At 43.1% G+C, this 133,652-nt stretch overlaps 10 protein-coding genes, 1 long non-coding RNA gene and 1 pseudogene across 20 annotated transcripts; 5 read left to right on the forward strand and 7 right to left on the reverse strand.

Moving 5' to 3' along the window:
• The first annotated feature begins 1,369 nt into the window (after nucleotides 1-1,369).
• LOC115793846 (RNA-binding protein MEX3A-like) lies at nucleotides 1,370-6,361 on the forward strand (annotated as a pseudogene).
• A 7,445-nt stretch (nucleotides 6,362-13,806) lies between these two features.
• Nucleotides 13,807-26,247, reverse strand: LOC115793848 (ras-related protein Rab-11A-like). Of its 2 annotated transcripts, XM_030748991.1 has the most exons (5): nucleotides 25,939-26,246; nucleotides 21,812-22,007; nucleotides 20,004-20,197; nucleotides 17,850-17,930; nucleotides 13,807-15,524 (listed from the first exon to the last, which is right to left on the reverse strand). In XM_030748991.1, exons 1-5 carry the CDS (start codon nucleotides 25,976-25,978, stop codon nucleotides 15,385-15,387), a joined length of 651 nt encoding a protein of 216 aa, XP_030604851.1. In that variant the 5' UTR covers nucleotides 25,979-26,246; the 3' UTR covers nucleotides 13,807-15,384. The 2 variants fall into 2 exon arrangements, with proteins under 2 accessions (XP_030604851.1, XP_030604852.1); XM_030748992.1 differs by lacking the exon at nucleotides 17,850-17,930 and having other exon boundaries at nucleotides 25,939-26,247.
• A 3,583-nt stretch (nucleotides 26,248-29,830) lies between these two features.
• LOC115794356 (ras-related protein Rab-25-like) lies at nucleotides 29,831-38,862 on the reverse strand. The gene is made up of 5 exons (XM_030749824.1): nucleotides 38,557-38,862; nucleotides 34,112-34,307; nucleotides 32,425-32,618; nucleotides 31,958-32,038; nucleotides 29,831-30,380 (listed from the first exon to the last, which is right to left on the reverse strand). Exons 1-5 carry the CDS (start codon nucleotides 38,591-38,593, stop codon nucleotides 30,265-30,267), a joined length of 624 nt encoding a protein of 207 aa, XP_030605684.1. The 5' UTR covers nucleotides 38,594-38,862; the 3' UTR covers nucleotides 29,831-30,264.
• lamtor2 (late endosomal/lysosomal adaptor, MAPK and MTOR activator 2) lies at nucleotides 35,782-42,385 on the reverse strand. Of its 2 annotated transcripts, XR_004021168.1 has the most exons (5): nucleotides 42,168-42,385; nucleotides 41,211-41,373; nucleotides 40,972-41,061; nucleotides 40,258-40,441; nucleotides 35,782-35,798 (listed from the first exon to the last, which is right to left on the reverse strand). XR_004021168.1 is itself a non-coding variant. In XM_030749825.1 (4 exons), the coding sequence occupies exons 1-4, from the start codon at nucleotides 42,233-42,235 to the stop codon at nucleotides 40,385-40,387; spliced, it is 378 nt and encodes a 125-aa protein (XP_030605685.1). In that variant the 5' UTR covers nucleotides 42,236-42,385; the 3' UTR covers nucleotides 40,016-40,384. The 2 variants fall into 2 exon arrangements, 1 of the variants encoding a protein (XP_030605685.1); XM_030749825.1 differs by lacking the exon at nucleotides 35,782-35,798 and having other exon boundaries at nucleotides 40,016-40,441.
• On the forward strand, nucleotides 41,261-44,550 carry LOC115794358 (uncharacterized). The gene is made up of 3 exons (XR_004021169.1): nucleotides 41,261-41,383; nucleotides 44,282-44,362; nucleotides 44,448-44,550. It is a non-coding gene; the product is annotated as an uncharacterized LOC115794358 (long non-coding RNA).
• Nucleotides 44,551-59,168: 14,618 nt separating this feature from the next.
• Nucleotides 59,169-63,115, forward strand: LOC115794800 (uncharacterized). 2 transcript variants are annotated; one of them, XM_030750450.1, is made up of 7 exons: nucleotides 59,169-59,498; nucleotides 60,150-60,347; nucleotides 60,548-60,667; nucleotides 61,390-61,446; nucleotides 62,020-62,241; nucleotides 62,375-62,485; nucleotides 62,885-63,115. In XM_030750450.1, the coding sequence occupies exons 2-7, from the start codon at nucleotides 60,171-60,173 to the stop codon at nucleotides 62,948-62,950; spliced, it is 753 nt and encodes a 250-aa protein (XP_030606310.1). In that variant the 5' UTR covers nucleotides 59,169-59,498; nucleotides 60,150-60,170; the 3' UTR covers nucleotides 62,951-63,115. The 2 variants fall into 2 exon arrangements, with proteins under 2 accessions (XP_030606310.1, XP_030606311.1); XM_030750451.1 differs by lacking the exon at nucleotides 59,169-59,498 and having other exon boundaries at nucleotides 60,022-60,347.
• Nucleotides 63,116-68,596: 5,481 nt separating this feature from the next.
• On the reverse strand, nucleotides 68,597-75,294 carry LOC115794401 (high affinity immunoglobulin epsilon receptor subunit beta-like). The gene is made up of 7 exons (XM_030749901.1): nucleotides 75,165-75,294; nucleotides 73,372-73,569; nucleotides 71,120-71,236; nucleotides 70,086-70,142; nucleotides 69,744-69,950; nucleotides 69,117-69,239; nucleotides 68,597-69,039 (listed from the first exon to the last, which is right to left on the reverse strand). Exons 2-7 carry the CDS (start codon nucleotides 73,546-73,548, stop codon nucleotides 68,974-68,976), a joined length of 747 nt encoding a protein of 248 aa, XP_030605761.1. The 5' UTR covers nucleotides 73,549-73,569; nucleotides 75,165-75,294; the 3' UTR covers nucleotides 68,597-68,973.
• Nucleotides 75,295-78,901: 3,607 nt separating this feature from the next.
• LOC115793886 (uncharacterized) lies at nucleotides 78,902-85,020 on the forward strand. The gene is made up of 8 exons (XM_030749052.1): nucleotides 78,902-78,924; nucleotides 83,636-83,778; nucleotides 83,850-83,960; nucleotides 84,076-84,132; nucleotides 84,205-84,372; nucleotides 84,489-84,605; nucleotides 84,702-84,855; nucleotides 85,004-85,020. The coding sequence occupies exons 2-8, from the start codon at nucleotides 83,728-83,730 to the stop codon at nucleotides 85,018-85,020; spliced, it is 675 nt and encodes a 224-aa protein (XP_030604912.1). The 5' UTR covers nucleotides 78,902-78,924; nucleotides 83,636-83,727.
• Nucleotides 85,021-86,240: 1,220 nt separating this feature from the next.
• Nucleotides 86,241-94,576, forward strand: LOC115794870 (uncharacterized). Of its 4 annotated transcripts, none has more exons than XM_030750547.1 (9): nucleotides 86,241-86,283; nucleotides 87,872-87,991; nucleotides 88,064-88,174; nucleotides 88,269-88,325; nucleotides 88,395-88,562; nucleotides 88,664-88,780; nucleotides 90,226-90,287; nucleotides 90,446-90,512; nucleotides 91,838-92,288. In XM_030750547.1, the coding sequence occupies exons 2-8, from the start codon at nucleotides 87,881-87,883 to the stop codon at nucleotides 90,495-90,497; spliced, it is 678 nt and encodes a 225-aa protein (XP_030606407.1). In that variant the 5' UTR covers nucleotides 86,241-86,283; nucleotides 87,872-87,880; the 3' UTR covers nucleotides 90,498-90,512; nucleotides 91,838-92,288. The 4 variants fall into 4 exon arrangements, with proteins under 4 accessions (XP_030606407.1, XP_030606409.1, XP_030606410.1 ...); XM_030750549.1 differs by having other exon boundaries at nucleotides 90,462-90,512; XM_030750548.1 differs by lacking the exon at nucleotides 86,241-86,283 and adding an exon at nucleotides 87,183-87,249.
• An 11,761-nt stretch (nucleotides 94,577-106,337) lies between these two features.
• On the reverse strand, nucleotides 106,338-112,827 carry rpz4 (rapunzel 4). 2 transcript variants are annotated; one of them, XM_030749429.1, is made up of 3 exons: nucleotides 109,631-110,438; nucleotides 108,983-109,045; nucleotides 106,338-108,870 (listed from the first exon to the last, which is right to left on the reverse strand). In XM_030749429.1, the coding sequence occupies exon 3, from the start codon at nucleotides 108,848-108,850 to the stop codon at nucleotides 107,675-107,677; it is 1,176 nt and encodes a 391-aa protein (XP_030605289.1). In that variant the 5' UTR covers nucleotides 108,851-108,870; nucleotides 108,983-109,045; nucleotides 109,631-110,438; the 3' UTR covers nucleotides 106,338-107,674. The 2 variants fall into 2 exon arrangements, with proteins under 2 accessions (XP_030605289.1, XP_030605288.1); XM_030749428.1 differs by lacking the exon at nucleotides 109,631-110,438 and adding an exon at nucleotides 112,594-112,827 and having other exon boundaries at nucleotides 106,339-108,870.
• Nucleotides 112,828-112,885: 58 nt separating this feature from the next.
• On the reverse strand, nucleotides 112,886-117,239 carry rpz5 (rapunzel 5). 3 transcript variants are annotated; one of them, XM_030749425.1, is made up of 2 exons: nucleotides 117,052-117,239; nucleotides 112,886-115,646 (listed from the first exon to the last, which is right to left on the reverse strand). In XM_030749425.1, exon 2 carries the CDS (start codon nucleotides 115,581-115,583, stop codon nucleotides 114,402-114,404), a length of 1,182 nt encoding a protein of 393 aa, XP_030605285.1. In that variant the 5' UTR covers nucleotides 115,584-115,646; nucleotides 117,052-117,239; the 3' UTR covers nucleotides 112,886-114,401. The 3 variants fall into 3 exon arrangements, with proteins under 3 accessions (XP_030605285.1, XP_030605284.1, XP_030605286.1); XM_030749424.1 differs by having other exon boundaries at nucleotides 112,886-115,644; nucleotides 117,049-117,238; XM_030749426.1 differs by lacking the exon at nucleotides 117,052-117,239 and adding an exon at nucleotides 116,640-116,783 and having other exon boundaries at nucleotides 112,886-115,644.
• A 10,277-nt stretch (nucleotides 117,240-127,516) lies between these two features.
• Nucleotides 127,517-132,492, reverse strand: rpz6 (rapunzel 6). Its single transcript, XM_030750229.1, has 3 exons — nucleotides 132,363-132,492; nucleotides 130,225-130,721; nucleotides 127,517-130,123 (listed from the first exon to the last, which is right to left on the reverse strand). Exons 2-3 carry the CDS (start codon nucleotides 130,716-130,718, stop codon nucleotides 129,433-129,435), a joined length of 1,185 nt encoding a protein of 394 aa, XP_030606089.1. The 5' UTR covers nucleotides 130,719-130,721; nucleotides 132,363-132,492; the 3' UTR covers nucleotides 127,517-129,432.
• Between the last annotated feature and the right edge of the window lie 1,160 nt (nucleotides 132,493-133,652).

Below are 133,652 nucleotides of genomic sequence, written 5' to 3' on the forward strand. Positions count from 1 at the left end.
TTAAATGCAGAATAATATTCAGAGTGAATCCAATGCTTCCTGTGGGAACAATTTTATACACAGCAATAGATTTCACTGAAATTTGACTCACTGGCTTTTTCCTGTATTTCCAGGTGCTGAACCTGAACTCATAACGAGCCCACAGGTCAACGACCAGGACGAAAAAATCTTTATTTTCTGGAGTGGAAATAAAGCAGTGGAGCAGTTTGCTTTATCATTCGGGTCTCCTCATGCAATCCATACTCACTGTACATCCATATAAGCACAGATGGAGAGGACAGGCTGAGTTAGGCTGACACTCTGAGGAGGCTGAAAACATGGACCAGAGGCTCCAAGATTTCCCTGAAGCTTTATTGACCCAAGTTGATTACGATGTAATAAACTTTGTAATAAATTAATTAGAGCTCACAATAAATGTCACCTTATTTTTTTCTCATGGATTTATTCATTAGAAATAAATGTAAAAATCAGGTTTCAGTATCATTTAATTGAATTAAGTGAAGTTGCAGGTACTTTGCTGAACCTTGTCTGAAACATAAAACCCTATGGGGGGGGGGGGGGGGGGGGGGGGGGGCGATCACGTGGGCTGGTTGTATCAATTTAATGCTAATCATTTGATTTCTTCTGGCTGCAGTTGGGATCTTTGTGTTGTGACCAGCTCCATCCGAGCCGTCGGCGCGGCTTCAGCCGAGGACATGTTGGGGGGTGTGAAAACGAGCGGCGCGGTTCTTTGTTCACCGGGCTGCGTGCTGCAAGAGCCTTCAAAAAAAGAGAAGAGGGGAAATGTGCGAGGGCTTTTCTGATGTTCCCCCCACTGCATAGGGTCTGCAACGCCTGTCTGACAACTCCCTCTACCCCCCACCCCCTCCCTCCTATATAGCCTACATAACATCCTCATGCGCAACGGCGCCGGAGACAACAGCGCGGTGACCTGCCGCAAAGCACGGCTACACAGAGGTGGGCGGACCCCCACCCCCCCCAAAAAAATAAAAAAAACTAACTCCTTTCCTCCTTAAATTCATCTCAGATGGTCCGCGGTGCCCCTCAGCATGAGTGCAGCTGCTGCTTTTTTTTTTTTAATCTCCTAATCATAAAGTTGACATCATCCTTTGAGCGGCATCACCACCATGTGCGCACTGTGCCTGCACCTTTTAATACGCAACTGTTTACATCCTGGATGCCTATTCTTACATAAGTGGGCAAAAATGCGGCTTCCAGGCTACACTGCGGCTCCGGAGCTGCGAGTCTGCGCTCATGTGATTGCAGTGCAGGATGTAAACGATGGGCTATTTTTCTTTCTTTCTCTTCTATTCGTAACGGGGAGGAAAGCTCGACGCGAGACGCCACATGCTCGTGAACCTGAGACGGAATGGTACAACGGGAGGGCGGCTCGTTTTGTCTCGGCGAGGAGGGGAGCTGTGTAAACCAGACTGGGTGGAGCAACGCATCGCCCAGCCCCATCCCTGTGCAGACGGCCTTGTGTCCCGTTCGCCCGGAGCTCGGAGAGAGACTACTGTACTGCGAGTCTGGCGGAAAGAGAGAGAGGGGGGCCGGTCTATGGGAGGGGCTAGCGCAAAGGGGGGGAATTGGAAGGAGGAGGGGGCGAGGAGGAGGAGGCGGCACGGGTGCTGTTTCTCCAGTCTCTTTCCCCTGTCTTTGTCTCACACACTCTTTTGTTAGCCATGCCTAGCCTGCTGGTTCTAGCAGGGATCATGGAGAAAAATGGGGGCTACGGCAGGGATCTGGCCGGCTCCGGCTTCGGAAGTGAGGGTCTCCTTGTGCCGCCCGACGAGGAGGAAGACGACTCCCGTGCCCTCAGGGTCGCGCTGGGCCAGCTGTCTCTGCTGGGGCTCGGGGAAGGCGAGGACGGCGGCGGAGCCCCCACAACAGGAGTACAGGACCGGAGCAACAATAACAACAACCACCACAACCACACGAACAGCGTCGGGGGCGGCGGGGACGCGGCGATCCTGCAAGGGAAGAGCAAGTTGTGCGCCCTGTACGAGAGCTCCTCAAGTGAGACGAAAGGACGAGGCTGCAACATCACAGAATGCGTCCCAGTGCCCAGCTCTGAACATGTGGCCGAAATAGTGGGGAGACAAGGTAAACCGCTGGCTTGCACATGATTTCCCTCCAAACTTGCGCTGCTGCATGCGCCCCGCCGCGCGTCCCCGTGTGCTTTGTTGTTTGTTCTCCAACTGTTACCTGGTGTTATTTGACAAAGAAAAGGGAGTGGTGTGTCTGTGTGTGTTTTTGTACTCCCCCGAGACATCAGCCAGCCTCCCACTTTTCCTGCTCGCAATGTTACAAGTTCTCGTGTACTCATGATTACAGTCGGAAACGAGGCGTTTGGCGGCTTTGTGCTCGTTTTGGACTCAATTTGCTCAGAGGCACGAGAGAGAGAGAGAGGGACCCGTTCCCTCCCGGGCGAATTATTCTACATCCACGCCATCAATGTCAGCGCACAGACACACACTGGAGCAGGGAGAGCACTTGCTTCCTTTGTCGTCTGAGACGCGCCAGACTGTTCAAAAAGGCAACGTGCAGCTGCTGTACACGAGAATGTCTCTGACTGCGAGCCCGTAGCCAAGAAAATCACCCAAATTAGGCATCCGGGCTGCAAACGAGCGGCTGTTTCCCCCCTGCTCGGTGTATTCTGCTCCTTGTTTATGTTGCGCATTGCCCCACTGACACAATTGGACAATAGAGCGCAGCGTAGTCACCCTTGCTGTTTTTTTCCCAAATGAGGGAGTTGGAAAGTTCAATTCCAGACACGTTGCAGGCTGTGCCCGCATTTTTTCGTACACTTGGAGGTTTTTCTTGAACAAAGAGCTGAAGTTGAATGACAGCAGCTGTCAAACAAAGGTGTGAGTCGGGGGACGAGGGGAGGGGCGCATTAACACGGTGTTGCTGCTCGGCACACGGGATGGTCTTAAAGGGGTGACTCAGCGAGAAGTTGCACCAGAAGGTGGGAATCCTCTAAAAATATAAATATATATATATGGATATTGTTTGTGGTTATTTGCGGCTGAGCTGCTGTTTGGTTGGATTTTTTTATAATCGAGTTGCAAACAAGCTTGAAGTTAAAAAACAAAAAAAAAAAAGGAGGGACTGTGGTGTTGATATGTCTGCACTCACTGTTAACTGCTGTGATGAACCCACGGGTGAGAGGGGCAGGGAGAAACAAGGATGGGGGGGGGGCAGTGTAGCATCTGAAAGCTGAATGGGAGTCACGCCTTGGAGCTCAGCACAAGGGGCTCCTCATGAGCCCCACTTCACTGCACACTCTCAATGCCACATGGTTGTCTGTCAGGAGAGGGGAGAAATGAGGGGGCTGGACGGAGAGAGGAGCACAATGGCTGCAGGGAGGGTGAGGTTCCATCACCGAATCCCGATTTATCTGCCAACAAAAACAAACAGGTCTGGAATCATGTCACCGGGATCCAGAGGAGTGGAGATGGCTTCTTTTACTGACACTCCTCCTTGTTGCTTCGCTGCTGTAGTAACGTGGGTTTGGTTTGTGTGTGCCCCCCCCCATCTGCAGCTCCTGTTCTTTACTCTCAAGTGTAAGTTTTGAATTTTAATGGGCTAAGCGAAGACAGACAGAGGGTGGATCCAGTGTGCACAAGTGTAGCAAGAGGGCCCTTTAGCCTAGACTGAGAAGAAGTGCTGATTTAGGGTGGGTGGGGGGATTTGAGATGAGCTGCTTTTGATCTGGGCCCTTCGTTAGCTGGCACTGCGTACACACCCCCTTCCGCTCAGAGCCCGTCTGCTGAATGTGGCAAATGGAGCATCCTGCCATGAAGAAAGGGCTGGGTATGATTGTTTTCTCCTGCCACAGTCGCCGGCAGGCTCCTCCGCTCTCCCTCCTCAGATCAGGGTGGCTTTGCTTTGAATCACATTTCACCGCTAACACAGTGACCTTAGTTTCTGGGTGTGACTAACTGACCTTTGCCCTTTTCTTTACATATCATAAGACATTAATTTAGACTAATTAAGATTTAAAATCTAGCTTGAGGGTAAGCATTGTTCTTTGAGTCCTCTGTGCCGCGAACAGGTCTGTTAGGCTGATTCTAGGCAATGACCACAGAGGGCATTCTCAAATTTGGGGCATGAGGTGTATCATCGCCATCCCTCTGCGTGCACCGCTGATTCCTGGGAAGCCAGAACAAAGTGGGCCAGTGTGGTAGTATTCAGGGAGACCCTCCACTTCACCTTCAGGTGTCTTTTGATACCTGCTGCTGTGATATGCTGACACGCTGCTACGATGAGATCAGGGGCCTCTTCCTCGTGATGATGTCACAGTAACACGAGGAAAGCACATTTAATGTGTCACTAAATGAGGAAATCTTAATGAGGAAGCTGAGTTTGAAGACACACCTGTGTGACGTTAATGAGGTGTAATCCAAACACAACTGCTGGGTCCTTCTTCTTGACCTCAGGTATACCTGGCCATCCTCCTAAATAATTAATGATTTATTATATGCCTGCATCCTCGTCTGTGCCATTACACTGTCAGGTGATTTGTCCTGAAATGACATTACGCTGCACTTTTTCACATTGAGAGCGTGCCTTAAAAGCATTCAACAGAGGGAAGCCTTCCACGCTGATCAGAAACAGGGCCGATGCAGAGCAATAAATGGCCCAAAAATGAAGCATATGTGGGCTGTCTGTATTGTCTGGCAAGTTCAAGGAGAGGTCAGAAAGTAATTACTCACCAGCATAGTGAAAACACACTGCATCTGCCATAGCCACGTCCACGCTGGCCAGTGGCTCTGCACCACGCGTGAGACTGAGGAAGTTGTGATTTACTGCAAATAAGATGGCCATCTCAATAAAGACACTAATGAGCCTAATGCCGAGGCCCTTGAACTCTCATAAATTACTCATTTTTTTCCTTTGGGCTGCGAACCATTAGGTTAAACTGGCCATAAGCAGTGCAAACATCAGAGCCGAGCATTTCTTTCTGCTCAGGTTGATAAAGCGCGCTCCTGCTTGTTACCCTTTTAACTTGATTTGTGTCCCTGAATTGAGCCGGTGTGTCATATTTACTTATTTTAAAATGTATGTTGGTGTCTCTGCAGGTTGCAAGATCAAAGCCTTGCGGGCCAAGACCAACACCTACATCAAAACCCCCGTCAGAGGAGAGGAACCTGTGTTCCTGATCACTGGCCGGAAGGAGGATGTTGCACTGGCCCGCCGTGAAATCATCTCTGCTGCGGAGCACTTCTCCATGCTGCGGGCATCCCGCAACAAGCTGGGAGTGTCCTTCAGCGGTTCCCCGCCCACACCTTTGCCAGGCCAGACCACCATTCAGGTGAGAGTGCCATACCGTGTCGTGGGGCTGGTGGTGGGGCCTAAAGGCTCCACCATCAAACGCATCCAGCAGCAGACCTGCACTTACATTGTCACTCCGAGTCGGGACCGTGACCCGGTCTTTGAGATCACAGGCTCCCCGAGTAACGCCGAGCGGGCCCGTGAGGAGATCGAAGCACACATCGCCTTTCGAACGGGAGGCCTGCACGACCACAACAATGAGAACGACTGTCTAGGGCCGAACGGTGGAAGCAGCCCGGCGGGCAGCAGCGGCGGTCTGGAGAGCCGGCTACAGCAGGTGTGGGGGCTGCAGGGGGGCCAGCGCAAGCCTCTCACCAGCAGCTACCGCCAAAACTTCTCAGATGCCATGGTTGGAGGAGGAGGGGGAGGAGGTAGCGAGGGAGGGGGAATCTACAACAAAGGCAACTTCTCCAGCTCTGGAGAGAAGCCCTGCTCGTATTTTGGATCCGACGGTACCCAGAGCTGGGGTGACCCCGACTACCCCAAACAGGTGGCCTTCTACGCCCAGCAGCGCTCCAAAAGCTTCGGAGGCCTCCCGCTGCCCCTAACCAGACTGTCCCCCGGCTTACCTGAGCCCTGCGGAGGCGGAACCACCAACAACTCTTCAGTCACCAGCATTGTGCCCGTAGCCGGCTCACCTCACGCCCAGGCCCGCCGTGCCCACAGCGAGCCCACCTCAGCCGGCGAGGGCTTCCCCGGCCGTCTGCCGGTGCCGGACTCGCCGCCGGCCACCGTGCGGGACTGCATGACCTGCTTTGAGAGCAAAGTGACGGCTGCCTTGGTGCCCTGTGGCCATAACCTCTTCTGCATGGAGTGTGCCATCCGAATCTGTGAGCTCAACCACCCGGAGTGCCCAGTGTGCCACACCCAGGTCACACAGGCCATCCGGATATTCTCTTAAAGAACCACGCCAGTTTTTACCATTAGTTTTGTCAGTGTTTGTTCAATAATGATTTACTGTTATTATGATTATTATTATTATTATAATACACATTTTTGTTTTTCAGAAAATTTAAAAACAATCAAGCAGATATTTTAGAAGGCACTGCTTGCTTTACTAAAAAGTATAAGAAATATTTTTAAGTTTTTCTTTTATATATATATATGCATATATATTTTATAAAAGTTTTGTTTATAAGAGAAGTATAGTACCTTGCATTTTCAGTTTTTTGACTGCTGCTGTTTTTCATTCATGAATCACAGTGAAGGCAGAAGTAGACAGTAATGTGAACATTTTATTATTCAAATTTTTTATTTTACCATGAAGTGGGTTTATATTGAAGGAAGATGATTGTTGAGGTACCCAGTCTGCACCTGACTGACCCAGAAAGTCACTGTTGTTATTAGAAGGAAAAAAAAAGCAGTTTTCATTGCACCTTACAATCATCTCGGTCTAAAATAGGATTGTCAATCATAGCTCGAAATTTCAGGAGCAGATGTGAAGGTGGATTCAGCCTTTATCTGTGATTGTGATTCAATATAATTGGTCTGAAATATTTAGGGAAAATGAAAATGTGAAGAGACTGATTGGAGTCAAAGGAAACAAAAAGCAGGTTTTTATTTTAAAGTCTTAGAAACCAGATAATCCTAAAAAAAAAAAAAAGGGGGACAGCTCATTACATGATTTATTTATACTAATTGGTTGAATTTTATTGGTGTCATTAATCACAGAGATGGATGAAGGCTGTAAAAAGTATCAGTAAAACTCTTTCCAGTGGCCATCGATTAAACTTTGGCCACTGCAGTTTGTTGAAAAGCCTCAGTGATGCTCGCTCCTCGTGGCTCCTCGCTTGGCTTAAAGCACTGATTTAATTTGTGAGGCCGAAAGCGCTGGAATCCATCCAGCTGGCTGCTTCTCGGTGTCCGTCTCCCCGATGGAGTCGTCTCAAAGCCACCTTAACCGCGCTTTATTGTTCTGTGGTGGTCATTTGGCCGCAGCCACCGAACAATGTGGGCCAAAGCAGGAGCTGCAGGCAGCGAGCATTTCTCTGAGGTGTGCGCTGTAAATAAGGAGGAGAATCGGTGTGTGGACGGAAGCCGAGCAAAAATTGTAAAACGTTCCCTGAATCAGCTGCAGATTAAAACAGTAGAGACTGTAAAATCAGTAATCCACACTCTGCGTCCGCACTGCTAACAGCATTAAGCGGGAGCTCCGGGGCCTGCTGTCTCCCCTGTAATTAGCAAAGCTGTACAGGAGCAGGTGTTTCATGGCGCACTGTGGCTGTGACCCTGAGCTGGAGGTCTCGGCTAGCCCCCTTTTCTTTCTCCCTTTTCTTTGGGAGTGGCTTTCATGCCCCCCCCCCGGCTTACAGTTTGAAGGCGTCTCTGAGAAGCTGTATTGTCTGGGCCCGGTAGCAGCGTGGGCTGCAGGGAGCTCGGACACGGCCCGGATCCACTCATTCATAATTAGGCAAATGGGCTGGTCCAGGTGCGGACCGTGCGGCAGGGTCTCGCAGCAAGCCCCTTACCACCCCGCCCCACCGTTAGACGGCACAGAGGGGGCTGGATGCAGCTGGGTGAAGAGGGCCCCCCTCCTTTCACTCCCTCTTGCCCCTTCCTCCCCCCCTTTTCCTCTCCTTTTCTGCCGCTCTGAGCTATCCCTGGTGGGGAGAAGGGGGGACTCTTTTGTCCCAAAACACACACAAAATCTGAAAGCTGGATTTGAAATAAGGGGAGGTTAGGAAATATCTGCAGTTATCAGGAGATCCAACGGTAACACCTTTTTATCACGGATGTTACACAGTTTGCTTCCCACATGAATAAAAATTCACCTCCAAAAGGCAGACCCCCCCCCATTATCCAGCTGCACCTCCTGAATTTTGAATGGGGGCCCGTTTGTGCGACAGAGCCAGTCCAGATCGAAATTTCCACAAAGTCCCCCCCTCACCCCCTCTTTACCTCTGGGCTCCCTCCCCATGTCAGCTCGCTACTGTATGGGACATCCTGCAACTGCCCCTTCACCATGGACACCGAGGTTTCAGCCAATGGCAGCGCCCCCCCCTTGTGTTAAGCCTCCAGAATGAAATCAGACAATTGTAATTGACAGGAAAGCAGAGGAAACGCCCCATTTAACCAGCACTCATGCTGAATCAAATTACACACCCTCTGCGTCTGCCTCAGCCCCAGCCTGGGGATTTCGGAGGGCTAGAGGAGAGCGGATGGGGGGTAGGGATTAAAGCTGTTGAATGATGGGGGTGGAGGGGTTTCATTTTGGTTGGAGAAGGAGAGAAGTATGCTCCAAAAACAGCAGACCCCGCAGATCGTGCTGTTTTTATTGATCATGCGACTCTTTCAGTGAGCCGCTGTCACATGTGCGCCATGTGTGGTGATTCAGCAGGCCTCAGACCGCCGCAGAACAAGTCAAACTCGGCTTCTGTGTCCAAACCAGGAAAAAAGATGAACAATAGCTGACGGTGTGTTCGGGCCACAGAAGGCCCTTCCTTTAGGAAATAAGAACATAACGCGCACAGAGGCGGCGCGCCCACGGGAGGCGCGGGCTGCAGCGCTGTAATCATGACGTAGGAACAAAGAGTAGTTTTAACGGAGGGCCGAGTTGCACAGAGGTTTGGCCCGAGCTTTCAACGTCACATTCAGAGCAGGATGACGCTCTTCTTTGAACTTCGTGATCTTTTTTTATATTTTATTTTCTGCCTTAATGTTTTGTATGAAATATTGCCATTACTTTGGCCTACGAGGTAGCAGCTTTGGCCTTTGATCAGGGGTGTAAGGATTCTGAAATCGCGATACGGAGTACCGTGATACCCACGTGGGGCCGTTCACGCCTCGTTAGGTTTGGGAGGGTTTTGGGGATCCGATCAGCAGTGGTATTGAAACAAAAAAAAACGCGGTTTGGAGAATTGTTACACCCCTACATCTGATAATACCGCTCCCTGAAACAACCTTTAAAGTTCTTATTTTTGGAGAAAAAAAGAAGAATGTGAATCAAACTGCTTGGGTGGGGATCAGAGGGATTCAGGAAATTAGGCTCTTAAACACATCAAATACAGAGTAAAGCACCTTATTACAAAACACGCGCATCTGATTAATACCAAACCGACCGCTGATGGTTAAATATATTTCACAGACTCTGAAAGACATAAGGATTCCCTATCATCTTTGTTCATTGTGTTATGGTGGTTCTTGTGTATTCTTAATACTACAGTAGCACTTAGTGTGGGAGACCTCTCATCCATTCAGTCAATGCTGTTGACTTTAGTTTGGAGTTGCACTGGTTTAATGAAGAGAGGGCTTATTGGACATTCTCCCAGTTTAGACGCTGTGCAAGTTAATGAGTACTTTTATGGGAAAGCGCTCTGAGCATCTATGTAAATACGGTATGTGTATCAGTTACAAACATCCAGACGAAAGCCTGCTTCGAGTGAGCTTTGGATTATTTTTACAATGTTTTAGCATAAGGAATTCAAAATGTTTGAGTTTAGGGAGAGGAAATCTTTTATATATGCGTCCCATCATCCCTTTTACTATAATACTATATTAGATAGATTCATACATGTAAGAATATTATTTAAACTTAGTATTTCATCCAAATATATAGATAAAAATTAACCAGACACTACGTAATTATGAAAATCCTTTTACGAAGTCGCTGATGTATAAATCCAGTCTCAAAGAAAAACTCAAATGAATAGTATGTGTATTAACCTAACCCCTAATAAATAAATCTGTATGTATATTAGGATGCAAAGCAATAATAGGACTATACTGGGACACTAAACCAGGGGAGCCCGCTCACTTCTTTAAAAATATTCTATTAAGAAATTGACCTTGAATATTAGGATAAACACTGCGATCTGTCTGATATCTGCTTCAGATCCTTATGGATTCATGCCAGTGCAGAAACGCAGGTACAATGGATCAGTGGCAGCTTCGGGATCAGTAATTGCTCTTGTTTTGTTCATCATCAGGGTCTTAGTCGTTTATTTATGTGGATAATCAATCAATCGATCCTCAGAAGCACTGAAAACTGGAGCGTCTGTGAGATGGAGGAGATGTGATTGAGAGCAGGCGGAGCGGCACCGAGGCCCGTCCTGCTCGTTAAAGAGCTGCAGGCCGAGCCTGCGACGGGCTCACGTCTCCGTGGCTTTGGTCCAAAAAGGGAAGGAGCGAGCGGACGGCAGAGAGGCGCTCTGAAACCCGCCCGGGGGCCGGCCTGTTTCAGCATATCCTCCCATTACTCGTGTTTACATAGGAAGAAGTTCTGGCTCTGTTTGTTTTGCACCACCTACTCTTCATCTGTATTATTTCCTACTAAAAGGTCAGACATAGCCAAAGAACAAACATACACGGAGAGCTAACTTATCACTTAGTTTAGATACATCCGCCCGCTTTAGAGTTTACTCGAGTTCATTTACCCGATTAATCGATATCTGTGAGAACGAAGGCATATCGAGTTTCAGTGTCGCTGGATTAATACTGCAGAGACACCGCTGAGACTCACGTCTCCCCAAAGAGAGCAGCTCAAAGCACATCCTGGCACTTCCTCGGTCTTTTGTGTAGTTTTCTATCAGTTTGGTTGTTGGGAAAGAAAGAAACGAGTCCAGGGATTTTCTTAATCTTTCTGGAAAACTTGGCCAATCTTGTGACAAAAAGGCAAAAAAGGAAATTTAAGCAGATGGAAAGAATCGTGTTGACACTGAAACCAGGAGAAATTCCCAGCTCAGAGTAAACGTACGGGATTACCTTCAATCGAAACGAGGCGACAAGCGTTGGGTTAAATATATGGTTCAGAGAGGCGCTCGCCGTGTCCTGAAGTTTAACTGCATGCTAGTAAAATATAGTAATAGGTAAGATTTATGAGAAATTTAAATTTAAGATAAAGGATTCATCAGCCTGGAGTGTATAAAAAGCTTTAAGACCTTAAAGTGAACATTGGTTTAAAGTTGTATATTTACCTGTAGTTTAACGAAGTGATGCATAGTTTAATTATGATTCTTAAGATTATGCTAAAGTGTAAGTTTCATTTGTCCAGCTCACCCAGTATGAACGCCGTTTGGACCCAGTGGAGGGACGGAGGGGTGGGGGCGACTCCCCGTGAGATTTGATTCATTAAGTTCTTGTTAGTATTATTATTTCCAACATTGTATTAAGCTTACAGTTATAGTAACGGTAGAAACTGTTGGTGTTTTTCTTCTCTTGATATAAAAGCTCTTTATGCATTTATGTAGGATCCCTTTTAAGGAGTGATAGGAAATCCTTATTTTCAATGGATGCACTTCCAACTGTCGTACCAACCTGTCTAAATCACACGAGCGAGAAACGAATGTAAAACAACAACAAAAAAGACGACCACTGGACTGAATGCACTCGGCATCGTTGAGTCAGTTTTACAGCTGAGCTTTAAGTTTGTTTGTTTGGGGAAGAATCTGCGACAGGCTTTTTTCCAGCGGAGACTATATTTGAGTTCTTCCACATACATTTATAGAAAGTAACTTAAAATGAATAAAAAAAAACATATTACAGTTTCTCAAATCTATTTTGCTAACATGGGTTATTATTTCATAGAAAGCAGAGGAAAAAAAAAAGTCAGTATCCGGATGTTATTTATGAAAAGTAAAAAAAAAAAAATGAAGCAACATATTTATGAGTAACCTCAAGACATTTTGTTTTTTAATTAAAATTACAAGAAGTTAATATATTTCTAAACACAGGGAAGTCAGTTTCTACTAATAATGAGAAAAGATGTTTAGAAGTTTTATTTATGAAAGTTATGGGATCTGCTCCGTTCACCTGGAGGTGGATGAAGTTCTCCATGGCTGAAATTTTAACTTCACACGTGCACTACTTCAACATCAGTGCATTCACAATGGAATAATTACAGAAAATAATATAATATTTTTTAGAATTTGGAGATATTTTAGTCACAGAGCATCAATTTTGTGCCTCAATTATATATTTTTCCTGCATCAGCATTCTTTGTGTGGTGCTGCTTGCTGTAACCCTTTCTCCCCCCTCGACTAACCCCATGTTACTGACTGAACACATTACTCATTTCCTCTGTAATCTAAACTCGCTTTTACTTATCAAACGTTAAAAAAAGGAGAAAAAAAAGGAAAAAAAAAAAAAACTGCGACGCTTAGGATGAATGAGCAGCTGTGACCCTTCCACCAGCAGGGCCACACTTAACTTGTACACTTTCATTCATACATTTTCTACTTCTGCTACTCAGTTTGAGATCGACGGCGTTATCAGCTGCAAAGCCTTCCCCAACGGGCTCACCAGGTGAAGCTCAGGTGGAGGCATGTGGGAGGGGACAACAGCGCACTGTGTAGTAGATCTATGTAACTAGATGCACACATATACACACAACAGCTTCATTACCGTACTAGTTTGCATGTATGTTGTATGGTCACTTAGACAGGAGGAATGGTGCAGGCCTGATTTCCACCTGGGCCATTCCTCCTCTGTAGATTTTCATAGTTGGAGCCTCTTTGGAAAGCAGAAAGCTGACTGGAGTTTGGAGCCAGACGGAGGCCGTTTCAGTCCCCACATCAAAGTCCTGAGTTCCCCGTTTGGTGATGACAGAGCGTCTGCGACACGCAGGAATTAACTCAAAGTTCTCGGTTCGTACAAGATGTAGTTTTCAAAAATGAAAAACTTGGCAAAAAGGCTCCAAATGCACGTTTTCTGCTGCATGGAAAGGTCGGGGACTGAGGCGGCGCTCGCTGGTGAAACTCCCTAACGTTTCCAGAGAGGCCGATGCAGTCTGACAGTTTGTCTTTGGTAGCGTTTCCAATTTTTCCAGCACAGTAGAAGTGTTTCATGCCGGTCTAATAGTGGTTGTAGTGCATTAGTTTTTGGGCCAGCAGCAGCTGGCATTAGTTTCTGGTTTCTCTGTGAGCAGCGGAGGAGGGCTGCCGCCGCGGCCCTCCGCGGCTGACCGTCAACTTTGATGGATGGGAAAAAATAATAATAATAAAGAAGTCTTTGAACTCTGTTACAGTGTGCCATGCCCCTACGAGGCATGTGATATTGCAGGTTTATTTCTTATAGCACATGTTTTTTTGTGAATTACATTTTTTGGAGACATTTTTATTATTATAATTATTATTATTATTATTATTGTATCTGCGCCATGTTAGTTCTGGTTCTTTGTTATTTTTCCAAGATTCAAGATGTATTGTAAATGTTTCTAATAAAACAAAAATGAAATGATCTCCAATCAACAACAGCTGTGGGGTTTTATTCTTTCCTAAATAGTCACATTTTAAATTCAGCAATCAGAGGAACATGTTATTGCAGAGCACCGTGCAAATATCGTATTAAATTAGAGTGTACGTTCAGGATTAGGCTGCTAAAATATAGCCGTGTCAATATATTCTGCACAAAGCAATCATGGCGGCTAAATCATGACTCATTCAATGAATTCTGCCTTTCAACCAATGACGAAGCGGCTTTCTCCCACCTGTTCTTACTCTGCAAAATCCCGAGAAGACACAAGGACAGAGAGACTATAAGAAATGAGATTTATTTATACATATGCAGTCCAAATATACATATTAGAATCAATGTTTAAAAAGCCCTAACCTAACACCACCCAGTTTAAGACCTGTGAAGTCAACAGGATCTGTGTTGATGTGGAAACATCAGCAGGATAAACACCATCTGTGTCCATCACCTTTGGATTTAATCAAGCCCCTCCAAACCTTACCATCCTTTCTCCCTTTTCTCATCTATTAAACTATTAGATGCTAACAAACCCAATCCTGGCTCCTGACACAGCCCCCACCTGCCCCTCCACAGGAAATAAAGACAAGTGAAAGCGAGGGCAGACCTCGGGGATATCCCAGAAGGCAGAATCCTGTTCCAGTTACATACTGTGTAGAGGGAGAGACGGAAAGGAGTAGGTGAGCAGGCAGTGGAGGATTTCATTTACAGTAAAACAAGCCATCTCGGGTACATCAGAGACCACAGGAGCAGGGCAGGGCTGAGTGCCCTCACTACCTCATCCCCTGAAATATTATCCAGCCATGTATCCCAGCTAGCAGGCGGCAGCAGCACAGGGCCGTCCGTGCATCCGTCTCTCTGCTGCTACGGGTTCAGGACGGGGGTGGAACGGTCCTGGGCAGAGCCAGTGCCATGTTAGGAAGTTAACCCATCCACTAGCAATGCAGCTATCCCATCTCATTTAGAGTGAATGCTTAGCAAAGCTTGCAGGAGCATGACTCATCGGTGGAGTACAAAGTGTGCACAGAGCAGGAAAGCCTTCCAAACAAAGATCAAAAGCAATCAAAAAAGAAATTGCATGTCAGTGCTGGGAAGGGATGTTATTGCTCCGAGAGGCCCCGTGGAACACAACTCGAACCAATCAAATTCCAGCATGTGCATTTAGGAAAAATGGCCTGAGCCCCTCGCCCCTACATCAGCGAGGGAACATTACCCTTAAACACACACAGATATGATTGTAGGCAGAAGCATAAAAAAAACACACGACAACACAAAAAAACCAAAAAACAAAGAAGAGAAGGAGCGCGCTCAGAAATCAGAGTGGAAACTACAAACCGGCTAAACCCTTTGGCCAAACAACACATCAATCTAGTGTTCAATAAATATTGGAAGGGGACGTTGTTCTCTAAAGAATCTACATTTGGGGAAAATGGGAAGGACAGTGCTGATGGGGGGGGGGTTGCAATTCAGTCTCTTGGAAGTGGATTTTTACAGCTCAATATCCCGCCAGAGGGAAACTGAAAGGAACCATTTACTAGCTTGTAAAATAGAGCGTTCAAAGGGAGGACACCTTAATAAAACATTTCTTAGATTGGGAATCAATTCTGATCATGTGCCTCTGACCAACAGTGCAAGTCACCTGTCCTCTCTCCACTGACACAACCCTCCTGCTGCTGCTTCTTTAAACCTCCTTCACCGGTCCCTCCTCTTCACACTGTATCAAGTTTTCTAAACAGACAAATCAGACCCACGTGTCCTCGTGAGACTCTCTCTACCTGCCTCCATTTTCCCTGTCCATCTGTCTATCTGGCTATTTCCCCCGTTTGCCTGGAGGTGAAGGAGGAGGAGGTCAGCGGGAACGTCTCAGTTAGACTGGCAGCAAGCGCCCTTGTTGGATGAGTTTTGGGTGGGCTCGACGGTGATGGGCACTACATTGGAGGCTGGTGAGAAGTCTGAGTCGCTCCGTCCTGACATCTGCCTCTGTGACACGATGTTGTAGATGGCTGTGATGGAGAGAGCGAGACAGAGGGGTGAAAGGGAGTAAGTTATGTGTAGATGCCTCTAAATCCAGCCAACAGTGGGACATATTGTGATAAGGACAAGCAGCATGGCAAAACTGAACAACAACTGTTCTATCCAGACTCCTGGCAGCCGCCACGGATTCTTTCCATCCTAAACTGGCATCGTTATGTCATGTGGCACAATCAAGTCTCCATTTAGGCTGCAAGATGCAATACATTTATATTAGAACTGTGAGAACTGTGCTCTGCTTCAATGATCCTGCACGCTCACGCTGGGAAGCAGCACATACACCCAAGTTTCATAGTTCCAACACACACCGAGCATCAGTGTTCTTCATCCATCTGCTGCTACCACACTTCAACGCAACAGCTTCTGCTAATAGAGTTTATTTTCACTACTATTACCTGTTTTTGTTTTTGGGAAAGTGTCAAATCTTTATGGCATAATTCGTTCCTCCTTTAAAGGCTCGGGTGGCTCAGCGGTTAGCCCCGTCGCCTCACCTTCCTGGTCCCAAGTCTGAATCCCAGCTGGAGCCTCTCTGTGCTGTCTGCATGTCCTCCTTGTGCCTGTGCGGGTGTCTCCAGCTAAGTGGCCGTAGGTGTGAGTGTGAACGCTTTCCTGTCTCAGTGTGTCAGCCCCGTTAAGGACGGGTGAACCTCGTCTTTGTATGGTCTCACCTGGGCTCGAGCACTTCCTTTACAGCAGTGTGCGTTTGCCCCTCCCTCAGAGCTTGAAAAGGTAAACGTGCTCTTTCAGTTTGGTTTCTGTAGGTGAAGCTATGACGGCTCATTAATGGCTGCAGCTTTCTTTGTGTCCTGACTGCAGAGGTCCGTGTGCATCTGAGGTGTTGTTTGGCCGTCGGCTCTCCGTCACTCTCTGCTCGGCACACGGGGGCAGAGGGCTGTTAGGGATGAGCCCGTGCAAGTCTGGACCTGACTCCATACCGGATGCAGCTCCTTTTTTGTTGTTTTTATAAAAAATATCTATACTTATGGACTCTCTATTGTTCGCTACTGCACGGGCCTTTTGCTGCAGACGTCTCAGTATGGGGGCTGTAAGGGAGCGGGGGAGAGTGTCCTCGTAAGGTGGGCTTTACGGTCAGAGCTCACTCCCTCCCAGATAACCCCCACATCAGGTTTTCATTACCTGCTTTGTTTTTCCATTTGAATGAATTTTAACCTGCACACAAAGTCACTGCTTTTAAAAGTTCAGTGACATTTGTTAACTTTATGATGATGGTTGTTAAACACAATCAAGCTGAGCTATTTTAAACGGTCTGAGACGACTTTGAGCTAAACTTTGGCTTCGCTGTCACTGCAGCGGTCAGGACGTGTGCACACACCTCTGGCTTCCTGCTGCAGAGAGCCTCTTTAACTCTAAACTGCAGCCACATGTGCACCGAAATAAAAACTGCCTATGAAGCAAGAACATTTAAAGAAAACAAGACTCCGTGTCAAGTGGTGAAACCATGACTCATTACTACAAACCCTACACAGATAATGACCCACCAGGATGACCCCTGATGACCCCTGAACCGTCTTCTGCTACTTGAGAGACGTCTTCTCTGCTCCAGTGGGTCTGAAGTTCAGTTCTTACTGGCCTGCTGATGCACTGCTCACTCTTCTCTCTTAATGAACTAATTAGCAATGCTAACTCAATGGGGCTGGTTGGTTTGAAGTTAGTGTGAATTAAAGCAGTGGTGTGGGCAGAAAGGCTTTGAGCAGAGGCGTCTTCAAATTCAGCACGAAGCAGAGTCACAATAAGAGGCACATCCTTGCAGGCTGATGGCCCTCGGGGCAATTCAAGTGGAAGCGCCACTCACTGTTGGATTGTCCCTTTAGGCACTCCAGGGGTTGACTGAGTCACAACAATTGCTGTTTGTCTCCATGTTATCCAATCTTGCACTTGTTAGTGTGGCCATATGCCTCCTAGGGAAAGCGCTCATAGACATTTACTTAGGGAAACATTTGTGAACCCACATCACATTTTCATTCTTGAATAAGTGATTTCATCCTGTGACGCGGGGAAAAGCGGATTTGTGCCGTCTCTCAGGACCGACTAGTGTGGCAATTACTCCTGTTTTTGACCTTAAAACAGATCAAGGTGCTGTTTCTGCAGACTGCACGAGGCCACGGATGCAGAGGATTAGATGGACTTTGCTGCCATCTAGTGGCAAAGGTAAGGCACTGTTACATAAACCCAAAGATGAGAAAATGAACATACAGGCATAAAAAGTATTAAACAGAGCTTGTCTTAAGTACCAAAACACTTTTTCACATGGGAAGGGGGGGGGGGTTGCCGCTCACCTGTGAGAATCGTCTGGAACGCCAGCTCCACGTTAGAGGAGTCCAGAGCCGATGTTTCCAGGAAGGACAAACCGTGCTTCTCTGGACAACACACACACACACACACACACACACACACACACACACACACACACACACACACACACACACACACACACACACACACACACACACACACACAGGGAACATTAGTGTTAAAGGCCAGTACCATTTTAACTGCAGCTACACTGAGCTCAGACTGACTGCAGTTTGAGCTCTTTCAGCCGTTTCCTGTCTGACTGATCACATCGCAGGTTGGACAGATTCATCAGTTCACTGATGTTTGTTTGCCATGTTGATAACTGATTACTGCAGTTATTCAGTGAGGCGTGGTGTTTGCCTGTATGGTGTGATCCAGCTCACCTATGAAGCTGCTCATTGTGCAGAAAAGGCTGCACCTGCAGTCCTTTCCAAACTTTCTTTGTTTGGAACAGAGGCTAACAGATTATAATAACAGATTATAAAATCTGAGTTTACATTATGAAAAGTGAAACCAATAAATCACCTCAAAGTGGGTTATTGGTGAAATCAACTGCACTCCTGCAAATGATAATAAAAAATCCTAATTTAGAGTGACTGGGACAAATGAGGAGAGCTAGTCTGTGTGCGGTCTTCGTTATTACCACACTCTGCACACGCGTGTGAACCACATGGTCTTCATGTAAACGAGGTGTAGAAATCAAATGAACCGATGAACATGTTTCATCTGACAGCAGCAGCAGCAGCGCCTTTACGCTAACACAGACAGGAACTGTGTGTCTGACTGACTTCAGTCTTTCTGAGTCGTTCAGCTGCACTGAGATCAGTCGATGAGATCAGCGAGTCGATGCCTTCAGGTCAGGACTGAACGGAAAGCTCAGGCACTGAGAAACAATAAAAAAGGTTCAAGTCCACTGAAAAGCTCTGAGACAAACCCTTTAAATTCATCAGTGATGAAATCATTCAAACTCAAACTTTTGCTGCTCTTAAGTACTTAAACACATCTACGTACAGTAATTTACAGTATCGCAGTGCACACGTGGGTGGGAACGTATGTGTGCACTGGAAGGCAGAGGGGTTTAAAAACAGTGCAAACACAACTGAAACCTGCAACAGATGAAAAGCATTAATTACCTGTCAGCAACACATATGACACGTGGAAGAGTGCTTAAGGACCTAATTAAAGCAGCTGGGGATCACTTCATTATCACAGCTTTAACCTGATAATAATCTAATGAGGCTGAGTCCTGGAACCTCACAGATCAATACAATACCTGCTGTATGTGCACAGGTGAACACGAGGTGTAACATGTCCCACACAAACACTTCACCTGTGCAGCCTGATGTTTATTAATGCCCATCCAAGATGTACTGAACACTTATTTTAGCATTTGTTAACATACATCATCATCATCATCATCATCATCACTAGTGGCCAAACCGCTCACACAGGCGACCGTCCTGATCTCCTTCAGCCTGTGTGGCTGAAACATGAAGCCAGTGAAGGGCCAACAGTGCAGAGCCTCGAATCCACCCACAGATTGTTAAAAGTTTACAGCACGAAGAAACATGATTACAACAAAACCCTTCAGAAAAATCTGGATCCTGGAGTTTGACTCATGCAGCCGGAGCTGATCCATACCTGCCAGCCCTCACCTGTGCTAACTGCAGTCTCTGCACACTGAGCACCTCTGCTGCGTTTGGACCCTTTGGGCCTCTCTTATCTGACAAATCACTGTCCTGCTGTGTGGTCCAGACTCAGAAGTTTGGGCTTCAGTTCTGGCAATAATTTTAAAAATGACTCCAGCTTATTTTCCAAAATGGTCACTTCTGGTTCTAAAAACTCACAGAGCAGCAGCCAAACTGTCAAACTGGGGCCACTTCATCTAAACTCTAGGATCCGTTCCCACGGTTAAATAGATTCCTTCACTGTTGCTGACTGCAGCTGGGGGGCTGTAGTCTATGTTCTGCAAACAGGAGGGGCCACTGAGAACCGGTTCACGTGCTGCTATGCAGAACCAAAGACCACCGTCAGCATGGATGGGATACTCACTGCAGAGGCAGCTGGTTCTATTAATCCATGTTTGATTTGTCACAAAGTATCAAATGTTACAAACAACAGTCACAATTCTTTACCTGCAAAAGCCTTGGCCTCGTCTGTGGGCACGGCTCTTAGGTGGCGAAGATCGCTCTTGTTACCCACTAGCATGATGACTATGTTGCTGTCTGCGTGGTCCTGCAGCTCCTTCAGCCAGCGCTCCGCATTTTCGTACGTCAGGTGTTTGGCAATGTCATAAACCAGCAGCGCTCCAACAGCTCCGCGGTAGTACCTGGACATCACGAGATCAGACAAACACGTCAGAAACCGAGGACACGACTTGTTCTCGTAACAGCCTGCAGTTTTTAGGCTTCACTGTGTGTGTCACATCCACTCAGCCGGCTCTGACTCGAGCTGCAGCGACTGCACACAAACCAACACTGACGGGCTGTGCTCGCTTCCTCACAGCCTGAGAGGTCTCCACACAGTTCACGCTGGTATACAGAGAGCAGTATGAGCAAAGGCTTCCTGTCCCACAGCAGAAAAGGGACATTCTGGAGTTTAATCACTTCTAATAATGTGCTGACTGACCAGAATTCCTGGACGGAGGCAGGTCCTGATCACCTAATGCAGCCCAGTATGATGAGGCTGTAAGTGACGGTTCTGACAAAGCTGAAATTATATTATAGAACCAGGAAGCACCCCTTATGTCTGTGGGGATGTTATTTATACGCATGTATCTTCAAATATGGAGCGCTGAAATTCACAAACCTTATGACGCTTCCCCGCGACTGCACACTGCTGCTCTGCTTTGTCCCTGCACAGGCTCAAACACAGCTCCTTATTTACAGGCTATTCTCAGTCTGTTCCCAGCTCACTTCCTGACCTACATCCATCAAAAACAGGATGGGAAGTTGTTGTGGTTCCTTCTATCTGTCCCTAAAGCTGCACAATCTTATGGAACTAAGATGCAGGTCATTTTAAATGATCTGGAGCCGTGCTGAGCCTGTTTGAGGCGACTGTGTCCATCACTAACTGATCTTTCAAGTTTATAATTTCAGTTTCTGTGTATTTCACACTTATTGTGTGTATTGTGCTGTGTGCACTCATGTGTGTATTTTTAGTTTAAACTCTGTGTGTCCAAGTCACACCCAGGATTAAGTCGAAAACATTAAAAGGCACACCTGTATTCATACCTGCCCAGAATAGCCTCCATGTCCCTGAACATGCAGTCAGAGCACTGAGACAGGACGGTGTGCAGCACGTGGAGCAAACATGAACCTGAGATGCTCCTGGAGGAGTGCAGTGGATATTCAGTGAGGTTTCTTCTGCTCCACGCTCCACCAGCGTGTCCCTCTGTCACCTCATCAGACACTTAACAAAATCTGCTGAAGTCTCTGGCTCAGATTCAGCTCCATTTTAAATTGGACGAGTTTCTCTCAGAGGAGCTGCTTTGTTTATGGTGCCTATTTAGTTTTCCTGGCACATCATCTTAAGATGGAGACACTCATGATTTCATAATTCCCAGCAGAAATAATAAGATTGTTGCCTCTGTATGGGAAATGAGTGTGAACCAATATGATAAATCAACCTGCAGTTAGAACATTTTGTGCAGCCGTTTATTGGAATAATAAATTAATGATCCTAAATAAATCCTATAGTAACCACTGCTGCCCAGGGCGGGACACCTGCACATCTGCCTGCTTAAATAAAGGTTAAATACAAGGAAAAAAAGAAATAAAGAAGGCCCTTTTTCTTTCCTGTCCACATATATGCTTCTTATAACAGCTGCACGTGGAGCTGTGTGGCCCATTACTGTCTGGATCCGAGGATGCACATCTCTGCTCCTGTGTGTAGAAACACAGCAGTGTAACGGTGCTTCCAGAGGCTTCACTCATCAACTCACGCTGAAGTGATAGCTCGGTATCGCTCCTGTCCAGCTGTGTCCCAAATCTGCGCCTTGATGGTCTTGCCCTCTACCTGGATGCTCCGTGTGGCGAACTCCACACCGATGGTGCTCTTGCTCTCCAGGTTGAACTCATTCCGGGTGAAGCGGGACAGCAGGTTGCTCTTCCCTACGCCCGAATCTCCAATAAGCACCACTGCAGGGAAATGAAGAACAAAGCAGGGTCACACAATGTAACGTTCAGTCTGATTGATTGAGCTTATCTTCGTGCTACAGAGAAAAATTCATAAAGAGAATGAACTCCTGTGTCACTGGATATCAGGCGGGTGTGTTTCAGCACCACAGCCCACTTTATGGCTGCAGCTGGGAGAGCAAATCCTCTGCAGACCACGGGTTCAACAGTCCATTATGCCACAAAGACAAAGATGGGTAGATTTTTTTATTCCTTAATTACATCTGATCCTCATTTCTGTTAGACGGCCTGCCTCAACAATGATGCACGTGTGGCTCCCAGCCAAAGCAGAGCAGAAACTCAGGGGACTCCCACCGAGGATACGAAATACCAGAACCACCTGCTCGCCTCAGAAAAACACAGGCACAGCGATCCAGGTGAAACCGCCGACGTGTACTCGTCAAATATGAGGCCGGCACAGCCGTCTGTGACTGAGGGGCAGAGGAACAGACCTGTGTAATAACCACTGTATTACTACGCTGTCCTGCAAACCTTTACTACTGCAAAGTAAAGGTGGGGAGGACGTTCTGGTGCCCGATACATCAATAACAGATGAAATTAGTAAATAATAACAGAATTTAAGACGACAATTACGACTCACAATGAGTTCAGTTTTATTTATACAGCACCAAATCACAACAGCCACCTCCGCGCACCGATGCAAAGAAAGGAGCCACTTACGACGGGCCGGCAGGTTACAGATGTCAGATCTGACGTGGTGCACTGCATGTGTGAAAACTGCTCTTTCTACCTCTTAATTTTAGCTTCTCACAGCAGAAAATTAGGAACCGAAAACATGCAAAACCATCCGAGTGCCAGCCACCTCACACAGCACTTCTCAATGACGTGTTTACACCAAACATTTTATGTGATGCCAACAGAGACGAGCAAAAATTAAAAATATTTCAACAATGAAAACCACTGAGCTGAGACTGAGGACTCCATCAGAAATACAGGACAAGCCTACGGTCGCCAGTCGTGCAGGATTCAGAGTCTCCTCACATAAAAACGATATTAAAACGAGGGGAGCTGGGAAACTGTGACTTCACTCCAGCTCCTCCTCCTGTGGGCTGTTATGGGGGAATATTTGTGCATCTCCAAATCTCCAGTGACTGTACTTGTGTGAATAACACAAGGCTTCGTGTTTGGTGTGAACACACATTAGGGACACCCTCTCTATGACATCATGCAGAGCCAAGAGTGTAAAAAAACGGAGTGTTTAGGGCAGCCTGAAGCCTGAGCCCGTCTCTCACAGGGATCCGCTGACCTCAACAGCAGGTATGTGACACAGAGTAAAGCAAAGCATTTTAGGTAAGCCTGCCGTTAAACAGGCTTTGAATCAGATTAAAAATAGAGGCTGGACGTTCTCCTAAAAATGTGGAACAGACATTATCAGGAAGCATGTTTGTCACTTCCACATTTGTCAGGTGAGTCAGTCTGTGGACAGGAACCTGCCGCCCCGCTCTTAGGTAACAGGAACTTGTTTGGAAAGTTGAAACTGCATGAACTAATCAACCAAAGCATCTGCTCTTATATTTCAGCAATGCTGCTCGTTTGAAAATGAAACCCTGTGTTCGAGTGTTACTAACACGAGACAGACCGAAGCAGAACCCGGTCCACGGTTTCCCAGCTTAGTCAGACATTCGGGAATAATGAAAATGTGGGATGTACACGGGGAGAACAGGGTGGTTCTCCAGGGCATCAAAAAAGGTGACAATGTTACTCCGAGTTCTCCATTTTGTCTTGCACAAAAGATCTTGGGCGGAGTACTAGAAATCATTATGCAACCTTTCTGGGCCTCGCTCTGCCATCAGACAGGTAATGCCGTTGCTGCATTACACACCCATTCACTCACCTATTGTTGAGCTTGAATGCTTCAGAAAAAAAGATATGACAGCCCTCTATTATAGTGTACAATCCTGCAGCCAGTGATGCCGGCTGGCCTGACTGTGGGAGTGAAGAATGGAGCTAAATGATACTGAGAACAGAGTCTGTCTGTTCAGGGACATTAATTGATGTAATGATATAGAATAAAAAGTAACTACCAGGATTTTTCTTGTTCCGTCTTCCCCCAAAGAACCGTAATAAAATATTTAACACGTTTTTAAAGGAGGGCTCATTTATTGCTTTTAAATGCCCACAAATAAAGGAAATCAAAGAGTTTCATGTTCAGTGACTGACTGACCTAAATATATGCAGACCAGTCCTGCTTACAGACATCATCACACCCCAAAAAGACACATTAAATGGTCAATTCCTTCATTTCTACTCAGGTGCCAGTGTTTACCGCAGAAAGCTGGAAGAGGTGCCCTCTATGTGAGCAGAATAAATGCTCTTTTAATCTGACGGCCGAGATTAGAAAAGTGTCAAGATAAATATGAAATGTGCTGTTACTGAGAAACAGAGGTGAAGTGGCACAAAGACAGACTCACACGTGTCAAGGAAAGAGGTGCCGCGGGAGAGCAGGATGACTTCCTGTGTGAGCTCTGTCAGTATGAAAATGCTCGTGTGACTCACTGAGAGCTCGCCCAGCTCGACTCACGCTGTCCCACAGCAAGGTGCAGAAGGAGCAGCCGCCTTTCCTGCTTTCACAAACTTATCGGTGTCCTCGCACTGCTGCTCGTTACTCTGATTAAAACCACGGCCACTGCACCTGAGGAGGGTGAGTCAGTGAGTCAGCCAGCAAATCTTGCCTGTCCACTGATGAAGAGCGACTCTGAGGCCCATTCCTGCAGGTATTTCCAGTTTGACAACACGTGTCTGCTTAGTCTTCTATATTTAAAAAATCCTGCGTGCTTCATTCACCATTAGTGATGATAAGGCATAACTCTGAACAGCCGCTTTGACCGGGGAGCCACACCAACACGATCACGCCCTCTTCCTCAGATCCAGTGCATTTGGTACTGAACGCTGTGGGAAAGTCCTTCCCTTCCCTAAAACATGACATTTTTCTTTTTATGATGCACTAACCATATAAATATGTCTCCTTCACACAAAGGAAAAGGCTCACGGCGAAGGAGCATTAGTGCTGATTTCTTTGTCATGAATAGTAAACATATGTAAACATGCAGGAAGTGACAGACATGTCAACAAAAATGTTTCCTCCTCTTCCTCGAGGCTCGTAAACATTTAATGCCATATATGTTATATATTATATATGATAGTGTATGTTTGTCCAGCCCTCTGTTCTTAAGCCCTTCAGACATCTACAGAGCAGCACATATTTATATTTCAGGGGACGTACATTTTAAATATTATCTGCACACACTGCAGGAAGTGAAGTAGAAATACTCCAGGGATCTTCCTTTGGTGGGGGGGCCTTTTTGTGCCCATATCGAACACTAAACTGTATTATTTGAAGTAGAAACTGTTGTTTGTGTCCTCTGTGCTTAGGCTTTCAGACGTCTGACAGAGCAAAAATTACAACAAATTAAGCCATCCAAAGCAAAGACGTGTAATTTCAGGGTATCCTGAGAGATCCCGGAGCGTATCAGGAACTTGTAATGATCAGTTAGCGGTGTAACTGTTAGCGAAAGCGCCTTTCTTTAAACTTCCTGTACAGTCAGACTCCTAAAGCCTGAAGTCCTTAAACTTGAGCCTCATCTTATGTTGGCCAGCGCCGCATCCCCAGATGATTGCATCATGGGCCTGCGAGATGCTGCCTAGCGCCGTCCCCGGGTCCTGTGAGCTGCCTCCGGCTGCGGCAGTCTACACGTCCCCTTCAGAACTTCAGCTCCGACTCAAAGCGCTCAAAGTTACAGGTCGACGCAGGTGTCGTCGTGTCTACGTGGGACAAACGTCTCCGTGGTTCGGTGCGCAGCTCGGCATCAAATGACACTCGCTCGCAGGTGAAGCGCAAACGTAGCCGACTGGCTTCAGGTTAACGGCCGCTTACCTTTGAAAAGATAGTCATACTCGTCTTCTCTGTTGCTCATAGTTTCTCCGCTCCTGTTTACCCGGAACAAACTTCTGGCGTATTCAGTTTGTCTTCGACAGCGACCTCGGAGACGGTGCTCGCTCAGACACGACGAGGCTGACTGTGTGCCAGGCTAACGCGGCGCTGCCACATTAACTATATACAACAACTCCGAGCCGGAAAGTTTCGCCTCCTCTTCCTCACTCTCTGTCACTTGCCATAACCGAGGCTGCGACGTAACGTCGATTCCTAAGGCCCGCCCCCTTGCTCGCTCCCAGTGGTCAATAGTCGAACGACACCTGTCACGGGCGTTGATCTGATTGGTCTGCCGTGCTGTCGCTCACGATTTAGTCGCCGGTCGTTAACTGGGATGACGTCTGCAGCCCGGAGCCGCAACAGGTAAAACCGAGCCTCAGACGTTAGCACGAAGATATCTGCCCTGTTTCAGATGGAAAAATGCGACTTTCCCCTCATGGGTATTTCAAATGGTAATAACATATAAGCACATCCTGTTCAGGTTTATTTACATCATCTCTAAGTCCTTGTATACTGTAAGGTAACTATGATATCAGAGGGAGAGCCCAACATTATCCAGCCTCAGGTTTTGCCCAGCTGGCAGACAGCACTGTGTGATATAAGAGCCAAGAGCTCTCCAGGAAGACAAATGAGATCACATCTAGCAGGTACCTGGGCGGCATTTTTTAAATAGGGCTGACACAGAACCAGTCAGCTGGGCACATGGGAAATTAGAAGATTCTGGCAGTGATAAATGCCTACCAAACCACAATTAATCAAAATTCAGTGGATTATTAGGATTTCACTGACGAAAGACCACAGTTATTACACAGTTATTACACAGTTATTAAAGCGTTATTAAAACTTTCAGTTACAGTACAGCTATGTCACAGTTTGCAGAGTGAGTTTGCATGTTTCAGTTTAGTTTTTATTCTGCTTGGTTTTAGTTTAATTTTTATTAGTTTCAGTTTATTTATTTAATCTGTACTCCTGAGATTAACCAGTTGATGAGAGCATGGACAGGCCCAGCACCATTTACCTATTATTAAAATATAAATCTACTCTTATCTTAGCTATAGATAAAGTGATTAAAACCATCTCCAGCTGCAACATGTGATGTGATGTACACATCAATAAATCAGTGGTTTTGAACCAGTGATATATATGATTCTGCATGAGTACTTTTACTTTAGGTACTTGAGTTTTGATGCTAAAATATCTGCACTATGAAGCTTTTAAGTAGAATTATGATTAGTAGAATTAGATTTTTTTTTTTCATGTAATACCATAGGTATTAAGTCATGGGGCTTCCCATGAGCCTGAAATCATGTTCAGTGTTATTTCTGATCAAATGTTCAGATTTCCTGTGGGCCTTTTTATTGATCCCACCCTTTAAATAAGCCTGGAAATGGCCCTGACATGTAACTGTCACATATAAAGCTCAGTGATGCAGACACTCTGGAAACATAAAGAAATGTACAACATTTATTTTCTACATGCACATCAGAGCCAAATGGTTAATAATACACAGTGTAAGTACATGAACCAGCAGTTAGGGAGGTTCTCCTGAAATTCCAGAGTATTAATCAACAATATGTTCAGATAAGATTTCACTGCCTTATTTTATTTTTAATTTACATTGTGGTCAGAGCCATGAAACCAGATATGAACTGATCAGCTGATACCCAGAGTGTTTGATAAGAGTTGTTATGGTTTGTCAGGCCCTACCTTCACATATAACAGCTGATTTGGGAACACATCAGCCTTTGGTAGAGGTCTGCACACTTGTTCTCTGCATGCATCATCGTTCTGGCCACCGCTGATTGGCTCAGTTAATTACCTGAGCCCAGCCAGAGGAAAGAAGATATGCTTGAAAAGGTTGCCCTGACCCACTCTGTTAGACGGATGTGCCGCCATACGGCTGAAATTCATTTGTGGTTTTCCCCCAGAACTTTTTCCACGTGTTAGTGTCTTCATATCTATTAATGCTGAAGTTTCTGAAATTTTCAGACCTGATTTCCTGTGAGGTGACGACCCTCGGTGCAGCGAAGCGTTCCATGTGGATGAACGAGAAGCCTGAATCAGAAACAGACTTCAGTTCTTCCGTTTTAATACTTTGGCTCAGAGAGTTTCCATAGAGCTGAGCTCACTATGAGGACTGATGTCACTTTAATAGTATGTGCTACTGTGATTAAAAACTACTGTTTCATTGGCAAATGATAAGCCTTAATAATGTTTTTGAGGCCAGTGTGCCAGAAGCTGCGGTTCCTCTGGCTTCATAAGCAGGTCAGTCCTCACAGACCCCTGAGTTAGAATGAGGCTTAAAAGCAATGAAGACAGACGAGTGCAGAAGGGAAGTCTGTGGATAGTTTCCACATTCACAACAACTCTATGCATTTTTATAACTGTCTCTGCTGTTTGGATGACAAAGAGCACCGATGAAGGAGGCTGCAGCCACGAGCCGTCTGCTCGGCCTCATCTCGCTGAGCTGGACCTCTTTACTAGGTTTGTGCTGTTTGTGCATGTTGGAGCATTTTAAGGGAATCATGTATCTGTGTATGTGCGCTGGACCCTTATGGATGCAGCTTAACCAGCTTCTCAGCATTATTTTATAACATAGTTCTCCATCTCCTCTTCAAAACGTGGCTCCAAGAAAGCAGCACGGTAACAGCCAAAATGCTAACGTCAGATCTGAAGAGGTCCACAGCTAATGAGTGACATCACAGTGGCTACATCCATCATTCTTTTTTTACTGTGATGAATAAAAGGTAAGGGTCGCTGGTTCAAATCCAGGCTGGCTGGGGCCTTTCTGTGTGGAGGTTCTCCCCATGACTGTACTGGTTCTCTCCAGGTGGTCTGGCTTTCTCCCTCAGTCCAAAGACATGCTTGTTAGTTACAGCGATGATGCTAAATTGGCCGTAAGTGTGAATGTGAGTGTGAATGGTGTCTCTCTCTGTCTGTTAACCCTGTGATGGACTCTTCCAGGATGTACCCCGCCTACTGCCCTGTGACAGCTGGGATAGGCTCCATCTCCCTGGGAACGCTGAGTTGGAAAACATGGACGGATTGACTGTGGTAGTCACAATAAAGTCCTTGATTGCTGCAGACACTTAGTAAAACCACAGATGTTACAAAAGGACGCAGCCTCAGCGTCTAAACAGTGAAGTCATGTCAGAGGTACCTTAAGCCTGCATTCTACCTAATGGCCACCAGGAGGCAACTCCTCTGAGCTCTCCTTCAATAGCAGCTTATGAGAAAATGATCCTGCGGCTCACCTGAGTTCCTACTTCAACTTTAAACATTTTCCTCATAGGTTTATGGTCTCAGGCTCTAGCTTGAAGTCTTATTATTTGTGGATTACAATAAAGGTTTCAGGTGTGACCTCTTGCTGTGTCCAGTTTCACAACACCGAGATGGCGACGGCCAAAATACTCAGCTCAGAACCTCAGAACAGAACTTCACTGATCAGTGGGCGGTGTGGTGGTGGCCACGCCCATCTTATGCTCTTATACACTCACTGGACACATTATTAGGTACACCTTGCTTGTATCAGTTTGGACCTCCTTTTCTTTTGTGGCAGCGTAGATTCATCACGGCGCTGGAAGCATTCCTCAGAGAAGTTCGCCCACAGTGACATGATAGCATCACACAGCTGCTGCAGGTTTATCAGCTGCACATCCATGATACAACTCTCCTGTTCCCCCACATCCTTAACTGTGGAGGCTGTTGGAGTACAGTGGGGGTCACTGTCATGTTCAAGAAAGCAGTGTGAGGTGATGTGAGCTTTGAGATATGGTGTGTTGTGTGGTCATGAAGTGATAGAGTTTGTTATAAGACACAAAAAGCACACAGTAGGTAATTTGTCTCCATTTATTTCTCAACAGAAGTGCAATCAGCCTCCTCACAGATAATCAGCTGGAGCACACGCTGCTGCTGCTTTAGGGAAAAACACTGAAACCTGCCATGATATGTCTCCAATTTCCTGGATGGATTATAAATAATCTGACATGTAGCACAGTTTACTTTCACCTTTGACCTTTGTTCAGTAGTGAAGAAGATTCTCAAAAGACTGCTGGTGGTTTCCAGCTACAGCCGTTCACATTTTCAAATGCATCTTACCACCATGCAGACAATACAGCTCTTAAATCAGTCAACTTAAAGTTGCAACACTAAAGCCAGAACCACTTATATCGCTGCCTGAAGTTGCCTCCATCAAACTCCAGCTCAGGGCCGCAGCTGAAGGAGGGGTTTCCCACCCTGAGGCCCCCGGGCTCCTGAAGGATGGTGGGATCAAATGTTCCTGCAGCAGGGCCTCTCCTCTGTGCTCTCTGGTTTAGGGCTGTTCAGGGACACCGCGCTCACGGTGCCTCGCACCACTCCCTTACTGCTTGCCTTCTTGTGAATTTCTAATGGCATGAAGTCGACATACATAATTACATCATGATGCCACAGAAAGAAAAGCAAATTACACAAGCAGTAATACCGTGCTTCAAAAGCCACCACAGCAGTAACTTTTTCCCACTGATGGGGTGTCACTGCCCAAGCTAGGACTAGATCCATGCATTTCCACCATAATAAAATCAGCTCGCACTCTTAGGTCTGAGTTCCTGTCTGTGCCATGCATCTGTCTGAGGACTGGGGGGCGACTGATGGTGGCTGAAGGCTCACAGCTCTGGTTTCTGCAGATTCTTATAAAAGGCAGCTCCATACATACAGTCATGTGAAAAAGACACACATGACTCCACACGCACGTTCCACATGTGCAGCCATGTGAAACACTAAATGTTTCAATAGTTTTCTTTAACCAGTCACTTTCTGTATGATGTTGTGAATCTTTCACATTGTTGTGGAGACATTTTCAGCCTTCTTCGTTGTGTTGCTTCAGTTCAGTGAGGTTTGTGGGTGTTTATGCACGACTCTTAAAGTCCCGCCACAGTGTTTCAGTCTGGTTTGTTCTTTTTTTTCCCAAACCGCCCATATTTGTTCAGCCTTTTTCTAATTATGAACTTTAACATTTAACATGCTGACTGCAGAGTCTCAGCTCTTTGGGAGTTTCACTCCTGGGATGATTGGCATTTGCCTTAAATATTTTCCATGGATAACCTTTCTAACTGTGGAATAATGGAGCTTAAATATTCTGGAAATGTGCTAACACACACCTGAATGCTCCAGACCAGCAAGCCCATCAGCAGCACCTGCCCCCCCCCCCAATGCTATGCAGGTAGAAAGCATGTGAAATCTTTCTTTATTACACGACTGTATCTGATTACTCAGCAGAACTCAGTTCTACTTTTATTTCATTCTTGGTTCCAACTGTCTTTCATTTACTGTCTTTCCATCTATCCATTGTCCTCCACTTAGTATTTTCAGGGTTTTGTGTGTGTGTGTGTGTGGGGTGGGGGGGGGGGGGGGGGGGGGGCTGGAGCCTATTCCAGCTGACTAGGGCCAGAGGCGGGGTCACCAGCCTGTTGGCCAACACACAGAGACAAACAACCATTCACGCCTATGGTGACCAATGAACCTAACCCCAGGAGGAAACCATGCAGACACGGGGAGAACATGAGAGACCTCGGCCAAGGTGGAATCGAACCAGGACCTTGTAGCTGTGAGGCAGCAGTACTAACCACCACTCCACTGTGCCGCCCTGTTTACTGTCTTTTTAGTTGTATTTAAATCATTTTAAGCTTTTTTACTGCATAATTTTTGTGTTCTTTTAACTTTAGATTCTTTATTTTTGGCCTTCTTGTTTCTCTTTCACATTTGTTTGAGTTTGTCTTCTGTGAAGCACTTCTCTGTGAAAAGCAACATATAAATAAAAAGCATTTGACTTCCTGCTGTTTTTGGAACAAAAGTCAGACAGAGGAACTGACCATGGGGTGGAAAAAGAGGTAAGAGTAAAGCTAATGTACACATAATAAATGTACAGAAACACTAAACATATCAACAAAATAGAAACATATGAAGCACGTAAAGGAAGAATTACCTGTTAAGACACTGTTGAATGCTGCTTCCACATTTGTGGAGTCCAAGGCCGAAGTTTCCAGGAATAAAAGGCCGTTCTTCTCTGTGATGATAATAATACAGATGTTGTTCATTAAATTCACATCTGTGATTTTTCTACTTTGTCAGATTTTGCCTCTACTTTTAAAACTGGGAACAAATGTTGTAATAACATGGCGTACTGCATCTTTAATCAAACACAATTAGAGGCGCGAAGATTTAACGAGAATTGGACTTGATTTCATAGAGACGCAGAAACTTTCTCCACTTTTATCAACAGCAGAAGTGAAAACACAAAGATTTTCACAAAAGCTGAAAGTCAAAGGTGTTTCACTTTAAATGCGTTCTCCTCCTTTTCTCTAAAGTGAAATGTTGAGCTTTCACGTTTGCTTTTGTGCTTACATGAACACGTGCGCTAATTTCCAGGTTTCACACCTGCTGACTTCGTACCTGAGAAGTCTTTGGCCTCCTCAGTGGGCACAGATCTCTCTGACTCCAGGTCAGTCTTGTTGCCCACCAGCATTACCACGATCTGGGGGTCAGCGTGTTCGTAAAGCTCCTTTAGCCAGCGTTCCACGCTCTCATAGGTGAGGTGTTTGGTGATGTCATAAACCAGCAGGGCTCCAACAGCGCCTCTGTAATACCTGTTAGGATGAGGCAGTTATACAGTTATACACAGATATCTTTATACTTGCAGTGATTCTATTTGTAAATGAAACTAAAACCAACGCTCTTCACTCTCACATTCCTGCTCATAAGAAGGGTGTAGGCGGACATATGGACCCAAACCCTGATGCCTTTAGCACCAGCAGTGGCCAACAATGGAGGGATAATAGGCAGTTCCTGCTGCTGTCCATTGAAATAAATTAATTAATGACTGCTGATTGCTCTGAAGTTATAACCAGTCAGTACTTCCCTGACAATTACATTTCTGCTCCCCTCTTCCAGCAGCATAATTAATTCCACTTTAATAGGTTTTAGCTGCTTGTTACAGCACAAATGGGAAATTCCATGGGACTGAGAATTTGCATACTAGAATAAGTTGGCAAGTAATTACTCAAAAAGCCAAGCTGTCAGAAAAGAGCTAATCCAGCGGTGTAGCATATCCTCAGATTTCCCCATGTCTTAAAAATAAAACTGACATGGTTCTATTGTTTTAAAAGCCGTTTCCACACTCTTAATCCTTCTAGTTTAATTAAGGGAGGAAAAAATACTGAATCAGTTAGACGAGAGAACCACTCAAGGCTGCGTGTTCAAAGGAACGTCGGCATTCCCACCAAGTGGGTTTTAAATGTGGAAAAGAGAGAGGAGCCGAGAATGTGCAGGTGGTTTTTCAGGTAATGTGGGAGTAACAGAGGATCAGTGCCTGTCCTTGCAGGTGTTTTGGCTGACAACAGCACCACTTTAAATGCCAACATGCAGGTTTGCACAACAACTATGCTGCATGAAAACAAGCGTGTGTCTGATGTGGGCCAATGTGGACTTTGTAGGTCTGTGAAATGGGACCGATATGTTTCAGCAGCCGGTGCATCACAGCACTGATGCTAAGAGACACCTTTGTGTAATGTTGACACTGTGGTGACACCCGCGAAGAGAAGGCACTGATTTTTCCTCGTTACAGCTCAGCTGAGGGAGACACCGTCGTGCCATGTTGTTGTCACGAGCACGAGCCTTTGGTCACGCCTCCTCCTGCACTATGATGTGATTATGTTCTGCTCTTACATGAAGGTTTGTGGACTTTACTTTTTGTTCCTCTGACTTGGTCATGATTACAGAGACGTCACTGCTGAGTTAGTCAGATGTGATGTGCTGCATTTTGGTTCCATTATATTTAACAGCTGATATCTTCAAAGGTATTCATATGTTAGCAGTTCACGAAACGCTCTCAGTGGACGTTACACTGCAAAGACCCTACAATGTTAGAGAGAGAGTCCAGGAATCAGATCAGATCCCCTGTGAGCCACACTTGGCGACAGTGAGGAGGAAGAACTGCCTTTCTACAGGAAGACACCTCCAACAGCACTACAAGCAAGATAAAAATATGTACATTACATTTCAGGGTGAACGGTTTCTTTTTGGGGTGGATCTGAGGTGTTGCTAGGAGGATTAGAAAGCTGTGCTGGGTTTTGATGCTTACGCAGAAGTGATGGCGCGGTATCGCTCCAGCCCGGCCGTATCCCAGATCTGAGCTTTGATGGTGAAGCTGTTGAGCTGCACCGTCCGTGTGCTGAACTCCACCCCGATGGTTGTGCGACTGTCGTGGTTAAATTCATTCTTGGTGAAGCGGGACAACAGATTGCTCTTTCCTACACCAGACTCTCCTATGAGAACCACTGCAGGGAACAAACAGCAGTTTGAATGTGACTTTTTAAACATTTTTCTCACACTCAGTCATTGCTAAACCAACAAAGCCGATCCTCCGAGGCCCGCTTCATCCTGTACAGCCAGTCCTGACTGATGCCGAGGTGTGTCTTCTCTAGTTGCTTCATAATTGGGCTAATTACACAATCAGGAAATAACTTTGTTGTGAAAGAGTTAATGATTTGAAGTGAAGCATGCAGCTGAATTTTCTATGATGATGCTCAGAACAGCGTTCAGCAGTGAAGCTGTGCAGCACGCATCTTAAATCTTTGGTCGCTCGTTGTTCTTGGTGTGACTGGTTAAAACGATTCCAAATCCAGTGGAACGAGTTCAGCTGCTACTTCCTTTAATTTTTGCCAGAGCGACCGACCCACTGAGTAAACAGGAGAAGTAACACAGACGCCACCTGTGCACATTTTGGTGACTAATGTTTGGGTTTCAGTTGTTAAGTAGTTGACTCAGAGAGATAAAGAGGTGTGGCTTAATTGGCACAAATAGAAATGTCTGACCACACAGAAGAAATGGGACCTGTGAATACCTGGATAAGCTGCAGTCACACCTTACAGTGATCCAAAATCTTGTGACAACTAAGCCCTTAATGATGGTGTTTGGATGTTTGGGAGAGGGACGAGCTCAGAGAACTGATAAACACCAAAAGCAGCATCAGCTCTGGTTTCAACCAACTCCTGACAACAACTGAAGTGAACTTGCTCGAGGTTTGCGGCATCTTTGTGAACCCCATCTTGTTACCCCATCATCGTTCAACAAGGAGATACAAAGTCAGCAACTCAGCATTTGTCAGCTGCTGAATTCAGCACGTCTTTGGAGACAGTGGTTAGATCCATTTGAACCGCAGAGACACTCAGCAGGGGGAAAGTTATTATTTCATCAAGTGTTCATTTCTATAAGTTGGAAAAAGATCCCCACCTTGAGCACATATTGGACCTGTAACATATTCACCTGCACGGTGAACCCTGGGAAAACGTTCTCACCATGAGATCTCGTTTTAGTACCTGCTCTTCATGCAACGTGTTCGTTTCCACCTGCTGGAAAAGCTGCTGTGAGTTCAAATGCTGGAGCAGTTACTAATTTAACTTTGGAGTGAGACTGTTTTCTTAACTTTTCCTGTTTTCCAGGCTTGTGGATGAACTTTGACCCTTATCTAACATTGCTAACAGCTTCTTAAAATGCTAAAAAAAGTAAAACAACAATAACAACGGAGCAAACTCCATCTGCTGTTTAGGATTCACTGAAAGCAGAAAAGCTAATGAATGCTGGGAGACTGTTTTCTGCTGTTTCCCTGAATCCACATCAGTCGGACTCTGAGAATGAATTTTATTTTTACAGGTCCAGGAAATAAAAACTGATATTTCTCCTAAAACCTGCCGAGTCCCAAAAAAAGCTAAAAACACAAATAAGTACAAACGTGCACGTTTAACCTGGAGTCTGCACACACACACACACTCACACACACACGCACACACACACGCACACACACACACACACACACACACACACACACACGCACACACACACACGCACACACACACACGCACACACGCACACACACACACGCACACACACACGCACACACACACACACACACACGCACACACACACACACACACACACACACGCACACACACACACGCACACACACACACGCACACACGCACACACACACACGCACACACACACACACACACACGCACACACACACCGTCTCCTTGACAACTGAGTAACTTCTAATGCAAACAATACCCCAGGTTTCCATGGTAATACTGCTGTGCTGGGACGAGGGGGCCAAAAGCTTAAATTTTCACAGCGTTCATGACCTTCAGGACTGGATACGGTCGCTGCACTGAACTCAACGCTTTTCTTTTTTTTTTGCATGTTGATGATGGAAAAGTTTTTTCAAAAGAAAAACCAAAATCTGGCACCGCGCTCTCTGCCATTAATTACTCTCAGCTTTCCTTATTTAATATGTTAGCACACATGAGGCATGCTGAAAACTGTGATATCAGTTCACCTTTTGTTTGAGCCAATAACCTGCTTAAATATGCATGTTCAATCACTACAGTCATTTTGGATCAGTTTCAGTCACTTTGAGTTACCTGAACTTTAATGGTTCTCAGGTGTTTTTGTCCCTGCACAGTTTTATTCTGACTGCAAACAGGAGGGCGGGCAACACTAACATTAAGTAGCCACAGCACGTCCAAACCAAAGGAAGAAATATATCATAACTTACTCGGATAATTATGATATCCACAGAAGTTTCAGGAATGCTTTATACCATAATTTATTATCAGATTTTGAGTAAAAATACTATAAAAAAGATGCGCCCATGTTGATGAGTACAGGCAGAACTTCCTTTGCTTTTTCATGCTTTTAAATTTTACATATATGTTTGTGTCCCCTGAACCCACCTTCAAATTTACAGCCATGCTTAATAATACCATAAACACAGTAAATTTTCATAATGGCACCATTTTAAAGGGTTAATATTAAAACGAGTCAGATATAAAGTTTGTATATAAGCTTGTTGATTTCATACAACAGTGTCAGGAACATTAAATGTTTGTGCATACAGGCTAAAGTAAGTCAAGCCTTCAGATTTGTGATGTGAAGATTAATACTACAACGAGTGTCCACAGAAGCACAAGATTTTTAAAGCCTAATTGTTTTGGGGGGGCAGTGATGAGCTGCTCCAGTTCCTTTCTGCCTGAATGATGGCTCACAGTGAGACTTTCAGTGCACTATATAGGGTGTGGTGATAGTGTGCATCTGGAGAGCACTACATAGCGGCGAGTGGTGAGCCACACCTATCTTTGCTCACACCTAAGGCCAATTAACCAATTAACCTACAAGTCTTTGGCAGGAAGCTGGGGCAGCTGGGACAACCTCAGTGCAGAGCAGCAGGTTCAGACCCAGAACACTGATGCGGTCAGGCGGCAGTGCAAACCGCTACGCTGCCCTGTGGTTTTCTATGAAGGAAATTTGCATCTCATTGGCTGGAGGACTTTTTCACAACAGGTTATTTGTGCTGGCACAGCAGGTTTTACTGCACTAACGATGACCCAGCTTCATTAAGTCATTGTGCACTGTGCATGCTGCTCCAGTGCCGAGACCCTTCTCAGGTAGAAGCAGCAGTCATTAATGTGATGAATACACCTGTGACTGTGCCCTGATTACTGTCTGCTGTGGAAACACTGGAAGGAGCAGCAAACACACACGTGCAGGTTTTGGTCAAAATTGGGACTAAAATCCAAATAAATGTTTATCGATTTGATTGTGAAAAGCTGTTTTTGTCCTTTGAACTGTTTAAAGGTTTTGTTTTCATCATTGCAGAGGCTGTCATGTTCCTGAAGCTGATTTTTGGGCACTTCTGACTTTGATAGCAAAATGGAAATGTGGAGGCAGAATAATAAGATCTACATCATACACTCCCATCTGGTATCAAGACAGAGACATTGTGTGTGTTAATCATTAGGTTACTGAGCTGGCCCTGGTGGCCTTGAAGGCAAATTAAGCAGGAAGGGGGTCAGTGTGTGGAGCCCAGGATGAATAGTTGCTGCTGGAGTATCTTAATAAAGAAAAAGGATAAATGAGTTATTAGGGCCCATCGTTCTGATTACGCTGTTTTTTGGAGCCTGATGTAAAGTTGAGCAGGAGAGCGTCACTGCCATTTGGGTCTTCTGATTTTTCTCCCTTTATTGCAGCCTAGTCGGGTCCAGCAGGAACCGGCTCCACGCAGACGATGGAAGGCTGGTATGGATAAAATACCGAGTTCTGAACAGGATTATTATTAATACATGCTATTAATGCTGCTGTTTTTAATAAGAGAACATGATTTGTTTTTACAGTGAAGGTTCACAACAACACACTTGCAGACGAGTTATTCTTGTTGCCATCCTGATTTGAACAATAACCCCTATTATCATGTGTGTTTGCAGAAACAATGTGATATCACTGCAGTACGACTCAGCTTTGCAGTATTTCACCTGAAACTTACTGTACGTGCAGACTGTTAGTCATGCACTACTGTGTACTGTTTATTACTAATCTACTGCACACACACACCTCATGTTTGTTCCTGGAAACTGCAGTTAATCATAAACAAGGAAGCATCATTAGAGAGTCAAATGGGACATCAGTATATGGTACCTTTCTAACTTTAGGAATGTACCTGCGGACTGAGCAGGCAGGAAAACATGTACTCACCCTTAAAGACAAAGTTGTAGGCCTCATCTGACCCCATGTTTTGTCCATTCAGTGTCGCCCCCTCCCAGTTTACAGCAGTCTGATCACAGGATGCAAGATGACACTGAGCAGAGGCCAAAAACCAGCCTGACTTCAGGGACGGAAACCGCTGCAAAAACAAGGTTTTAACACCAGCGCCAGTCGCCAGCTGTCTGCTCTTCACCGCCCGTCCCCTCCTGTGAGCGCTCAGGGAAAGCTGGCTTGTTTAAACAGGACATGTGGAGCGTATCCAGGTCGCTCTCCTGCAGCAGGCGGGGTCTGAGGCAGGGAGTGTCCAAGTAATGTTGCTGGTGCGGGGCAGGTTGGACAGGTGGGGCCAGCGGCAGGTACAGCTGAGGTGGACTCTCAGGCGCCCCCTGGTGGAGCAGATTACCGGAGGACGCTGGGACGGAGCTCACGTGCTCTTTCAATAAAGCTTTCCTTTACATCACCACGCCTATCACATCATTTCCTGTCTATCTAGCAAAGCCCCCCCCCCCATTAAGTTCAAACAGACCTTATAATTTTTGTCTATTGTATTTGGTTAAATAGTTCTTATTTTAATGCCTTTTCATTGTGGATTCCTGTTATAGCTTTTTAACTGCTAAAGATCTCTTTCAGCAGGGGTGGGGTCCAGAGGTGCTTCATCATGAACATGTTTGTGAGTGGATGGATTAGCAGACAGTTGATAACACCAGCACCACTCCAATGTTAAAATAACTGTAGGTCTCTATTAAACACACACACGGTACAGGAAACAAATGAAGTCCAGACGTGCAAAAACATCTGATTAAAATGTCAATTTAAAAGTAAACAGAAAACCAAAATAAAAAGTATATGAAACACATTCAAATAAAACCATTAAATAAGAAATTAAAGTTGAATGAACAGCTGTTATTAAATCTCATGAATACAGATGACCCTGACCCTCGAGACCCTGAACGAGGACCAACTAAAAGGACAGAAACCGAGCAGCAGCCTGAGTAACGGACACGTTAGTGCTGACATGAAAATAAAAACCAGACAAAAGTAAGGACTGAACTTTATTTAGAAGGAAAACAATTTGTTAAAAATAGAAAGTGATCTGATGCTGAGGATGCTCCGTCTGACTCAGCAGGACTGTTTTCACTTTAAAAACAGGTTCCTAACCTAAAACCTGTCACCTTTGTCTTCCTGTCTATTTATTCCTCGCAGGTTTTTGGACTCTTTAGTTTGAAGCATGTCGAGGCCCCTGACGGTCAAACCGACCTCCAAAAATATCATCAAAATTAATTCCAGTGACTGCATCAAAATTTTCAAACACATTTTCAGTTCTCATTTCCTTGCTGGGATGTTGTTCCCAGACCATGACCACAGATTCAGGGGGGGGATTTTTAAGCTGTGACCTTCAGTATTTATTTCTCTGTCAGCCTGCTCAGATTGGCATAAAGACACAACTGTGTGAATTTAATACCATTTTTTTATTATTTAACACCTCTGAAGTAAAACAAATGTTCTTAACTTCATCTCACTGTACAGAAAGTTTCCATCCACCTTTTTTTTTTCCTGACGGGATTCAAAATGTTCCCATTTCTGTGGATCTGCGATCAGCGCGTCAGAGGACGGACCGAGAGAGCGTCTGATAATGGAATCACTCAGCTGACAGGAGAAGGGGACATATTCACAAGGAGGGAGAGGAGTTACCACACACACACACACACACACACACACACACACACACACTTAGTGAAGAAGCAGAATGGTACAGTAGTCCATGTGTGACTTTGATCACATGACAAAAGCATCCAGAAGAGCGTGAGTCACGTTTCCACTATGATGCAGCCACTTGAGTTAAAGGTTCCTCCAGATACTGCACCAGCGCTTCTGCCTACAATCACAACACATACAGCATGAATATGAGCACATATCTCAATGTGATAAGCACAATCTGTACAGAAGAGACAGGAGCTGCTGTACTGCACGCTTTCTGATTTGCACTTGGAGTTAGGTCATAGTCGTATCGACCAATCACGTCTGAGCGGGCTTTGGCTGCATGCAGGCTAATGTGGAGAACCAAACGGGGGACTATTTTCATTGGCTAATATCTGACAGTGATTCTGCTTTTTCTTTAGTCAGCTTCTTTGAATTTATCTGCATTTGTGAGAAAGATGGAACGATCAGTCAGATGTGTGTTATCTGCCATGTGGACATCCTGAACACAAAATGAGCCAGCTTCTGGAGACTGTCAGCAGATTAGCTGGAGCATATATCTGAGATATCACCCATACGTACTCTGACTCAAGCTGTGACTATGAGACCTCGTTTAAAGCTGGCTGAGTCACAAAGACAGGACTGGCTGACTGACTTCTGAGTAAGTCTTTCTTCATCCCGCAGAAAAGCAGGTATCTACACTCTCACCTTGGCTTTAAGCATGCCGAAGCCCACGGTTTCTTTGGCGTACATACACAGCAGCAGGTTGGCTACACGGGTGATGGCCACTCTTCCCTCCTGAGAGAGAAAAAAAATGTTAGACAAGGCGACGATAGTGTCACTGTTATCTCAATTTCCTACATATTCATCACCATCCTTTAGCCCATCTCATGCAAACCCTTCACATATAAAGATGTTATTCATAGGTGGGGCAGGGCGCTCCTTACCATACAGTCCATGAGAATGAATTTGAGCTTGTCCTCATTAAAGGCTTGGTGGCCGTTCTTGTCGTAAGCTGCCCAGATGTTGCTGGCGATAGCAGCTGTGACTCGAGCGTCGGTGTCCCCGTAGCCAGAGTAGGCCAGGAGGGAGCCTTCATTATTCAGCAAGCTGGTGAAAGGTGGGAGATCAAATGGTTTGACCTTAAACTTTCACAAAGGTTCAAAGTTACCAATCTAAACGTAATATACAGTTTAAAGAGAGGGAACGACACTGAAATATGTTTTACTTATGCAGGAATTCCTGTTATATAATCCTGTTACAGGGTTACCCTGAGATTTCCTACTGCGCAGTAAGCTAACGTTAGACGTACAAACAAGCAAACTCGGAGCTTCCAAAGTCAGTTAAAACTCCACTATCAGTTTAAAGGCTAATGTGAAAACCAGTTTATACAAAACCTACAATGGTGTCACTTAGTAATCAATCAATTTTAACTAAAGTACTTCCTGTTCAAAATAGGATTTTGGTGATTCATGCAAGCACAGCTGGTTCACACACACCTGAAAAACATAATAGTAATGCAGGAAAACCCCTGATAATGACATTTACTATAATTACGTTAATTTCTAAAACATTTAAAACCACAACCTAGCCTCTGGGACACGACAATGAACATTTTTAAGTAATTTAATATAATTTATATGCGGAACGACTGAGCTGTTGAGCAGCTTCATTAACTGTAAAATAAATGGAGTTAGCAGGGAGAGCCAGGCCTGAATTTACAGTCTGTGCTGCTGTGAAAAGTGGTTTATTTGGCCCGCAGTAATTACACTCAGTTCGTCGGGGTATCGAGGAGAGTCTTAACATTCAGATACCTCCGTCTGTTAGTGACAGAGCCCCCGCTGTGACCGTAAAATGGGCCCAAACAGCCAGCAGCGGTTAGCCTGCTGCTAGCTCGTACTCACAGAGTGCTCTGGACTCCGTTGGTGTTCGCCTGGCTGAGGACCTGCGTCAGCGCCTTCGGCCGCAACATGCTAACAGCTACCGTAACACACCTGCACGGACACACTCACTAAATGTTACGGGACTAAATAAATACAGCTTTGAAGCGCCAAACTGCTCAGAAACACACAACCGAGTCAGCTGATTCGGCTTCCATTTCCGGGTGCGGTCGCAATGCATCATGGGAAATGGAGTCATTTAAATCCCAACAACACGCGCATGAGGGCCAGTGAAGGTTAAGCGTGGGAGTGAGGGGATGGAGGCTAGGAGGGGGTACAATAAACAAGAAAATAATTTATGAGAACAAAAATAGGAAAATTTCATTTTAAAACTTAAATCAAAGCATTGCAAATTTTTGAGAAAAAAAATTAATAAAAAAAAACTGGCTCAAAAGAACAAAAATTGTGAAAAAACGTGAAAAAATAGTTTTTAAGCCTCATTTTCCTGTTTCCTTCCTGTCCTGTTACACTCTGTTTTTATTTTTAAAGGCCTCTCTTTCTCCCTTACATTTACCAGTATTACAGTTTCACAGAGAAGCTTACTTTGCCTTTTAATTACTCACTCTGACAGGTAGAACCCAGATTATTATAATGTTATATGTAACATTTGAATATTTTTAAAAACTTGCTCCTTATAATACTTAAAACATGACAAACATGTTGGAGCCAAGTTGCTTAAAGAGCAGGTGTGGGTGTGGGTTTCTTTCCCTGATTTAAATAATAATGCAGGTCCAGCTGGTTCCTGCTCATAGAATCTGTATGATGGCCTGCTTTGCTCATGGGTTTACAGCAATTTTCATTTCTGCATATAGCTCCAGAGAGCTTTACGAATACTGGGATCTCCCTGAAAGTTGTTAGTTACACATCATTTCTCGCACCGTTGTTCCCCGACAGCTCTTTGGTTTCTGTTCTTACGCAGTTTATTTAACCAATCAACTTGTGCTTGATCATCTATGATCACGAGCTTTGGGTAGTGACCGAAAGAACGAGATCGTGGATACAAGCGGCAGAAACGAGCTTCCTCTGAAGGGTGGCTGACCTCTCCCTTAGAGAGAGGGTGAGGAGTGCAGTCATTCAGGAGGGGCTCAGATTAGAGCCGCTGCTCCTCCACATTGAAAGGAGCCATTGAAAGGAAGACTAAACTGAAAAGAATAAACTTGAGGTGACAAATACACAAAGTGACTGAAAATGAGCTCCAGCCATATTTGAACTTCCTCCAACGTGTATTTTTCCTGTCTTCCAAATAACCACGGCATCATCTTTGTACCTGTTAACACTGTGTTTTTGTTATGGACAGTTTACTCTCACAGAAGATGCTGATTTTAATATTTCGAGCTTACTGGACATTAAACATGTCTTTAAAACAACAACATCATTCAAGCATTTTGAGACCACACGGTGGGCTTTTTGCACCAAAGCAGAAGCTGAAGTTATGGCCTCAGTTACAGTGCAAAGGGTCAATAAGCAGCTCCATATTTTCAAAGCGTGGGTGATCGTTATCTACTAATCTGCTGGCCAACAGCACTACACCCAGTCAGATAAGTTCAGCCATCAGCAGCATGCCTCTCTGAACAAAGGACCTGCTATCGCTTTTGATTAAACTTAGCAAACAGTACTCTCACTGCAGTCACTCACATCCTCCATCTGTGGTAAAATTCCCTGTTTTAGAGTCAGAAGTTGGACTGGAGTGAGTCTTACCTGCTTCACCCTTTTTTTCTCTTTGCTGCATTTCTTACATTGGAGGGAATCAGATCCAATGTGACCTGCTTCTTGTTCCAGTCACAGGACCCAGCTTCTCAAACACCACAATCTGTGCAAACATTTAAAGACCTTGAAAGATTATTCAGTTTGTGGCCCACACCCAGGATTTTTGAGATAACTGAGAAATATAAGTTACAGATCGTTGCTGCTCTGCCTGTTGGCTGTGAAATATTCCTGACTACAAGGTAGAGCAGACACCTCCAACAAAATAACCAGAATCTTCCACCTGTATTGCACAATTGATTTGTATGTTTTCTTTCTTTCAAATTAAGAGATTTTGCTGTGATAAAATGCATAACTTATCCTTTTATTTTTAGTGAAGCAGATCGCTCACACTTCTGCAAGATGAACGCTGGTGACAAGCGTCTGCTTTTTCACTTCATTCTTCTGTCTGCCATGTAAGTGTCTTATGAGATTAAAACTCAAGAATAAATAGTTTTTAACTGATTTTGGCATTATTGAAACAAATCTTCTAATCTCCAGGGTTTTGTGCCGTGCCAAAGACTCTTTCTTCAACAACAATGGAAACCTCATAATCCCGGGCTCCTACAATATTCCATGGATGGCTGGCATTCAGGATTTCCGCTCCCTCTCTCTCATCACCATCCCCGGCACTCACGATAGCATGGCCCTGTACGGAGGCCCGGAGGCTGAATGCCAGGCCCTGTCTCTGCGGGATCAGCTGAAAGCCGGGATTCGTTTCCTGGATCTCAAAGTGTTTGGACTGGGTGACACCCTCTACGTCATGCACGGGGTGATGTACCAGCGCAGCACACTCAGAGATGTTCTGGACACTGTTAGAGGCTTCCTGTCTGAGTTCAGGAGCGAGGCTGTGCTCATTAGAGTGGTGCCCGAGTCCTTTGAGAAGAAGCAGGTCGATGAAATGGTGCAGAGCCTGATTGGTAATGACAAACATGTGTGGGTGAACTCTGGCATGCCGAATATGGGCCAGGTGAGGGGCAAAATTGTGTTTTTGCAGAAAAACACATTTACACTTGGAATTCCCCTCATAGATACAGACGGGAAAAGCAGCAATAAGGTTAGCAACGTTAAAGATAAAGACAACATTATAATCAAACAGCTGAACCAAGCCAGCGCGGCCTGTGGGGGCTATAACGCTGTGCTGACTTACACAAGTGGTACTGGGTTTGGCACTCTGTGGGGAATGTTTCTGACTCCGAAAAGAGTGGCAGAAAAGGTGAACCCATGGCTCAATCAGTACCTCAGGCAGTTTTATCCGGATCATCCCAGACCATGCTTTGGAATTATTGCCATGGACTTCCCCGGCTTTGACCTTATTCAAACTGTTATCAATTTAAACTGGTGGTGAAGAAGCTTTAAACAGCACGCACCCCCTGATCCAGAGTCAGAGCTAAAATCTGATGCGCTACTATGAACTTGTTCCTGCATCATTTCTGTCATCCTTCTGCAGAAACTTTGATGAAACTGTTTCCTGAACAGTGGAACAGCAAAGCTTCTGCTGATGTTCATTTTGACTGAAGTATAATCAGTAAATCAATCAGTCTGATTTTATGGGCTCTTCTTCATTATGAAACCCGTGTTTGAGGCTGTGTTTCATCTCAGTAACAGTGGGTGGGGTGTAATGCTAATTTAATGAACTCTTTGAATGCAGATTCAGACTTTTAGATTAAGTAAATGTAATTAAAAAAAATGCAGTTTTTTCTTTAATGTACATCATGTGTTTAATGGTAAACTCAGGCAAACTGCAAAGTGCTATAACACATACTTAATATGCTATTAAATGTGCAAAGTATGATTTCAAAAACTAAATAAATGCATGAATGACTGAATCAATAAAATGTGACAAATTTGTATTTCTGATTTGCTTTTCTTCTTTATTTGTCCCATTACTCCATATATTTCACATGCTCTTTAATTTTGGCATCTTTGGTCCTCCGTACTACACTGTTTGCTGCATTAACATGTTACATGTCAGAGTTGTATTTTATTACATATGGCGTATACATAAAAACGTTTATAATTTCCTCCTTCAGGATTGTTCAGCTCAAAAAGGACTTGAAGCCAACAACTGTCCATCTGAACTGCGATCGAACTCATTTCCACCGGCCATCTAATAAATAAGGCACTGCGGCTCTGTGGTCTAGTGGTTAGCATTCATTTTACATGTGAAAGAGCCCCAGTTTGAGACCGGGAGGAGACACAACCTCAGCCTCAGGGGGTCACGAGCTCGTGCACTCCTGGCGCTGGTCCGGATAAATGGGAGGGTCGTGCCATGAAGGACATTCAGTGTAAAGTGTGGGCTGAATCAGATATACAGGCCCATCCTCTGTGGTGATCACTTGGGAAAAAAGGGATCGGCCCAAAGTCTTATAACAAAAATCAACCTCTTGCTTTGACACCATCAAGTTTAAGTTTGAGTGCTGCATCCAGAATAACAGGTACGTCTTTGTGCTGTGCAATAAACTCCTTTACAGTTTAATAATCTAAATTATATTCATGCCCCTGTTCTTCACATCTGCAGACCTCTTGAAGTCCATTGCAGGGACCCTACAATTATCAGACTAGTAAAAGTGCTGCATTGCATGAAAGCATGAGTCCTGTTCTCTGTGTAAGGAAACACGTTCTGAAACAAGCACGATGAAGACGTTCACGTTTTACAGAGCGCAGTGGAAACTTCACACGCAGAACTTTTGTGCTAATTAAAAGCACTCGCTCGTTTGTGTGTGTTTGTGCGAGGGTCACAACACATTTTGTGAGTAATCGATGCAGAAATGTATTAACCCTTTATTGTAAATGTTGAACTGCAATGGATTTCACCTGTTAGTTTCCTTATCAGCTGTCCCATCACACTGTGAGCCTCTGAGCTGTCGTCTAATAATACACCAAACGCATACATTTATTTTTGTGTGTTTTACAGCTGACAAATATCAATAAACACTCTTAAACACTAAAATGAAGAAACACTTTCATGATCCCAGTCTCAAACTTTTTGAATGATAAATTTTAAATATATTTTACAAATATTATTTATATGACGATGATGATGGTGATTCAACAAACCACTGCTGGGGGAAGTCACCACACAACCTACATAAAGAAGTAAAACCATCAGAACTTCTTGGTTGGAGAAATTTGGACTCATCATCTCTAAAGTTGCAGTCGTTGTGACGCCACCTTTTCTCGAGCTGTTAGGGGCCATTCTGCCAGGACTTTTGATTCAGTCTTTTGTTTTTATGCTCACTTTTCTTTGTGTTTAGCTGAATGTTCAGCTGAGCAGGATTAAGGTTTCTCTATGACTTCCACAGAGGAGGAGACTTCTGGTAACAGGTTTGGCCCGTTCATCTGCTTCCTGATTGCACAGTAATAATCACCTTTATTTTTTCTGGCAGATTGCTGAAATTTTCTTTCTACTTTAACAGGTAAGTTTTCATATTTGCTTCAGGTGTGTTAGGGAAAATCTCTGTGTACTTTGTCTATTAATTTGTAATCTTGATTCTATTTAAATAGCCTTCCTTGTAATGTGACTCTTGCTTGTTTCCTCTTTGGCCCTTTTGGGACGTGAGGCTGCTCCCCTCGTGTGCTGATACCTTGTCGTGGTAGGGCAGCTTGTGTGTCTCAGTGACCTTTGAGAGCTTGAGCTCCTGGCAGGTTTAACCAAGCTGAGCAGGTTTCAGGGTAGAGGCCAGACAAAACTCAGCACCTGGTCCTCCAGGTTGAAGGTTGGATGTAGGCCTAACAACCCTACTCTGTAAAAACAATACCTTGTTACAGGAACCGTAAGAGCACCTTGGGTCTCTGTGGGTCTCTTTGTGTTGTTGTGTTGATCATGTGACATTGTTAACTGTATGTATTGACAGGGGAATTAAATATTAATGAAAAATGGTGCATCAGCAAAACAGCTGGTTGAAACTTTGTACATTTGGTCAACCAAGTGATTTCTCAGATATGCTAATCTGAAAGTGTTGGTTGAACCCGCACCTGCTCAACTTGCTTGTTTCATTAAACCAGACATGGCAGGAGTTCCCTTCTAATCATTGAAAATTTCATTACTAATGTGCTAAACAAGTTTCTTGCATCACACTTTGCCCAAGGTGGTCACTGAGAGAAAACTCACCTGTTACAAGGATAAATTAGAACCAATTAAATTACATGAAATGAGAGAGATTGCTTTACTTTGGTGTGTTTTAATTGATGTCTATTTTTAGATCTCACTAGAAAAGTGCTGATTGCCTTGCTTGCCCTGACTGCATGCTACACAGGTAGTATACTGTATGAGTCTAAGTGATGAATATCAAACCACACACAGCCTGCACTGCACTGCATCAAAAACATGCCTCCAAACTTTTCCTTTCTCTGAGTGCAACAGTACAATCTGAAAATGTCCACCAAGATTTTAACAAAACCTGTGAATTAGCTGACCCAAACACAAGACTCGCTTTACCCCACTCCAATAAAATTTCAGGACCATAGAAGTTATTATTTATTTCAAAATTATTTCTCATAATAATGAGCATAAGAATGATAAGAATAAGCTCATCCATCCAGTTTCTGCCACTTATCCAGGGGCAGCAGTCTCAGAAGAGATGCCCAGACTTCCCTGTCCCGAGCCACGCTCCAGCTCATCCATGGGGACACCCAGCCATCTCTCCGGCATATCCTGGGTGTGCCCCAGGGTCTCCTCCTGGTAATACATGCCCAATGCACCTCACCTTGGAGGAGTCCAGAAGGAATCCTAGTCAGATTCCTGAACAACCTTAACTGGCTCCTTTCAGTGTGGAGGAGTAGGATCTCATGACCATAAAGTGAGGGTAGGACCGTAGATTGACTGGAAAATCATCAGCTTTGCTTTTACAGTCAGATCTATCTTTATTTGTAACAGACTAGTACAGCATCAGCATCACTGCAGACACTGCACCAGTCTGTCAGTTGATCTCCTGCTCCACTCTCCCCTCACCTGTGAACAAGACCCCGAGATACTTGAACTCCTCCACTTGGGGCAGTAACTCATCCCTAACCCAGAGTGAGTGCTCCACCCTTTTCCAGCAGAGGACCGTGAAGACTTATAGGTGCCAATTCTTATCCCAGCCTCTTCACCAAAGCAGAAACCCGCCGCTGCTGCTTTCCTTGGCCGAGAAATTCAATCCCAGGTCTTGCTATAGTCGTATACTATGGTATATTATGGTCGTGTAGGGATTAAATGGCCTGCAGGTTGCTCCGTGTGTTGCTCCAGGGCTTCACTGAACAGCCAAGTGTTTGCTTCTATGTTTCCTAGGGCCGTCTAAATACATCTGACACCCCTGTCTTCTCTTATAGCTTTGGTTTGTGTTCTGCCATTTCTGCATAGCTGTGGCCTTAATCTGACTGAACTAACTGAAATGATTATCTGCTGTCTTTCAGGCTCCCGGGTGTCCAAGCAGGATGTCTGTGACTGTGTCCAAAGCTGATGGGATCACTGTGTTTACTTTAACCTATGACTCCCACAGTGCTTGGCCTCCTTTGTGCCAGATACTGAAGAACCTTTGCTGCAGTCCAGTGTGCAGCACTGTGTCTAAGTACACTGTGTCTAAGCGCCTGAGTGGGGTCCAGAGAGACCGTCAGGCAGTGCTGGGGGTGAGCAGCCTTCAACCCTTCATTGTGTAAAATTTGTGCTGTTCTTCCTTACTGAATTCCTACTGAAGCTATTTATTCTCTTGGCCCTAAATGATGTCACTTAGAGAGGAAATCCTTATATGGCCATTTCATGCACACAGCTTCACACACACCTTCAGCCCCCCTGCTGTACACCAACAAATGTTCAAAAGATAATGAAAAATTTGACTTTGAACCACAAATCATGCAAAGCTACTCTAGCAGAGCCCCAAAAAGGAGGAAATGAGCTGAGTGGGTCCACTTTAATGAACACCATGGAAACAGTAGATACGCAGCGTGCTCTGCAGCCACGTTTGTTGTTCATTCTGTGCTTCCTGTCTCACAGGCTCTGCAGATTATGGTCGGCCTGCTCAGTGTTGGACTGGGAGTTATCCTCTCCTGTGCTCACTATAACTTTTTGGGTTCAGTAGGTTGTGCCAACTTCCCGTATTGGTCAGGAACACTGGTAAGGTCTCTCCAGCTTTCTGGCACACCTGACTCCTCCTAGACTACATGCAGTTAAGGCAGGAGGTGTTTGGACAGTTTCATTTTGCCTCTGTACACCACTGAAGTGGATCTTAAATTAAAAAAAAAAATCAAGATGTGATTGAAGCATTTTCAGCTTTAATTTGAGGGATTTAAAAAAGTATTGAAATAACTGACATAAAATTCATTAAAATCATTAAGCTGTCCCAGAATCAGCTGAAGGTTAACCTAATGTGTTTCATCTGCACACTAATCAGAGTCAGGAGAACGAGCTTTTTAACTGAACCTCTTAGTTCCCACGACTAGCGTCTGATGAGGAAATCAAATGCAAATGTATTTACAGTCTTATGAGCTACTCAAAGCTCATAGCACCTTTATTATATACCTATGCAGCTTAGGAACTACAGGTATAAAGTCTTTATGAGAAATTATAAAACTCGATTAAAATGATTTGTGTGTGTTTGTCTAGTTCACCGTGTTTGGCATCAAAGGCCTTTTGTCTGAGAAGTACCCGGGCCCGTGTCTGGTGAGTAGTTCAGCTTCATAATATAGATATATAATATTTTCTACATACCCTTAAACAACATATGACTGAGTTAAACTTATATATGATTATGATCCAAAAAAGGGAACACTGAAAACTGTAGACGCTGCTGGCAGAAGGAACGCCGGGCTGAGAAGAACACACAGCTGAATGAAACCACAGGAGATGAGACAACGGAAGCAAAACTAAATGCAAAGCAAAATAAACAAAATAACACTAACAAAATAAAACAGGAAGTGAGAAAACACAGACACATGAATGAACTAAACACAGGAAACTGAAGGGAAGACGTAGACTCCAACAATTAGGGAACAAGACGAGATCCACCGAGAGGAAAAAATACACGAAACAATATAAACACGAAGCAAACCAAAAATCACAAAATATTTAAATAAAAGGCCAAAAAAGTTAAAACCACTGGGTAAACTGACCCAGGCCCACGACGGATGCTGTGTGCATTTATAGATTCATGTTGCGCATAAACTGACACAAGTCTTGTATTTTAGGTCAACATGATTTTGCATCTCACTGCCGTCGGTATCGCCATTGCAGCTGTTGTTCTCTACACCATAAACATAACGAGTCTAGGCTTCTCCACTGCCATCAATTGTGAAACAACTGCTGCTGACTATCTGGAGAACATCTTCCTGGAGAAATGCTGGGATGGCCAAATGCTGACAATGGTACGTTTGGGAAAGGTCGTAATGAGAGGTTTTACAGCTAAACGTATCCTCCGGTATCACTGTTTTATCTGCAGTAGCACCCCAGGGACCGGATAAACCTCTACAGTACAAGAAAGGTGTGGCTCATAACTGTATTAAATGTTACAAGACCAGCAGGAAGTATCCAAAAATGTTTCATCACTGCTAAAATGCAGCCAAAATGTGTGACTACAGAAGTCTGTTTGTGTCCCACCAGCTGCTCATGAAAGCCATCAACCTGCTGCTGATCGCTTTGTCCGGCCTGGAGGTCGGAGTCTGTGTGGCCGATCCCTTCCTGGAGATCAAAGCTCTTCTCGAGGGACCAAACGAGGTAGAATAAGGACAAAGATGTATTTACCCAGGAAATGTTACATGAACACAAAATATTTTACACGTTCACGAGAAAACGTTGCAGCTGCAATGAGGTAATTGTTTTCTGTGTGACTTTATCCATGTGGGGAGGATTTTGTCCCACTCTTCTTTATAATGCTGCTTTGATAGTATCTGCATGTGTGGTTCCCACAGTAAAGTCCAGAATGAAGTGATAACAGGTGATAAAGACAAAGACAGGCGGGCACTAAGCTGGTAAACAGATGAGGGGACGACAGGACTGTAAGCTACACTCAGAGGGCTGAAATGAGACATCGGAGGGAACAGGGACACGAGGAGACACTCACCCACAGGGGGGCAGTGACAGCAGGGCACATAATCACAAAGGAGAGAAACACAATCAGGAAGTGACATAAAGACAAGATACAGGAGAAAACTAATCTTCAGAGTAAAACAGGGAAGAACCAAATGATAAACAACACAGAAACATGCAAAACAACACAAAGAATGACTAAGAAACCATATGACTGCCACACACTGCAGACTCACAACATCCCACCTGCTTAGGCTCAGTGGGACCATCTTTACTTTAAGATTTTAGGTAGCTGAGTCTGCTCTAGGCTGCAGACGGACCGCTTCAGGAAGAAGCAGACTGATGGAGGACTGCATCAGATCACCTGACCTCCACACTCACTGAACTAAATGCAGAGGAGACGGTTTGAGACGAGTTGAAGAGCAGAGTGGAAAAAAGCTGTGATATATACTCATTCCTGTGTCCCTGCATGAAACAGCACAGTTTGTTAGAGTTTGTGTGGTCACTGTTTTTCTCTCTCAGAGCACTGATGACCCAGAGCTCAGCAAAGCCCTGCTGGAGGAACCACTGCACAGCCTGCAGCCTACACATCTGGACTCTGTGTAACGTCACATCAGAGATTCACACAGATTCAAACTGTTGTACAACTCATTCAAAGAACTTTGTGTAAACCTTTAAAAGGTGACTGGAAAATTCAGTGAGTTTAGCTCTTTGTGTGCTAACAGGAACATGATTATTGTTACTCTAATTTTTATGATTTTAATAATGACACTGTGTTACTGTTACTGACATTAGTCTTATACTTACTTATTTTACATCACTAGTTATTTGTGTGTGTGTGTGTGTGTGTGTGTGTGTGTGTGTGTGTGTGTGTGTGTGTGTGTGTGTGTGCATATCTTGAACTCATGCTCCTTAAACTCACGGCTCCCTTCACCAGCCTTCTCCAGTATGAACGGTTATTCTGCTGGGATGTTTTTCATCTTTCTTCCTGATGAGAGGAGGCGGAGCTTCTGTTTACAGGTTCCTGCTTTCCAAAAAGTGTTTGTTTCTCTGACAGGTAAGTCTTTCAGTTCTGTTTGATTGCTTTTGTGATGCAACTGTGATACTGATGATAATTATTATTATATAAATATATAAACTAAAGTTCTCATCAGTTTGTTTTCTGATGAATGTTCATATTCTTTAGAAGAGAGCACAGGACGGCGGTCACCTTAGATAATGAGAGGTTTATGTATATAAACCCTGTAATATTAAATTCATCCTTTATTTTTTAATCCATCTGGGAATAAAAAATGGAAAACTGTGGCCAGTGACGAGCTCTTTAATCGGTCCCATTTGTGTTACCAGGAAGTTAACACCTGTAAATACGGCGCTGCCTGGTTGAACGTATGAACATGATTTTAAACATCAGTAAAGGTCCAAGCTGCCATCAGGAGAATCAAACATGATGGAAATACTTCAGTTTCTGCAGTTTAAAAATAAATCTATTAATAACAGATATGATGGCTCTTCTGTACAGTTACTGATACAGACTCCACCTACACATCCTCACTTTTATTTTAAGTGTAATTCATTTTCCTAAAAAGAGGCAAAACATCCAGCTGATGGCACTGTTCATTTATTTATAATGTAGGCATGATTGTAAGTGTTTTTACTGATGTTAACCGTGTGATTCATGTCTAATACTATTTAGTAATAGTTTACGGTCAGTCCCATCGGTGTGTGTGTGTGTGTGTGTGTGTGTGTGTGTGTGTGTGTTACTGATTATTAAAATCAGGCACCTGTTCACCCTGAAGAGGAGGAGAGGGCGCTGCTATATTTTTTGGTGACTGTCACCTTTTTTGTGATCACTGAGTTTTTGATTATTATTTTTGGGTCTATTTTTATTTCATTAATAAATCTTATAAAGTATTTTTAGATCCCAGTGTATTATTACTTTTGGAGAATGGACAGCTGGTAGTTTAGCCTAAGTCTCCTGGGATGGAGTCAGATTCCTGGCTTCAGTCCTGTTTCCATCCACCAACAAAGAACCACATTTTGGGAAATGTCCCTTTTTTATAGCAGATAAAGCTCGTAAAGAACAGATCATATCTGGACAGGGAGGAAACACAAATATCTGTCAATTAGTGTTAATAGATCATTTTAGAGTTTCTGTGGGATAATTTTATCATGTTGGCATCTGTATTTACTTTCAATATTTTTATATCATGTTTTGTTACATATATTAAACACACACTCTAAGTAATGGTCACATTATATATTATTTGTCACCTATATTGTCACTCACACACTGGAGCACTGCATGCAATAGGTGGGTGGAAAAGGACTGAGGCCTGCTCTGCCCAGCCTGGTTTTTTTTCCACTAGGAGTACTGCACCCCCACTTTTTTTTAGAAATTCACCTTTGTACACAGTGCACTTTTGACACGGCCTGGGCTGAGGGGAGGTCAAGTAGCGGGGAGTGGGTGCCTTGGAAAGGGGGGCTGAGTTCGCACCTGGGCCTCTTAATGAGGCTCAGGGAGTAAGTGTGTGAATCGAGACAAGACCGCCCAAAAATGCTTCAAGTAATGAGAAAATATAGATAGAAGGGCGGGCTAGTGCCCAGGTGGGAGGTATTTTCCCATGGGAGAGCTATTTGTCATGTTAGCCCCCGAGACCAAGTCATGAAACTGGTGTGCGAGGAGCATCATAATATGCCCACTTTTCCTAATAACAGCAGGAGGAGGTGTGAGATGGGGCTATAAAAGGTCGTGGTAAAGTTGGGAGAAAAGCTCTTTTTCTGGTCCTCCTTATCTCCTGTGTAACGGCTTCAAGGCACTCGACTCCCGGGAGAAGCTTTTTGCTTTCTTGTACTTTGTTTAACTTTGTGCTTCAATAAATCCTGGAAATGAAACCTGCTCATCTCCAGTGAGTTTTTTTTGTGTGAAGTTTTTTATCAAGGTGTATTTGCTTCCATTGGTCTCCCCTCCGCCTGGTAAATAAAACAGCGGGAGAGAGCCGAAACCAAACAACTAAACAAACTGCGAGCCGTGAAACATATTCCAAAAAGCACAAACGTGGTTCAGCGGTCCAGCTCAGAGACACTAAGCAGCGAAGGTGAGGCAGACAGAGCCTGGCTCCGCCCACCTGTCTGCCAAAGTAGCCACACCCATAAATTTAATGGGGGACGAAACTGCTACAGAGCTCAAACATTTCTTTGCACGAGGCTGCAAACATGTTTATTACTGCTGTAAATCTGTGCTTAACACTGGAGTCTTTATGGACCCACCCCCTTTTGGCCAACAGAGGAACTGCAGGTGGAGGTTGTTGCGTGATTAAAACATGATTATTGGTGAGCTAATAATTATAACAATTATAACAGCAGAAACCTTATTCAGCTAACTTTTATATACTCTCTCCTCTCTGTCAGTCTCCAGGAGCTCCACCCAGGATGTCAGTGACTGTGTCCAAGGCTGATGGGGTCACTGTGACCCCCAAAGTCCCTGGCCTCCTCTGTGCCAGATCCTCAAAAACCTTTGCTACAGTCCAGCATGCTGCTCTGTGTCTCAGCACCTGAGGAGCCTCAACAGCAGCTCTCAGACGGTGCTGGGGGTGAGTTGCAGTCCTCACTGCTACAAATAAATCATTCTTTAAGACTCGTACGGTTCCTTTCTCCCCTCTCTGATCAAAACTTTTGTTTTGGTGAAATAATTTGCTCATGTGTTTATAATACAGTCACTTTTCATGGTGCGATCCTCAGCACGCCCTGCAGCACAGACGCTTCGTGTCCGTAATGTCTTCCTGTTTCACAGACTGCAGATTTTCATCGGGCTGCTCAGTATCAGACTTGGAGCCATCTTCCTAAACACTTACAGTCCCAACTGGATGTTGATGTATTACACTGGCTTTCCTTTTTGGTTGGGCACTTTGGTAAGCAAACTAATGGTTTATGTCAGTGGTTCCCAAAGTCAAGAGTGCTGTGCCCCCCCCTCTAAAAACCAGAAAACTGTGCTAATGCCAATATGTCCCTGACAGAATCTTCCTAAAGGGAATAATAAAGGTTTATCTAATCTAATTTTTATACAGTTATTGTTGATTTTACATTTGATTAAATTTCCTGGGTTTGTGGCTGTTGGCTGGCAGGAAGACACGTCACAGCGAAGAAAACATATTTGGACCTATCACGTAATCCCAATCAGACCTTTAAAAACTGAAATGTTAGGACGCCAGTGTTTCATATAGCTCACTTGTTAGTGTGGCTGAAACATTTATAACGTGCAGAACCTTCAGAGGTAACGATGTTGTGTGTGTCCCTCCAGATGCTCTTGAGAAGCATGAGTGTTACGATGGTTGTCGTGTCGGCCCTGGAGCTCTGTGTCGTCATCAGCTCTGTGGTCCTCGAGATCAGGGCTCTGAGGAGCAAAGAAAAGGAACAGAACAAGGTAACGCATGGACTAACATCCTGCTGTGGCTGCCACACAGAGTGCTTCCCATTCCTTAAAGATGGAGTTGTTAGACAAAATATCAGTGAGCTAAAGGCTGTTAGATCGATGGTAACATTGTAAACACTCCAAAATATATTTTAGGTTCTTCAAAGTCAACTCTGTGTTCTCTGATGATACCTGGAGATTTTGTTGTGAGGTGAACTTTGTAAAAAGTTGATTGTGGCTCTTAGTGAAATCAGTTGTGTTGTGCACACATGCTGAGCACATCATCTGTTCCACGATGTTACTGATCCGTATCATGGCAGGAGCACCCCTCCATTAAGTAAAGTGAAACAACTTGAAACACTCTGATGAACCTGCGTCTCAGGCCGGGAAGAACGAGACCAAAGTTCAGGCGGTCGGCACAGCTCAGCATCAGCTGTCAATCACACAATCACAATGAAAACTACAGCAAACAAACTGCTTCTGAGGAAAACCACGAAGAAGAAGCAGCCAGCTGTGGGGTCTCAGCAGATGACCCCCCCTCTCTGAGCCTGGTTCTGCTGGAGGTTTCTTCCTGTTAAAGGAGTTTTTCCTTCCCACTGTCACCAAGTGCTGCTCATAGGGGGTCATTTAGACTGTTGGAGTTTGTCCTCCAACATTAATAATATTGTAGGGTCTTTACCTTAAATATGAAGTGACTGCTGTGAATTGGTGCCTCATAAATAAAATTAAATTGAAGTGATTCATTAGACCAGAGGAAATCTGACTGTGGTGTAATAAGTCAGATTGGTCCAGATGTGAGCTTTTTGTCTCCAGCTTTGTGTGTTTGTGAGACTGAGAGAAGGTATCTACTGTACATGTGTGGTCTCCACTGTGAAGCATGTGATGGTGTGGGGGCCCAGCATCATCCTGCAGAGATGCACAGTCCCATCTGGTTTAAGCCGGGACCAGTTTTAGTTTTTCAGCAGGACAGGGATCCAAACCCCCCCCCCCCCCCCCCCAGGCTCTTTGAGAGCTGTTTGAGCAAGACGTGCACGACAGAGTACAACAACACACTTCATTAAAGTGTGTCAATTCCTTTTCATGCACTTTACTAATATTATTTTTGTTTTTCAGAGCACTGACGACCCCGAGCTCTACAGACCACTGCTGGAGGAAGTCCCTGCACAGCCTGTGGCCTGAATATCATCACTCTGCACTGAACAGCCTCCAACAGCTGAATGCTTTAATGCAAACAAACACTTAAATGAAGCTGCGCCTGTTATGGAATTCATTTTTGCTCGTTATTTTTTGTATGTATGAATTATGACACTGCGTTTAATGACCTACGCCTGATATTTAATCACGTTCCACCTCGAGGTGTCTAATAAATGGGTGATAAAGTAGAAAATTCTTGTGTCATAACCTGAAGAGCATCAATCAAGACAGAAAAACTGATGAGCAGAATAAATGAAATGGTCCAAAATTCCTCAGAGGAAACATCAGCAGGTTGTTGCTGCGCGAGCTTTTAGGACTTAAAGAAAAGAGTTCATTAACTCTGACCAGCCTGGGATGAACAAGGTAAATGAACATGGTTCAAGAAAGACATTAAAATACAGCTGTGTCGTATTAATTTAGTCAGATCGTGTTGATGAATGTGAATCATATGGAGATCAAACCATTTTTATGTGATATCAGTGCTGTTTTATCCACCAGAGCCTGCAGAGAGTTTATGGAGCTCCTCTTGGAAAAGCAAACACGACGGAGTTAAAGTGCACGACTTCGGACTGCGGAGAACGCCTGAGGGGGAAACCCACGATGGCTGATTTCACTTCTTCTCTCTTTGTACACCAGGGGGCAGATACCTCACGAGTTACAGGTGCGCTGCTGGGGAAGCGCACCTGTGTTTGACCGTGTCGTCTGTCAGGTATGTCAGCACTGGCGATGTTAAGTTAGGCTGCTGAACTAATGGTTAACTAGACTCTAGTTAACCATTGCAGTTCTTGTACCTCTAGTTACTAGAGGTACAAGAACTGCATGCTGTCTGTGTGAGCGCGCAGCTGTGGAGCGCGCGTCAGGAACAGCTTAAGTACCAGCTTATTGGAGAGCTGATACAGCACTGCAGTATACTTCATGTATTTCATGAGTATCTCATGCTCAGAGACAGCCATCAGTCCCCCTGAGCCCTGATGTGTGCTGATGTCTTTCTGTGTCGAGGCTTCGAGGTGCTCAGGAAGACTTTTGTGGAGCGCGCATCGAGGCCTGTGTTGGTGATATGTGAAGCCTCGCAGCCGTGACTCATTCAGGAAATGGTTCGCGAGTTTGGTGTGCGAGTGGAAATGTAAGAAGCAGTGAAACCCAGTGGATCCTCCCACACAGTTTGTAGATTTGGGTCTTTATTGCAAGTTTGTTTGCAGTTTATTCGCGCTTCATTTTTTTTTTTTTTTGCGATGGAACCAACCAAAAAAGAGGAGCGATCTCTCATAATAAGATATGCACATAGGAATAAATTAAGTAATAATTAAGTAACGATCACATTCACATCACAACCCTCTCCTCAGTTTGTTTCCCTTTTGTGCCCCAGCGTTGTATCATAAAGACAGACACCATATTAATAAGCTCAGAATTTATGCATTGGCATCACAAACATCATTGATTCCTTTATTCTGGTCAAAGCTTCACGCACCAAAGCCCCGGTGTGGTTATAATCACTGCCTGGTTTACATTTTCTGTCCACTTGATGGCGCAGTGGAGCAAATGACGCGCCACGAAGCTCCAATGCTTCGTGAAGCCTCATCTCACCGTCACTGCTTACGTCCTCTGCAGTGGACACACTGTTCTCGGTCCTCAGGGGGACAGGTTACAGTTCGCTGTTTTAAGTCACACTATATCAATGAGCTGTTTTCCAGCTGAAGTGCCTTTGGGCAGTGATATTTTATTTTTGAATAGTGTGGCTAAACTTCCGGCTCCAGCTGCTACCTTATCTGCAGGTGATACAGGATATTATGCATAACGCACAATACTAACCTTTCTTCCAGGTGGGAGGCGGTGCTTCTGGTAACAGGTGTGCCCACTTCCTGGTTTCCTGTCTCCAAAGAGCAGCTCACGCGATCGGCCTGATTTGTTTATTAAAGGGATTCTAGTTGATTGTGTTCTTCTCTCGCAGGTAGGTCTTACAGTTATGGTGGCTTCAGTTTTTCATTTTAGAATAGAAAAGAATGCCTTTATTGTACAATGAGATTGGAGGAGATCTTTATTATAAATTACACTTTGAGCTAATCACTGCTCACTCAGCTGCTTGTTGGAAACATTAGGAAACACCTCAGTTTCTAACTGCTTCAAAAATACAATTTATAAAGGTGAGAGGTTTATATTAGCCTACTTAGATATAAACTATAGAAAATGTATTCATCCATTGGGGACAGTGGAAGTCTATGTTTTCGTTAAATAAAAATGTAGATTTAAAACCATGAATTGGACACGCTGGATGCACCTTCAAGTCTGAGGCCAAGGTTCTCAGCCAGAAAAGGGTGCAGTGCCCACTCCGGCTCAGGGACGAGTTGCTGCCCCAGGAGGAGGAGTTTAAGTATTTCAGGATCGATGCAGCTTCTGCAGTGATGTGTACACTGTAGCGGCCCATTGTGGTAAAGAGAGAGCTGAGTGTGAACTCAATCTCCGTGCTCACCCTCGTCTATGGTCATGAGCTTTGGGAAGTGACCAAAATAATGAGATTGAGATACAAGCAGTGGAAGTGAGCTTTCTCTGAAGGGTGGCTGGGCTCCAGGATGGGGAAGACTTACTGTCTCCTCTCTGTCAGTCTCCAGGAGCTCCACACAGGATGTCAGTGACTGTGTCCAAGGCTGATGGGGTCACTGTGCTCACTCTGACCTCTGACCCCCAAAGTCCCTGGCCTCCTCTGTGCCAGGTCCTCAAGAACCTTTGCTACAGTCCAGTGTGCTGCTCTGTGTCTCAGCACCTGAGGAGCCTCAACAGCAGCTCTCAGACGGTGCTGGGGGTGAGTTACGTCCTTTCTCCACTCTGATCGAAACTTCAGGTCAGTCGTTGGTTTTATTGAATTCATTTGTTGATGTGTTTATATTGCACTCACCTTTCATTGTGCATTGATGCTTTGCAGCTTCAGGTTTTGTGTGTGTAGAAATAACTGGGACACAGTGGGTGATGTTTGGTGTTCATACCGTGCTTCCTTTTTCACAGAGTCTGCACATCATGGTCGGGCTGCTCAACATTGGATTCGGAGTTATACTCTCTTGCTCTCACAGTGACCCTTGGTGGTATATAGATGCCCTTGGCTTTCCATATTGGTTGGCAGCACTGGTAAGCAAATAATGATGGATTTGTAATGACACTTATCTAATGCACAGCCCAGTGCTGCAGTGGTTAGTATTCTGGATTGGCTTTCATGTGTGGGTTCTTTCTGGGTTCTCTGGTTTCCTCCCACACCCCTCCCTTTTTAGATTAATGGCTAATTCTAAATAGTCCACAGGTGTGGGGTGAGAGGGTGTGGTTACCTGTCTCCGTGTGACAGCTGGTTAAGAAAATGCACTCATCACAGTGATGCGATGGGAGCAATCCAAACTACTGACGCTGATCAAAAATCAGCCTGACGACAAAGTGTCAGCACTCTGTGTGCAGTCAGAGGTCATTGGTTGGGTTTGAGCACTAAATCTACTTGGACAGGTTAAGATCATTTTGGGTTCTACGGGGTAAATATGTGGCAGCATGTGACGACACCAGGGCTCATTTACCGTGCACTGATGCATGTCTGCTAGATGAACTTTAAAGAGTAGCCATAGGTCACTCTATCAGCTTCATTTCCATGACACACAGCAGCAGGTTTAGGTCACAGGGTGGCCTCGGACTGAGTCTGACCCACAGCCCTCTGTCCTCGACCACACCATCTATAAAGGCCCCAAACTGCAGGAAGAGGGGCTAAAGCATCCATAAATACCCCTCCTATATTTACTATGGGCTGTTTTCTCTGCACTCAGTAAGGAGATAAAATTTAACTTTAATATTTTTGTTTTGTGTGTGTGTAGTTCATCACGTTTGGCATCGTGTGTATTTTGTCTGACAAGTATCCAAGTCCATGTCTGGTGAGTAGTTCAGCTTTAGAACATTTTCATATGAGCTTTAAAGGCTTTTTTATTCTCATTTTATTTTGCATTAAAGATAATTATGTGACATTTAATTTTGTACTTAATACATATTTTAGCGTATGTCCTCCAGCACATGCACACCTACCTGTACATACTGGTCTACATGTACCTGCTGCTTTATTATTTTTATAAAAGACAATAATTTCATTAAAATGTGAAGTTATGTGAGATGTGGTTAAAAAAGGGCGATGCACTGCAGATGATGCTAGAATGAGACACAGGTGCAGATGATTAATAACAGGTGAAAACATGTCGGTCAGACAAACCGGAAGTGAAGCAGGAAGCAGCTCCAGACACGATGCAGAGGAAACGCCGACAGAAATGAAAAAGTAATAAAAACTGAAATGAATCAGGACAAAAATAAACTTCACGTAGTAAAGCAGTGATTAATAAAACTAGACAGAAACCAACAATTAGATTAATAAACAGGAACTACCCTCACAGGGACAGGAAGCGTTTCTAACCTGTGTACGCAGATTGTCGTGCAGTAACCGAGGTTTTGTGTTTCAGGTCGTTCTCACCGTGATTCTGAATCTGGCTGGAGTTGCTTTTGCCATCACGGCCATTGCACTCTACAGCGTTTATTTAGGAGGAATATATCTTCAGTGGGGGTGCGATTACGACTACAGTGTCTACAATGGATACTGGTACGATCGGCGAACACCGAAGCCCCCATCTTTGGAGGAGAAACTCATACGGGAGAAATGCTGGGAGGCCCAAGCAGTGGTCGGGGTGAGTTTGGGAAAGGACTAAAGAGTAGATCTCTAACATATGTGGCAGTGAAACTGAGACAAGCCAAGTGTGAGGGGAATGGATTAAGAAGAGTTCAGAGACTGTTGCTGAAACACTGTTTGTGTCCCATCAGATGCTCCTGAGGAGCATCTGTGCTCTGATGATCACCTTGTCAGTTCTGGAGCTCTGCGTTGTGATCAGCTCTGCCGTCCTGGGGATCAAGGCTCTGAGGAGCAAAGAGAAGGTAGAGTATGGACCAACACATCCTGATGAACATGTTCAGCACCAGAAGATGTTGGCTGAAACATGGAGCATGAGTTCAGAACATCAGTGGCTTTTGTGTGAGCAGGCAACAAAGAGTGAGCCTGTGCAGTGTGTTCATTTTAGCTCGTCCCTCCCAGTTTGAGTGTGTCCGTGTTGGGACCAGCAGACCCCACCCCTCCAAAAAATAAATAACAACAAAAATAGACCAGAGGAAATGTGATCAGTGAGAGTTTTGGGGTCTGATTCATCCAGCTGTGAGATCTTCTGCCTGTGTGGGGGCAGAGAAGGTGACCTGATGGTGTCTACATGTGTGGTTCCCACAGTGAAACGCTGACTGGAGTGTCAGCACCTTTTCATTAATATTCTGTTTCTCTTTTAGAGCGCTGACGACCCCGAGCTGTACAAACCACTGCTGGAGGAAGTCACCGCGCAGCCTGTGGCCTGAACGCTGTGACACTGAAATGTTCTGATGGCGCCGCCTCCAACAGCTGCATGTTTTCTCTAAAATGAAGCCATCTGAATTCATCTTTGCGTGGATTCAAAGTTTAGATGAAACTTTAAAGGTGACGAGGAAATTGAATGACCGGTACTCTTTGTGTTACTGTGTTGCCATGTTTTAAAGTCGTCTCAATACATGAATGAGTTACTGTAGTGACCTTTGCCTTATATTTAGTTACATACCATCACTGATCATGTAATAATTAATGTTTGAATGGCCAAGTCTGAGTGCTGAGCTCAGATGCTGCGTCATAACCTAAAAAGGTTTATTCAATCAAAATGGAATTACAGATTATTTTTAAAGGAATGGTTTAAACAGGAAGTGGCAGAAACAAGATTTAAGGGCTGTAAACGATTACTTCACATGTTCAATAAAGACATGAAAAATGCAGCCGTTTGTGTTTTTGTCAGATTGTATTTGTCAGTGAACCAGATGGAGACCAAACCAAACCAAAGGGTTCATAAACTTATTGTGACTTCCAAAAGAACTGCAGTAACAATGTTGCTGTTACACGATTTGTCCACCCGAGGGCAGGTTTCTCCAATAGTTCCAGCTCTCAAAGGTCCTGATAAAAAGATGTTATTTGAAATAGATGAATATTCCTGCTAATCTCTAAGATTTTTAGCAAATCTTAAATATGAATTTGTTTTTTGTTGGGCTTCAAAAATAATTGATGTGGATTTTTCAGCTTTCTTCCCAATGGGAGGAGGTGCTTCTGGTAAGAGGTCTGCATGGTTTCCTGTTTCCAAACTGCACAACAATCATGCTGCAACAACGCCACCTGAGGAAATGTCACCTGTAGGAAATATAAACATTGAATAACATTTAACACAGGTTAGATGGTTTCAATGGTAAAAATAGTTTAGGAGAAAAGGTCCAAAATTCCTCCTGACTATTGTGGAAGTCTTGATGGAGGTCATTGCTGCTTATGGAGGTTCTACAAGTTACTTCTTTTTGTCAGCCAGCACCATGAGTTATTACACTGTGTTCAATAAATAAAGTGTAGCTGATTGCGTTAATACAGAAAGTGTTCATTTCCAAAGTAAATGCAGTAACAGTGATTCTGTTGCACCGTTTGACCACTAGATGGCACTGTTATTTTCCTTTAAACGTGATGGGGGAATTTCCAGGTGTGTTTTTTAGTCACAGGTGATGCTGGATTTTATTTTGCTTTATGAACAAAATGATAATCTTAAGGTAAATTGCAGGAAATAAGGGAAATAAGTAATAAATAGTAGCTGGAGCAATAATCAAATAAATAATTTAATTAAATAGAGAAGTAGAGAGCAGACAGGTAGGAGGCCAGTAGTTGTGAGTCTGTCCTTCAGTCTCAGTCAGATTTCTTATGACCTTCCCGGTCTCAGGAAAATATGTTTCTTATCCTTGACGGTTTTGACAAAACATGTACGTCTATGTCCACGGAGGGTGGTGGGGGTGGATGTCACTGCGCCCTGTTACTAAGCAGAATAAAAATGCTTTGTCATGGTTAGGGAAACGTCAGGGCAAGTAGGCAGGTGTTTCCTTTTTCAGGTGCTGATTGGAAGAAGTTTGTGCCACGAGGCTGGGACCAGCCACTGGACCAACGAGGGAAGGCCAAGTCTGAACCATGGCGGTCCCCATCTGTTTGAACCTATAGGGCTTGTAGACAGAAGTAGTATAAAGTGTTTAGCCTATAAAATCTGCTCTTCTCAGGGAGGGGTCACAGCCAACTGTTTTTATGGGCTGTGATTTTGTGAACCGAGGGAGTCCATGTGCATGTAAAAATCTTCTTATTCTTTAATATCTTAAATGTTTTAAATGAGAACTAAAGTGATTTAAACCTCCTTTACAAAACAGAACACGTCCTAACAGTGAGAACAGAAACGAAGGCAGGAGGGGGGGAAACACTGAGCAGGATCCTCAGACAGGTGGATTATGAAGCACTGCAATAACAATACCCAATACCACCGAAGAAGACTGTAGATAAGACCAGCAGGAATGTAACTTGGTATATTTATCTGAGTATTTCACACAAATACAGACTGAATGTACTTGTACTTTAAGTATTTCTGTTATGCTACGTTCTGCTTCAAATACTATATTTTGGATGCAAATACTGTAATTTATTTTAAAACTTTAGCCACTTGTTGTTTTGGCCCTGATGTGAATATATTGTCTGCATTTCCCTTACTTCTCTGTCACGTCAGGAAACAGGACACACCAGGGAGCACGGCTGAATCACATGAAGACGGAGGAAGCAAAACCGAATACAATGCACAGATGAGCAAAATAAAACAGGAAGTAACAGAACATGAGACAGAAACATGGACTTGACAGGACATGTAAAACATAGGGAAGCCTGATAACTGAAACTCAAGAGAACAATGACACTCAAACCACTCACTCAGGTGCCAAAAAATACAAAAATAAGCAAGAATTCAAAAGTCCAAATCTAGACGGTGGGTTACGGACCCAGGACCATGACAATATGATCAATCTGTCTTTATTAGAAACATCCTTTCTCAGACTGAAAAGCTAATTCATGCATTTATTACTTCTAGGCTGGACTATTGTAATTCATTATTATCAGGCTGTCCTAAAAGCCTTCAGCTGAACCAAAATGCTGCAGCTAGAGTACTGACAGGGACTAGAAAGAGAGAGCAGATTTCTCCCATATTGGCTTCTCTTCATTGGCTCCCTGTTAAATCTAGAATAGAATTTAAAATCCTTCTCCTCACATACAAGGTCTTGAATAATCAGGCACCATCTTATCTCAAAGACTTCATAGTACCATATCACCCCAACAGAGCACTTCACTCTCAGACTGCTGGCTTACTTGTGGTTCCTAGGATACTTAAGAGTAGAATGGGAGGCAGAGCCTTCAGCTTTCAGGCCCCTCTTCTGTGGAACCAGCTTCCAGCTTGGATTCAGGAGACAGACACCCTCTCTATTTTTAAGATTAGGCTTAAAACTTTCCTTTATGATCAAGCTCATAGTTGGGCTGGATCAGGTGACCCTGAACCATCCCTTATTTATTATGGGGTTCCCATAATGCACTGTTTCTTTTCATTCACCTTATTTACTTTGTTTATACTTCACTCTGTATTTAATCATTAATTGATATTAATCTCTGGCTCTCTTCCACAGCATGTCTTTCTCTCCCCTTAGCCCCCCCCCCCTCACAGCAGATGACTGCCCCTCCCTGAGCCTGGTTCTGCTGGAGGGTTCTTTCTTTACCCACAATATAAAGTGCCTTGAGGTGACTGTTTGTTGTGATTTGGAGCTATATAAATAGAATAGAATAGAATAGAATAGAATTGAATTGAATTGAATTGAATTGAATTGAATTGAAAGTCCTCAGTCTGTGATTGTTCCTTGTTGTGTCTTTGTGTCCCTGCTGTGTGTCTCCTTGCCTGGTAGTTTGTTTATGTTCAGCCCTGTACATCCTTGGTTGTTGTCCCTGTCCTTTAATAAATCACCTTTTAGTTCGATTCTCCCCCTCAGTCCTGCGTTCTTGGTCTGCCCTCATCAGCCACACAGCAACACCATGACACTGACACTCCCGTTCATTTCCTCCTTCATAAAGTGGCTGTCAGAGCGTCAGAGGAGCGAATTCATCTGCAGACGTTTATGTTTCTACAAGCACTGAAATCCCAGTTAGACGTTAGTTTGTTATTTTTGTAACATGAAGCTTTTACAGTCGTTCACTCGTCAACAGGCTGTAAGGACGGAGACGGCGATGATGTCACGCATTTATAATGAGGCAGCTGCAGCTGTCAGACTGTCAGTCAGTTCCTCTGAAACATTTACTGTAGTTACTGCAGCATCACTGTTACATCACACTGATCTGGATGAAGCTGCTGACACAGAACACACTGATCAATGATTATGACTTATTATGACACTAAATGATTATGACTTATTGATTATGGCACTAAATGATTATGACTTATTGATTATGACACTAAATGATTATGACTTATTGATTATGACACTAAATGATTATGACTTATTGTAATTATTCTCTGCACTGTATATTTTGTATTATTGTGTTATAGTTTTTATACTTATTTGTTTTTGTGTAAGCACGAAGTACCGCAGCAGTTTCCTAATGCTGTGAACCTGTTCACCCATATGGCAATGAAACCTTCTGATTCTGATACTGATCATTGGTCGTGTTGGAAAAGCTCACGGATGGAAAAATGTGTGATCCTGGAGATGATGGGGATGTTTGAGTGAAGATGAGGCTGAAATGATGAAGACTTCAAAACTGAACTAAATGGATTTAAAGTGACTGAAATCAACATTTTGAAAGTTATGATGTCTGAATCATATGAATGAATCTCCAGATATTTTCCACTAAATCGGCTCTGTAACGGATCAGGATCAGGGGTTCAAACCGGATAAGGTCCAGATCCAGTTCAGGCTCCAGTCGCTTCCCAGCTCATCCCGTCCAGATCGGCTCATCGTGGATTCATTTCTTCTGACACGATCTGCATTCTTTAATTAACATGGCTCCTCGTCCCAAACCGTACTGAAATATTTAAAACCTATAAAGCTGAGACATTTCTGATGTTTGGCTTCTGTTGAGTACAAAGTGGTTTGAGTGCTCAGAGTTTACCATTACAGACTTGGAAAGCTGCCCTGGATGTGTTCTGCTAAATATAAAACTATGACTGACCTCTGACCTTTAACAGTAAGTCAGTGAAACATCTCCGCTGTGGCTGTCAGAGAGCCGTCATCTATCAGTGAAGCTGATCTCAGATCAGAAACAGACTGGAAACATTAGCGCAGTTTTTCTCTAAATCTCATTTTTATCCAGTAAAGGCAGAAATAATGAAAAAGATTTAAGACAAAGTAAAGTGAGGTTGCTATTCCATCAATAAATATCTACTGAATAATTATTCAGATAAAGGAACAGCTATAAACTGCCCCCCCCCAACAGAAACTTGCTTCTCATGTTCAAAACAGTTTAAACTAGCTTTCTGTGTAAAAATCATCATATCACAGTTCACAGTTAACATTTATGTTCATGTTACAGTGACTGTTCTGTAACCTTGAGTGTCAGAATGGGGCCAATAAATAAAATGTATTATTATTATTAAAGGGGGGGCAGAGGTGGACCTGCCAATACTGCGATACTCCTGGACATTCACACCAGCGGCTGCTGGAGGTCATGTTGTAGCTCTGCAGTGCTCATCCTGTTCCTCCTGCACAGAGGAGCAGATCTCTGTACTGATGATGGGTTAAGGACCTCCTACAGCCCTGTCCAGCTCTCCTAGAGTAACTGTCTCCTGGACTCTCCTCCATGCTCTGAGACTGTGCTGGGAGACACAGCAAACCTTCTGCCAATGGCACGCATTGATGTGCCATCTTGGAGGAGTTGGACTACCTGTGCAGCCTCTGTAGGGTCCAGGTATGACCTCATGCTGCCAGCAGTGACTCTGACCCTAGCCAAATGCAGAACTAGTGAAAAACAGTCAGAAAAGATGAGGAGGGGAAAATGTGAGTGTCCTCCACCTGTGAAACATTCCTGTTTGGGGGGGTCTCATTGTTGCCCCTCCAGTGCACTTGTTGGTAATTTGATGAACACCAAAGCAGCTGAAACTAAACTCTGATTATAAAATGTTCCTTTAATTTTCTTTGAGCAGTGCACATACATTCAAAAATACTGACTTTAAGTAATTCCATTACATGTCAATTTTCCATGTAACTTTGTTACTTAAGTACAACGTAAAACGTTCCATTTAATGGAATCTGGTCAAACGAACTTTACTTGATTTGTATCCATTTAACCAACGTTGGAAAAAAGGCAACAAGAAAAGCAAAAAAAGGAGCTGTAGGGCTCATTATCTGATACACTGGAAACAAATGATCAAAAGAAATATAGCAGTGCCTTCAATTTCATGTATATGAGAAGTGCATGATTAGCGTTGCAGTACAAAGAGTCGAGGCTACGAAGGCACATAATTCAAACAGCACAGTTACATTCAGACTGAAGGCTTAGTGCTAACTTCCTGCAGCAGCGGGCTGTAGAGCTCAGGGTCATCAGTGCTCTAAACAAAGAAAAAAGGCCTTTTATCAAGTCACCAAAAACTCATAAACATCCACATAAGAACTCCACTGCCATTACCTTGTTTTGTCCCTTTTCTTTGCTCCTCAGAGACTTGATCCCCAGGACGACCGAGCTGATGACGACGCAGAGCTCCAGGACCGACAGGACGATCAGCACAGCATGCATGCCTCTCATGAGCATCTGGTGGGACACAGATAACAACAGCGCTGCATTTAAAGTGAAACAGAGAAAATGAATCTTGTTTATTTTGCTCCCTTCAAATCTGGCTTGTTATGGGCTGGGTCATGTGACCCTGAACCCTCCCTTAGTTACAGGCTTGCTGGGGATTTATGCTTATTTTATTCATACAGCACCAAATCACAACAACTGTCACCTCCACCTGCCTGCTCAGCGGGACCATCTGATTGTTGGCTTCTCTGTATTATTACTGTATTATTGACCTTACAGTATAAAGCACCCTGAAGTGACTGTTTGGTGATATATAAATGTGACACACATCAGCGTATGAAGCAGGGCAGCCCCACTGTGAAGGCCTGATTAATGCTGCCTGCAGCTCTTATCTGTTGGCTAACGCTGATGAGACACATGCAGGATCTGATCACCGGTTTTAATCGAAGCTCAAACCTGCAGGTTTCAGAAGCAGAAAGCTGTGCTCATGGATCGTAGCGGGCTCCCTGCACTTACCAAAAGCATTGCTTTGCCCTCCAAACATTTCCTCTGTAGGATCGCTTCTTCAACAGATGGACTTGGTGTTGTATGCCGGTCGTACCAGTAGTCATTGCGCTCACACATCCCCCACATATATATATCTGCTACACTGATGCTGTAGAGCACAATGGCTGTAATGGCAAAAGCAACTCCAACCAGATTCAGAATCACATTTACGACAACCTGAAACACACGAAGTGTCAGTTAATGTGAAACCAAATATTCAATATTCAGTAGATGCTTAAAAAATTATAATTCTCTTTTTATCCTGAACTTAATAAAGTAAAATGAGTCCTGAGATAAAACTGAACTACTCACCAGACATGGACTTGGAAACCTCTCAGATAAAATGCTCACAATGCCGAACATGATGAACTACACAAAAGACAAAAACTCAAAATATTACAGTTCTGTTCTTTCACTTATGCAGTTTAACTAATGAGGACCTGCATCATGTGCTCACAGTGACAGCATATCAATACAGCTGAAAAACTAAGACATTTATAGGTCCAAAAATAAAACACGGGAGTTTAAATGAGATCTCCAGTTTTATCTGAAGCCCTAAAAGTCTGCACTCTCTGAACTACGACTTCCCAAAAAGTTGAGATGCTGCGTAAAATGTAATAAAAACAGAATCCAGTGATTTTCAAATCTCATAAACTCTCATATTTTATTCACATTAGAACACAGAAGGCAAATGTTTAAACTGAGAACATGTTTACGGCCGTGTAACATCGCCTTCTTTCAGCAGGAGTCTGAAAAATCTGGGACCTGAGGAGAGCAGCTGCTGGAGCTTTACGAATATGAATACCTTTACTAGTCCTACAGTTAACAGAACACGTTAACTGTAATTGGGGGTGTGAGGGGAACGTCCTGTTCTTGTCTAACAGCTGATCGGGTTTATTGTGATCCTGTGTTTTCATTTCATGATCAGTGTTTCAGCTGGTGAAAGTCTGGACTGCAGGCGGACCAGCTCAGCACCCAGACTAGAATAGATGCAGAATGCAGGTCAGCATCATTGTGATGCAGAGCTGGAATATCACAGGAATCCAATCCTGACTTTCAGCCTGATATGAATCTGAATGTCTTGATGATAATATGTACTGCGGATATTCAAAGGCTTCATTATTTTATCTGGAGGAACATTATTAATGAGATGTGCGAATCATTGCATTCTGTTTCTATTTACAGTTTACACAGTGTTGTTTGTACTCTTTGTAATGTTGTAATGTTTAGGATATTGTCAATGTGATAATGATGCAGATGCAAACAGACTGGTAAGCACACAGAAACAGTAGTGGGTCCGTTCTCAGTTATAACATAAAGTCAATTTTAGGAAAAGGCTTGCTTACCAATCCTCCGAGCCAAAAAGGAAAGCCGGTAAACTCCATTTGCCATAATTGGCTGTGAGTGGAAAGGAGGATTGCTGCGAGTCCAATATTGAGGAGCCCAACAATAATCTGCAGAGTCTGAGGAGGAACAGAATCAATAACAAACACTGGTGTTCTGGATCACCTTCTCAGGGTTCTTCTGTATAGACGCCTGAAACACCAAAGCAGCTGCAGATCCTGAGAGTGATGGAAAACCTCTTTTAAACCAGCAGAATAAAACTGCTCACTGGCCGAGTCAAAGTAACCCATCAATGAGACTCAGACTCAATATTATATCATTCATACTGAACAATATCTAACATTCCTATATTGTGTAATATCCAGTATTCATTCACTAGTGCAATATTCATTCACCAAGTGCAATATTCATCATCTTCATTATTATATGTATACACATATTTACTTTTCTTACAATGTACAGATGCACCAATGTATGTATATATTTTTATACATTCTATTTTTTGTATATTTTACACATTGTTTATTTCTGTATATCTTTTGATTATATTGATTATACTAGATTATAATATTTTTATAATATCTCATTGTACATCCTGTATAATGACAATAAAGGCATTCTATTCTATTCTATTCTATTTAACTTAATTCAGTCTGTCGCTGGTCCCACACATAAAAAAGGACACACACTGGACCTTGTGCTGTCTTATGGCCTGTGTGTGGACATCAGTGAAATTTATCATTCCTGTATTTCAGACCACTTTCCTGTGTTGTTTACTGTCACTGTCGCCTGCTCTGAGATTTTACTCCCTCCTGCACGCTGGGAACGCACACTTAACTCTTCAGCTGCCTCCAGGTTTTCTGCTGCTTTTCCGGACGCACGTTTGTATGACCTGGATCATTGTGAACACAGTGTTGAGGAATTATACTCCATGTTTGACTGCACTTGTTGGGAGAGCCTTGATTGCATTGCTCCTCTGAGAAAGAAACCCTTGTTCTGAACCTTGGCTGAATGAGGATATTCGTGCTCTCAGACGTAACTACAGACCAGCAGAGAGAAAATGGAAAAGGGACAAACTCCAAGTGTCTTATGGAATTCTTTGGGAGACGCCGTTTATTTATCAGAGTGCTATAAAGAAGGCAAAGTCTGAGTTTTTATCCATCACGTTGCTGCTAATAGCCATAGGCCTCAAGTTCTTTTTAGGGGTTTTAATTCTCTTATCAACCCTCTGACCTCAGATCAGGTGCCATCATCTAATATCCTATGTGAAAACTTTCTTAGGTTTTTCACCGATAAAATTTCTGGCCTCATGCGTTCAACACCCGCGGTCGTCGACCACTTAGTATCCCCTTCATGTCCCGCTGTTTTTGATGAGTTTGAGCCAATTACATTCCCTTATTTATCAGACATAATCAAGCAAATACGTCCTGGAAATTGCTCTCTCGACAGTATTCCTGCTCCTTTATTTAATGATTTTTTTAGCACTATTGGATCTAGTATTTTAACTCTTTAACTTCTCCTTCTTCTTTTAAACATGCTATTGTGCAGCCCCGATTAAAAAAGAAGAGTTTAGATCCATCTGTCCTCGCTGAGTTTTGGCCCATCTCTGAGCTCCCTTTTTGAATCAAAGGTCTTTGTTTTTAATTTGAGCTAATCTCGACATTTTGTATTTATTAACTTTTGTTTGGATCTTTGTTTGTTGTTTTTCTTGTATGTATGGCCTCGTTATTTTTTGGTTGCCTATAAAGTGCCTTGAGGCGACTGTTTGTTGTGATGAGGTGCTATATAAATAAAACTGAATTGAAATGAATTAAAGCACTTTGGTCCACTCAGATTGTTTAAATGTGTGATATAAATACATTTGACAGCGACAGCGACACGTTTGTTTGATTTACTTTTGCTCCGTGAGTTCGGAGGCTCGCCAAAGCCCGTCTCCGTTTCATTCTGACACGTTACTGAGCTCTGAGACACGAGAGCACCAAAGCTGGCAAAGCTCGATCATCTGGTAACACGATCTCTAAGTCCTGATCTCATGCACGACCCCTCTGAGGTCCCGTTAAGGAACCTCTGTTGTAGTGATGGAGAACTTTGACCCCTGAGAGACCTTCTTAAAATGTAACCATAATGCTGACACATCCACACTGTGTTTTTAGTGTTTTTAGTGAAGTTATTCCAGGAGAAAAACTCAAAATTTCAGTCTCAGCTGAGTGCGGAAACAAAAAGTATGATAGAAATCTGAAATGTTGCAGCTCACCCCCAGCACTGTCTGAGAAGCTCTCTGGATCTTCCTCAGGTGCTGAGACACAGTGCAGCACACTGGGCTGTAGCAAAGGTTCTTGAAGATCTGGCACAGAGGAGGCCAGGCACTATCGGGGTCAGAGGTCAGAGTGAACACAGTGACCCCATCAGCCTTGGACACAGTGACAGACATCCTGCCTGGAGATCCTGGAGACTGAGAGAGAGAAGAGAGTAGATGAAACTGGAATGAGGCCACAGCTGTGGGCTGAAGTACTGACATAAGCAGGTGGGTCCTCTCTGCTCTCATTTAATGTGGCCTTTAAGATAAGATTAAACTTTAATGATCCCACGACGGGGAAATTAGCGCATTACAGCAGCTCAGTACAGAGAAGGATGAGTAAAAACAAATGAACTAAAATAGAACAGAATAGAGAAACTATACACATATACATAAGCACTATATACATAAGATATATATCAATGTCAATACACATATACATATACACACACATCAAAACACTATATACAGAGATCAAAACATTATATACATTTGTAGCTTTGAATGCATTCTGAAATCCTGGGTCACCTGATACAGTATAATGCAGACAAATAATACAAATCTAATCATGTGCTGACACAAAATGTAACTTTAGTTCAGCTTTAGTTCAGTTTCATATTCCCACCTTCCTGTGCCCCGATGTGTCATAGCACGGTGGTGAGGCAGGCAGGATGTGGACCCAAAGTGCAGAGCTCAGAGACAGACGTGAACTCAGCAGGAAACAAGGAATGAACTAAACTTAAAGAGCATGGTTAGACAAACTGGAGACGCAGCAGAGAAACTCACTACGACGAGGGAAAACTGAGGGCTTAAATGCACACCGGGTGAGGAAACAGGACACAACAGGGGAGAAGACGTGAACTGAATACAACTAACAAGATAAAGGAAGCAAAACTGAACATAATGCACAAGAAACCAGACTGACAAACCAGGAAGTGACATAAACAAGACAGACACGCAGACTAAACACATGAGGAGGCAAGCACACTGAAGGAATCAACACACAACTAAAGCACACGCAAGACTAAGAAGGGCTTAATCTACAAATGAACTAAACGAAGAACAGAACACCAGAAAATGTAACAACATTTAAAAGGAAAACAAAACTCACATCTATGTCCAACCTAAACGCTGGATCAGGACAATATGTGTGAATTATGTGCATCTCTGTGCAGAAATACAGTCACTGCCTACATGAACCTGATTCTTTTTTCATGAGATTATTGAATTTATCTCCCATTTATGTCCCTGTGCGCGTGCGCAGGCCAAACCCCAGAAACACGTCTTTGTCACAGCGCTTCAAACTGTGTGTGTGTGTGTGTGTGTTTGGGGGGGGGGTTTAGCTGTGTGCCTTCTGTTTACATGAGGAGCCTGTTTACTTCTTTACGTGGCAGAAAGGAAGGAGCTGTGAAACACAACAAGCTCAGCTGATCCTGAATTTGTTTGAAAAGTGAGGCACGCCGCCACCGTGGCGGTGCTGCTGAACTGCAACGACTGTTCCAGGAAATCCACGTGTGACCACAAAGACAGTTATGTCTTTGTGTAACAAGTGTATAGGTGTAAGAAATATTAAGAATCCCTCTGTGTTCGTGATGAAAAGCATCAAATATGACGCCGCCACAGCTATGACAGTGACACAGGTCCCACCTCTTACTGGCAGCGCTCTTTGACCTGCAGTCCCTGTTTATTTATGATTACCTTACTTTCAGTTCGGTTACATTAAAAAGTCAATAAAACATAAGAAAACTCACCTGTGAGAACAGAAGCAAAACCTAAACAACCAAAATTCACCCAAACAATCCAGCTGCTGCTGCGTTTGTTGCGCAGTTACTGCCAGGAAAACATGGATGATGAGAAACTTCCGCAGTCCCTCCTCCTGTAACCAAATTATAAATTAACCCTTTGTTCAGCATTCAGTTGCACACACAAAAATAAGTGAAAGTAAAACAAATAAGATAAAATAAGAACTGCCCACAGCAGCAAAAAGTGGGCGCAGTAACAGAAGTTTGGCAACACTTTGTGAACTCATTTGGCTTTAAATGAATTCTGTAACAAATATTTATTCTGTAAATTCTTTTACACTTTCTTTTACTTTGTGTTGAGTCTATTATTTCAGTAATTATGAGTTAAACGGCTTAAAACTAAACTTAAATAATAATTTATGACAATAATAAATGAGACAGTAATCTTTTTTAAGGTGCTCCGAAGGTAAAGAATAACAGCGCTCTCTGCTGGACACATCGTATAACAGCAACGATGTCACCACAGCTTCAGGAAGCATTGCATCAATCACAGCGTTGATCTTAATTAATTAATGAGCAGCACAGTAAAAAGCAGGTTAATGACTGTTCACAGGGATTTGGAGGAAGAACAAAAAAACTCCTGGAAGTGCTGCTATAGAAATATACATATTATATATCAACTTCTATTCTTTTTATGATCTCTTTTTAATTGGCTGTGACAGGAGCAATTTCACACTTTGACATATTCCTTTCATCCCACTTCAAGTCACCTGTGCATCATACAGGACCTAATAACATGTACATAATACAGGTGAGTGAAAGATATGGTATTTAATAATAAATGCTTATTGCAAAGAACCGTGCTTTTACTTTGGCCTCTGCTGCATATTTTAGAGTTACTGAATAAACAACGAAACACAAAAGCATAATCTTGCTGCCTGGGAGCATAACCACAGCTGTAAACATCTGCATGTTTGGATTTGATAGGTTTGTTGATCGATACTCGGGACTCTGTTTGCTTAAGTACTGAGACTTTTGCACAGTCAAATGCTGAGCCTCTGCAAACACCCACCCCTCACATGCACACATGCAACAAAAATGAGCGACCAGCGGTGCGAGCCTAGAGTCAACAGCCAGAGGACAGATTTCACACATTCTCACTGCTCAACCGAAAGGAGAGAATTTGAAGTTCTAGGAGTCGGTCCAGGACGAGTCATCCATCCTCAGAAACAAGGAAGCTGGAAACAGTGAGAAGATGTTTCCATCTCTGTGTCACATCCTGAAGTTTCTCTGCTGCAGTCCAAAGTGCTGCTGTGTGCACCTGCTGCAGATCTTTGATGCTGCAGCGATTGGGGTGACGGCTTAATAGAAATACACTCATCCAGCTGTTAACAGGTGATTTACAGCTCTTACAGTGATGGTTTGTTTCTGTTGCAGACTCTACAGATCCTGGTGGGCCTGTTTAACATTGGACTCGGTCCCGGACGAACAAGCACACATCCTGGAGACTTTACCAGCCTGGGAGCTGCTTACTGGCTGGGTGCTGTGGTAAAATACTGTTCTTTCCTTTTGATGCTGCTTATTTGTTGCATATTGTGTATATTACAGGCTATGTTTGATCAAGCAGATCAAAAAAGGTGCAGGAAAAAAGGAAGACTTTTAATGAATCCTCCCTTCATGCATATGTTATTGATTCCATCATTTGTGGATCCAAATGTTTCATGTCGGCACTCATTTTTCAACCACAAGCGTTGGGTCAAAACAGTCCTTTTATGCCTCGGGCTGGGCCTTGATATGTGGCAGTGGCGCAGTGGGTAGGTGCTCGCCTTGCAGCCGGAGGGTTGCCAGTTTGAGCCCCTGTCCCTGTGCTGCATTGTGTCCTGGGGCAAGACACTTAAACCACATTGCCTAACGGTAGCGCCGGTCTCTGGCTGCATGATCGCAGATGCTTGTCTCTGGATGAGTGATCTGGAACGATCATTTTGTTGTGTGCACAATAAGTTGAATCTTTAATCTTTTTTTTCTTTTGATTGGTTCCCCATTGCAAACAAAAGGTCTGAGCTGCCTGACATGACACCACAGCCGGTTTGATGTGTGTTACACCGGATGCCCTTCAGCCCCAGAGGGGATCTGTGCTCCACTAAAAAACCGAGTGTGTAGAGCTGTCTCATACCTGAGTCTTTGGCTCACAGGATTAATTACACATATTCTTCTCAAGTTTTCAAACATTTAAATGAGCAGTTTTACATTTTGACCTCTGCATCCACCACATATCCAGTACATGAATGACAGATAATAAGGAAGAGAATAATGGAGTAACTTTCAGGGCATTAAACACATCATCCCAGGAATCTCATCACTTCAGAGATGACCAGAATTGTGTGTAAAGTTATAAAATTTCTGCCCAGATTTCTTCCAAATCTTCCGTCACTTTGTCATTAACTGTCAGGTCTGAATGTATGTCCTTAACTTCCACTGAAGCTTCCAAGAAATATGAAAACATCTCGTTATGAATCTCCACTTTCAGAGTCCCATCTTTCTTTTATTTGTAGTTTCATGGACAGTAAAAATATTAGATGAGCATTAAGAATTTGTAAAATGTTGCATTAACTTGTTTTTAATGAACTTTTGAATGTTTTTTTATGTGATTGCCACTAAAAACGTGTCTCCAGTTCATTGCCAGTGGGATCGTGTCCATTTTGGCTGGACAGCTTCCTTCTTCCTGTTTGGTAAGAAAACTCCTGAAGCTGTAAATAAAAATGTGCACGTTAAAAAGCTCGATTTGAAGCTTTGATCTAAATGTTTCCTCTCAGCTGGGCTTCGCTGTTTTCACGAACATCGCTGGCGGGATCTTTGCCGTCACTGCCATCGTGCTGTACGGCATAGACCTGAGAGACGCCTCTCTCCTCTGGATTTGTGACCGCAGTGGGGTCGATGCTGCTCAAAACAATGACAACTGCAGAAATGTGGCACTTTTTGCTCAGGTTGGCCCCCCCAAAATACACATTTACACAGCATGACTGCAGCACGCATGGCATAGAAGCTTCTCTGCTCAGTGTATTACTGCAATACAATATAAGTGTGTTTGTGCTCCCTTCTCCATCCATCAGAGGCTGCTGAAGTCCCTGGATGTCACACTGATCGCCCTGGCTCTTCTTCAGCTGGCCGTCAATATTTGTTTTGCTGTTTGGGGCATCAGAGCTCTGTGCCAGCAGGGCGACAGAGATCCTGAGGAGCAGCTGCCAAAAGTCATGGACGAGGTCATCCTGATCAATCCTAGTGCAAAAACTGACATATGAATGCTACAGGTCACTGTAGCCCTCCAACAAACCTCCCCAGTCTCTCTGTGTCCTCGTCTGCTTCGAAGTGATGAATAAAAATGCTAATGTTTGTTTTAAATTTCCTCACATTTTCTTCCTGCAGTATCTTTAAGAAGTGTCTAAAATATGTCTTTATGCTAATTCTCTGATGTAATTATGTAAACAAACCTGAACACTCTTCTGTACTACACACACATGCAGGAGATAATAAGAATACACCTCTGCAGAGATGAAACTGAGACAGTAGGAGTTTAAGTTTTTCATTTGAACATTGAAGGTTAAACATGACCATAACCTCACATATTATTAGGGTGCACTTTTAAGGAAATCTTTACTGGTTTGTGGTGTCACTTAAAATGCTTTTATTTTGAAAAAACTTGTGACAGGAAGAGTCACTTTTATCTTTCTCTCACTTAAACTCCTCACTGGGAAACAGACAGTGACGAAAGGTGAGAACGCTGCACCGAAAACTAATTATACTTAATTATAATCGGAAATATGTTAAATAGTTTCCTCACAATTACACGTCGTCTTAAACAATTGTTCAGGTATTAATGTTCTGAGCTGTGTGAGTGTGTGTGTGCATGTGTGCATGTGTGTGTGTGTGTGTGTGTGTGTGTGCGTGTGTGTGTGTGTGTGTGTGTGTGTGTGTGTGTATGTGTGTCACATTTTACGACCCCTGAATTGTTATTTTTGTAGAAATCTTTAGATTCGCATCACTTTCTGTGTAAACTGTAACTAAAAGAAGGAAGTGCGGCACTTTCTGGGAACTCCTCGAACTTCCTGCCTCCATGTGGAAAAACATGTTTGTGAACTTCCAGCCTGCACTGGTCACATTTTCAGCATAACTTGTTTATTTAGTCTGTAGTGTCTGATCGATCTGTGTGAAATTGTGTGTTAAACTGCATCTATGTATAGGTTTTCTTCTTTAGGATTAAGGCCTTGAGTCAGGGCTGCTTTGATCAGTGAATGGTATGAGAGAGTGTAATCTCTTGTTGCTCTCTCTAAAAAAGGAATGACCTCACATACATGCAGGAAACAAGCTATACCTGGTTATTTTTTTTTATTTTTTTTTATTCAATTTATTTCGAACAATCAAAATAAAATAAAAAACAACAACGAAAAATAAATAAACGTGTAGGAAAATAAAACATACATATAACCATATATGCATATATACACATATTCACCATTATAACAAATGCAAATCAAACATCAATAAATAAATAAATAAAATGACCAGCAATGTATTTTATAACAATCTCAAGGTGTTCGAAAAGGGAGCAGGAAGAAGCAATAGCTTATCTAGTCCTGTCCCCATTGCCTTTTACAAGTTCATAATTAAACTGAATTATAATATTAACCAAACATTTTAACCAAACATGCATACTCTAACACCAGCATGCATGGCTACACACACCTACCCATGCCAAAGTGCCCTGTGATACAATCTACCCAATCTTCTATAGATCATTTTAATGTACATGAAGCTACAATCCAACAATAACAAAAATAACAAAACATCTCATTCGTATTTATACACATTATTTATATGCTCCTTATATTTTTTCTTGAATTGTGCAATAGTTGTACTTAACTTAATTTCATCATCTAGACCATTCCACAAACGCACTCCACAAACTGATACACACATACTTTTAAGATTGGAGCGAACACATGGTTGAACAAAGTTACATTTCCCTCTTAGATCAAACCTTCCTTCTCTATTTTTAAAGAAATTTAGAATATTCTTTGGAAGCATACTGTTTTTTGCTTTAAACATCATCTGAGCAGTTTTAAATTTTACTAAATCCATAAATTTCATAAGTTTTGATTTAAAGAATAGTGGATTTGTGTGTTCCCTATACCCAACATTATATATCATTCTCAGTGCTCTTTTTTGCATAATACATATTTTTTGTAGAGAACTCTTATATGTGTTACCCCAAACTTCAACACAATACTCCAAATAAGGTAGTAACATTGTACAGTATAATGTGTGCAAAGTTTTAATATTCAAGATATGCCTATTTTTCCCTAATATCCCTATAATTTTTGCCATCCTATTACACACATGTTTGATATGGGGTTTCCAACATAACTTGTGGTCCAATATTACTCCTAGAAACTTATGTTGAAAAACTTGCTCAATCCTTACATTATTAATTTCTAACTTTACCATAGTATTAATTTCTTTATTTCCAAACAACATAAATTTTGTCTTAGTTAAATTTAAAGATAATTTATTTCTGTCAAACCAATATTTAAGTTTATCAATTTCTTTACCAACATCATCCAAAACCTGTTTTAGATCATCCCCAGTATAAAAAATAGTTGTATCATCAGCAAATATAACAAAATTCAAAACATTAGTCACTCTACATATATCATTAATATACATAATAAACAATTTGGGACCCAATACTGAGCCTTGTGGAACCCCACATGTAATATTCAAACATAAAGATTTGGACTGACCAATTTGTACATATTGCTGTCTGTTGTCAAGATAACTTTTCAGCCAGTTATTTGCTACCCCTCTCACTCCATATCTTTCCATTTTATATATTAATATTTTATGATCAATAGTATCAAAGGCCTTTTTTAAGTCAATAAATATCCCCACTGCATATTTTCTGTTTTGTATATATTCCGTTATATGTTCCACTAACTCTATCATTGCCAATGTTGTTGACCTGGCTGCCCTAAAACCATACTGACTTTCCATTAATACATTGCATTTTTCATTAAAATTGTCAAGCCTTGCCACAAACAATTTCTCCATTATCTTAGAGAACTGTGAAAGTAAAGAGACTGGCCTATAGTTAGTAAAGTCATGAACATCACCGGCTTTATGTAAAGGAATAACTTTAGCAATTTTCATTCTCTCAGGGAATGTACCTGTTCTGAATGATAAATTACACAGATATGTTAAAGGGGACACAATTCCATCAATTACCTTTTTTACTACCATCATATCAATATCATCACAGTCTGTGGAAAGTTTATTTTTACATTTATTTACCATTTCAGTAATCTCTCTTTCTTCTACCGGTTTCAAAAATAATGAATTTGAATTATTAAGTCCACAAAACTCACTTACACTTTTCTGCTCTGATGGTATATTTTGTATTTCCTTGGCCAGTCTTGGACCCACCTTAACAAAAAAATCATTAAATCTATTAACCACCACATTCCTATTTGTAATTGTCATATTATTTTCTATAAAATAATCAGGATAATTATTTTTGCTTGATTTATTTCGAATAATATTTAATATATTCCATGTTTCTTTAATATTGTCCTTACTATCATTAAATATCTTATTATAATACTCAATTTTGGATTTCCTAATGATACTGATTAACCTACAATACAGACACTACATAAAGTATTATTCAGAAAATACTTTATGTAGTGTCTGTATTGTTCTGTTAAACTTTCTATGTGTATGCATATATGGTCTCTCTCCTTAAAGCCTGTATTGTTTGTGCAGAAGGGTAACCTGAGCTTTAAGGTCTGGCCTCAAGCCAGAAGGAATGCACAAAGAGGCCCCCTCTTCTACCTCTCTGGCATGCCATATAAGGAATGACCATATGTTTAGCTGTAGGTTAGGAGGCTGAAGTTTGTTTTTATAACCATATATGGAAGTTAGGATGTGGGGGTTGCTAACACTATATAATGTCTGTCTCCCCTTTTGTTCACTGGAGTTAGGGCGATTGGAATTCCCTGTCCCCAGATGTCTATGAGAAGCATCTGTTTTGACCAGTGACGTGCAGTCAGGGGAGGCAGGTGAGGCACGGCCTCACCTGTCATCGTGGAAATATAAAATTAAAAAATAAATTAAATGGTTATATTCATTCAGTGATTTGTATTTTAAAGTTCTTTTCCATTTAACTACACCATTTTTAGATTAGTTTTTTCAAAATCGCTGAATTTTCGCATTTGCCGGTCAAATACTAAGAGACGAACGGTGAGGCACCAGCCCGGCGAGCCGCACCACGGATTGCGCAATCCGTGGTGCGGCTCAGTATAGTCATTGCCAATGACTACTAACTGTGCTGGCATGCTATGCAGTGAGACCGGATTACTTTCCCTTTGCATGTGGCTATTAAAATGTTCTAACACTTTTACTATATGAACTAAATTTCTATATTTTAGCTGGTGTATATAATGCACAGTTTTTTTTTTGTTTTTTTTCATTAACAACTGTATGTGTGTGTAATGCATTCTTGTGTTGAGCGATCATGAAACTGCTGCGAAGAGACACTAGGTGAGGCACGCAGTTCTCGTGCCTCATGGTAGGGGGCGCTGGTGATCCCAGGGACTCTACGACTCCTCGGCGGCAAGCTACCATAAACAGTTAGCAAGGCCAGTTAGTTTTTCCTGTTGCTTGGCCTTATGTTCAACATGGAAGATTACATAACTCAACTGAAAGAATTTTCTAAACTGGACTTTCAATCGAAGCAGAAGATAATAATTAAAGGAAGACCAACACCGGAGCTAAAAGGTTTGCTTCAGACTATGTTAATGTTAAACAAAACAACTGTTGCCAATCAAATGGTGAATAAGCTATATGTTTGTAAATCTGATGTGATGACGTCAGTGCCTCACCAGTCACGACCCTCACCGCACGTCACTGGTTTTGACATTGTCTTTTTTGTAAATAAACTCTATGTTATACATTAAGACTGTCGGCGAAGGATTTCTTCAACCACACAATGAAGCTACAATTTTGACACCATAAACTACAAGTCATTTAGTAACAACTGTTGTTGTTCTGCAACAACAACAGTGAGACAGTCAGCGCTGTCTGCAGGATTGTGATTATTGATGATCCGCTGATTTTTCTGAACACCTGTTCTGCTCCAGAGATGAACAGCGGTGTCTTCATGTGTTGGATTTGGTCCAAACATCAACACGTTATAGAGTTCTGGGGCATTTTGCTCCAAAAGCTCTGATGTTTTTTCTCTTTGTGCTCATTTTGAATCTGTTTCAACTTAAATAATCTGCTTTGCATTTATATATGTTACACCTCTGCAGTATACAGAATATTATTAAGCATTATCACTGTCCTGTGTATATTTACTTTAGAGTTATAGTTATGTCAGTCACAGCCTGTAACATGGCTTTTTTCTTTTGTTTTCCCAACCCTGACAGGTATCCATCCATCCTAAAATCTCCATTCCACGTCGCAGGTGTGACAGATTTCCATCACTGCTAAAGTGAAGGGAGTGAACGTGATCAAGAGCATGTTTGAAACCAGGATGTGCATGTACTGGAACGCTGTTCCCGTTCTCGGGGTGAGAAGAACTGAAGCTGTTGTTGTTTGAGTGCAGCACAGTGAGATTTACCTGCTGTAAATCTTTTCCAGGTGATCCAGATCCTGGTGGGGCTGTTGAACATCGGACTCGGTCCGGGACGAACCAGCATGCATCCTGGAGATTTGGCCAACCTGGGAGCTGCTTACTGGCTTGGAGCTGTGGTAACAATCAGACTGATGCTATCAGCACCCAGACAGAAAAAAACTTTGTTTCTTTGATTTTTCTACCATATTGGAAAAATCACAGTGTGTAACAGTGTAACTTTTCTCCCTTCAGGACATCATAACTGGAATCGTCTCGATTATCGCCAACTGTTGTTACTTTGTTTTCTTGGTGAGTAAAAACTGAAGAGATCCACATCATCATGGAGCACTCTGAAAAGAATAACTAATAATTTCTCCACAGCTCATCTTTGCTGTGACTGTGAACATAATCAGCTCCATCTACGCCATCATTGGCATTGTGCTGTATGCTTTGGACCTCAGGGATGCTTCATTCATCCAGATGTGCCCCCAGAGCCAACCCAGCGATCAGTCTGACAGTGAATGCCGGTTTATGGCATACGTGGCTCAGGTGAGCATCCTGTTAAAGCAAAGCATTTCCTTTATGCTACTATTTTACTATCATATACTTTTAAGGTGTGTGTAAAGGTTAGTGTTGATACCAGCTGATTTCTTCTTGTGTAACAGAGCCTGGTGGTGGACATGGACATCACTTTGATCTTCCTGACCGTTCTCCAGCTGAGTGTCTCCATTGCTCTCACAGCGTTGGGCATCATGGCCCTGTGCGGCAGATGGAAGCGAAAAGTACGAATCCAAACAAACACACAACATCTCGGTCCAACATCAGGAGATCATCACGCATGTAACTTTATTGAAGTGGACTTTGTTGTGTGTCTGCAGGGGCTCAGGGATGCTGAGGTCCACCAGCCAATCCTGAAGGAAGTCCTGAAAACTGATTTTTGGATCCTTCAAGAAATATATGAACACAATCGAATCAAACTGCTGCACAAAGATGTCACCGCTTCAGTCCACTCTGATCTGACAGGAAATATATGTACTTATTTGTTCGGTAATGGCTGTAATTATAAATGTTTCTTCAGCTTTTTCCTGATTAAATATCCAAAGTGCAGATCTTCTCTGTGTATGTGAACACTGATGTCACAATAATGCTGTTTTTTAATTTATTTGTCTTTTATTTTTAGCTGAAAATAGACCGTAGGAGCAAAAATGACTTTCATATTAAAGAAAAACATCATTTTTGCCTCTGATGCTGCACAAACCTGTGGGGTTATGTGGCAGTTTATGCCCCTTTCACTCTCTTTGAAGAGTCCAGTGCTCCTGAACCTGAAGGAAGTGACGTACCCGAGCCCCCCCGAGCCCCCCGAGCCTCAGAGAGTAAACAGAGACTCTCTTCACTTCTTATTCAGTGAATGCAAATTATAATTAATTATAATTATTAATAATTATTTGTACTGTTTGTAAACTGCTTTAGGGAAAAGGGCCCAAACGTTATGTTATTTTAGTTTTTGAAAATATGGCATCAGTTAGGTTCCACATCACAGCCGAAAAATACCCAGAATGGCAAAAATGATATCCCTGATATCTGGAACATTTTACCACGAGCAAAAAATGATGATGATGAGATGATGAATACTCCATAACTGTGAAATTCTTCTGTTACAGCAGCTGAAATAATAATAATAATACATATAAATTGCTGTATGTGTAGATTTTACAGTCAATAAAAACATGACAGTAAACGAGGACTTGTCAGGAAAATAAAACAGAACTTTTTGAGGAAAACCTCCAACAGAGACGTTTTTATAGCATCCAGATGTGTTTTTGCTTATTTAAGATAATATTAAGATAATGTTGTGAGATGGGCTTGCTCATTCAGATATACTGGAAAGTGTCGAAAACTTTGAATGTGAGCTATGAACTGCCAGGAGGCTATAAATTAATTCATAACTTCAGAAGATATATATATATATTTCAGAAGGCAACTTTATCTGTGTGTGTGGAACCAGAATGAAGAGAAAAAGCTGAGACCATGACAGAAGCGATGAAGAGTGACAGGCTGACTCCAGAATATGTTGAACCTGTGATTAACGTTTGTGTGTTCAGAGATTTCAGTGTAGAAACGGAAATTTTATCTGTACTCATTCTGGACCCTCACTGTCGCCCCACGGAACCGGAAGTGAGTTTCCTCCTGTTTAGAAGATGTCTGACTGCTCTTTGTGATGATTTTGGTACAGAGGGTTGCAGGTTCTTATGCACAAGTATGTATAATTATTTGTTGCTTTCACTCAGTTAAAGGGTCTAACTGTCTCTACAGCTGAGATTGTATTTGCGTTTGCAAATTCAGTGTTGAAAGACTTTTATTTTGAAGAATAGAGACAGGAAGTGGGACTTTTATTGTTACCTGAACTTGTCGTCAGCGCGCGAGAGTGTCGGAGGTGCAGAGCTGGAGGCAGGTGAGCAGGTAGGTCCTCTGAACTGAACTCACACCTGCTTTCATTTATGATATTTATGCGGTTTGAGCCCCAAATGATTAATATGCAGATTATTTTTCATCGTTTTCACCTCTTATAAAAGAAAGGAGTGCGGACACGGTCCTTTAAACTTGTATACATCTAAAATAAATGTATGTGTAGCCTCTGTTTAATTTTTATTTTGAGCTGCTTGTGTGTTTGTGTTGGTTGTTGACCTTTAAGGTCACACTACCCTGATTCCTCATTTGAGCGGATATCTTAACGTCGTTTTTCGTGGGTGCTCTAAACTTTGTGGGAACTTCCTCCACTGAAACCTGAATTACTCTTTAACATACCAGCGCAGTTCTTCTGAAATAACTCGTCACGTATGTCACATACCCGCGTGTGCAGCAGTGTGCGGGAATGAGACCGTGAACATTCCCAGAGCGCAAACAGCTTCACGCGTGTTTTTTTTTTCTTCTTCTTCCTCCAACCAGCAATCCAAACGTTAAAACACCCCGACATAAACGAAGGGGTCGTGTGGGGACATCCGGGTGATGATGGTTGAAATCCCGAACCCCACAATGAGGCGATCCAGCGCTGCTGTTATTTCCCTGGAATTTCGGCCCCTTTAAAGGGAAGCGTTACTGATCCATGCAGGTTTTTCCAGCCCGACTTTTTATCCCCTGATGAACCATTTTAAGACGTTGATACTGCTGAGCCAGGCTCGCATTACACGCAGTTTCTATAATAATTACTTGATTACTGCCAACGGTGTTACCTGGATGGCAGCACGTGTTTGTGGTGCTTTCAGGGATTTGCTGATGTCCTGTTCCAGTCTCTTCAGTTCAGGAGCAGAGGACACTTCCATGATTCCAACATTGTGACCGCAGTTTTGTTCTTGGGATCAATCCATCGTACCTGAGCTCAGGCCAGGAGAAGGCTGCAGGAGATATACGATTTTTAAGACCCATACGGTGATTTCTAAAATATATGTTCCAATGCATGAACTGATTTAATTTTTCTTTCAGAAACATGAACATTTGTTGTGTGTTCTTGAACAGCTGGTTGGTGCGTTTGTGTTTCAAAGACTGGTTGCAAACAGGGAAGTTGGAGACTGTCCTCATAATCTATGCTGTTTTTTAGAAAACCAAAAAATTGATGATGGCATCGACATTTTTTTAAGTTGAAAAAAAGTTAAACTGGCACCGTTGGTGACACACAGATATTACACATGTTCCTTTATACTTCACATGTGCATATGCTTGGGTGTATAAATGCATGGATCAATAATCCAGGTAAGAAGATCCCAGAAAGCTAAGAGGGAGCTGGGAATGGCTGCAATCACAGCACTGTGAGATGGTGAAGGATGCTCTCCTCGGTCCACAGACTCTCAGATATACACAATGGAATATCATTACATGACACAATAAGAACATGCAGAATATTAATATACACTATCATTGCACATATTCCAGTGATCACAGTGTTTCAGTCTTACATTGTTTGAGGTGTGATTTACCTTTTTTGGCTTTAAAACTGAAACTTCCTCATGGGACTTAAGGACAGTCTTCCTCAAACCTCCTTTCCACTTTGCAGATGTGAAGCATGTCCATGGATAGGGGCAGAGTTCCAGCCCTGTATCAAAACCTCAAGACTCTCTCCAGCTGTCCAGGGTTCGGGGGGCTGATGCGTAACAGCACATTTGGAGTTCTCGGGGTGAGAGGAAGTCAAACTCATTAAAACGTTTCGTTGTTTCAGGTGTAACACTGTATCTTTTAACCTTTACAGACGATACAGATCATGGTGGGGCTGTTCAACATCGGGCTCGGGCCCGGACGAACGAGCACGCGTCCTGGAGATCTGACCAGTTTGGGAGCTCCTTACTGGCTGGGCGCAGTGGTAAAAATAAAACTGTTTATTTAATCATTAAAAGAAATAAAATACAGAATTTGATATTGAAATTTTAATGAGCTGTTTATTGATCTCTGCTCAGTGCATCGCAGCTGGAATCCTGTCGGTTATCATCGGCCAGTGCCCCTGTGTCTGCTTTGTAAGTAAAGCCTGAGATTGAACCTGTTATGCAGCTCAGTGAGAAGAATGACCTCATCTCTCCTCTCAGACGTGGTATGCTGTGTTTATGAACATTGCTGGCTGCATCTTTGCCATCATTGGCATTGTGCTGTATGCCATAGACGTGGCTGAAGCTTCTGTGGTCTGGATGTGTGACTCGAACTGGTCCACGGCTCAGTATGATGATAACTGCAGATATGTGGCGTTCTTTGCTCAGGTAAATATGCTTTTCAAACGTGTATGAATATCATGTTTTTGTCACTGATTGTGCACGTTGACTGTATTTAGTTCATTTTCTGTTTTTTGTGTGTCTGTCAGAGTTTGCTGACAGCCATGGACGTTACTCTGATCGTGCTGACTGTGCTCCAGCTGTGCGTCTGCATTAGCGCTGCAGTTCTGGGCATCAGGGCGCTGTGCAACAGGATGAAGGGAGAAGTATGAACAAGACAAACGCACAAAAATCACAAACAAAATCAACACTGCTGTAGACAAAAAAAGTCTAGTCTGAAAATAAGCCAATATGGCCAGCAGGGGGCAGTCCTCTGGTTTCTAAAAGAAGTCTTATTCTATAGAACTCTATGGGAACACTGACCTGATGTGTTTATGGTCTCATTCAGTCCTTAATGACTTCACCTAAGTGGTTATTTTTGTAAATTATGCTAAAAAGATGATAAAGCAGTTTATGCTGCAGTATGAACCCAGCATGAGCTCAGTCTGATCTTCCCTGTTTCAGAACACCAAGATGGCCAAAACTCTCAGCTCGGGGGTTTGTTTTCTTCAAATTACATTTTCTATACACCAGCTATGCTGGGTAGAAGCTCTCAGTTTAACTCATTGCACCACCAAGTTTAATGTGCTTTATGCATATTGCACCGACTTTGCTTCTGTTGATGGTGCATTATATGACTCAGCTGATCAGGTCTGAAAATAACTGTGGCAGCTTAAAGTAGCTCATTGCCAGCAGGATCGTCAGCAGAGCCGAGTGGAGTTCCAGGAGTCGAGTTTCTGCTCAGACCACAAAAACGAGTCACACCTGTATTTAAAATGAAACCACATAAATACTTGCTGGTATTATTCTTTGCAGCTAATAGATTAGCAACATCAGTTAGCCGTGGATTGCTGTTTGTGCTGATCAAAAAGTCTGCAGGGTAAAAACAGATTTATTAAAGTTCACTCTGCACATTTTTACACTGACCCCCCCCCCCCCCACACACACACACACAGGAACGATGAAGAGAAACATGGGAGCTTTACTCATATTTTTACTTCGAGTCAGAGAATTTCATGTCACGTGACGCAGCACCCGACTGTTCGACCTTTTTCACAAAAACTGGAAATACGTTTTCCAGTCCGTTTGATGGAAAAATGGATACATGAAATGTAAATGTTTCCACTCGTTTGATTGTCCTTCCGAAGTTTGCCGTCGCCCATGCGGTGAAGATCGTAGAATCAGATTCTTCCACGAAGAGTTCGTCCACAGTCACCGAGGTAAATAAAGTCCACAGCTGTTGCTTTACTTTAGCTGCTGTTGTTCTGGGGAAATTATTAGTGTTTAATATCCAATATAACATAATGAAACTGTAGTGTATATGTTCGAATGAGATGATGTGAGAAGCCCATTTCTTAGCGAGCAGTAACTTACTGACCTTTGTGTAGTAATGCTTCCCTCGCTGCGTGCGGTGAAAGTTTGGACAGAGAGGCAGACGCCTCGGCTCAGTGAGGACGAGCGAGGAGCCTCAGACTCGAGGTCTGACTGCACAGTTTAGCCTTCACTGCGGCCGTTTGCTCGCTCTCTTCACTTTTCTTCAGTCTGCAGTGAACGTCACGTGTCGGGTTATTTAGACTGGAGTGTAACCTGTTCCATTTGTTACTGTGCGCAGACGTCGCAGGAAGTGGAAACTCGACAGCTTTTTCATGCAGCCGTGTTGTTGCTGCACCGCAGGTGGGTTCAGGTTAAATCATATTAATATTCTAACAGTCATAGTTACAATGTATAATAATCATGTCAGCGTGACTGCAGAACAGATGCATACCTGCAATAACTATAAATCAGAATAGAACCACCTCCAGCAGTGACTAAAGACTAACTGCTTTTTTAAGCGACTCCATCCTGAAGCTGTCGGGGAGCAAAAACCAGGAGCAGGAGGTCTGAATGAGAAGAATGCAGGTGACAAATATCTGGCTTTGCTTTTTCAATCTTACTTTTAATCTTACTTACTTTGACTTTTACTGCCTGAAGAGGTTTCCATGGTTGTGACTAACAATTTTATCAGTGTCAATATTTCAATCCGCAAGATTTAAATGCTCATGAATATCCGCCCAGCACAGTTTATCACTCTGAGAATGAATATTATCAGTTACAGGATTTGCTGGAACAGAGCAGGGCGTGTGTTTATGGAGCTTTCCCGTTATGTGTTCAGTAACTGAGTTATCAATTATGATTTTCTCGTATATTTCAAGAAGCAAGAAACCTTTTACCATCAGCAGCTTTGGACTGTGGGCTGTAGAGCACAGCGTGGGATCCTGTGACAGACCTGTTGGGACATTTACAAAAACTGAGTCAGAATATATTTTTCTATCAGTAGCTGCTTTTTGTTTTTGTCATAATGGTAAACACGGTCCTATTTACATACTGCAGCAGGAAGTACAGACACTGAAGACTCTCAGTACTTCAGTGTCTGTATGTGGATACTTTTAGTCACAACAATGAAAACTTTACAGAACTGTAGTTCAGCTCAAGGCTGATGTGAAGAGAAATTAGACACATTAATACAGTATTTTAGGCAGAGTGCCCTCGTAATAATACAGAAATGCTACTCATGGGTCATACGGTCAAGATTATCTCTACTTTAGTGCTTGATATAGGAAAATAATATCTTATTCAAGAAGACTTTACTGTCATTATATGTAAACATATTACGAAATTTGCATTCCAGAACACCCATCCAAGGGGGACAGGTGTCTGAGGTGGTGCAGCCGGCACTACCTTTAATGTATTAATAATGAATTAATTAATGAATTATTAAATATAACTAAATGAAATTATCTATAATTTACGTCCTCGCTGAAGATGATGGAATTCCCACAAACCCTAACAAAACATATGTTTAGGTTCTGTCATCCATCAGCCCCACATCTGGGACTGCAGCTGTTCTGCTGTGCAGCATCACTGAGCTCAGTGTAGAGGTTCTCCAGCTGCTGCGGGTTCTGGTTAGAGCTGTTCTCCAGCTCCAAAGCAGACACAGACCTCTGTAGTCAGCTGCGGTCCAAAGTGTGGAGCTGGGATTAACTGGATGCTAAACCCTGAAAGAGAATGGCTGAGGCTACAGGCTGGGTCCACATGGAAATGGAAGGAGGACATCGTTCTCTTGGACTGATTAAAATAGACTACACAGGACGTTTTTGGAAGATGGCCATTATTAATTCCTGCAGCACCGGTTTATGAAGTGGTCTGAGTTTGTACATTTCACATCATTTATGTTATTTTCTCAGGTTGTCCAGAAGGAGGAAGCTGAAACTGAGCTGGAGTTTACAGCATGTTGATCATCAGGGAGGAGCCAGCGCACGGCCCTGGGATCATTACTGAAATCGCTGAAGTCATTATCGATTTTCCATCAGTCACACGTGCACGTGCCATCTTATTTGGCCTCTGTGGTCTGAACTGGAGTGATCACATTCATGGAAATATGGAGATAGAACCAAAGAAAATAACACCTGTGAAGTCTGCGTGTTACACTGTAAATATCTGATTAATCAAGTTCTGTATTCAGTCTGTTTTTGTGAGCTTTGAGGAGGAGGCCACAAACCTTCTTTACAGGTTACAGTTAAAGTTACAGAAATGTTGCTGAATGTGTCATATTTCACTGACACTGATGGACAAGGTCTCCCATCCCATGCATGAAACTGTTGCTGAGCTGGAGAGCTCCTTCAGTGACAGACTGCTGCATCCTAAATGCACAAAGGAGCGTTACCGTAGATCCTTCCTCCCAGCAGCTGTAAGACTTTATAACCATCACTGCTCCCAACAAAAACCACAATAACCTACACAATGTAGGATAATATATAATATACTGTAAATAGTCCGGCCTGTTAAGGTTCAACACACAGGCACATCATGTACATTGTATATAGTGTTATTATTAGTAGTATTAAGGTTAATATTGTTTGTTGATTTTATATATATTTATATTCTTTTCTTAGTGTGAATTATTATATTTTTACTTATATTTATAATAACTGCGGCTGCTGTTACACCCAAATTTCCCCTCTGTGGGACAATAAAGGCTGTTTCTTCTTCTTCTTCTTCTTCTTTCTCATGCCTGGCATGTTTCCTGAACAATGTTTTTTCCTGCTGCGAGAAAGTTTTTTTTTTTTAGTGCATTTTCAAAAGTGATGCAGCCTTTAAAGGACATCACAATAAAAAGGTCCCGTCTTCATTAATTATCTTTATTAATAGCATGTAAACTTAAACTAAATGTTTGTTTTTGTGAAGTGAAAATGCAACTTTTTTAATGTAATTTAGCTTCTTTTTATGGAAACATTTAGTTTAAGTAGAAACACATTATTATTATTATTACTATTATTAATATTATTATTATTATTAAGGTCTCAATTCAAATTATGTTTTGTTTTGAATCAAAAATGTAAGAAAATGTGATAAAATTACTTGAAAAAATGTGAAAAAATGCTTGGATTTAACTGTAATTGGTTTTTAATAAAATAGTTGTAACCAAGAAAAAACTGTGTGTGTGTGTGTGTGTGTGTGTGGGGGGAGGGGGGTGGTCTTTAGTATAAATAAATTTTGTATTTGTGTTAAAGTAGAATTTTGAATTGAGGAAAATACATAAAATCAAAATGATAGAGTTTCAAGCATCAGTAACATAATTTCAGACAAACTAATAAAATGAGGTTCCATGAATGTTGCTCCAAACTTTAACTGCAGTTTGTCTCTGCAGGCTCTCAGAGATGCTGAGATTTCCCAGCCTGTGTGGAAGGAAGTCCTGATCAGCTGAAGCCAGCGGCCCCAAACATGGAGACATCGTCTTTATGATCTTTGTTAGTGAAACGTAATCAGAAGTTGAACCCTGATTCTGAAAACATGTAAAAAGAATACAAAAATTTGATAATCTAATTAATATTATATTCACAGTGGAACAGAAAACATTTCACATGTTTAAAGTTTCCTGTTTTAGGAAACAAATGAGTTCATTTTGAATTTGAAGGCAGCGACACGTCTCCAGAAAGTCGGGACAGGTCCCTGTTTCCAGCTGTGCAGCATCTCCTCTGCTTCAACATCAGTCCGTAAACATCTGGAACTGAGGACAGCAGCTGCTGGACTTTGGGAATGTTTCCTGTTCTGATAGAGGATTCCAGCTGCAGTCCTGGAGCTGCTTTATGGTATTTATGGTTTCCTGATGCTCCAGATGTTCTGAGCCGGTCAGAGGTCTGGACTGCAGGCGGTTCGGCTCTCGGACTCTTCTGATTTGAAGCCGTGCTGCTGGAATAGCTGCAGAATGCTGATTAGCATCGTTCTTCCCTGAAAATGACATCTGGATGGGAGCACCTGTATATACCTTTCAGATGATGGAGCCTTTCCAGATGTGCCAGCTGCCAGTTCCAAAGGCACTGGTCACCCCCATACCATCAGAGATGAAGGCTTTTAAACTGCGTGCTGATACCAAGCTGGTTGCTTCAGGTTGTTCAGCACCTCTTCAGTCCGGGGGATGCAGCGTCCATGTTTTCCAACAGATTTCCTGTTTTTAATGCTGTGCTGCCTGAGCCCACGAGCATCCAAGAGTCATTTTTTTGCCTTTTTTTCTCCAGTCTCTGAATCTTTTAATGATACTCAGAGTCTTCACAATTTTACACTGAGGAACATTTTTCTGAAATTGTTTGTAGTCACAGTTTTTTGCAGATTGGTGAAGCTCTGCCCATCTTTTAGAGAAATGCTCTTTGTATACGCAGTCATGTTACTGACCTGTTGCAGCTAACCTCATTATGTGGAGTTCCTCCAGCTCCTTCTTTAAGACCCACTTCCTTTTCCAGCATTTTGTTGCTCCCGTCCCATCTTCTCGGAGACGTGCTGCTGCCATCAGATTCCAAATGAGCTCATAATTCTTGTGAAACAATAACATGTGAGTTTCAACATTTGATGTGTTTTCTGTGCTCTACTGTGAATAAAACATGATTTTATGAATGGAAATCACTGCACTGAGTTTTTATTTACATTTTGCAATCATGATTCTGACACAGTAACAGTGTAACAGTGTTTGAAAATGTTTCTCTGCCTGAGAATTTTTTACATTTATTAAATATATGGCTGCACTGACTCTCTGTCCTTGTTTGAATAATAAAATTCCTTTGCAGGTGTGAAACTTTGATAAATGTCAGGAATGTTTGAATAAGGTTTGTGGAAAGCCGGACTGTGAAATGACTCTAAGAGAGGAAGAGCGAGCAGCTGCTTGTTGTTTCAGTGTTTTTCCTTTTAGAGAAATATTCCTCTCACTCTCCAGAATCCAACTCATTCACCTTCATGCCAAGAAGTAAATGCAAAGTTTGATAACCAACATGTAGCTGCAACCACACAAAACACAAGTCATGAGAAGAATTCAATAACAAGTGAAGCATTTACACATAACCAAATATTGAAAAAAGATTACATTTGCACAATTTCTTCTAGATTTTAAGCCTGCAGAATGAGAAGACGGTTGGTGTTCAGCCAAATAAAATAAAAAACTAACTGATATTTATGTATTTATACAGGCACAAACTGACTTGTATCTCACAGCACAAAGTTTGTATGTTCAGCCATTGTGGGGCCTTTGTTGTTCAGTGTGGATTTCTACATGTAGGGAAGCTCAAACTTTGGTCAGTAAAGGTGGAACAAAATTTGTCACCAGAGACCAAGAAGAGGCTCTGTGAGATAGCAGAGACATGCAGACGCTGTCAGGGGCACAATGATGCAGTCTCAGGCCTCTAAGGTGAGATAGATAGATAGATAGATAGATAGATAGATAGATAGATAGATAGATAGATAGATAGATAGATAGATAGATAGGGGAAATTATTGTGTTACAGCAGCAAGAAAATAATACAATCTACAGCAGGCGTGTACTTTGATATGGGTAGGTATGTGTAGCCATACATGCATGTGTCTGTGTATACATATACATAGACATGTTTTGGTAATAATATAACTAGTTTAATTATGAACTTGCAAAATGACATGGGGACAGGACTAGATAAGCTATTGCTTCTTCCTGCTCTCTTTTCGAACACCTTGAGGTTTGTTTACAAAATACATTGCTGGACATTTTATGTTATTAATGTTTGCTTTGTATCTGTTGTATATGTGTTCATATGCATATATACATATATGGATGTTTTATTTTCCTAAACTGTTTCTTTTTTCTTTTTAATTTTGATTGTTCAAAATAAATTCTTAAAAAAAAACAGAGCTCAAGAACAGGATGGGCCAAAATTGAAAAAAAAAAAAGTCTAATTTGTGAGCCAAACAGGATTAACCTTTACGAACATCTAAAACTGAAAATATTTTAATCAGCAATATGAATCTGAATGGCCAGAAAACAGCAACGTTTTCCTCAACATATTAAATAAAATATAAAATTATATTTTTCTTCAAAAATTACATCAGGGAAAATGAGAAGATTTCAAGCTGACGAAAATTTACTGTTTTTTTTTAGGTAAAAACTGATGTGAATTTCTGCACCTCAAAGTAAAACAAACAACAACAAAAAACACACACTGCATAGACTGCAGTGTGTTCAGTTTCTCAGCTGCAAACACAGCGGGGGAGACCTGCTCTGAGTTTTTGGAAACATGGAAATAAATGGCATAAATTCCCTTTTTGCATCCGCGCCTCTCGCAGGTGCAGCTTGACTTGAAAAGCTCTCACTGCGTCATACATGTGCGTAATCACGTGGTCCCGTCCCTGAAGCTGCAGGTTTAACGCATTAAGATTATGTCGCAGAGAAAGGCCGACTCACACAGCCACCTTTCTTCCCGGAGCCCTGCTGAGGCTTTCCTTTACTTTCTATAGATTTCCTCAGGCAGCTCATCTCACCTGTGCGATAAGGTACGTCACCAAATTCAGAAGCTGCCGGTGATTTAAACCGTTGCCTCTTATAAAGTTCACTGTCTGTGTTAACGTGCTTATGACGCGTTCCTGCTGTGTGACGCAGTGATGCACTGTCAGCTCACCTGTGCAGGTGTCCCTCTGCATCTTCTCCAGCATCCGTCCCACCAATTCACTCTTTTCCCCGAACATCGCAGGTGAGGAAAAGAGACACATGGGTTTACCTCCGAGGTCAGCGGTCAGGTCCTCTGCCTCCCACCTGAAAATCCCCGTTTTCCACTTCGTTTGGTCATTTTTGGGGCTCAGGCAGCTTAAATGTGAGTGTAAAAAGTGCTGACCGCTGTTTTTATCCGCTGATCACTGATCAGTGTGTCATTGGCAACACCGAAAACGACACAGTGCACAGGTCTTGGCCTGCACGCATCTGTAGCAGCGCATTGTGGGATTTGTAGTATAAGTGGTGGGAGCGCTATTTACCTGTGGGCTATTAATAATAGCTATATGAAATTATCTATATAATCTCATTGTACATTCTGTATACTGTCAATAAAGGCATTCTATTCTATTCTAATTATATGGCGGGCCGGATCTGGCCCGCGGGCCTTAAGATTGACACGTGATCTACAGTAACCAAACATCAGAGTGTGCCAGCGATGATAAAGGAACATTAATTTCTCTGAGTGTAAAAGCAAAGTCTGTGTAACTTAGTGTATATGTTGCCTTCGTAAGGATGCGAGGACTCCATTTTTACGCATTTGTTTAGTGTGTAATGTCACTAAAGCCCACTAGGTGGCGTCCACTCCTAATTTCACCAACAGCTGCAGAGCTGAGAGACGCTGCGCTTCATCACTGAGATGAAAATCATGATTGAACAAACGCAGTTTCTTGGAGCTGGACATCATGTAATACGCATGTTATGGTTTTAATTTCTCGATAGTGAATATTTAATAAATGCCAGAGCTTTTACATTTTCTCATATGTTCAACGTTTAAACTAAGCTCAGGCAGAAAATGGTAAAGGAGCAGGACATATAGAAAAAGAAAGAAAAAATATTACTGAGGGTCAGTGAGTAATGCTGTCATAGTTATTAAACTAAAACTGCAGTTACTGAGTTTTATATTTGAAGCCAATTTAAAGTGATCTGCATAATTTAAACCCAACGAATCAAGAACATATTTTTAAAGTGAGACTCACAGAAAGTTTCCAAAGCTTTGCTGATCATGTGAGTCTGTGTGAAATGTCACAACTCTGAACTATGATTCAGCAAATATCATCCACAAGTTCTTTAAATGGCACAGAAATCAACCTAATATGACACAATGTGTTTGTGTCATATTAGGTTTTAAAATAGAAACACTGGCCTGAGTGCACAAACTGTGATTCTGTGGAAATAATGAAGGCATTTACAAATTACTGACAGATTCAGTTGTAATGAACTGACAGCAGGTGCCTCACAGGAACGTGTCGGGTCATGTCGACTGCTTGTTGCACAAACTGGTTACAAACAGGGAGGCTTAAAGTCGAGCCACAGCTATGTCTGTGTTTGTATGGGAGCCCAGTCCTGAATGGTGAAGCATAAGAAGTCCATGTTGGTGGTGTTTAAGGACACAAAGCAGGATTGTAGGCTGGTATCACTCACAAATACTGTACTTCAGCTTTTAAGACACCACTCAACAAAGCTGCTCATTTTAAAAAACAATTTCTTATCTGTCAAAATTAAAAACCAGCGCTCTGCGAGGGGCGCTTAAATAAAATAAAATAGCTCCTTCATATGTTTCTAATTTTACTTACACCTAATCAAAGTTATAAATACAGCAATGAATCAATGAGTCAAATGATGAGGCAACAAACTGAGGAACCAAAAACATTGCATTCATGAGAGGTGGGGGTCGTCCTGTTGGAGGCAAGCGAGTGTTTATTTTGGAAAGCTGTGGGGACATCATTTTAGTTGGTCGTGTTTATGTCTTCATTGAATTCCCTGCAGTTGGACACAGCACTTCCTTACTTTGGTATGAGTACTTTATACTGATATAATACTCAATCAGCAGCACCACGTATGCATGCTGGGTCTTGCTTAGACATTGGTATGTAAGGAGGAAGGACAAAGGATTACAGCAGGTGAAGCGGACGCAGACGTGTGAAGTCTTTGAGTAGAAGTTAAGAGATCATCACAAACTTTAATTAGAAACAAACAGGATAAAAAAAATCAGGTTTAAACCTTAATGTGTTGAGTTGTTGCCACACGAGGACAGCACGGCAAACTGAACACACCCTGCACATATTATCACCTAAAACCCCCAAACCACACTGAGATGCCCAGATGATGAAGTCATATTACACTAACTGCACGGTCTTTGTTCAAAAACAAAGAGCAGACACTGTGATTCTTGTAGTGGATCAAATGTCTGACATGTTTGCCATCAGACGGGGAAGCTGATACAGATAGACAGAGAAACAATAACTGAAACAGGGAAATAGACACATGAATAAAACAGAGGGGACAAGACACAGGAGGATGAAACAGAGGCAACAGCAATAATAAAACAAAAACCTTAGACCAAAATGACAGAAACTCCACCTGCTTTGTGACAGGAGGCCAGTTAATAAACTAGAGCTAATATTGATAAAATAAAATGAATAAATAAGTCATTTTTCTTCAAAATCATAGAATAAGGTGAATTATGTATTATTGGCACACAGCCTATATAACAGAAAATCTTCAGCAGTCAGCAACTGCAAATGCATTGATTAGAGTGCAGCATTTATACAACATTAAATATGGCTGAAACCTGTTTAATTATATCTAATGAACTATAAAGTGTGCCAGCCGTCAGCATATCATGGGATCAATTTAGCCAAAGGCTATAAAGTAATTCTCACTGCTGCAAGATCAGCTAATTTATATCTTATAATACTGATATTCTTCTATAGGCTACAACACTTTGTTTTTGCTAAAAATGAATAATTAGAAACCAGTGAAAACAAACCAATACGCTGAAGCTGTGGGGAAGAACAACAGGCTACAACCTGCTGTTAGTGGTGGTGCAGATGAAGGTGATGAGAGGATGTCGGTTCATCACAGTGATGGGTCCTCCATCCATCCATCCATCCATCCATCCATCCATCCATCCATCTCACCCAAGAGGCGTCCAGGAGGCATCCTATTCAGATGCCTGAACCACCTCATAGCAGCAGCTCTACTCTGAGCCCCCCTCAAATCACCCTTTCTCTAAGGGAGAGGCCAGCAGCTTTAGAGGAAGCTCATTTCTGCCTCTTGTATCTGTGTGAGGGACAAAGAGTGATTCCAGATAGAGGAGTATTTAACAGCTAGTTGGTGGAAACCAAAGACAGAGCTAAAAATGAGTGAGGATAGGCTCAATATTCATAAAGATACATTTTTATGTTGATTACTTCTCTAATAAATCTAAATGCTAAGCTGTAAGCCACGGATCCACTGCAAGTAACTGCAATATGATGACTGCAAATATGACAGCTAACTTTAACAGTTTCATACTGTAACTGAAGTCTCAGTTTGATGTTGGATTATAGATACAGTTATGGACACTTTACACAGCTTGACATTAACAGCAGATTTTTTTCCCCACTGATAAACACGATTAAAAATACTTCTCATGTAGAAGGGCTGGAATAATCACGCCCCATCTTATCTCAAAGACCTCATAGTGGGATCTCAGGAGGTAGAGCAGGTCACCTACTGATCGGAAGGTCGGCGGTTTGATTCCCAGGCTGCATACCAAAGTATCCCTGAACCCCAAGTTGCTCTCTGATGCAAGCATTGGAGTGTGAATGTGTGTGAACGTTAGATAATAAAAGCACTTAGATTAGTTAGCTTAGCTGGTGTGAATGGGTAAATGTGTTGTGTAAGTGCTTTGAGTGCTCAGACATATATAAGAACTATATAATCTATATAAGAACTAGCCCATTTACGATATCGATATATATCGTATCCCAACAGAGCACTTCTCTCTCAGACTGCTGGCTTACTTGTGGTTCCTAGGATACTTAAGAGTAGAATGGGAGGCAGAGCCTTCAGCTTTCAGGCCCCTCTTCTGTGGAACCAGCTTCCAGCTTGGATTCAGGAGACAGACACCCTCTCTATTTTTAAGATTAGGCTTAAAACTTTCCTTTATGATCAAGCTTATAGTTAGGGCTGGATCAGGTGACCCTGAACCCTCCCTTAGTTATGCTGCTATAGGCCTAGGCTGCTGGGGGGGTTCCCATGATGCACTGTTTCTTTTCATTCACCTTATTTACTTTGTTTATACTCCACTCTGCATTTAATCATTAGTTATTATTAATCTCTGTCTCGTCCCCCTCAGCAGATGACCCCCCCCCCCCCCCCCCCCCCTCCCTGAGCCTGGTGCTGATGGAGGTTTCTTCCTGTTAAAGGGAGTTTTTCCTTCCCACTGTCACCAAGTGCTGCTCATAGGGGGTCGTTTTGACTGTTGGGTTTTCTCTGTATTATTGTAGGGTCTTTACCCACAATACAAAGCACCTTGAGGCGACTGTTTGTTGTGATTTATATTAAAAAACTGAATTGAATTAAACACGATTAAACCCAACTTTGGTGACGCTGGTCAGGAAGTAAAATGAGCTGTCAAACTTGCACCATTCACCCAGCTACAGCCAGACTGCTGCCCACAGCAGCTGACCCACAGAGAAGAGCCTTAAAGGAGATGAGACATCAACAACATCATGGAGCAGCATAACTTCATTGGATTTCCTTTGAATTTCTCCCACTTGGTTCAAAGTCGACACGCTGCTTCAGGTTTCCCGTGACACAAATACAACATATTCATGTCTGAATCTTCAGCTGAGCAGCATTCAGGGCCCTGAGCAGAGATCATGGCTCCTCCCACTCACCATCTGAGCTGCACCACCTGACTTAAATATGTGACCCTTTTTTATTAAAACCAAAATGACTTCTTTTTCTATTGAGACTGAATTAAGTCGAGTGGAGGGTTATGCTGAGGTGATGGTTGGCAGCACAGTGTTTTCCTGCAAGACGGGCGAATCTTTGCGTAGCCACGTGATGTTTTCCTGCGTTCCTGAGGTCACCTGATGGTTCGGCCTCAATGCAAGGCTGTGTGGCCAAATCATATTCATGGAAGAGTAATTCTGGTCTGATTAAAAGCATCACTTTGCCTATTCAACTGTTTTGGGTCAGCAGCCCCTTTAACCTACCTGTGCAGGGACACAAACTGGCCTCTGGAGCGTTTTTACCCAGAGAAGAACCAGAACTGCAAGGCCAAGAAAAACCCTTTGATTCTGAACACATTTATTTCTAACAGTGATCAGTTTTACATCATGATCTAGGATCATAATTTAGTGGCATAAATTAGATTAATATGGATTTGATAGAAAGAAAGCACATGACTAGCATAACTCTGATTTTTACTTCTTATATTGGATGTCTTTGTGTTATATTGATTTGTAGAGAGGCCCCATAAGATAAGAGCAAAGGTCATGCACACAGTTTTCTTTACCTTTTGGTTTCATGTGGTTAACCTAATAAATATTTGGTTATTTGCATATAATGGTTGTTTTGCAGTTTCTGTCCACCTGATGAATGTTTGTCCAGTATTTATTTTAGCTCTGATTTTGGTCTCCACCCGCTCATAAAGGATTCTTCAGGTTATTTTGTGGTGAAATGATTTTTGCAGCACAGGGGAGGCCAGGTGATACTTGTATGTAGGTTCAACACTTTGACTGAATCCTCTTCAACTGCTCATAAATACAAATCAGTTAAACACCTCAGAGCATTTAGGTGTGCAGACATGGTCACGGTGACCTGCTGAAGTTCAAACTGAGCATCAGAATGGGGACAAAAGGTGATTTAAGAGACTTTGAACATGGTGTCGTTATTGGTGCCAGACAGACTTGTCTGTGTATTTTAGAAAGAGCCAATCTACTGGACAACATCTCTGAGGTTTGTGGAGAAAATAAGAGGCAGTCTTCTGGGTGGAAAAGATGTTGATGTCAGAGGTCAGAAGGGAATAGGGAGACTGTCAGGAGGGAAACTCAAATAACGGCTCATTACGACCAGGACCGAAGAGCATCTCTGAATGCACAACACACTGAACTTTGGAGCAGATGGACAACAGCTAACTACAGGAAACTGGGACTGCAGCTGACAGCGGCTCACCAAAACTGGACAACAGAAGACTGAAGAAACGTGCCCGGGTCTGATGAGTCTAAATTTCTGCTGTGATGTTCAGATTGTGCGATCAGATTTTGGTGTAAACATGAAAGCATGGATCCATCTTGCACACTCTGGGCTCCTCAGTACCCACTGAGCATTGTTTAAACACCACAGCATACCTGAGTGTTGCTGCTGACCGTGTCCATCCCTTCCTGACCTCACTGTATTCATCTTCTGATGGCTGCCTCCAGCAGGATAACACGGCATCACCTCAGACTGGATTCTTGAACATGACAGCGAGTTCACTGCTGGGTCTGCTGAACTGTTCTTATATCAGTGCTTTTATCAATACTTCCCATATTTCACATTTCTTATTCTGTGCAGTTGTCTGAGCAACTTCAGTTATTTGGTAATAAGTTTTCTGTCAACTTAAACTGAGATGAATCATTGTTGCATTCACAGCTTCCTTCAGCTGCTCCAAAGAGGCCCAAACTCCTCCTCCAGGATCACGCATGTCGATGGTTTTCTGGCTGCTTTTCTCTCGGAGCTGCTGATGAAGCAGAGTGTGGGGTCCCTGATGGAACAGAGTCACGTGCCAGTGGAAATTTGGAAAGCACAGGGAGAGATTTGCTAAGAAGCAAGAGGAAAGTTTAAATTCCTTCTGTCTCAGCCTTATTCCACTGGCAAACAGGTATCCAGACATCACACCCTGTAAACCTGCGTTTTTGGTAAACAGAGACCAACAAAAGACTGTCTGAGCCTTGAAATTTATTCTAAAGTTGTTGCTGCAATTACAGTTTTCCTCCTGTTTTCTCCCCAAACTCCCATGACTTTTTTTTCTTTCCGTGTAAGCTTTAAATCCAGGTTCCAGTCAGTGTTGTGCACACTTTTTACTGCATCAGGAAGCTTTCAGCTGATTTCTCTTTGTATCCTCTGTTTGCTTTACTATCAGAGTCTGCTGGAACCAGCTCGGATTGAATTGCACGACCTTGAACATGAACTTGATTAAGTGTGGATGCAGATACCAGCAGGACACCAGACCACAAGTTCCCAGCCTAGACTAATCAAACTCCTTTTACAAGGTTACATCTTTCTATGAGCTGTTATCACTTTGAGCAAAAATCAGTTTAACCCTCTCAGAGTGGGTCTGTGCAGGTTCTCAGTCTTTCAGGTCATGGTAGTATTAAGAGTTTGAAACGAAGACACTGGACTTGTTTAGGGTCTAAAACACCTGGTGGAGAGTCTCAGGTGATAAACCAGGTGTTGCTCAGGGGTCTTAAATGCACTGAGCCGTTATGGTTGGAGTTTCCTGCTGCATGAAGGATGACGGCGTGGTTTAGTCTGTCATTCTGTTTCCTCCTGGTTGGTGTCTGACATTCTTTTCTTGTGCATCGCTGCAGCTGCGGTCATCCAAACTGGGGAAGAATGTCAGACAGCAGCCAGAGACGGCCCAGTTCAGCTCATCTAGCTGCAGTGAAGCCCAGCAGAAAGCTAACTGGCAGTAGATGTGGATTCTTATAATGTATAGCTTTACACTTTAATGGAAATCAGGAGTTTGATTCATTTCTGCAGCGTAACTCAGGAGTCTGTGGGGATCCACTCACTTTTGGATCTGAGCTCAGGTGGATCTTACAGGAAGTGCAGGTTTTAGGACTTGAAGTGTTGGTCTCATTTTTAGCCCCAGCGGCTGCCACTTAGCCGTGGTTATGGGCCTCTGTTTTCTGTTCTTCTTCTGTTTTCACATCGCTCACCTTCACACGAGTTTTACTTCTGTTTCTTGTTCAGTTCTCTGTGTGTTTCTGCTTCATGTGTCTGAGCAGCTAATCATTCAAACACATACAGAGAACCTGTTCTAAGAGCTCTTAGACTGTTATTTTATTTGATTATTATTTGCAGGTTTTAATGGGTGTTCTCGTCATGTAAGGCTAATGTTAGAAGCTTTAGAAGACCTCCAGATTACTGATTAAAGATTTAGATGTTGGACTGTTACACTGTTTCTGACAACCCTCAGTCAAAGGGTTAAAATAAGCATAATACATCTGTGTAGATTCTCAGTCATCCAGGTCATAGTAGTCTCTGGAGCTTGAAAAAAGGCGACTGGACTTCTTTTTGTTTCTTGAAGACGTTTCACCTCTCATCCGAAAGGCTTCTTCAGTTCTCAACCAAATGGTGGAGAGACCCAGGTATTTAAACCCCTGTGGGCGTAGTCCCCTGGAGGTGGTTATGACCCTCTATTGATCATGAGCATAAACACATGTGCCCAGGTGTGAAGGAGGCGTGGGTCATTTCAATCAGTGGTTTCAGTTGAAACCAATTTAGGACTCCGCTCCATTGTTTCCTGTGGCCTATTGAGGTCACTGGAACAAAGGTGTGAGGGGGGGCTGAGACGTCTGGGAAGGGAGCTCAGGACAGCACTGTAAGCGGGGGAAAGGTGGTGACGTAATCCACCTCCTCTGTTCAATGATGGTTGTTCACAGTGGACATAAACAGTCGCCTTTTTCAAGCTCCAGAGACTACTATGACCTGGATGACTGAGAATCCACACAGATGTATTATGCTTATTTTAACCCTTTGACTGAGGGTTGTCAGAAACAGTGTAACAGTCCAACATCTAAATCTTTAATCAGTAATCTGGAGGTCTTCTAAAGCTTCTAACATTAGCCTTACATGACGAGAACACCCATTAAAACCCGCCTTTTTTCAAGCTCCAGAGATTAAGCATAATACACTGTGACATTCCTCATGTTCATATTCACTCATCTCAGTAAAAATATCTCTCTATAAATACGTCCTTGGCAAACTTGAAATTTGTTGCACTTGTTCATTTCTGTCGGGACACTTGACCCGCAGTCTGATGCTCTGCAGGCCGGCGTGAGTGTTTGTGTGCCGAAGATAGAAAAGCCACAACCACATAATTACAGAGCACTGTGGGTGTCTCCAAACTAAAAAACCATAATATCCTGATTTTTTTCTGAGCTGTAAAATGTCCCCACAGAACAGCTGAGTGTTAAATACCTCCTCAGTCTCAGTGGGGCAGAACTGATGCAGTATTTCCTCCTTTAACAGCTCTCTGCTGTTTAACTGGTGGGATGAAACTGCCTCACAGCAAGAATACAGATCCTGACCCAACCATCCATGTGGTCCTAATGACGGGACCTGGGAGGGCAACCATCTGCCATCTTTCAGGTTGTTGAATGTGGCACATTTAATGGGAAGGGTGGCTAACGGCACTTAGCAAACAGATGTAGCATGGTTCTATAGCATCAGGATTTATGGACTTCCTGATGATAATTAGGATTCAGAGGAGGAAAGATTGTTGACTTTTGTTGTGGTTTTGTTGGTGATTGTGTGTCCTGGTGTCCACGGAGCCCAAAGATGACCTAATTTTTTGACAACACCAACATCTGCTGAAGTGACTGTTTCAGCTTTTCAACTTTACAAACAAATTTACAGATTTTTACTGTCGAGAATCAGAAAAGTATTTGATCGAGTAACAGAAACATACACTGATGACAACATTAGATTCAATAAATGATTACCATCTGTTTGTTTCAATAGAAAGCAGCTCTTGAATTATTTTGCAATCAAAAATTAAGACTAATGAGCCCAAATGATCCCGGATTGCATCATTTACCAGAACGAACCGCAGAGTTTGAATCTTAAAACGAGCGGACAAACATCAGCTCCAATAAATCAGGATAATACACAAACAAACAATGCTTGACTATATTTATTTGGAAGATTTATTACACTCAGTTCTTATGGTGCAAAAATTATCATCTGAGACACGATGCATGGAAATAATATGTCACAGACGTGCAGCATCAGCATTTTCTATGAAACATTTTTACATTCAAATCAATGTCGCACAAGTTTTTATTGGATATTAGCAGAATTTATTAGATTTAGATGATAACATATAAACAATACAAAAACAGCAGAAACACAGATCGAAAAACACACGATATTAAAACAGGTTCATATAACTGTTACAGAGTAGTGTCATGTAGTCGTCAGATTATACATTTTTATTCAAATCTCTAAAAAATCAGTTGGTGCTGAATCCCAAACCCCCGATTAACCAAAAAACCCATAACTGTTTATCCCTGTACAGAAGTGAGCGCCTATCACCACCAACACAAACATGGTCTCTCTGCGACAGCTGAACTCCCAGCATGCTCTGCTGCAAAGAAACTACCACGTCCTCCTGAATTTCATGAAAATATGTCTGATTAGGTTTCTCTAAAATCTGGCTCACGACTTTGACTAACACAAAGTGAGCCGGGAGGCGAGCACTCCGCCAGCCTCATCGCGGGAAAGCCTTCAGGTGCTTCTTCAGGCCGTTCTTTCAGCCCTGATCTGACTGAACGGCAGAGCTTCAGCATCTTTTCTGAGCATAGGAACGGAAAAACTGTGCTAATCCATGCTAATTACCATTATGTCTAATTAATGTTTAGGTTTTCTTTATGTTAGCTTCCTGTGATGAACCTCGTGTCTGTGAATAATAGAAAAAGAACATTGAAGCATAAAACGGTGATTGTGGAGGTGCAGCTGAGGCACCTGCTGTATGATGTCAGACCGCTGCAGCTATGGGAGGATTCCTTAATGTCCCTCATCAACACCTGGGAAACATGTCGGCCAATCATGTGGTTGCACTGACACATGCACACAGCAGAGGTTTATGACCGCTCTAACTGTTACAGCAGGCGTGCCTACTGCTTATTATTTATTATACTGCTTATTATATAACATGACTGAGGAGGATGTTTGCTCAGGGTGAGACGGTGATGAAAAGTCTTTTTAACTCTTTTTAACTTATTTTTTTTTTATATCAGATTCATTTGGTTATCATACGTGTTTTTTATGTTCTCATGACCAGTAAATATTGTGGCTCTCTTCCATTCATTTAGATAGGAGCATCAAAAAAACCAAGATGGATGCAAAACGTGCTTCTAGAGGAGTGTAAGGTGAAGCAGAGGTGCAGTATTCATCTATTCAAATATGATGTGAAACACAAGAAACACAAACACAGGACGAGAGACTTTCAGAGTTTAGTTCAGTGTCTGAAACATCAAGCTGAATGAACACAGACGTAGAAGTTCTTGTGCTCCTCCCAGTAGTGAAGGTCATCTTCGAAGCTCGATGAGCAGGCCAGATCTTTGGTGGTTTTGATTGTGTGAACCACACAGTCACCAGGTAACTTCTCAAATAGGAACTCAGCTACCCCGACCACTGCCAGTTTCTTCTGAGACTGGATCAGCTGCTGGATGTGGCTCTTGTCCACAGGCTCGGGAGAGGAGCTGTAGGACACCCACACGTTCAGTTTCTCGTCTGATGAAGGGACCTGGAAGCGGCTCTTTCCCGTTGAGCAGTGGAAATCCTTCTTGTTGGCGAACAGGCCCGAAGGAGACCTGAAAATACGCACAGACCAGCCCACCCAGTCGTACTTCTTCTTCAGCTGCTCTATGATAGCATCAGCTAGCTGCTGGTTGGTTAAGTTTGGCTGGTCTCTCACCAGTCGGCGGGAATCTTCTTCAGCTTGTTTGGGGAAGCTGACGATGCAGTCTTCGATGACAGCATTCATTCTACCCTGGACAGCCTTCATCTTCTCACTCCAGTCTTTCAGAAGATCGTCCTCCTCATCATATCCTTTGAGTGCAGCGTGGCCCAGCAATGCAATGAGCCCAATGCAGAAGAGCTTCTTCAGACGGGCACAGAAGTCCTCCATCGCCCGGCGACTCTTCTCCTCATAGTTCAGGATGATCTCGAGCACAGATTCCCCGGAGAAATTTTCTCCCATCACAACGTTGTATAAGGTGTGAAGATTTTTATCGCCTCCGGTTTTGGCAAAATGCTCCAGGAAGAGCTTCTTCTTCACTTCCCGGAACTTGGGTTTGGCGTTGAGGATGTCCATGTACTTCCTGAACTGGTTAGTGATGTTTTCCTCCACGGGGAAGTACGTAGCATCCACTCCACTCTTCTTGATCTCGTCGTTGATCCGCTGAAGCTCCTCGGACACCACCTCCAGACGATCTCTGACCTTCTGAAACTGCTCCTTCATGAATGCAGCCTCTTTGCTCTCCACGTTATCCAGAGCCAGTTTGACAATCGGGGCAGCAATGGAGAAGACGGGGAAGAGATCCCCGGCGATACTGGCCACCATTTCAGCTCCCTGCTCAAACACTTCCATCACGGTCTCCACCATGTCCTTCTTGTCAGCCACGAGCTTCTGCAGCTTGTCTGCCATCTTTGCTGACGTCTCTCAGACTGAAGAGAAACATTCACAGGGTTAGAAAGAGTCAGAACTGATCCTCTCCTAACATTCACCACAGTATCAGTAAAACACAGACTGAGCTCTTGGTTTCCTAAAGCTACTTACAGCTCTGTTCCAGCGTGTAGACTGTGGACTGCAGGCCTCGTGCTTCTTCCTACGCAGCAAACGCTGATAAGGAAAGAGAGAAACAGCCAAGTGAGCCTCAGTGCTGGCTGCTGGTCACACCCAATGACTCAACAATGCAAAGAGTTCAGTCGTGACGGGGGACCGGTATGGGCTGAACCGCTGCATGTTATTCTAATGTTCCCTGCTGGGAGCTACAGCTTATCTTCCTCAACATTTAACATTTACATTGAGGGCTTTGTGAGACTTAAACTGCTATTTCTCAACACAGTGACTATAATGCAAAGGCAACATGAGGCTTCAAGCTGAGCCTAACAGAAACTGAGCTCACATGCTTAGCATGGAAAATTTGCAGTGAATAAAAGCATGTGGCACTAAATTATGTGCTTGGACTGATAAATACCACCACATCCCATTTAAAGCACACTGATAACTGGTTAAACATAAATGAATATGCCTAAGAAAGAGCTTGAAATCCATCATTTATCCTTTAATGCAAAGAGTTAAATGATAAAACTGAAACCACATCATAATCTGTCTGTTAAATATGAAGCTGCAGCCAACAACAACTTAGCTGAACATCAAGACTGAAAACATGTCTGAAAAACTGAAAATATTAACAGGAAGTACCTAAAAGTGTGAAGTCAGGACAGTTGATGAGCGTCCAGCAGCAGACCCGCTGCTGGAGGACAGTGTGATCTGTTTGACATCTTTACTTTGAGATGTGAAAGTTTTCACAGACATGCATGAGGTGATCTTCTGCTTCTGCGCTTGATGCTCCGGGTTTATGGAAGTGGAACAGCAGATGTATGGGAGCTCGTTAAGGATCCCTTAGTGTCATATTTGGTATGGCTTCATTTCTCTCCATGTAAGGGTAATTTTGTTGATGGGGGTCTTTTTTTTAACAGAGTGGATTGAAACTAAACTGTGATCTTTGCCTAAATCTAGGAATTTAAGTAAGAAGTAAAAGTAAAATAAAGGGCTGAATTGAAGACAGCTCTTCCATCCATGTTGGACATTTATTAAAATGAAGGTTAAAAAAACATTTTTGTCTTGGATCATTTCACCCAAAAACAGGATTCCTGCTGGAAAATCTTTGAACAACTTTTCCAGATTCCAGGACTCACAGTCAGAGCAACACTGACTGATTTCCTGGGCATGTTCAGACATGTCCTTTCTGCAAATCTGGACATGTGCATTTTTGGAAGGAAATTTCATTTGAGTGAAAAAAATGATGAAAGCTGCAGCTCCTGGAGAACAATCTGCCGTCACGTGTTTTAGTTTCTTTCATGCCGTTTTTTTCCTGAAGGAGAAGCAGCCGTGCCGTTTCTCCTGAGTCAATATCAGAGCAGAGGGCGTGGGAAGTGATTAAATGTAAAGAGGTTAAACTCGCTGGGCAAGGGTGCGATTTCCAGGGAAACTCAGCAAGTTACCACAGTAACAAAGCAATGGAAAATAATCCGTCAGCTCGTTTATCTGCTGAGGTCCACGCTGTCCCGTGGACGTTTATCAGACTGACACCTCTGCAGCTGTCAGAGACCGGCACACAGGGGTCCAGACTGCTGATCGTTTTAGCCGGAGAATACAGACGTGAGCACAGATTTAAGGAATAGTTCAGCCTTTTTTGGAAACACACCTCAGAAGCTTCCCTCTCACGAATGCAGACTGCAGTAAAATTAAGCTAAAGTCAGCACAAATCCCACATGTGGGCTAATGGGCAGGTCAAAATAAAAGGAACATTTTTAAATGCCCAATACACCATCTCTGACTAGAACCTATACAAATAGACTTACTGCCTTTTTGACAATATGAGCAAAAGCTGAAATTTTGGACTCTTTGTTTTTATAGTTTTTTTTGAGTGTACCTAATAAAGTGGGCAGTAAATGTGCGCCTCGTTTTCTGTCCAAAAGCTAAAGTGCCAAACAAACTGGGGTTTAGCTGTGGTGTAGCAGCCACTGCTCCCAGCCACAAACAGGCCAGGCATGTTTTTACCAGATTAGCTAAGCTATTCAGCTGTTATTGATCACTTTATGTTTAATGCACAAATATAATAAAGCTCTCCACAACAACTCTAATCCCATAATGCCACATTTTTAAATAAATCCACTGAAACTCAAACCTGATATGAAGGATGTAATATTTGCATAATTTCCAGAGTACATGAGATTCCAGTTAGAGCATTTTCAGTTACAGCATCTGATTTGATTTTCCCGTGCTGAAACTGTAAAAAACGATATCTCTCAGTTTCGCTCCTTCTCGTGGTCTCGTGGGTTTTGTTGCTGCAGTCTGAGAGCATGAAGCACCTCCACGCAGATGCTTCAAACATAAAAGTGCTTAAAGAAATCACATTTTCAGAGACAAAGAGCTGCCGCGGCTCATATAACAGATGCATGTGTCAGTCTGGAGACTGCCTGAACATCCTCATATATGAAGAACTGTACAGTGTTGTACTTTTCATATCACGGCTTCCTTCTTTCACAGCTTTACACACAGGTGGAAATGTTTTACTCATTCTTCTGCTGGGGTTAAATAAGTGCAGCCTTTAGTCCCATTTCAGGTATTTTTGAGCTGTTTGCAGTTACACAAACATGGATTTGCCTTTTTAAATAAGCAGGTGGGTAAATACAGGATATGCTACAAATCAGCAGTGATTAGAAGCAGGTTTTGTTGCCCTTTTTTACTCCATTAATATTAATATTATGATGGCCTTTCAGCGGAGCAGCCTGACCTTCAGCTCTGTCAGCTCTGACCTGAACTCTAATTTGCTGCTTATACAATGATGCAGTCTCATGGAGCATATAATAAAAATATCAGCCAGGCTGCACTTTTCCTGTTGTGCCTTTATTTATTTATTCTGACAGTTATACTTATTAGATTTGTATTTTTGAGTCATTTTGACAATGACGCTGTGAAATGATGATGATGGAAATTGTATATGAGGATCTGTGTAATCAGTAAACATTATGAAGCAAAATAAAGTAACAAGAAGCGAATAACACGCATGCGCCTCAGTGCCAGTTTCATGACAGTAAGATGACCAAACCGTCCATCTTCCAGCTGACCGCTCACTGCCCACCGAGGAGGGGAAACTTAACGCTCCGTTAAATGCGCCCTTTAATGGATGATGTATCGATCAGCGCGTGTTTGAGGGCTGTAATCGTTTCATTTTACATCTGATGGGCAGAGAAACAAACAAACAGCAGCTTAATGCCGCAGATTTGCGTTACGGCGCAGCCGCACGCGCGGATAAAAAAAAAACACTTCCTGGAAAAAGTGGAGCGGTGGCCCCGGACCTGGCAACCAACGCCCAGAAAAGTTTGGTCTGAACTGCATTAAAGTTCAGCTAACCTCCCACTTCGCTTCATTAAACAGCAAATACGTGACTGCGTTTCAGGGTTTTAACAGCGCTGAAGGCGTTACAGGGGATTTAAAAGAAAACTCGCTCGATTATGTAACGAGAATGAAATCGATTAAGCGGAATCGATCCTTTCCTATTGAGCAGCCCGGACACCAGCAGAGCCCCACAGTGTCTCTAACACGCAGGTAAAATGTGTCTGTCCACTATGAAACATTTTCAACAGAAACGGACTCACCTCAGAAAGTTTGCGGAAGGACTCTGACTTCAGACTGTTCGCCTTCCTATTGGTCACGTGGCTCTCATGTTACAGAGAGCAGGCACACCCAGTCTGACAGGGAGAAAAAACCCGGGTGGTGGAGGGCAAATAAGTTGTGGGCATAACAGGCTGTTGCTGATATTGTGTGCAGATCAGCCTCCACCCATACGATAAACAAAAAGCATGTTATTACAGCGTAATAACCGTTACAGGGCTGATCTGTGTTCATTTGAACTCAACAAAGTAATGATGACAAATGATGACAGAAACATCCATATTTTTATTTTATTACAAATGAAAGTAAAATACACATAAGCATGTTGATTGTGGGTGAATGCATTCCACCAAACAGCAAAATATTTGACATGAAAAAAAAAGTGTTTATTCTAGGAGTGGGCAACATTAATAACAGCCCGAGCATGACCTGGCATAAAGACTCAACGAGGGGAAACAGCCAGCACATCTGCAGCTCGTAAACACTGTACTTAATAATAATTTTTTTTTAATGGCAGGTTTTTGTGTTTATAGAATAGAATGCCTTTATTGTCATTATACAGGATGTACAATGAGATTGGTTTAGACTCTCTGAAGTCACTTTCCTGACCAAACCCTTGTAACACCCTTGTGATGGTAAGCTCTCCGTTTGCCAGCGTTAGCTGCATGTTTAGGACAGTTGAGAGTGCGAGTAGGCAGACGAGCACATGTACCCAGAAATGTTAGCTTGAGTGATCTATACCAGCCAAACGGTGATTTCACAGGAGCGTCTATGATTGATGTCTCTGAAGTAAGCTAACAGCTGCCTGTCAGAAACAGGCTAGCTACGGGATCTTAAACGGTCGTGTTTGCAGTTCAGTTTTATATTAATTGAAATATAAAGATGTTAATGATACTGGAGGGCAGAATGTTTCTGTGTGCTTGAGTGGAGTCTGACCAGCTGTTACCCTCTGTTTGCACTTTCTATGCTAACCTAAGGGCGGCATGGTGGTGCAGTGCTTAGCACTGTCACTTTAGAGCAAGAAGGTCTGGGTTTGAATCTGGGTGGAGTTTGCATGTTCTCCCTGGGCCTCAGTGGGATTTCTCCAGGTACTCTAGCTTCCTTCCACAGTCCACATACATGTTAAGTTAACTGATGATTGTAAAGTAGGCGTGAATGTGGCTCTCCTGCCTCGCGCCCTGTGACCGCTGGGATAGGCTCCTGGGATGAGCAGGAGAAAATGGATGGATCTAAATGTTTTTTGGAGTTTTTATATAGAAATGGGAGGGAAAGGGAGCAAATACACACATTTTCCCAAAATGTAAAACAATTCCTTTAACTGTTGAAGACTTGTTTAATTTTTTTTAACTTTAGCTGCTAACAGGACAATCCCATCTAAATGTATACATACCCAGTTTTGATAGTCAAGAATGTCAACTTCAAAATATCCAAAGTTGGTAAAGAATTTAAAAATCTCACAAACAGATATTGTTCAGTCACCCAACCTTAGCAGGCTAGTATTCAGTGGCAACACATTCATGGTCCTGATGCTAAGACAAAGCTGGCATGAAGAGGTCTGACTCTCTAACACCTTAAAGCTGCTGAAGGACAGACACATACTGTACATATAAGAATAAAAATAGTTGCTTTAGACAGTGGGTCACATGGCAGAGTTCAGACAGAGCGGATTATACATCAACAGAGACAATATATATGAATACATTTCTATATTTAATGGAGATATTTTCAAGTCTCTGGTAAAGGCATTCATGAATTCTTCAGTAAGGGGGTACATGTTAGATTTTTTGTGAGCCTATTCAGGGTGGATGCACAGGTAGGCTCTTTTGTGTTTTCCAAAGTAGTAACAATCCCCTTGGAAGTTGTTGGACTCCACCACCGCCTTGTAATGGCTGACGGCATGGACCAGGCAGTTGGGGAAGCTCTTGTTCAAAGCCAGAGCCACTGCCATCATGTTCCCCTTCAGCTTCTGCTGCTCAATCTGCTCCTGGATCTGACTCTTGTTGATCGGCTTGGGGTCGACACAGAACGAGACCACCACTTTGATCTTGGTCTTGGTCAAAAGGTCAAACCAGTTGGCTCCTCCGCTTCCATGGTACTTCTTTCCAGCTAGCCAGTTAAAAAAGAAAATGCGCTCCCGGTCGTTGAAGGCCCTGATGGACCAGTTCACCCAGTCATACTTCCTAGCCAGAGCATCCAGGATTGATTTGGTGAAGCCCTGATCAACAATGCCAGGGTTCTCCTGAACTAGGTGCTCTATATCCAGCTTGGCTTGCTGGGCGAAGTTCTCTGTACAGTCATCCACAGCTGCTTTCATTCGTTTTTCCACTTCCTCCATTCGTCCCTGCCACTTTGTCACCATCTCCTCCCCGACTCCTCCTTCCTTGAGGGCGGCATAACCCATGACAGCAATGATACCAACCACAAAAAGCTTCTTCAGCTGAGCACAGAAGTCCTCCACCGCCCTTCTGCTTCTCTGCTCTGTAGCGACTACAATGTCCAGCATAGGGTCTCCTGAGGTGTTCTCCCCAGTGACAGCATTGTAGAGAGCATCCAAGTTCACATCCATATCGGTGTTCTCATAATGGCTGATGAATTTCTCCATCTTCTTCTCCTTGAACTTTGGCTTGGCGTTGACAAAGTCCTGAAATTTCTCGTACTGACTGAGCATCTGCGCCTCTCGATCAAAGTTCTGCTTGTTCATCGACGTCCTCTGCAGCTCCAGGGCAAGTTTGTCAATCTCATCTTGGATTCCTTCAAGTTTCTGGTTGACCAGCTCGAATTGCTGAGTTAGGTAGCGAGCCTCTTTGCTGTCCGGGTTGCTGAGCAGCTCGGCCGAGGCCACGAACACGGCCTCCAGAACGGGGTGAAGCTGGCCCACGGTGGCAGCTAGCACCTCAGAGGCTTGCCCCATGATCTCCACACCTTTCTCAATCTTGTCCCTGTTCTGCACGAGCCAGTCTGCCACACTGTTCATCTTTGAATTATGTGTTTCACAGTAGCTAATCTAACAGGATTTCCAAAGGCTTTGCTGGTGCCTGAAAGGAGAAGAAACACGAAACCCTTGTGAAGTTCATTAAAGTGAGACTTTAAATCATTTCAGGTAAAATATGGCTCTGCTTTTTATTTTTTCAGCTACGCTTGGCAAAGCAAATGTAAGCAACATCAGGCCTCTCTTTTTATGTTCGTGACAAACAAACTCTACAATAAAAGCAAACGGTAGGTCGTGTCAGCACATGTTGGCAGCCAGTTTCAGGCCGCGCCCTCAGAGTGCGAGTTAATGACAGGGACTCGTTTTAAGCCCCGGTGGCATTGACACAGGTCCAAAAGAAAAAGGAAAGTACACAAATGAGGCCACATGGACGGTAAAACAGAGCAAATATCAGACATGGTATGTGTACTCATGGATTATGACGTGGAGTATTGTGCAACACTGCAGTGCTGGCCTTTTGGGATGTCATTTCTACTTCTCTAACAATAGCCAAGAACCAAAGCAAACACAGATGTTCGCAACATGGGCAAAAAAGGGGATTTACGGTGGTGATGATTCTATACTTTTCTACGTAAAATACCCAGAAGAGATGACCTAACTCGTTTCTGGTTCCCTGGAGCTCAGAAAAAGGCACACCCAAGTCTGAGAGAAGAAAATCCTCCACCAGTGCACTTGTTCATTAATGTAATCACATTTCCCTCCTCATTACAGCCTCAATCTAACTGAAACACATCCAAATATAATGTTTTTCAGGCTTTACTTTAAAAGAAACACAGGTTTATATGTAACAACAAAGTATCGGTTCACCAATAATTGCTGCAGTGATGAGATCAGTGGTGTCATTTTACAGCCTTCCTATCACTGTGCTAATTAGATTGACTTCATTCAGTAACATGCCATCAGTGTTTTTGCACATTTGTTTGTGAATCAACTGATGATAAATAACAAAAATGCACTTTTCAAAATCTGAATTTGGAATTAATAACAAACTCAAATTCCATTCTAATGAAGGAAAACAAAAAAAGGTGATCAAATACTTACTGAGGAATTATCTTGGTTAGTGCTTGATAATTTCTTCCCTTGTAAAACCAAAAAGTCTTCTTTAACAGCAGAAGTGAAAATCTATTTCAGTGAGAGGGAAAAAGGCGAGTCCCGCTCAGGCGCTTCATCAAACTCTGGTTTCTCTTCTAAGTGCGACAGAGATTTAACGGCTCTGTCGCACTTAGGACGTGGTTTTCCACATGCCCACATCCTCTAAGGCTCTCACTCTACCTGTGGCATTCCACCTTAATTTCTCATTTCATGGTAACAGCATGAATTAAAATTAAAATACTTATATATAATATAAATATGTGTATGAGCAATGAGTTTGTCTATCTTCTTTTTTTTAGAATCACAATAAATGATGGAGACTGTGAACAAATAATAAGAAAAAAATGAGAAAACTCACCTTTTTTTTTTTTGTTAAATATCCAATGGGCTACAGTCCAGTTATCCAGTAGTCCAGCTGTGCCTGTGAGCACCAGCCTCCCTGGGATATATATATGTCTCTCTCTCTCTCCCTCTCTCTCTGTCTGGCTCTCGTCACTCCCCCTTTGCAACTCCTCCATCCTGTTCCAGCATTCCATAAAAAAACCCACTCAGAGGGATGAGAGACCAACACTGACACAGATAACATCCTGTAAACACTCCCCCATGCAGGGACACCATGCACCCTGGGAAAAGATAAAAAAAAAACTGGTTTCTGTGTGTGTGTGTGTGTGTGCGTGTGTGTGTGTGTGTGTGTGGACAGACAGACAAAGGCAGTGTGAAGGAGGCCAGTCACAGTCGGGCTCAACAAAGCGGCCCATCAGCACAAAACCCTTCTTGTTAGAATAAGGTTGCCATGGCCACTGCACTGCCTCCCCCCAACTTGCATGCTCGAGAGCCACGCTGAGATCTCTGTGCTTGCAGGAAGTCAGGATCCACAGCGAGTTAGTTAGACTTTTAGGTGATTTTTTAAAGTTGACCTACTTCACTTGATTAGCAGTGGAAAGCAACAGCTCTGTGGACTCAAGCTTTGCAGATAGGGATGACATTTGCCCTGCAGGGGCTGCACTTTCAGAATCAGTCCGTCACAGCACAGACGAGAGAAAGGCAGTCTGTGTTTCTGACAGTCACTCCGCGCCTTTGTGCTTTCTAAAGCAGTCGTCTGTGCTTCTTCATGGACGATAAAGAGGCAGGAGCAGGAGAGACTGCAGTCTGTAGCAGACTGAGGCTGCTCAGCTGGCAGGGCCGCCGCCGCCTCGTTCCTGTGTCGTCCTTCTGTCACATCTCACACTCGAGTTGCTCGTGACCATCAGAAACCACGAGAGCAGCTTTCGCAGGGACTCGACAGTATGCGGCGTGACAGCTGGTACAGGCTGATGCTGGGAAACACCGGCTGCAGAGGCCTGAGCGTGACGTCACCCTCAGTTTCTGTCTTTTTTTCTTCATGCTGCAAAGAAAGCAGTCTGTAAACACACAAACACAGACACACACAGTGTGTGCGTTGGCTTTTAAGTGAACAAACAACAGGATCTATTAAAGATATTTTGGCTGCAGCATCAAAAGTGTTGGATTGTAAGAGAGTTTGGCCTTTGTTGTTTGTGGTTTCAGGCTCTCCAGGTGGAAACATGGGTGAAATATCGGGGATAATGACATCCAGCTGAGGGGCTGCTCCATCTCTCTACACAGCCTCTCACACAAGCTGGATTTCAGGCCTCATTTTGTATAATGAGGAGTTCTTTGAAAGTTTCACTATGAAAGTATCAAACTTGCACCTATTGCACTTCATTACCTGCAGCTGATTAATATTTGTATCAACGAAACACAAGTAAAAGCTGATTTAGATTGTATATTATACATGAATTATTTTATACAGAGCTCATGACTGTGTCTGGAAGCTAAAATGATAAATGAGCTTCCAGGGAAGCTATCGGTCATGTTTTATCAGTTCGACCTTGGTCAGAGGTTAGTGTTTCCTCCTCGCCACAAGATGTCTCTTCAGCTCCACTGGCTCATCTCATGGCAGAAGATGCTCAGCATTTTCTGGGAAGGGTTGGTGTTTCAAAGAGTCAATAGTCCTAATTATGAGACGAGAGAAAGCACTCATTCAAAGATAATATTTCTACTGTACATATTAAAGTGCAGAGAGATGCAGACACAGGCTCGATACAAACAGCCAAAGACTTTTAGTTTGACATCCAGACTTCATTTGGCAGCGCTTCAAGCAGAGCTCTGAAAATGTTGATTAGCTGCTTAGACTGGGAAATATAGTTATAGTTAACATAAACCTAACTGGTGTATTATTACTAACCATTAAAAAGATGAGAAAGACAAAGGTGCTTACAGCTCATTTTCCTCATGTCCTGAAAATCCAGACAGGAGAATGAGATCAGTGCTTCGGAGGATTGCTTCATAAATAGAAAGTTGTTCAGTGGGAAAGATGGGATTTAGTAACCGTCATGCTGGATTTGGCTGACTCCCGTGGGAAAAGAAAGGTGGGCGGGGCAGACAGGTCCTTTGAAATGTGCTTCCTGATGTGATGGATGTTTGATTGTGGGATAATGCCAGAGGGACTAAACAGCAGAAAGAAAGCTGATCTGAGTCCAGATTATCAGGGTTTAACTTTTCTCTCATAGCCATGTTTGAATGACAGGAAATTATCTATTTAGCTGTGTGAAGAGCTCAGTGCAGTTAAAACAGAGATCACTGATTCAAAACTATTCATAATGTCTCAGAGCGACCTGTGTTATATCTGCTCTACCTGTAATTTGTGGATGAAGAGAGACACCGGGTAATGCCAGGTGCAAATGCATGCAGACCATAATAGGACTGAACTGCAGTCGAATCAGTCAGACCCATTTGGAGATTGTAATGCCAGATGTAAATGTAATTGATTCATTATGACCCTAAAACAACATCCAACAAGCTGAACCCTGCTGGAAAAAACCAGCATGAACTGTGCACCCAGCTCGCTGCAATAACTCTGACAATCTGCTTTTCTCATCTAAAGTTACGTTAGGACCACCTTTGGGACGCCTTTGGATTCTTGGTGGTATTGCTTCCTTTGACTCTGGACGTCTCCAGACTTAAAACATCTCAGCTTAACTGGTTGATCCTGGATCAGTTAATCCTAGTAACACCAATCTCTGTTCAGTTCTTCAAAGCCAGGATAAGCTGGTTTTCAGTCATCCGAGATGACTGCGCTCTCTTGTGGTCAATGACTGTAGCAAACAAATCAATACTGCAAACCAATAATCAGTAACTCCGAGTTTGGAGGAAAGATGAATGGGCAGGTGAAAAGTTTCGGTTCTGTTCAAGATGATTTGAACTAAAAGTGATCTCTCAAAAGGAGCACGGACAAACATATTTTAGGGCAGGTATGTAGGATATGCTGAGCATGGTGCTTACTGTCTGTAACTCATGGGTATTAATGTTTGATCTGTTGTTACAAATATGTCTGCATTCCTTTGCAAAGGTCCAGTGGAAATGAGTTTACTCGTATATGCACATGCATACTGAATCTCATTACCACTGGCTGAGTCTTGATGGTGCGTTAATAAGAGCTGCTGATGTTTGAGGAACTCTGAAGAAAGCCAGGATGAAACGTGCCCGTTTCTTTGTGCTGCAGCAAATTCAAAGGATTATATGATTCAGTGCAAACGCTGAAGATTTCATTCAATAATTCAAAGGTTTTAAAGGGGTCAGCAGCACTGAGAGATCAGCGAGTTTCGTCCTCCGGGGTCATGGCTGCCTGTGCAAAATGAAATAGTTGCTAAGAGCAGCCAATCAGCTCTCAGTGCCTTGCATGCTGCTTGTTTGGCTTAAACTCACAGCCTGAGATTTCAGAGATGCCTGAAATGTCCCTATCCTTCCCTGTCCCTGGATTTTCACAGGAATATGTCTAATGTGAGTTTCCCTTTCCTGATCCAGATGTTTCCAGGTCACAGAGAGCCAGGCGTTCAGTGACAGACTGAAGCATCACTCTGGTCTAAATAAGTCAGAGAGCAGGAACAGAGGAACGAGTACTTCCTCCCTTCATGCTCATGGAAAATGAAAGCGATGGAGCTGCTGCCGGTTCCCCTTTGCTGCTTTTTCAGTAATAATAACGAGTTCAGCTTGAACAGTGGGAATAACGTCCTTGTTTAAATGGCTCTTTATTTTTTTTCTTTTAAGACATAAACTCAGTCAGAGCTTTGCTCAATAACCAAAACTGGACCAAAACTTTGGGATGCAGCATTCATCTGTGCCTAAGCACCGTATAATACAGGTGAACTTTGCCCAGTCTAACGATCTGTATGCACAGCAGTGACTCCTGCAGCTGACTGACTGTCATCCTTGATAAAAGTCCATCTGCTGCTCGAGCAGATCGATACAAACTCGTGCTGGATTTGAGGAAACAGACGGAGAATCTCAGGCTGGAAGAAGACGGTGTATTGATCCACCCCTGAGTCCATGTTTGCCCTTTTACCAGAGAGCCAAACTCCCTTCAAGCTCCACGTAAACGGGAAATCCAATTACTTGTTATGGTGTTTTACTTAATCATAGGGTTTTACTAATGATTTACTGAAACTCTCCAAAAGCTTATTTTCAGACTGCTCACATGTTTACAGTTTTTTGGTCTCTGCATCCTCCTGTTGGGGTTCTGACTTGGACCAATGAAGAGCTGTCAAAGGAGGAGACGATCATAAATCATGTATTTTTGCATGTGTACACTCTGGGGACTTAAAAATGAAACTAATATAGAGGATAGAAAATGCAACACAAGAGTTCCCACTGTACTCACCAATCATCATGTGGACACATAAATAAACCTGGTGGGGGGGGGCTTTTATCCTCTTCCAGAACCTCCCTGAATGCTGAGGTTACACGTCATCGTCCCCTGACCTAAATGATGCTGTTGATTAAATAAAGCACTGTGATTGCTGCACAGGGCCCTCCTACACCCCTGCTTTCAAAACGAAATGAAAATATCTGCTTTAACAAAGTGAAAGACGAGCACTGCAGCAGAACCTGCTTCTTAGTTTTCTTTGTTTTAATTCATGAGGAATAAAAAAAATACAAGAACAAATTCATTTTAGAGAAATTCACATTTATGAGAATAAAACTCACTGATTAACTTTTTTTGGTGCATTTCTTAACCTTAACCAGCACGCAAAATGTAAGTGTTGTTATTCATTATCCAGAATTTGGTTTTATGAAAGGAAACTCACATATTTATTAGAAAAAAAAAATTCATGAGAAAAAAAACTTAGAAATTTATAAGAATTTTTTTATTAAAAAAAAAAAGAAATGTAAGAGAAAAAATAACAAATTCATAAAAAAAATTAACAAAAACTTTATGAGAAAATCAAAGTTGTGATAAAGTGTATTTGTAAACTGAGTAAACTGTTGCGTGGAACAGGAAGTGCTGAATCCAGTTATCTATCACCCATAATTCTGAGATCACCAGAAGCCATACACAGGTCCCCTCAGAGGCCACAGCTGGTTAGTTTCCAGACTGTGATCTCCATCCTCAGCTTGAAATAATTTTTCACCCACACTTTGTTTAAAGTGAGTAAGCTGAAACAGGAGGGCTGATTCAGTGTAACTGTTGATGTTCTCATGAGGATTTGAGTGAGCTTGTGAGGGATTAGTCCACTGAAGGCAGCAGCTCCCTGTGACGTGGCATTTCCTGCTTTTCCTCTTTATTTCCCCTTTCTCGTCCTTTTACTCATTTACCCCCCCCCCTCCTTTTTTTATTCATTGTCAAAGTATCTTTAGAACTATGAAAGCATCCCTGCTTTCTGTCAGCACATTAAAACCATGCAGCGCCTAATCCAAGAAATGTTTCAGATTACTGACAGTCAGCATCTACTTGTTATTCCCCTATGAGTGCATTACTTGTCAGGCTTTTATCTCATCTATTAAACAGATAATAACAATGAGAGGGCAGATGGTTACAGAACTGTAGACTACATATAAAGAAACAGCAACAGAAACACAGAGTAAAAGAAAAAGAACACATTTGTTTTCTGAGATCCTTCATTACTGACCTGCAGGAGGGGAGGGGGTAAGGAATCTGAGTGTCTGCATGAGAGTGTGAGGGGGAGTTCAGGCTGGGGGGGGGGTGAATTAGACAACATGGGGCCTTGCAGAGGGAAGCTGGCATTAGAGGAGAAACGAAAGTATTGGAAACATGAGGGAAATGTTGAGGCACTGCAGACCAAAGCACATGTTCACCTCTCAGTGGATTTCCACTTAAAAAGTTTTACTGACAGATGGATTCCCAGATGCATTTGGACATGTAAAGGTCCTCTACAGATGTATATGACAGCTAAAGATTATATGAGATCTGGAATATTTTCCATGCATCCAGTCCTCAAAACTTCTCCAAAAACATGCCTTTGTGACCGATCACCCTTTGCTGCATACTGACGCTGTTAAAACATGCAGAAACTTCTGCTTTAACACCACCGTGATGTTTTAATCATCACATAAAAACTGCAGATACTCAACAGTGGTTTAAGTGTCTTGCCCAAGGACACAACACAGCACAGGAGCTTGAACCAGCAACCCTCCAGCTACAAGGCAAGCACCTATCCACTGCGTCACTGCCACATATAACAGTGAAAAATCACTGAACAGTGAAAAACCCTCAAAATTCTCCTTAATAATTCAGTGTAATACCACCACCTGCCTCTCAGGAGTGTGGGTTTGAGACTTTCCAGGGATGACAGGTTCATCCCATAAATTATGTGAACATTTTAATTTTTATAAACTGAAAAATGTTTGAATCTGAGTTTCTTATCCAACATTAATAATAAACAGATAAAGTTACGTTATTTTCTGTGCCCATCAGCTTCCCTATATATATTAGTGCATGTGTGAATGAGACGCATTAACTTAAAGCTTTATGAAGTTCAGCCCATTTGTTTCCAGCGCAGATCTGCCACATCCAATATGGCGGACGCGCTGACGTATCACAGAAAGAGGCCGACCCGCTCAATGCGGCATCTACGTACATAAACATATATATAGGTATATATGTCTGTGGCTAAACTGTGACGGATGATGTGAGGTGTAAATGGCAGACTCCTCTGGTAAGCGAGTTGATGTTTTTGAGCTGTTTTTCACATTCAGCACAGTGGTTAAAGCACTTAGCCGAGAGCTAAAGGCAACACACCCTTAACCTGATGCTAATTAGAAGGAGTTACCTTCATACCTGTGAGCAGCTCACTACATTTCTGAAGGCAGAACTCAGCATGGTTCTTTGGGCTTGATCACCTGAGGACTGAGGATAAATAGCCCACATTTAAGGGTTAGACATCACTGGCGTTTAAGTTAGCTACTCAGCTCAGTTAGCTACGGTGCATTCCTAACCGTAGCTAAAATTAGCATGCTATCCCCACATGATGGGGTGTACCTTTGTCAACACACTGTTTGTTTGAAATGCTTTTCACAATCAAATTTGAAACACTTACTGCCCATCATTCATGAGGATATTGGATGTAGATTTAATTTCTGTCCCTTGTGAGAGCCATCCACTGAGAATCACAGCATAGCCTGTGTTGCTCATGATAGCAGTGGTATCGCTACACAGCAATTTTAGAGCAAAAAGACAAAAATCAGGAGTTACGTATTGATTGACTGCCCCGTGATTGACCCATCAGGTCTGCTAGGACAGCTTTGCTGGCAGAAACCCTCAATCTTTATATAAAACGGATGCAGCTACTGTGACATCATCGATGCAGCTTTTTGTTACCAGGATTATCGAAAGTAGACCTTACAAGCAAGCGATGGCAACTACAGTCACAAGGTACCCCTGTTTAGATTTAATTTTTACTCAAACTGTGCTCATCATTTTATAAATTCGTTCTTTTAAAGCATGGAGACCAAAAACGTGTCCTTAGACTTCTTCCTGCAGCCAGAGGCACTGCCCCCTGCTGGCCACCACAAAGACTTCAGGTCTTCGTTTTGCAGACGGTATAAATAAAACATTAACAGCCAGAATCTCAGATCTGGCAGGACTTTAGTTCTGATTCTGACCTGCAGTCGGTGTGTCACTTAACAAATGTTTTAATGCTTTTTATTGAATTAGTCCACTCAGAGAGCAGCAGGCCGGTCGATGGTCCACTCGGACTGATGGGTAATAGCATTATCCTGCGCGGGCGGGATTGGCAGACACCCGCGGACAGCGCTATCCTACCATCCATCGATTGACTCTCTCCTCCAGGGCCACTCTGATGTTAGCCTCCATCCAGTCTTTCATTTGTTTATGAAATATTGATATTGGCTGCTATCTCCTCTTGGAGATGAGGAGAGGCAGCCTGATGGAAGGGAGCGCGTTGGGGGATGCTGGGAAGTGTTTTTGTTTGGGCAGGTTGGTGATCTGACTTTCCAGTTTCTAGAATTAGTTCGAGTTTCGCCATGAAGGTTTTTTTTTTTTTAATATATCCAGCATTTCACCATGAAGTGTTTCTGTTTTGTAAAGTCATATTTCCGCTGTTAAAACTCCCTTTATGAGTCACAGCCCACAGGAGCAGCAGAGAAAAGGGAAATGTCTGCAAATATTTCCTCCTAACCTTGTGACGTCTACTGTAAGTCATTATCTGTGGTAACCCTATGCTATCGGAAATGTAGTCATTTTTTTCTTTTTTAGAAATGCATAATTTCTTTTCTTTTTCACGAAAATCATCATTCAGTCATCGTCCATGATGACTTTTACCTCAGGTTTAAAAAGTGGGACAAATTGAACTTTCATAGAAGAGTCTTTGAACTGTAAATGAAGGAAAACATGAAATGGCTTTAAAAGCGATTTAAAAGTGTTTTAAGTCACTGTGTAGCATCTTGGAGGCTTGTGTCCTGGGTTGCTTTGTCAGCACAGTGACCTTCAGATCTGTATGTTGATAGCGCCCTCTGTCTGCAGACCACCTCTGGCACCATCATTTCCCTGCTGTAGTTCACCCCGTCGTTCTTAAAATCTGCTTTGACCTCTTTTCAACCACAAAACTCAGCAGCTCAGCTGCTCAGTAAACAGATGCTTTCGTCTTCCCATAATGACAGCCAGGATTGACGGTTTACCACAGCCAGAGCCTTTTATGCAGGAGAAGAGCCTCTTGGATCAATAGTTGTTACCTAGGCAGAGCCCACACAACCACTAATGAATCCACTGGCCTGGAGCACAGGCTGCATCTGCTTTCCGTGTCTACACAGGGGGAAACCAAGGAAACGTTAAACACTGCCGGTGGTCTTGTTAAAATTAACATCCAAATCCAGCCTGGAGTTTAAAAAAGGATTATACAGAGATCAGGATGATGTTTTAATTTAAACACAGTGACCACAGACAGACAGGTGTCTTATCCATCAGCAGGTGGAACACAGCTTGTTTGCTGCTGCTGTGTCGGTGAGCCGCTGTCGGGCACGCCCGTCCCTCTGTCCGCTCCACGTTTTCTGGTTTTTCAGCACCACATCAGAGGGGGTGAAACGGTTAGTCACCTGTCGGGGATTTCTAATGACAAAAAGGCTTTGTGCCAACAAGGCAGCAGGTGCAGCGCGGCGCATCACAGGGAGTCGATGACATGTTCGCTTTTTGTCTTTGTCATCCAGCATTTTGATGTAGACTGAAGACATTTGTGGTTTAAGGCTATTTTAGGATGTCATCCATAGTAAATGAGGACAGAGCCCGAGAACGTGACAGGGTTACAGCTTCGGTTCTGCACCCAGCATGAAAGGATCTCATTGTAGGATGATGGCAGTGCCAAGCTTGCTATCTTAGCTTAAAGACTGGATGTTAGTGTGGCGTTACCTCTGCTGCAGGTAAATATGAAGCTGTGAGCCAGGTTTCTTTAGCATTCAGATGGAAGTGGATAAAAAGTCCAGCTTTGCTAAATTACCTGCTGCCAAGCCTGACTCATCTCTCAAAATGGCAGATAGGAGTTTAATGTGCCAGATAATATTTTTGTTTCAGTACAAATGAAAGTGCTGGTTTATGAATGAACTGAGGTGTTTAAGAAGACCAGGGTTTCTGTCAGCTAATTCAATCACAGCCTAACCCCCACCACCACAGACCCCTACCCCATCTACCTAATGTACATAAGCTTATATAAAAACAATAAGCAATGTGGGAATTCTTATAACTTCATACTATTTTACTTTAATGGTAAAGAATAGCAAAGCTGCAGCAGACTGTGCTGATGATCAGTTAGATTTTCACTTTCTATAAATTAATTTTTAACTTTCATGGTGACCTCCTGAACCCTGAACCTGTGAGGGATGCACGCGTCACAGATGGAGTCCTGTTTAGTGTGTGAAGCTTTTTTTTGTGGGGGGGGGGTGCTTTTTAACTGTTCCTCTGCTGAGGTGATGGAGGTGATGGAGATCGTGCTCCTGTGGTGGCAGCCTTCTCTGGAAAAGCCCCTCTCACCATCAAGCATCTGTTCACTTATATTGTTTCTAGAGGTTATCGTTTTCTTTATTACTTCCCAGTTATTTCTCTACCCCTGAAACTGCATCCTTGAATCAGTTTTAATAATTTTGCGTGGATAAATCTGAGGCCCTATTTCAGTTGGATTAGCAGCTGTTTGCCTCTGCACACGGTCCTCTTCCTCCTGCGCTGTGCTGGATCGCACAGACAGCACTTGATGGATTCTGACAGGCTTGATTTATGATGCGCACGCTGAGCAGCTAAAAACCCTGCAGATTCACTGATATATGAAATGAAGGGCATGTCCACCCGCTGTGCGCCTGCACCGAGCATTATGACTGATATCATCCTGCTAAGTCAAGCACTTTGCTGCTCGTCTGCAGGAGATTAGCTCAGCCAAAGGTTATTTGTGGAGTATCAAAGCAGAGCTGCGGTCAGGAAATGCTGACTTATGTGTAAATATCAATTCACTTAGCCGGAGTCTGGGTGCTGAGGGTGCACTGCTTCAGTTTAATGGGCACAGGCACTAACGGTGCCACATAAATCACATTTGTACAAGAGAAAGGAGACAGATATTAGATTACACGTGTTTACACATCATTAGATTTTTGTTCTTACTCATTAATTGTCATAAAGCATAAACAGCCATGCTAACCATTCATTCTGCACAGTGAATTAAAGCCTCGTTCATATACGTTATCTGGGAAAATCTTTGGATGCAGTTTAAGACAGAACAGATAGGAGGGAAAGAACATGGCATCTACATGGATGAAATGGTGCATAAATCATACAGATCCTGTGTGCAGCTGCTAACTCGTATTTTTTCATCATTTTCAGGTCTGGCACCGGTCGGCAGTGGGCTTCAGGTTTGACTGCGTACAGAACACGAGGCACATTGTTACATCTCCAGCGCCAACCTCCAAGCCTCTTGTTTTTCACGCCTGAGAAAGTGACCTCCCCGCTGCCTGTCGGGGGGATGTAGGCCAGCCTGCTGAGCACGGACAAAGAGGGAGCAAAGAGCTGTGGATGCAGCCTCAGCAAAACCAGCTCTCCAAAGCTGTGGGTCCAGCAGCAGTTTCCCAAGGGAGACAGGGTTATTACTGTAAGCAGCTGAGGTAAAAGCAAAGACCCTAATGTTATTATTTAACTGTTAGTATTACGAATACATATGCAAGTGATTCACAGAGCTACGGCTAATTATTGTAGGGTCTTTGCCTACAATACAAAGCGTCTTGAGGCGACTGTTTGTTGTGATGTGACGCTTTATAAATAAAACTGAATTGAATTAAATTATGTAGAAAATATCTGAGAATATCTGAGAGCTCGACCAGCTCTTAAAAGTGCATTTGTGGTTACATTATTGTGGTTACATTATTTTAAGCTGTGAAACTGAATTTTGTGAGAGCTGCACTGATCTGATTTTGTCCAATATTGATTCTATTGTGTGGGTTCAGGCGATGGCCCACACACAGTGCTGCGTGGCTCTAATGTAGGCGTGTCAGATCAATTCTGTTCTCATGTGAGCAGAACCTCACCCACCAGCCCCCGTGTAAAATAAAAATAAAAATAAGTGTAACAGTGTCTCCATCCCCTCTGATTCACTTCACTGTCACTGTAAATAAAAGAAAAGCATCAGCGCAGCCGGTTCTCCTTCTCGGCCATTAAATGATGTCGTTTTCACGTCTCAGTTCACGCACACTCGTTAACGGCAGTGATCGTGCAACGATACTGCTGGGAAGGAGACTGTTTTAACCTAAACACCATCTTTTTCCAAAGCCAGCAGTCATTTTGGTGCCTAATGATCCTTAAAACAGGACCAGCAGACCTGATGACCTGTGACCTGTGACCTGTACTACAAAGAGAGAAATAACTAGTGTCTGACCAAAGTTTGTAATATTTTCAAAATGTAAAAGGCAGCAAAAGTAACCATTTTATCTCCTTAAATGTATTCTGTGATGTGATAAAAATCTGAAACATTTGTTACTCTTTGATGTTTCACTGAGTGTGATGTCAGCCACAGTGAATCCTTCCTCACACTCTGACTTTAATAATTCAGTTAAACTGCTGATATTTTTTCCTCATTTGGATTCTTCTGTTTTTACTGGCAGATTTCGAATCCCTTCTCCTTACAGTGGAGCGTTATTGTAATATTCATCCACAGTAAGAATCTGAATAAATCTTCTCCCACTAACCGTGTAATACTTCTCAGCATGTAATGCCTTACAGAGCCTCGTTTGCATGATTGGTGTTAGCATAAATGATAGAAAACAATATTCTTGATCAATCCAGCGTATCAGATCAGTGCATCCTTCATTTCTTTGTCTTCCAGCAACAAAAATCTCAAGTATCTTCCTTTAAATATACCTGTCTGCTCTAACGTCCTGAAGCCTGGATCGTATGGCAGCTTTACTCCGAGTGCACGCACACAGCCACGTTCTTGTGCCTCTCCCAGTAATGGCAGTCTTCCGGAAAGCTCCACGCAGCTGCGGACTCCTTGTGGCGACTGACTGCATGAACAACAAACCCACCCAGCTGCTTCTCCAGCACCTCCACCACAGCTGGGGCATTTCCCTTCTTCCCCTGAGCCTCCATCAGCTGCCTGATCCAGTCGCGGGGCACAGGCTGCGGTTTGGTGCTGTACGACACCACCAGGTTGATGTTGTTCACCTGGAGCACCTCGAACCAGTTCTGCCCTGCCACGTGATGAAAATGCTCCCCTGCTCGCCAGTTCCTGTAGGTGCTGCCTGAATGGTTGATCAGCCGCACTGACCAGCTGACCCAGTCGTACTTTTTCACCAAGAACTCTAAAAGCTGCTGAGTTGTATCCTGAAGATTATCTTCTTGGTTCTCCTGCAGGAGACGTTGGGTGTCTAGTTTTGCTTGCTCTGGGAAAGCAGCAATGCAAGACTCAATGGCTGACTTCATCCTGGACTCAACTTCTTCGATTTTGCTGCTCCACTCTTGGATTTTGTCCTGCTCCTCCTCTTGGCCCCGAGTTAAGGCGCAGTGGCCCAGCAGAGCAATCAGGCCCAAGCAGAGAAGCTCCTTCATCCAAACACAGAAATCTTCCAGAAGGCGCCGGTTCCTTGCCACATACCTGCAAAACAGAAGATGAGTTTTCATCTGACGCCCCAATCCAGAGAAACATGCAATTATGCAAATCCAGAAACATAAATATGATGAAGAGGATCAATTTACCCTTCTACCACGTCTAAAATGGACTCTCCAAAGCAGTTAGTCCCCATGAGAGCATCACAGAGCACACGCAGGTTCTTCTCTCCTCCGGTTTTGGCAAAGTGCTCCAAAAACAGCCTCTTCTTCACCTCCCTGAACTGCTCTTTTGCTTCCAGTATATCCATGTACTTCCTAAACTGGTTCCTAATGTTCTCCTCCACTGAGAAGTACTGGGAGTCCAGTTTCCCCTTCTTGATCTCGCAGTCAATGTCCTCCAGTTGGCTCGAGAGCACATCGAGCTTGTTCTTCACTGTCAGGAACTGCTCTTTGACATAGAAGACCTCTTTGCTGTGGACGTTGTCTAAGGCCAGACGCAGGACCGGAGCAGCAGCCTCACAAAGAGGAAAGAGCTCCCCCACCGCACTGGCCAACACCTCGGCCCCCCTCTGAAACATGTCCATCACCGCCTCAATGGCCTCCTTCTTCTGGGCCACAGCCTTCTCCAGTGGATTAGTCATGTTCTGAGATACAGAGAGGAAAAGCATGTCAAACATCTGTTATCATATCATGTGAAAAATGGCCTTTGAAAAGGGTTTCTGTGACCTTCGTTAGGATGAAGGTCATGTCTCAAACTCTGCCGTGAAACCTTCAAATTAAATGTCTTTACTGCAACCACAGTTTCTCAGATTCTTTCATTTGAATAATCCATTAGATTAAATTATAATCTGACTACAGATCTGTATAGTATGAAAATATTTTCCCTGTTTTTTTTTTTATTATATTTCTATTCTCACATTTACTTTTCAACCTCTGAAGATTCTCAGGTAAGAACCAACATTTTACTCCCAGAAAAATCAGGTGTTACACATTAATCCTCCTTTTTTTAAACTTTATTCCCTGTAGAAAGTAACCTGTAGACTGTAACGTCACCTCAGGTGTGCTGCTATGGATTTACCATTGTACCTCACAAATACTGAGTGTTACTGCATTTGTGGAGTCCCTTAAAAGAAAGAAGGGGCCAGGGGAGCAGGGATGTAATAATCCACAGGGAAGCATGTCAGACCAAACACAGCAAAGCTGCTGAGAAGCATGATTACACAAAAAAATCATGAAAAAAATTTGTGACTAGTGATGTGAATATGGGTTAAATATTCCATCTTCAGTAAATGATTCACCTCAGACTTATGAACTCATGTCAGCTGAGATTTTTTTCCATAAAAAAATTGAAGATGGGCTTATTGGAACCATTTGAAGGCAGAAAAACCAGCATGATTCTCCTACACCTTCGTACAGAGAGCAGAGAAGAGGGAAGTGCAGAAAATCTCTAATATGTTTGTGGAAGGGCCCTGGGGCTCCCTGGCCCTCACTTGAAACCTGCTGCTGGATGTGCCCTCAGTGAAGGATGGAGACAGTTCCACAGCAGCCCAAACAGACACGCCCAGCTGAACTGCATGAAGGCCAGGGCTGCTATGGCCTCACATTAAGGCAGTAACTTTAACTCATTAGTAATAGTAATGTTATTGCTACATTTAGGAGCAGTGATGCTCCACAGAGGCGGAGGGGAGAGGATGCAGCATTGTATTTTGTTCCTATCGTGTCCTAATCCTGCTGATGGGCTCCATCGTGTCCTTGAGCTGCATTTTAAAGCCCAGAATGATGGAGATCACGATGCCGTGTGAACAGAATGGGGGCCTGGATGAGAAGAGGACAGGTGTGCCCTCGGCTCTGACTCATCACAGAGCAGAGACAGCAGGCCGTGTTTGAGAACCCCGTTTCATCTTTCCGTGGAGTCTGATGTGCAGAAATTATGGCGCACTTCAGGCGTCGTCTGTGCACGAAGCAGCTGCTGCGTCACCGACAAATCAGCATTCATTTTGATGACAAACGCCCGTAATTTGTTACATTAATGAACGTAAATATCTGCGTCAAATATGAAGAACAATCTTTAAATAAATATATTAAGAAGCGTTTCCATGTGTCCAAACTGCACCATTTTTATCTGCTGTGCACACCCAGAAGAAATGCGCAACGTGGGTGTTTTTACGCACAAACCCGCTCAGGATCGGACACACTTGAGCGCATTTAACGCCCTTCTGCTGAGGGACGAAGATCAACATTCATGGCATTCTTACAGTGTAGTAACAGCGCCTGTTTTTCTGTACCTGAATGAAATGCCTCCGCTGCTCCTTCACCGCTGATAAGCTCCAACAGCTGCAGACAAGTTTTTTTTTTTTTTTTTCTCGCCTTCAAGTTTGAGAAAATTCCCACGATTCTCTTCTGCACCGCTGAGAGGGGTCCAAAAACAGGACCGAGAGCGGAGATGCGCACTGAGTGTCTGCAAAGGAGAGAGAGAGAGAGGAAGCGGAGGAGGAGGAGAGCGCAAACTGCGGAGGGGGAAATGTGCGGTGGGTCCATTTTCTTTTCAGTCAGGTCACCATGACAGGAAGATTCAGCTTCTTCACTGGGACGGAAATTAATTCCACTGTTTTTCTTGTCGTCTTTCGTTCTGGGGCAGCGTTTTTGCAAAGTTGGCGCAAACATTTTGCGCCTCAGCTGGTATGAAAAGGATCAAAAGTTGAGGTAAGACGATCGGAAAACTGTCGTCTTTTGTCTTTTTAGTGTCTGAACACGACGCGCTGATTTTCCTTTTCATCTCAAACGCATTTCAGGTCATTAAAAAAATTATTTGCGCAACTGCTGCTTTAAAATCCGCAGCATTTATAGCGGTAATATTGATGTGAAAATGTTATCACAATAAAGGACATTTTAAATAATTAGAGAAGAGAATCTGACGACCGCACAGTGTTTATTTATAACTGCTGCGCATCAGTGCGTCACCATTCTCTGTGCAGATTTATCAAGAATACACACACACATGTATAAATACATATATGTAAATACCGCTGTGAAACATGTCTTAAAAAATAAATACCACATGTTATAATTTCTGATCATTCGGAGGAGGCTGAGATCAAATTAAACCTCACACCCCCTCCTCTTCAGTGCGCACACGACGCGCCCTGAGCGCCGAGGCTGAAACCTCTCACCAAAAAATCGTTTCTCCTCCAACCCATCAATTATTCCACATTTCACCTCGTGTTGAGTATTTATAGTCAATCTGTGCCCGAATTAATTTTTTTAAATTTTTGAAATAATACATATTTCCTTTAGGGCAACATGGATTCTTCGAAATGAGCTCATGTCACGAAGAAGGGAGGAAAAAAAAGCTCTATCACATGACAGAGGATGTGCGTCTGTGACTCTCAAACACTCGTGATTCTGCAGCGCAGGTAAGCGCCTCAAAATTTTTGTGTCTCCGTGATCGGCTCTGCAAATGTCCGTAATGCGCATTTTCCTGTTTGGATTGCCCCACTCTGGCTGCGACTCAAACCTGTTCATCTGGATCATGATGCATGAGGGCCGTGCCGGCGGGCTTTAACCTCGGCCACGCG

The sequence above is a fragment of the Archocentrus centrarchus genome, chromosome 16, assembly GCF_007364275.1.
Source record: "Archocentrus centrarchus isolate MPI-CPG fArcCen1 chromosome 16, fArcCen1, whole genome shotgun sequence".
NCBI lineage: Eukaryota > Metazoa > Chordata > Actinopteri > Cichliformes > Cichlidae > Archocentrus > Archocentrus centrarchus.

Coding starts and splice junctions, on each gene's coding strand:
- rpz4 (XM_030749429.1), bottom strand. CDS start 108,850: ATGGCAGACAAGCTGCAGAAGCTCGTGGCTGACAAGAAGGACATGGTG.
- LOC115794401 (XM_030749901.1), bottom strand. CDS start 73,548: ATGTCTGTCACTGTGTCCAAGGCTGATGGGGTCACTGTGTTCACTCTG. Junction 71,237..73,371: donor CTTCTCAGACAGTGCTGGGG/GTGAGCTGCAAC, acceptor GTTCCTCCTCAG/ACTCTGCAGATTATTGTTGG. Junction 70,143..71,119: donor CTTTTTGGCTCGGAGGATTG/GTAAGCAAGCCT, acceptor TCTTTTGTGTAG/TTCATCATGTTCGGCATTGT.
- LOC115793848 (XM_030748991.1), bottom strand. CDS start 25,978: ATGAGCAACAGAGAAGACGAGTATGACTATCTTTTCAAAG. Junction 20,198..21,811: donor TACCGAGCTATCACTTCAGC/GTGAGTTGATGA, acceptor CGTGATGTCCAG/GTACTACCGCGGAGCTGTTG. Junction 17,931..20,003: donor CGAGGCCAAGGCTTTTGCAG/GTAAAGAATTGT, acceptor TGTGTTGTCCAG/AGAAGCACGGTTTGTCCTTC.
- LOC115794356 (XM_030749824.1), bottom strand. CDS start 38,593: ATGGGGTCAGATGAGGCCTACAACTTTGTCTTTAAGG. Junction 32,039..32,424: donor GGAGGCCAAAGACTTCTCAG/GTACGAAGTCAG, acceptor TTATCATCACAG/AGAAGAACGGCCTTTTATTC. Junction 30,381..31,957: donor ATTCAACAGTGTCTTAACAG/GTAATTCTTCCT, acceptor TCATGCCATTAG/AAATTCACAAGAAGGCAAGC.
- rpz5 (XM_030749425.1), bottom strand. CDS start 115,583: ATGAACAGTGTGGCAGACTGGCTCGTGCAGAACAGGGACAAGATTGAG.
- LOC115793886 (XM_030749052.1), top strand. CDS start 83,728: ATGTTTGAAACCAGGATGTGCATGTACTGGAACGCTGTTCCCGTTCTC. Junction 83,779..83,849: donor ACGCTGTTCCCGTTCTCGGG/GTGAGAAGAACT, acceptor AATCTTTTCCAG/GTGATCCAGATCCTGGTGGG. Junction 84,373..84,488: donor TTATGGCATACGTGGCTCAG/GTGAGCATCCTG, acceptor CTTGTGTAACAG/AGCCTGGTGGTGGACATGGA.
- LOC115794870 (XM_030750547.1), top strand. CDS start 87,881: ATGTCCATGGATAGGGGCAGAGTTCCAGCCCTGTATCAAAACCTCAAG. Junction 87,992..88,063: donor GCACATTTGGAGTTCTCGGG/GTGAGAGGAAGT, acceptor TAACCTTTACAG/ACGATACAGATCATGGTGGG. Junction 88,326..88,394: donor AGTGCCCCTGTGTCTGCTTT/GTAAGTAAAGCC, acceptor CTCTCCTCTCAG/ACGTGGTATGCTGTGTTTAT.
- lamtor2 (XM_030749825.1), bottom strand. CDS start 42,235: ATGTTGCGGCCGAAGGCGCTGACGCAGGTCCTCAGCCAGGCGAACACC. Junction 41,374..42,167: donor AACGGAGTCCAGAGCACTCT/GTGAGTACGAGC, acceptor ACCTTTCACCAG/CTTGCTGAATAATGAAGGCT. Junction 40,442..40,971: donor TCGGCATGCTTAAAGCCAAG/GTGAGAGTGTAG, acceptor TTGTGATTGTAG/GCAGAAGCGCTGGTGCAGTA.
- LOC115794800 (XM_030750450.1), top strand. CDS start 60,171: ATGTCAGTGACTGTGTCCAAGGCTGATGGGGTCACTGTGCTCACTCTG. Junction 61,447..62,019: donor AGTATCCAAGTCCATGTCTG/GTGAGTAGTTCA, acceptor TTTGTGTTTCAG/GTCGTTCTCACCGTGATTCT. Junction 62,242..62,374: donor AGGCCCAAGCAGTGGTCGGG/GTGAGTTTGGGA, acceptor GTGTCCCATCAG/ATGCTCCTGAGGAGCATCTG.
- rpz6 (XM_030750229.1), bottom strand. CDS start 130,718: ATGACTAATCCACTGGAGAAGGCTGTGGCCCAGAAGAAGGAGGCCATT. Junction 130,124..130,224: donor ATTTTAGACGTGGTAGAAGG/GTAAATTGATCC, acceptor TCTGTTTTGCAG/GTATGTGGCAAGGAACCGGC.